The 144179-nt window shown below is 45.2% G+C and overlaps 3 protein-coding genes across 3 annotated transcripts; 2 read left to right on the plus strand and 1 right to left on the minus strand.

Annotated features, from left to right (window-relative positions):
* Window positions 1-4127: 4127 nt before the first annotated feature.
* Window positions 4128-7841, minus strand: LOC123104514 (U-box domain-containing protein 73). The gene is made up of 3 exons (XM_044526379.1): window positions 7086-7841; window positions 6466-6522; window positions 4128-5506 (listed from the first exon to the last, which is right to left on the minus strand). Exons 1-3 carry the CDS (start codon window positions 7839-7841, stop codon window positions 4409-4411), a joined length of 1911 nt encoding a protein of 636 aa, XP_044382314.1. The 3' UTR covers window positions 4128-4408.
* A 9121-nt stretch (window positions 7842-16962) lies between these two features.
* On the plus strand, window positions 16963-19908 carry LOC123104515 (endoglucanase 23). Its single transcript, XM_044526380.1, has 5 exons — window positions 16963-17493; window positions 17598-17897; window positions 18639-18800; window positions 18903-19178; window positions 19262-19908. Exons 1-5 carry the CDS (start codon window positions 17044-17046, stop codon window positions 19604-19606), a joined length of 1533 nt encoding a protein of 510 aa, XP_044382315.1. The 5' UTR covers window positions 16963-17043; the 3' UTR covers window positions 19607-19908.
* A 21467-nt stretch (window positions 19909-41375) lies between these two features.
* LOC123101486 (cytochrome b561, DM13 and DOMON domain-containing protein At5g54830-like) lies at window positions 41376-97849 on the plus strand. Its single transcript, XM_044522921.1, has 2 exons — window positions 41376-41877; window positions 95346-97849. Exons 1-2 carry the CDS (start codon window positions 41376-41378, stop codon window positions 97781-97783), a joined length of 2940 nt encoding a protein of 979 aa, XP_044378856.1. The 3' UTR covers window positions 97784-97849.
* Window positions 97850-144179: the final 46330 nt, after the last annotated feature.

Consider the following 144179-nt stretch of genomic DNA (forward strand, 5'->3'; position numbering starts at 1 on the left):
GGCAGCCGGAGCAGCGTCTTGGCCAAATCCAGATCCACGGTAAACTACTCTTATCCTATCGTTGCGAGGGCGGTAAATAAAATTGGTCGCATCTTTTTTAGCCCCAAATCACATTTGTTCTTATAAAAAAAACATAGCCTGCACTTACCATAGTAACAATTTTCTGTGGCAGACGGGTCTACTTCTCCACTGGCCATAAGAAGCGGCTCTCCTTGCCAGCAAGATGATAATCATCACCATGTCAAAAGAAGGGAGTCTTCATGGACCCTACTTCCAGAGGTACATCATGGATTTGAATGATGGACCTATGCTGCACAAATTGGTTGACAACCTATGGTAGATAACTGAAATTCAAATATTCCTGCGCTGCAATCTCCTGCAGTTAGCCCTGCTGCGTTAGTAGTTCTATTATATCCCAACTGTTCCAGATTTATCCCTGCAGCGTAAAACTGTCTGTCACTAGTCTATGCCTTGTTATTGTATCTTGTTTTACCTTAAGTCGCATCTGTATTCTCGTAAGGGTTCTTCCTCGATTCTTTTCAAATCAACAAGCATTCGTATTTTTTAAACAGCTCCATAGGAGCCAATACAAGGAGGAAGGGGATGTATTTCTAACTTTGCACAATATGTATGTTTTTTTTTTAGGGAAACAATATGTATGTTTTGTTCTGTTTCTTTGTTACATTGATGTATGATAGCATGCTGTTCTGCAATAAAATATCTCCCATGCATCTTGATTTACACAAATGCATATCAACCTATATTGCTGACCTATAACACTCTGGGAAAAAGAAGTTTTGTAGAGTGCTACTACATATACTTCTATTGGCTCCCCCTCCCTTTGCGCCGATGAAGGTAGACATTTGATTTTACATTTCGAGTGTGTTAACTCTTCTCCCATTCTTGTGCGTGCAGGACATTTGGTGTCATATACATTCACTAATGACGCCACGAGATGCCGCCCGTGCTGCATGTGTGTCTCGTGCCTTTCGATGTTCGTGGAGATTCTATCCCAACCTCATATTTAATGTTCACACAGTATCCCAACCTCGCAAAGTTGATCGCATTTTGAAAAAACACTCATGCATTGATGTGAAGACATTCGAGCTTGATTTCTCCTCTTGCTACAAGCCCGAGGTCTATGAATATCTCCATAAGTGGCTTCAGAAAGTGGTTACACCGGGCATTGAAAAACTCACCCTTGTGATGCCTAAGGATGAGGCAGTCAACTTCCCATGCTCAGTTCTATCAAATGGGAATGGAAGCTCGATCTGGTATCTTCACCTTGTTGACTGTGCCTTCCATCCTAAAGTTGGCCTTGGTTGCTTGGGAAACCTGAAAGTGTTGCATCTTGAGCGTGTACGAATTACGGGGGCCGAGTTAGGGCGCCTTCTTCCCAGCTGTGTTGCTTTGGAGCAGTTAAAACTCAGGAGATGCTACCAGATAACTTACCTAAAGATACCTTCCCGGCTGCAGCGACTCAGCTCCCTGCAGGTGTTAGAATGCCACAGACTGAAGACGATAGAGAACAAAGCTCCAAATATTAATAGTTTTTGCTTTATAGGTAACCGAGTTGAGTTCTTATTTGGGGAGTCATTGCGATTGAAGAACGCAGAAGTGCTACGTCACCTCTTCCTCCGTTATGCACTTGAAGAGCTTCCGTCCATTGCGCCCAATCTTGAAACTCTTATCATATGCTCATGGAGTGAGGTATATTCCAAACCCTTTTGTGATTCTTATGCATAGAGCAGTAGTGGTACTTTGGAATGTTATTAACATGTGGTATCTTTATGCAGGTGGTCAATACAACACTGACGCTCTCGCCTTGCAAGTTCCTCTATCTGAAATACTTGAGCATTTATATTAGTGGGTCTTGCGATTGTTTGTCTCTGGTTTATTTTCTTGATGCTGCTCCGTCCTTGGAGACATTCAAACTGCGCGTAAGGCACTGTTCACTCTGCAAATATATTTTTGGATGCGCCAAATCATTAATTCAAGTATTTAAACCATTCTTTTTATCTTCAGGTACCAAAACAGCTACAATCCATAGATGAATTGCTTTCTGAAGACTCCTCGCATCTAAGGCAGATTCCAGGATACCGCCATGACAAGCTCCGGAGAGTGAACATCTGTAGGTTCCCCTCTTCAAAGAGCATGGTTGAGTTGACGTCCCATATTCTGGAAAATTCAGCATCACTCGAGTGCCTTACATTGGACACCACCGACGGTAATTTCAGGTGTTCTGATGATCGATCTGCTAAATGCTCCTGCTTGAATAGACCCATGGAAGCCCGTAAAGCAGCCTTGATAATCGAAAGATACATCAAGGGGAAAGTTCCCTCTACACTTCAGCTAGATGTGGTGGATCCTTGCAGCCGGTGCCATGATGTTGAACTTTGCAATGTTTATCATTGATTTATCATGTGTTTGAACGGTCTAAATTCTGTGATCTGTAGTGGGATGTGCGTTGTCTCTTACTGCATCATTATGTGCACTGTTTAGCTCTGCAATATTTCAAGGCAATTGCTTAAAGTTTAACCTCTCATAATTCAAGACCTTTTCGTTTCGTAATTGTTTGCCTTGTACATGTATATTTTTTTCAATCGTCACCTACTTGTTCGCGGACACTGTTTGGACGTGTCATGCGGACATCCACTAGGAGTCTGGGTACCCAATGGTAAACCTCAAATAAGTAGGGGTGTCCGGACATTCAAGCTACATTCAAACATAGTTCGGACATAAAACATCAAAGCATAGTTCAAATTTACATAGAACTTAACTAAATCTACCTAACGAACCGAAGCCGGATCTTGAACGCCGTCAGGCCGCTGCTGCTTTCGTTGTCGTGGTTGCTCCTATCGCCATGGCATCTGTCCTGGGTTACGGTGGCGCACTTGCAGAGGAGCGCCTCAGCCCTCAGCCTAGGTAGCGCACTCCTGATCCTTTCTGCAGCGCCTCGATGTTGAGCCGCCACCGGCAGCGACCAGCCGTTTCCTTGGTCGTATTCGACCGGTTGAGCGCCCACTTAAGGGGCGAGCTGGGGGCCAACAAGGAAGGGCGGCGGCGCCACCTGTGACTTTGCAAAGGACGCTAAGTTTGGAAAGTGATCTGACTGAAATCTTCGAAACTACTATACAGACGACAGTCCCTGCACGACACGGGAACGACAGCCAAATCCAGCCGTCTATTTCACTTCAGTTTTGTGCATGGATGAGCTGATCTGCATTGTCGTTCACATATCGTCCACCGCTCATCGTGTGTATAGCAGCGCTGCCGAAATCTTTGAGTGCTCCTGCTCTGATTTTGCGTCAGTTGGCTGTTGGTGGCTAAGTGAAACTAATTAAATAAATTGCTTCAAATATGGTTGGTTGCTGCCGCTGCCTTGTTTACGGTGTACTATTTGGAATCTGAGCAATGATATGTGTTCTCATGGAGCACTGTCGTGGGTTTTTGGAGCACAAGCTCTTGTCAAAGACATGGAAACGAATCAGGCATACACTATTTTCTTCAGCAGAAGGAGACGAAAGCAAATGTCCTTTTTACTTCAATCAAACTTTGTACTACTGCCGATAACATCTTTGAAAAGCATTGCAGCTATATATTCCTATCAGAAAGTAACCGCTCCCCTTCTTCTCCTTCAAATTTTCGAGGACTAAGGAGGATCTTTCATAACTTTGTGCATTGTATTTCAAGAAATGACAAGAGGCTTTCACAATCTTACAGTTTCTGAATTATGCCATCAGCTTTCGGAAGAACTTTCATCAATTCAAACCCCACTTTCAGAAATTAAGAAGAGGATTTTCAGAAAGAAACATATACGATAACTTTGCACTAGTTGATATACAACCTTTTTACTAAAATAGATATCTAGTACCATTCGCTCATATGGTACACAACTTCAATTTTTCGTAACAAAAAACAAAGGGAAACTGGGATCTAAATGTAGCCTGTCAGCCCCAACATTTCAACTTTCCAACACATGAATCACAACTTTCAACAACAACAAAACCTAAAAATCCGAGGTGGAGTAGATCTTGGGCCCAACAGACTGCATTGCATTGGCTCTCCCTGGTTGCAGCACTCCCGAAGGAAATATACTTGACCAAACAAAGCATTGATCAAAACTATACTACAATTAGGTCCCAATCATTACTAGGGAAAGAATTAAATGTCTACATATGGTAGCTAGATGATTCGTTTATCTGTAGGATGCACAGAATGACGCGTATATTTCTCACGAGGCTGTAAGAACAAGTTCCTCTATGTGGCCACAGTCAACAAATGAAACCACTACAAAAATGTAAACAAACAGCAGTAAAAAGCTGTCTGGAACACATACACGAACAACTATACAGAAAGACAGTGTAAGACTCGTCTATTCATGTGGCTGGAGACAGCTTCCACTGGATTACTGGTTCTGTAACTGCGTCGTAGGAGCTGGAAACATTTCTGACAGGGTCTTGATTATTTTTTCCACCTGAAACATCGTCTGCATCGGTATTCTCTTGGACGAAAGCTCCCGCAGCCGCTCCTTGAAATCCTCCACGTTCTTCACCTTCAGCTTACCCACATCCCTCTCCGTAATGACGAAGATCAAGGAGATCGCAGAGTGGATGCCCTGAGAGGTTACCATTCCACCAGCATCTTCCTCTATGACGATATTCACCAATTCCATAGCCTTGTCACAGATCATGTCCAGCGCCTCTGGAGATTTTGGTAGACGATCGAGCAGGAGCAGGAACTCATCGGTGGCCATGAAGCATTCGAGCAGCCTATCAGGCACGTCACTAACAGCAGCTGATAACTTGGCCTCCTCATCTGCACAGAGTGCAAGGATTGCAGCGCCAGTTTCCTTCCTTAGTACAACATCCTCAATCTTGAGTAGACCACTGAGCATTTTCATTCCCCCTATTGTCACCATTCTTTTCCTGAACACATCAAACTCTGACAGTGTTGCAATTATAGAAGCTACCATGGCCAACAATGATGCTGAAAGTCCAAGCTTTCCTGCCCTCTCGACGACATTCTTTAGAACAGCTGGTACTTCATTCTGACCGGCTAGGATCTCCCTGTTGGGCCTGTGCATGGACAAATTATGGATTAATGAGATCCTCTGCGCCTCAATATCAGCTGACCATACATTCATCCAGTGCTTCCTAAGATTCATCAGCAGTGGGGTCAGCTCTGGCCACTTGGCAAGGCAAGGTTGCATTCCCTTGGATGTTTTGGACATTAGATTGAGCATCCGCAAGGCCTCTTTCTGCCGTACTGGATGCCCTGAGAACAGTTCTAGGATCTCTTGAATTTCATCCTCTGCAGGTGGCACCAAGGGGAGCGAGCGTCCAATGCTGGAGCGGGCAAGGTTAGAGTGGTCGAGGCACCACTCAGCAATCATGTCATGGAGGAGGTGGTTTGGAGCAGTGAGTGAGTGGGGCAAGGAGTGACCAGTAACAGGGCAGGTATTTTTCTGTGCAAGGGACCACTGTTGGCATGATTTATCAACAGTCTGCAATCAAGCAAAGCAAAACGTGGTTACTGGGTCAATCTAAACCATGGGAGAGTTCCAGAAGAAGCAAAAAATACTTTGAATAAATTTATTATGGTAATTGATCATGACCACTAATGACCAACCTTAGCATTCTGGAACAAGAAAAGGACATAATACAGCTTACATAAAACCTACACCCATGCGACCATACGATGAATGTAAGCACAGCATGTCAGTTTCACTTTCAACTTATCCGTGGGACATAGTATTTCCTTGGAAGAAAATGGCGAAAAAAGAAACATAGCATAAACATCAACTCGAAAAGGAAAACAAGAAAAGGCCTGTTGATTTTTGGTCCCAGGTTTCTACTTTTCAGAAACAGTATGTCATAGTGCGCCAATAACTACTGATTAAATCCCAAGATAACCATATAAACCTACAGCACAAGGGAAACATATGTTATATTTAACAGCTTACGAATATCAAACCTGGCCAACTAGCTTAACCTAAGTACATCTGAGGCGATTCGAACTGCTACATACAGCAGGAAGTGCAGGTTATTTTATTATGATCCAGGAGAATGTCAACTTGTACCTTTTTCTTTCAATGCCCGATCTATTTGGTTATTTATTAACTATAAACATGTGATGCAATTCAAGAGGAAAGTCCATCGATAATCGAACTACTCAGTGACTAAAAAGGGAATCTCATGTAAAGGATAATATGAGTCTCAACTTACATTTAACTAGCCAAGTCAGAGGAGAGAACTGCATGATATTAATAGTATTGGACAGTTAATCCTGGTTGTGGATAGCTTTTATCGCTGCCCATTATTAATAATTTATGACAAATTAGCAATAATATTTCATTGGCTAGTGACGGTGAGCAGAGAAATTTGGCAGAACAGGAAACATCCAGCAGAAAACAGTCCATACATTTTTTATAAAAGGAAGCAATGGCGAGAGCTTGTGACTTACATATCCAGAAGCCAATATAATAGGATCTTTCATTACTCGTTCAAGCAGTGGATCACCCTAACAACACAGCAATTGTATAATCAGTATTGGTGAAGATGTTGAAATGGAGCAATAAATTTGATTGCATACAAGAGAGACAGCTTAATCAATTTGATTGAATGCTACTGTTACACATGCATACATGATTCTGCTGGACTTGAACTGAGCAGGAAATTTTGCCCATATTCTAATAGTTCTTATAAATGAAGAAAAGAACGCCATGTAAAAGAACACCATGATGCTACCGGCTTAATCAATTTGATTGAATGCTACTGTTTCTTCCGGAATAGCACGAGAGATTTTCCACTGAGACTTTTTCGTTTTGAACTTTTAAAAATACTTCTTCCACTGACCACTTGACCAGTGAACACCATGTAGCATTTTGTTGTGCAAATGCTAGAAACAGCAACAGCAAGAAACAAAGAAAAGAGCCACAAAAACTAGAAATTCTTGCACGGAGATAAAAGAATCCGATCAACAGCAAGATACAGAGAAGAAACGAGAGGGGCCAGAACAAGACATGAGCTTCCATTAGAAACAGAGTTGGAAGCCAAGAATCAGAGACGGTGGCAGGCACTTACTTCGCTATGAGGCCATTTGGTAGCGAAATCGCGAGGGAGTTTCGGTGGCCCCGATGTCTTCTTGTGGGAGAGGTCCATGAGGCCGGTCATTGCCTTCTCCATCTCGGCGAACGCTGCCTGCCCTTGGGCTTGGTCGCCGACCGCGGCATCCTCCTGGATCTTCATCAACGCAGTCATTGCCTTCTCCATCTCGGCGAACGTCATTGCCTTCTCCATCGCGGCGATCGCTGCCTGCCGTTTGGCTTGGTCGTCGGCCGCGTCACCCTCCTGGATCTTTGCCAACGCAGTTTGCATCATGGCGGCGAACTCAGACCGCGTGGGGGCGACCTCTACAGGCTGCTGCTCCGACCCGGCTTCATCACCGGTCCCAGTTCTTGCCGCCGCCACGGCCGCCGACTCCGACGTGCCGGAGGCGTCAGGTACCGTGTCCTGCCCGTGCGGGGTTCCTGCTGCTGACCTCGCGGAGGGTTTCTTGCTGATGCCAAGAACCTTCCTAGCCGCCTGCCGCGCTCGCGGCCAGAATCTTGGCCGCGATGATGCCGGGGCGGGGGAGGAGCTCCCTTGTCCGGCCTCGGCGGGCTGCATGGCGCTGGCCTCGTCTATCTCCCGCTCGACACTGGAACGCAGCCGCTGTTCCAAGGTGGCGGCCGCCGGCCTCCTGGAGCTCTGGGAGGGTGGCGGTGGCCTCTCTCCAGGTCCAGGAGGAGCAAGCGCAGGAGGCGCGCTTGCTCCGCCTCTGTTTCTCCTCCCTGACATGGCCGCTTCTTGGTTTCTTGCGCGGCGGTGGGTTGCCTGGCTGCTGCTTCCGATGGGCGTTGGGCGATGGCTTCGTGGTTTGAGTTTGGGAGGGAAGGTGTGATCTGACGTGGTGGTAGTTATAGGGGATGGTATTGGAGGGGAGACGGGCTGGCCTTTTTATAGTCTGGACGCCATGTGGTTGGGTGTCTCCGGTCTGGGGGCAAAGACTCCCAATGCTGTGCAAACGGCTGACATGAACTTCTGTTACTCTTTCTGTTTCTGTTGGCACTTGGGAATGTCATTGTAGGTCTGGAACCATCTGTTGATGATCACTGACGCTGGATACACATGTCTGTCTGCAGAACGAACCATCTTGGCCGAATGCAATGCTCTCGAGCCACCAAGAAGAGCCCAGCACTCCTTCACTCCATGGCGACGGCATGCGCATCTTCTGTCAAGCATTCCGTCGAGCTGAGCGTCGTCTCCCAGCCCACTAATGGCCAAGCCTTCGCAATTGATCCAGTCCTATGTACTGCACAGGAAGCTGCTTGAATTCAATAGTATCTCCAGCTGCTATCTGTCCGTGTAAAACAGCCACTGGATACATACATGTCTGCAGCACGAACCAGCCGTTTAGCTGTACATGGCGCCTCACGCCTCGTGTCAAGCATGCCGTCGAGCTGAGCTGAGCAGAGCATTGTCCCCCAATTCGCTAATGGCAGGCCTTTGCATCGATTTCTCAAGTGCTTCAGCACGCTTCTCCTCTGCCGGGCCTTGGATCGAACAGAGACAGCGCCCAGAACTGCCCCTCCCTTGCCTGGCATTTCGTCGAACACCTGTCCCTCGCTGGCAGGACCAGCCACCACTGCGCAAGGAAACGGGGGTGCCCGGTTCGGCGCTGCCCCCGTGGCCGTGGCCTCCATGTGCGCCGCCACTCGATCAGTAGCTCGACCTTGCTGTTGCGGTCCCGCCGCAGATCGACGCGGTGTCGGTCCGTCGATGCTGGCGGGGAAACACAGGAAGGACATGGGCGAGGCGGAGGAGGATAGGAAGGGAGAGAGGGTCGGCGGAGCTGCGCCGTGGCTCGTGGGGATCTGGAGAGGCTCCAAGGAGCAACGGTGACGGTGGGAAGCAACGGCACTGGAGAGCCGGAGAGCCGGAGCACCTCTCCGGTGCTCGGCTGTTTGCAGCGCTTCAGGATTAGACGAGTGGAGTAGACAATTACTCTGTGTGGAATGGGTTTACATACACCAACGGGTAGATTATTTCTGGATTTGCTCACACAACTTGTGAACTGGTTCCACATTGCCGGAGACGGGTCACGCGTAGAATGCCACACCACCTTTGACCATCATGGTTTAAACCTAGAACGAATTCAAATGCCAAAAATGGTTTTTTTTACTTAAAAAAGCCTTATGTGCAAATTCCAGTAGTTATAAAAACTCAAGAGATTCCAATTATTTCCATAAAGTAATGAAGTACAACAAGAACGAGTAGGTAAACCGGCCAGCAAAAGGCGAGAAGAATATGACCAGTGGCAAACAATAGAGGAAGATCGATAAAAAGAAGAAGAAATTGAAGGGTAATAAGAAAATGCGGTGTATCAAGTGAAAACTTGATTTTAGTGAAAATCTGAAAACTATGCGTTTTGTGCCGTCGGATCTACAACGAACAACATCCGCTCAAACATGGAGCTCCAACAGCAACTTAAACATCAATTTGCAAGTAACCCCCGGCTTCCTAATAATGTTACCTGTTTAGTTGGGTATTGGATTATCCGGATAAGTTCTTATTGACAATTTTTTTTCTTGAGAGGAAACAATAGTGAGACACAACTGTGTTTCCCGAAAAGTGAAAAGTGCAATTGTTCTTTCCACAACAATGCTTTTTGAAAAGTGAAAAACATAGTTATGCTTCATAGTGAGGCACAACTGTGCTTCTCGAAAAGTGAAAAAAACAAATGTGCACTGTGTGAAACATACTTATCCTTCGGTTATTTTGTTTCCAGTTTTTTAGGTTTATGTGTTTTTCTTTTTATTAATTTTAGGTTTTCAAGAAAAAGGTGGCTCAAACATATTAATATAGAATCTAGTTTCAAAGATTTTGACGCAAGAAATGCAACAGTGAAAACGGTTCACCGTTCAAGAGGTAAACCATTTAAAAAAAAGAATCTATCAAAAAAGCCCAAAACTCATAGGTTGTGATAAATGTTGCGCATGTAGTGCGTCACTTGTCATCACTAGAGAAGATGAGTGACTATTATAAGAGGTACCCCTTAATTAGTGATTTCAATAAACTATAAAGTCAACCGCGCAATGATTTACACTAATTTCCATATATCTCGCCTGAAGGTTTTCTTTTTTCCTTGCATCGTTACCGGCCGGCCGCTTCTTCTCTTTGTCGCAGTTGTCGCAGTTGTACGTTGGTTTTTTCTTCTACTTTGATGTCTACTAGGTGAATTGGTCCGATTTTCATAGTATTTTTCCTTTATTTCTTCTATTGGGGTTTTCTTTGCAGGGTATTTCAGTTTTCACTGGTTTTTCTTTCTTTCTTTTGTGTGTTTTCTTCATGTTTTTTGGGTTTTCATTGTTTTTTCTTTCTTTCTTCTTATGTGTTTTTGTTTACAGCTTTCATCGGTTTTCAACGGTTACGTATTTTATTACTTTTTCTATGTGTTTTTTATTGGTTTTATGTGGTCTTTTATCTATCATTTCCCTGTCCTGCATCTGTTTTCTTTGGTTTCGTTCAGTTTTTCCCTTTTTACAACACACGTCTACTTTTGTCATATATAATGCACATTTTTTGTAAATATCAGGAACGTTTATTAAACCCATTTGACATTTTTCGAATAGAAGTTTAACAATCTTCAAGTACATGTTTTGATGTTTTTTTGTATGGTGTACATTTTTCATATACATAAGGAACACAAATGGTATATATGTTTAATATTTTTTAAATACATGATTACGAAAAAAATCAATTATATGCTTTGATGTTTGCTTTTTTCATACACGTTGCACATTTTCTATGTACATCCAAAAAATTATTTTTATATATATTTAACATTTTTCATATACATGATTAACATTTCTTGGAGTATACATCTCTTCATATCTACTTTCTTCATATACTTCTACATTTTCGTATACATATGGAACACATTCAACATTTTTAAGTACATTACTAACATTTTTTTAAACATATGTGTTTAATGTATAATTTTTTATACACATGGTACATTTTTGGTGTACATTAGGAACGTTGTTTTATACATGTTTAACACTTTTTAAATGCATGGTTAACATATTTAGGAATATAATTTTGACGTCTACTTTTTCCGTGCATGTTATACATTTTTGTGGACATGAGGAACATTTTTATATACACATTTAACATTTTTAGAATATATGGTTAATATTTTTTTTAAATATACGTTTTGATGTCTACTTTTTTCATGCACGTTGTTCATTTTCCATATGCATTAGAAACATTTTTTGATATACATTTAATATCATTTTTACACTGCTATTTAAAAAATGTAATGAACACTTTATAAAATAAAAAATAAATGCCAGAAAAAAATCGAGCAAGGTACACAAAAATCGCAAGAAAAGCCAATCTAGAAGAGTTTTGCATAAATTGACGTTAGACCCATATAGACGCGTGTGTTGGGCCTAGCCAATCTAACTGGGGACTGCAGGCGAGATGTTATAAGGATTGCTCTAAGTGATATATAGATGCTTTCCGGAGTCAACTGGATGCTGGTAGTTATGGTGGAATTCTGCCCTTTGGTCAGATGAAAAATAAACTGGGCTATCCTCAGATCTAACAAGTTTATTGAAAACATATCACACGAAAAAAATGCAAGCACTTAAACTTTATTTTTATTTATGTAAAAAAGGTTACGTTTTAAGCATGGACAGAAGAGCTCTTATTGGGAATGGATAGAAGAGCTCTTATTGGACGCTCGCTGCGAAAAGATGTCGAGCAAACGCCTATAGAATTCCCCTTGCCCAGCCCATATTTCCTTTCTATGTGTTCTTTTTGTTTCTAGTCGGTTTTTCCTAAGAAAAATGCTACCGAATTTTTATGAAAAAATTGTTCACAAAATTTTATAAATTTTCGCATTGTTTTAGAACGTGATTTTAGTTTAAACTTGTGTTTTTTACATAAATTTTGAACACTCTTTGAAATATGTAACCATCTAAACAAAATATTATTTATATTACTCGCTCCGTTCACTTTTATAAGTCATTTTAGACAACTGATATTAAACTGTTTTGCATGCTGTCTTAAATCTCTACAACTCCTTATAAAAGTGAACAGAGGAAGTATTTATAACTCTTTTGAAATTTGTGAAATTTATTTTAGAATGTGCAGTTTATTTAGATTCTATGAAGAATTTTTTTAATTATCTAAATTTTGAAATGTAAAAGTAAAAATAAAAATAAACCAGGAAAGGAAAAAAGCAGAAAAGGAGAAAAATAAAAATAAAAAAATGAAGGAAGAAATAGAATAGAAATACGGGTAAAAACCAATAGGAAAACAACAGAAAAAATTGGAAAATTGAATGAGAACCTTCTGGAACCTTCCTAAAACCAAGAAAACCAAGTCCATAACCTTCCCAAAACAGGAAACCACATGCTAACGCTAATCGGGCTGGTTCATGTCGTTTTTGTATTTGTCCGGCAATTTGTCACAAAGAGCGACAAGTAGGATACACCCATGGACAACCGGACACGATTATCCGAAACCACAACATCTAAGTCGGGCTCAACTTTTCCACAAGAAGCCAGGCCCAAAAGTCCAAAAAGCCTAAAATATATGAAATTCAGTATTGCATAAAAAATTAGTTATAAATTAGATTTTATATTCTAAAACAGATGAAATTTTAAAAGCAATGTTCATGTGTTCTGGGCCAGGCCAAGCTAGACTCAAGCTTTGTATTTTGAGACCGGGCTTTGTCAAGCCTAGCTAGGGGCATGATCATGTCCATTATAAAGTTAGTAATGCTATTAAGAGCCTATATAGTGCCCCCTTTTCCATAAATAGGTCAAGTCCAGCTTTATTGAGTTTGCTCAAGTTTATAATAGAAAAAAAATCAGCATCTGCAACCAAATAAATATAAATAGATTCGCGATGAAATATGTATTCACAGTACATTCATTTTGTAGACTAAACACTAGTATATTCCGTTTAATTTAATCAAACTTAATTTAAAAAATAGGGGTTCAATTTATGGGAAAGACAGAGTATATGAGTAACCAGTGGAGGTTTAATATTTGTCCACAAATTTTGTATGAGTCATTATGCAATCAGATTGGATATGTTGAACATCTCACATTGCTGTCATCTCGCGTGTTGAAGTTTTATCAAATAGATGCAAGTCTTTTTTCAGTTCATCTTTGTATAATGGGTGAGTACTAACTTATAAGGTCAAGTTTTCTAATAATAAGAAGAAGAATAAAGTCTCTATAGGCTCACCACCAAAGAGGAGTTCCCACGGGCTCACGGGGCTTATTATTTCTGTCTGTGTTGCTCTGGCAGGATCTTAAGCTTTGGACCCGCGCACGCAAAGACGATCCCTAGGAGCAAGAAAGTCCCCACGCACCATGTCCCGTAAAACCGAGCACACGAATTCAGGTCTCGATCTCCAACCCTTTTCTTCTGTGCTTCCTTGAGAAAGTGCACCGATCTATCTCTCTGCCATGGCAACAATGCGGCCTCCTGCCTTTCTGCAGTGCACCAAGCGTCACTGGTAGCTCAGCAGAAAAAACATGCTGTGTCCATGCTAATTTACCAGCATACTGTTAGTCTAAAAAGACTGACTCGGGTTAACCTCCGTACGTGGCTGCTTCCAGTTTCAGACGCATGACAGACACGTAATATAACTCTGAAGAAATGTGTCGATGAAGCATGTATGTGGAACAGAGCGAGGAGGGATTGATCGATGGTGAATTGCTGATCTCTTTATCTTTATCTGATCTACCTCGAAATGTTGTACTAGGAGGAGGTGGAAAAGAGGAAGCCCCTGAAGATCGATATCCTCCTTTTTATTTTGTTTCGGAGAAGATTGGCAGTACATCCAAACCATGTGACCCCTTTGCCCGGTAGCAGCGGCAGCTAGCCAGCAGCGGGACATGCACGGGGAGCAAAGCGAATGTTTGTAGCAGTGGCGCCACACGTCGCAGCAGAGCACGCCACCAGTAGCTGGCCAGTAAGTTAAGCAGCATGTGTGGATATGGACGTGGATGTACATGCATGGTGCAAGAGACCCCGAGCTGCGTTTTGGCGCGTCCTGCACGGCCGCACCCCCGAACGGGGCCGGGCAGGGCCGCCATCGCCACCAATCCGCCCCGAATCCGCCGATCCCCGTGCCGTTTACACGCGCACCTCGGCGACGTCCGGACGGGGAGAAGATCAGGCGACCCGCCGGCCAAATTCCATGATCCCAACGACCCGCTTTCGTCGGCGAACACGCCACATTTGTCCGGCCGGCCGCTCGATCGGTCCCGATCGGCGACATTCGCCGCCCGGGCCTGGCCTGGCCCGTGTCTCCGGCGAGGAGCGAGCGTGTCCCGCCCCTTTCCGGCCACGCTGCCGCTCTCACGCGGATCGCGGAGGATCTCTCCGTTGTCCTCTTGCTGGATGATCGGGACGCGCCACGGGGATATGCATGCAGATGCACGACGACGGCGCTGCTGCGGGTTGAGTGGAGGCGCGGGAGTCCGAGGTGGACTCTTGATCTTGCGTGATCCGGCGAGAACGAAGCGGACGATGGAAGCGGGAAAGTGTAACGACGGATCGAGCAAAAAAACAAGAGACCGCGGGCGAGCTTCTTTTCCATTTGTAGATAAAGAACCTATGATGACATCTACGACATCTACTACTGAAAATGCACGCAGTTTACATTAGCACAAAGCCACTAGTAGCTTGCCCAATTAATGTCACGGTGCTTCCGATTCTCTTGCCATTGAAACACATCATGACCGCAATCAGCTCATACTACCTCCGTCCTGGTTTATTATTCCTCTTCGTATGTAATGTCAAATTTTAACCAGAGATTTTCCCGAAAAAAATAACCAGAGATTTAACTAATAAAATGTCAATGCATGTCATAAATTTTATAATTTTTTGTGACATGCATTGACATTTTGTTAGTTAAAATCTATGGTTAAAATTTGACACTATATATGAAGGGGACCAATAAACTAGGACGGAGGTAGTAAATAAGAATAATATACTGCAATGTGCATGACGACAAAAGCAAATTGGTCAACGTATAAGCAGATAACCAAAATGGACGCTTCATCCTGCCCTGTGTCAAGCACTTCGCAATGGCAGCGAAAATAGCCTTTTTGCTGCTATGACAACATATTCATCAGTACAGAAAGTGAAGTTGAGCTAAACAACTCATTTTACAGCTGTGGTAGTAGGGTCCCATGCCTGTCTTTTGTGGGAGGGTGTTGCAACCCATGGCGACGACATGATCCATGATGCCTCGATTCATGTCTTGTTTTTCTCTTTGAGCAAGACGTTTCTTGCGTGGTGTCACCCGGCGCCATGTCATTTCTGACTTGGTCACATTTTTACCACTCTCAGAGTCTCAGTTAATGTCGAGTCCCATAATTGCATATTTTTTGACCATGTCTATGTCTGGTGATGTGTCAATTTTGTCATTAGTGTAGACTATTGGTTCACCAAGCTACGAAAGTGGTAATTAATATAGAAGTAATGTCACTTCCAATGCACTTCCATTCTTCCAATGCACTGGTCCATGACGATTTTAAAGACAATGTATTGTTTGTCGAGTGTTGTATCTCTAAGTTGTGATGTACTACTCCCTCCGTCCCAGTGTCAAAAAACACTCTTATATTATGGGGTAGAGGGAATATTTAATTGCCTCAGAGATTATAGTTGTATGTCAACATTGTGGTCTAGCTGTGGACAAAGAACAAAAGAAAAAAAACAAGGAGAGAGGCCACAACATATCAAAGATTAATTCATCCACATATGGGAACTAGTTAAGAACCGTATCATCCGAAAAGAAAGAAAGTGGTTACACCCTCGTTGCCCAGACGACAAAGAGACATAGCCACCGTCATGGTGCCCGCCTGAGAGCCAATCATATGAACCACCATCTGAGGCCGCCTTCCCAGCATCCATGCCCCTAGAAACCGACAAACATTCACATCACAGCCACCCAGCCACGGGTAGGAGGAGTGGAAGGCACCTTCTTCCACTCCTAGCCCGGTATCAACCACTGGATTTGGGTCAATGCCTTCGCGGTAGGAAACACCCACACTTGCGTCCTCCGCCGGTCCCTGTGGGCCGTGGGGGATACAACCGAGTGACTGCGAAGAGCCGTCACCGGGCAAGCTCGAACGCCATCATGCTCATGGCCCTCGGAGCCGATCTGTCTGACGACACAACGACGCCCAGAGACCCCAAGAAAAGCACAAACGCGAAGGCAACCAATGCGTCGGAGATGCCCTAAGAGCCATGCATTACTAGGCACATGTTCCCATCAACACATCATACAGAGAGACGTTGACAAACTATCATTATGTTTTTATTCATGTGTAAGTTGATTTAATTATTTTTGACCTTTTGTGGCTTTTGGCAACCTGCTCTACTGCCTATGAAAAATGAAACATATTACCCGATAAAAGCCACAAAGGAATACCACCACTCCACTCCATGTAGGATTCCAACCGCCGAGCCGGCCCTACACTCCTTAACCGGTGCATGTGACCACGCTGCGACCGAGCTAGCTGCTGTCCGCCCGTGTCGTCCATGAAGAACCCTAAAAAAACTTTGGCCTCACCTCTCCTTACCACCCCCTCCCGTGATCCCCCACCCTTGTCCTTTAACCCTCCCAATCCACGTTAAATTCGGTCGGCTGCATTATGTGTATAAGTGGTATATCTCCAACCCATTCATGGATCCACATATGCGCCATGGATTTATTCCTCTGGGAGCTACGGATGAGCGTGCATTCATCGCCGGCGGTTTCCACCGTGCGTGAATTTACTCCGATGAAACCTCGCCCCAGATTTCGTCAGTCACTCCACAGTGGCAGACGGCACGAGCGGGCGAGCGGGCTTACACCGTTGGGGAAGGCCTATAAATACGCGCCAAATACGGGGAGAGGATGCACCGATGCGGCCTGGTCTAGTGTCCAGTAGGGAGGGAGTGAGTGAGTGTGAGTGAGCTCGAAATGGCCTCTGTCCCCGCCCACCACTTGCGCGTGCGCGTCCTACTAGTGGCACTGTGCGCCGTCTCGGCGTCGGCGTCGGCGTCGTGGCCGTGGAAGCGGGGCGGGCACGACTACCGCGACGCGCTGGCCAAGTGCATCCTCTTCTTCGAGGGGCAGCGGTCCGGGCGGCTGCCGGAGGGCCAGCGCGCGGCGTGGCGGGGCGACTCCGGCGTGTCGGACGGCAGGGCGGCGGGCGCCGGGGTCGACCTGGAGGGCGGGTACTACGACGCCGGCGACAACGTCAAGTTCGGCTTCCCCATGGCCTTCACCACCACCATGCTCTCCTGGAGCGTCCTCGAGTTCGGCGACGACATGCCGCGCGAGGAGCGCCGCCACGCCGCCGACGCCGTGCGCTGGGGCACCGACTACCTCCTCAAGACCCTCGCCCACCCCGGCGTCATCTTCATGCAGGCAAGCGCGCGCGCACGCCGCCCACATTGCACCCCCAATGCCATGCCGCGGCAGAGCACGCCGCCGTACGCGCACGAGAGTGACCGGCATTGTGTATGATGCAGGTGGGGGACCCGTGGAAGGACCACGAATGCTGGGAGAGGCCGGAGGACATGGACACGGAGCGCACGGTGTACAACGTCAGCGCGGGGCGGCCAGGGTCGGAGGTGGCCGGGGAGACGGCGGCGGCGCTGGCCGCGGCGTCCATGGTGTTCCGCGACGGCGACCGGGAGTACGCCGAGCTGCTGCTCGACAGCGCCAAGAAGGCGTTCGAGTTCGCCGACTCGCACAGGGGCGCCTACAGCGACGACATGGATCTCAGAGCCGGCGGCTGCCCCTTCTACTGCGACTTCAACGGATACCAGGTCAGCCTCTTGCCTCTCTTCCTCCTCCAGCTACGTGAGGACCTGACCTCTGCTTGATCACGAGAAACGATGGAGCTTGATCACATCGTGTTGCAGTGAGGCTAATATAAGTTGGGGACAGGCACGGCGCAATGCGTCATATAGAAAAACAGGGCAGGTTAACATATAGGTGTAGCCATTTTTCTGGGCAGGTTGCATTTGCCTGACCAGAAGAAACAGGGCAGGTTTACAATGTTTTGTGTCGCAGCATTGCTACTTTGGTACCTTGATGCGAAGTTAATAATGTTTTTAAGCTTTGTTAGCACCAGAATAACAGCAACAAAAGACAGTCACAAAGGAATTATAAGAGCAAACAAAACACAGTTTCTACCACTGCACTTGCAGAGTTCTCTGAACCTCTGATAACAAGACATCAGGGTTTTCTAAAATAACAGACATTAGCTTACATAATTCAGCACAAGAATAACAGTTCAAAATGCCAAAAGAGTATTAGTACACCATAAGTAAGTGTTGTGTCGTTAGCAGCATCAAAGTTTCTATCTCTGAACTTCCAGAATTGGACTGTCTAGTAATTCAGGTTGATCACCTTCAGACATTACATCATCAGATAGGCCCATGCATTTCTGAACTAGTAGAAGCAAATGTTTCATCCTAAAAGAAGCTCTGTTCTCACACACTCCAAAATCACAATATTCACAACAATGTGACTTCCAGAACTGATCAAGCTGACATTCTTGGCAGGATGAGCTGCTGTGGGGCGCGGCGTGGCTGCGGAGGGCGTCCGGGGACGACACATTCCGGGAGTACATCCAGAACAACGGCAAGACCCTCGGAGCAGAGGACAGCATCAACGAGTTTGGTTGGGACAACAAGCACGCTGGCCTCAATGTCCTTATATCCAAGGTTCAGAAACTGCTCCCATCAACCTTGTTTCATTTCTGAACACAACCTCTGCTACCAAATTAACATAACACATGAGTGACTGGTTTGGTCTGCACTTTGCAGGAATTCATAGAAGGCGAGGCGCTGTCCATGCAGTCCTACAAGGAGTCCGCGGACAGCTTCATCTGCACGCTCATCCCGGAGTCGTCGTCGCCGCACATCCAGTACACGCCCGGCGGCATGATCTACAAGCCTGGAGGCAGCAACATGCAGCATGTCACCTCCATTTCCTTCCTGCTCCTGACCTACGCCAAGTACCTCACGAAGTCCTCTCACACTGTCAACTGCGGCGACATTTCAGTCGGTCCAGACACCCTCCGGCTTCAGGCCAAAAAACAGGTATAGCATTCTAACTTCACCACATTGACTGGTTGAACTTGAACACTGAACTTTCTAACTTCACCTGCATTGCCGGTTTTCAGATAGATTATCTGCTAGGAGACAACCCGATGAAAATGTCGTACATGGTCGGGTACGGCGACCGGTATCCTCAGCGGATCCACCACCGAGGGTCATCTCTGCCGTCGATCAAGGACCACCCGGAGCGCATGGCGTGCAAAGACGGCACGCCTTACTACGACTCGTCTAGCCCGAATCCTAACCCGTTGGTCGGCGCCATCGTCGGCGGGCCAGGGGAGGATGATGCTTATGGGGACGACCGCGCTGATTACAGGAAATCTGAACCGACTACGTACATCAATGCTCCCTTGGTAGGGGTTCTTGCCTACTTCGTTGGCAACCCAAACCCTGGCCGTATCAGACACTGAGCATAAGCACTTTGCCATGTAGATAGAGAAGAGTGACAGAAGCTATAAATAGGTACACAGGAAGCAAATAGGTTTGTGTTTGGATGGCACTACATGTTCATAGGAGTGGATTGCAGAGCGTGTGTTCTACCAGTAATGAGAGATTAGCTTTAATGATTTCTCTTTTGTTTTGGGTTTGCACTGAATTTTGTGTGGATGTGTGCAAAGTGCAATTTGACTGCACTGGTGTAGTCACGAGTGAAGAAAACTTGCATTTTTGCAGAAATATCTATGGAAGGTACTCTTGTGCCAAGTATCAAACATGGTTTTGACTCTCACTTCTGTTTCGGTACACCTCCTCCCCTCCGCCCTAACACATCAAGGGTTGAGATTAGCTCATACCCCTTCGTTACCAGGGGCATGATGGTCTTATTTAAAAAGACTACCCCCTCCCCCACATCCACGCCGATACCCCCGCACGCCCGTGTATACGGGGCTGCAGGACGAGCCGCACCAAGCCGTGGCGGCACAAGCCGAGCCGAGACATCACGGGATCGCCGCTTGGCGGGGGACCACCTCGTCGAGCCTACGTGATGCGATGCGTCGCCCCAATTTGACCGGCCACGGTCAGGGCTGACCGCAGCGTGGCGTGTGGGTGGGCGGTTCCCGCCTGCGAGACGCCACTCACCGCCTCCGAGGCTCATCAATGGCAACTAGTCTCGCCGGTCCCGAGGTGATATTATGGCGTTTGACGCCGCCCACCTTCACGTCCCCTCCCCTCCCCGCGCCTGCCCTGCTTGGCTATAAAAGGGCCGCCCTGCCGTGTTACCGCCGCACAGCGACCGCGAGCCCCAGATCCACCCTGTCCAAACAGACTTCACACCAAAGCCTAACATCTAAAGTCGAAGGCCCTAAACCAAGCTACAATGTTGGGTTTGGGGCACACACCGATCCGGCGCACTCTCGGAGGCGCTCGCCGCCATCTTTCACCTATCCATCTTTAGAACATGACCTGACGCATCAACCTTGCCGGGCCTGCCGTCGACGTCATCACGATGCCAGACAACGCCTTCCTCCTGCACGAGTCTGTCAACCCGCATCGGACACCAAGACTCCACTGCGCCACGCCACCGAGATCCACTGTCATCAAAGCGGAAGATGAAACCTTGCTCAGCCTTTGGGCCCTTCCAATCAGCACCTGCTCCAAAACGATGCCCTTAGGAGGGGAAACGGCACCATAGTTTTCGTCATCATCTGATCTAAGAGACCCAGATTTAGGGTTTCCCCCAAAGCATATGCCCCCCAGAGGAAGAGGGGCACGCCAACTGCAACTGCCCACGAACCCAAGCCGTGCTCACGACCACTTACCTCTCACGATGGCGCCTTCAAGAAGGACACGACGCCATGAGCGCCATCGCCGCCCTAGGGTTTTCACCCGAGAGACCGTGGAATGGGAAAACATGGGGCGGACCTAGGCGACGTCTCCAGGAAGAGAAACGGCACCCTCGAGCATCATCGCCCTCGTGGCCGGCAGGAGCTGACCAGGGAATTATCCCAATCCAAATCCCCACCTCCCGCTCTGCCCCATCCGGTGACCGGCAAGCAGCGCGGCCATGTCCATTCAGATGGAGAGCATGAAGCAAGGATTGTAGGAGAAAGCAGCTCAACGACGTCGGCCACCGAGGCAACATGTCGCGACGTCAACCTGTCGATGGATTGCCGGCCACCCGACCGATCCCCGACAGCCCACTCTCCCCGCCGCACCACTGGACAGGAAGGCCATCTTAGGGGCCGCCACCCGGATCCAAGGTCGTCCGCCCTGGATCGGGAGAAGCGGTGCCAACACTGCCACCACAACCACCATTGGGATTATAGTTGGCCAAATGGGTCGGGGCAACCAGGCCGCCCCGTGAGCACGCCTGGCATGGCCAGCCGTGGGCCAGGCAGAACACGGGCTAAACGGGCTGGGCTCGGCACGCGGCACGCCCTGAGCCGTGCTTGGGCTGCTAGGCTGAGCTCGCGGGCCGACACGGCACAACCTGATTACATATTTTTATATATATCTCTATATGGCCGAACAGGTAAAAAAAGGCTAAAAACGCCCAGTGTGCCAAAATAGTAGGCAGACTAGTGGGCCTGGCGTGCCGGTGGGCCGGCTCGATTAGCAGCTGGGCCGTGCCTGGGCTGCGGGCTGCAGCACGTGAGCCGACACGGCACAACCCATATAATAATCGTGCCTCGGTGGGCCGGGCCGGGCCAGACACAATTAGAATCGGTCGGCTGTGCCGGGCCTGCCCATTTGGCCAGCTATGGTTGGGATCACACCCCGAGCCAGGGAGCCCCGTGTCACCCTATGACCCGCAAGAGGGAGGAGTGCCTCCGCCGCCGCCATCGCACACACAGGCTATGCCCGGCGCCGACCACCGGCGGCGATGGAGAGAAGGGAGGGGAAAGAGGGGTGGCCCGGCGGCTAGGGTTGGAGCCCCTCGGTCATCCGCGCAGGGGCGACGGAGGAACGGCTCGTGGTATGATTGGCTTGGAGAAGTGGCGAGGGTGGATGTGGAGAAAGATGGATTTGCTATCCAAACAAATTAAAAAAATGTATGATAATGCTTGTCAGCCACTCGGCGACTTTTGTGACACAATCGCATTCATATTAATGAGATGGACGAGATCACTTTTCTATGACAAAAATCGCAAGTGCAAACATGACCAGAAGAGTACTAGACAAGAACACTGCCGTGGCTGCTCCTCCACCCTCACAACGCCAAAATTTCAAGTAGTACAAGTATTTATTCAGCACAAGTATATCACTTTAGCTACATGTCAGCTAACTGACTTTTACATTTTGGGTCAGTCAATTTTTTAACCGTTGATTGCTGCTCCAAGATGCGTGTTAGTTCTTTTTTCTTGTTGTGCGTGCTGTCCTGTATTGGGCTGGACATATTTTGATTGTTGGGCTGAAGCCCGTTACGTGTTTTCTTATTAGGCTGTTTGTGTGTGTATTTGCTCCTGTTTTTTTGTCGGTTTTTATGGGTATACTTTGAATACAAAATATATACACGTAACTAATTTATAATATGTGTATAAATCGTAATTCTGTGAAAAATTCACTATTCTGTGCTTATTTTTTACATACTATTAAAATAGTACGGTTTCATTATAATTGTATTTTCTGTGAAAATTCCACTACCATATGCATATTCTTGCATACTATTGAAAGCACTTGTATATATTGTGTGTAAATTTTGTTACTGTTTGATTACTTTCTAATTTCTTTCTTCTTAAAGGGTAATATCAATGCAACTAACTCATTCTTACTTAGAAAACTTCATTATTTTGATTTTGTTATAGTATTTATTTCATATTTGTTGAAGGGTATTACCAAAACCATTAATTCATTTTTTCTTACAAAACTTCATTATTTTGTTTTTGATTTAGTGTTTCTTTCTTTTTTCAATGGTAATACCAATGTCACTAATTCATTCTTTCTTAGGAAACTTTCTGTTTTGTGAGAATTCTGATATTACATACTTATTCTTGTATATTATAAAAAAATGCAATTTCTGAATAAATTGTGTGCAAATTTCTCATGTTTTTATTTTTGTTTTCTGCTTCTATGCATTTTTCTTTTTCATATTTTCCTTCCTTTATTGGTTTTTTTGTGGGTTACTGCCTGAGTATAATTATATACATATAAATATTATATAATATGTGCCAAAATTTCATGATTATATGATTATTTTTGCATATTATGATAAAAGTGCAATTTTGATGCATAGTTGTGCACAAGTTTTTTTTTCCTTTCTTCTTAATGGAAATACATTATTTCAGTTACACTATGTGTAAATTATAGTAGAATGCGAGAAATGCACTATTATATGTTTATTTCAAAAAGTGCAATATTAGTGCAAATGGTGTGCAAGTTTTCAAAGTTTTCCCTTTTTTCTTTCCTTTATTGGTTATTTTTTGTTTTTGTGGGTTTTTGGCAGAGTGTAACTATATGCATACAAATAATATATAATATGTTCCCAAATTTCATGATTATATAATTATTTTTGCATATTATGATAAAGTGCAATTTGAGTGCAAAGTTGTGCGCATTTTTTTATTTTCTTTCTTCTTAAAGAAATAGATTATTACAGTTACACTTTGTGTAAATTATAATAGAATGCGAAAAATGCACTATTATATGCTTATTCTTTGCATATTTCAAAAAGTGCAATATCAGTGCAAATTGTGTGCAAGTTCCGAAAGTTTTTTCTTTTTTCTTTCCTTTATTGGTTATTTTTCATTTTTGTTGGTTTTTGGCTGAGTGTAATTATATACATAAAAATAATATATGATGTGTGCCCAAATTTCATGATTATATGATTATTTTTACACATTACGATAAAATGCAATTTGAGTGCAAAGTTGCGTGCAAGTTTTTTTATTTTCTATCTTCTTAAAGAAATAGTTTATTTCAGTTACACTTTGTGTAAATTATAATAGAATGCAAAAAATGCACTATTATATGCTTATCTTTGCATATTTCAAAAAGTGCAATATCCGTGCAAACTGTGCGCATGTTTTGAAAGTTTTTTTCTTTTTCGTTTTGTTTTTTCTTAAAGTGTTTTGTACTTTCCTAGAAAAAATCATTATTTTGATTTTGTTTTGTTCTTTGGAAAGGATTATACCAATGTCACGGATTCGTTCTTCTATAGAAAACTTCATTTTCTAAGTTTTCTATAGAAAACTTCGTTCTTCTATAGAAAAGCATGTCTCACATGTGGACTTTGCAAAACTCCCTCTTGTATAACTTTACGTCGAGCTGCCCATATCGCCCAAAGGGTGACGACCAGCTTGATGGGACTAGCATGCGGTAGAGCATCTATAAGTGAAAATAACCATGGCTTAGCATTTGGTTCCCCCGAAGTTTGGACATACTCGGTCACATCCTCATCTACATGTGCTTACATGCACCGTGTTGTTGAGCAATCCAACAGTGAATGACGCCAAGAGCCTGGCATCCCACATAACTGACAGTTATCCTCCTCAACATGTTCCTATTGTGTCTAAGATGCTTTGTAGGGATTGAGTGTTTGGCAATCCTCCAAAGAAAATTACGGATCTTACTCGACACCTTAATCGACCACAAAGAGCTCCAACTATTCTCTTGTGCTTCATAATCCGAACTTCCCGCATCACCTTCTAGCCAATCTTCTCTCCTTCTCTTTGTGTCAACTAACATGCGATAAGCTGATCTCACCGTGAACATACCATTCTTCTCAAAATTCCACGCCCAGAAATCGTCCATCAGCTGAGTGCAAATAGGGATACTCAGGATCATACTCTTGTCCGCCGCTAGAAAGGTTTGGTCAATGATCTCCCTCCTCAAAGTACCACTTGTACTATCTATGAGTTCACTTACCATCGGGGGGGGGGGGGGGGGGCAGTGGCGTAGCTAGGGGGTGGCCAGGGTGGTCCATGGACCACCCTGGAATTTCCCCATAGCTTTTATATAGTGTAGTAAAAAAATATTTCTTTGAAAATAAATAAACTTATTTAATATTTCTATTGATGGACCACCCTGATTTATTGGGCTGGCTACGCCACTGGGGGGGGGGGGGGGATAGCAGACAGACAAGCAGTAGGTCTCATTGTTGCATTCCGTGGTAACCAGTTATCAACCCAGATTTTTGTTGTTTTCCATCACCTATTCTTCTTATCAATCCTTGGCACATGCCATCCCTCCCTTCCATGATAGCACGCAACACCTGCGAGGGTCGGCTGGCTTGCTCAGCTGAAAGTATCGTTTCGCTCGGGTAGTATATCGCCTTAAGCATACACGCACACAAAAAGCTCGGATGTTGTAGTAACCTCCATGACTGCCGTGCAAGAAGGGTAGATTCGTGCTTCTTGCTGGTGTCTAGCGATGGACTGTTCGAGCAACATGGGCATGTCATGTTCCTTTTTTTGCGTGATTGTTGGGTTTATGAGTTGTGATCATTTTCTTGGGCTTTCTACCTTGCTGGTCGGGACGTGCTTTCTTGTGTCTGTGCGCGGGGCAGCCTGTGGTTTGGTGGGCTATTTTTTCTTTTGCCATTCAGGCTACACTTGTATTTTTTTTCTTTTTCTTTTTTGCGGGGACTTTTTTTTTCTTTTTTCTTGGTTGTTAGGCTACCCTTGGTTAGTTGTTATTTTTCTCTATGGGAGATGCTTTTACATTGTTTGAATGTGTATAAATTTTTCTATATATTTTTATTTTTGGGTAAAATAATTATCACAAATTTATTTTTTGTCTGCGTCTTTTTTTGGGTGTTATTTCACCGTGCGGAAGAATATAAAGAAGAGAGCCGGCAACTACACACATCGTAACTTAGTGCAACTGTAAGACGGCAACTTTCAAAATGGGGTCACAACTATAAGTTTTAAAAGGGAAAAAGAGGTCGCAGCTGCATGTTTGCTATGAGGTCACAACTATAAGTTGTTAAATGGAGCGGCAATTGCATGTTTGCAAACAAGGTTGCAAATGCAAATATTCAAATGGGGTCACAATTGCATGTTTTTAAGCCGGGTCGCAACTACATGTTTTGAAGAAGGATCACAACTGTAATTTTTTAAATGGGTAACAATTGCATGTTTTTCAAGGTGTGTCGCAACGACATGTTTTCAAATGGAATTGCAACTGCAAATATTCAAATGGGGTCGCAATTGCATGTTTTCAAGGCTGGTCGCATCTGCATGTTTTCAAGGGGGTCGCCACTGCAAATATTCAAATAGGGTCGCAATTGCATGTTTTCAAGTCCGGTCGCAACTGCACGGTTTCAAGAAGAGTTGCAATTGCAAGTTTTTAAATGGGGTCGCAACTGCATGTTTTCAAGGCGTGTCGCAATTGCATGTTTTGAAGGGCATGATGCAAGTTCATGTTTTCAATGGGAGTTGTAACTGCTTGTTTTCAAATGGGATTGTAACTGCAAGTTTCAAGAGGGGTCGCAAATGCATGCTTTCAAGAGGATAGCAACTGCATGTTTTAAAATGGGGTTGCAATTGCATGGTTTCAAGTGGGATCACAACTGCATGTTTTCAAGGAGGGTTGCAACTGCATGTTTTCAAGGGGGCGCAACTACATGCTTTCCGGGGGGTCACAACTGCAAGTTTCAAAAGCGGTCGCAACTTTATGTTTTCAAGAGGGGGGTGGGCACAACAGTAAGTTGTTTTCAGCCAACTGCAATGAATATTTAAAAAATCATGTATATTTTCTTCAAACTAGCAACAATTTATTTCAATTTCGTGATCATATTTTATCTCGCGAACATTTCTTAAAAATTCCTTTTCAAAAACCCTGAAACAGTTTTAAAATTCATGAATATTTTTTATGAATTAATTCAGGAATATTTTTCTAAACATTGTGCTCAAACAGAGTACAATTTAAACATTTCGTTTGAAAACTACGAAACTTTTGAATTTTATATCATATGCTAGTACAAGGATGTAATCAATTTTTGCCTTTTTTCAAAGGAATGCTTTGCTGCGTGCTTTGCTTGAGCCACGTCATTGCATTTTCGATTCGGATTTGCTAAGTCGCATTAGATGAAATTTAGTTATCTCACATCTAAATCTACAACCGTTGGATTTGTTTACTTTAAAATTCGCATAGGGGTTTATCACGAGATTTGTCCCTCGTCTCATTGTCCCCTGTCGGCCTGTTTTCTTGTTCACGAAGATGGGCTTCCATTTGTTACATGGGCTGTCTTATTTTTCTCTCTCTGATTGTTACACCGGCATGCACAATGGTGTGGATACCAGCTGATTTTGTCTCAAAAAAAAAAACTGCTGATTTTGCCTGTTCGTGTGGCTGTTTTTGTTGGGGGTCTGTTCCTTTTGCAACGAAGTGTAGGTGTGGCACGGCATTTACTTAAGGGTCAGCCGTTTTATACGCCTCTCATGTCCCAGTTTATGGCTAGAAGTTTACCACCATTTTTTTTGTTTTTTCTCTTTGCTTTTTTGATGATCTGTTTTTCAATTTTCAATATATGTGTTTCCCTTTATTTTTTTGTTATTCTTTTTCTATTTCTTTTTTTGTTATTTTTATTTTTTCATTGTTTTACATTTTTTGTGATTTATCTTGTTTTTATTTTTATTTTAAATACCTCTATTTTCATTTTTCTAGATTTGCTAATTCTCATCTAGATTGTCTTTTCTTTTTCTATTTCTTTTCATATATTTATATTTTTTTAAAAAGAATTGCTAACTCACAATATTTAAAGATGTCACATCTAAGTTCAAGGCTGTCAGATCTTGTTTGTATTTAAAACTCACACCAGGTGATCGTCCCGGTGAATCCTATTTGACGCTGCATGCGCCTGTTACAGTGCAATTTGCAAACGGGCGCCTGCAGCAGTCCAAGCTAGGCCAGCCCATGCTAGTTCTCTTTTGTTTTATAGAAACGTTAAAAAAGGTGATAGAACTGGGAAATCGAAGCCACAACGCGCTCGTTATGATCGCTGTGCTCTAAGAAAAAATACTACAGATCTTTTTGTCTAAAAAACTACTAAAGATTTTTTCTGTTTGCTTTTTTATCAGTTTTTGTTTGGTTTTCTATTTTTTTGGTTTTCGTATTCCTTTATTGTTTTCTTGTTTTTCATTTCTGCAATGTAAATTAATATTTGTTAAAACTCATGATTTTTTTATCAGTGCCAATTGCATGTCCATCACCACACAACAAGTGCAAGTTTGCTCATCTTTAATGTGACTGCTACTTAAAGGATGAAAGTGTTATGTCGGGAGGGCATTTGCGTGTCTCCTACTAGCTAGACACACAACTGCAAGCATCATCCCTGGCTGCAACAGCATGCCTTCAACAGGATTACAACTTTGTTGGTACATACGTAAGTGTTTGTCGTCGCACGTGCACCATCAAACATGCAAATGCACGATCACCCTCTCCCACATAACTTGCATGACACCGACCCAGTTTCATGTCCACTGTTGACATGCAACTCGCTCGACCCAGTTGTATGCCCATCCTTGACCCGCATATTACCTCCGACAAAGCAGGGTGTATGTGTTTGTAATTTTTGACATGCAACTTGCAACTGGGGTGTGTATTTTTTGGTGCCCCCAGTTGCAAGCCGACCATCCACTCGTAACTAAAGGTGTGTATTCCTGTCGAGGGTCCCCAGTTGCAAGCCGAACATCGACTCACAACTAGGTGTGTGTGTGTGTGTGTGTTTGTCGAGGCCCCCAGTTGCATGTCGACCATCGACTCGCAACTAGGGGAGTGTTTGTTTGTGCCATGTTGCAAGTCGAACATTGATTCACAACTAGGGTGTGTGTGTGTTTGTCGGTGCCCCTAGTTGCAAGCCGACCATCGACTCACAACTAAAGGGGTGTGTGTGTGTGTGTGTGTCGAGGGTCCCCAGCTGCAAGCCAACCATCAACTCGCAACTAAGGGGTGTGTGCTTGTTGAGGCCCCCAGTTGCATGCCGACCATGGACTCGTAACTAGGGATGTGTGTGTGTTTGTCGGGGGTCCACAGTTGCATGTCAACCATCTACTCACAAAACTAGGGGTGTGTGTTTGTCGAAGGTCCCCAGTTGCCACCCGACCAACAACTCGCAACTAGTGATGTCTACTACACAACCTTCTTCTTGTAGACGTTGTTGGGCCTCCAAGTGCAGAGGTTTGTAGGACAGTAGCAAATTTCCCTCAAGTGCATGACCTAAGGTTTATCAATCCGTAGGAGCCGTAGGATGAAGATTGTCTCTCTCAAGCAACCCTGCAACCAAATAACAAAGAGTCTCTTGTGTCTCCAACACACCCAATACAATGGTTAATTATATAGGTGCACTAGTTCGGTGAAGAGATGGTGATACAAGTGGTATATGGATAGTAGATAATAGTTTTTGTAATCTGAAAATATAAAAATAGCAAGGTAGCAAGTGATAAAAGTGAGCATAAACGGTATTGCAATGATAGGAAATAGGGCCTAGGGTTCATACTTTCACTAGTGCAAGTCCTCTCAACAATAATAACATAATTGAAACATATAACTATCCCTCAACATGCAACAAAGAGTCACTCCAAAGTCACTGATACGTCCATTTTGCATCCTCCTTTTATATCGATATTTATTGCATTATGGACTGTTATTTCACTTTATGTCACAATACTTATGGCTATTCTCTCTTATTTTACAAGGTTTACATAAAAGAGGGAGAATGCCGGCAGCTGGAATTCTGGGCTGGAAAAGGAGCAAATATTAGAGACCTATTCTGCGCAGCTCCAAAAGTTCTTAAAATAAATAAAGAAAAATCCTCGCAAAAGATGAAGGCCAGGGGGCCCACACCTTTCTCACGAGGGTGGGGGGCGCGCCCCCTACCTCGTGCCCCCCCCGGTGGCTCTCTGACGTCCATCTTCTCCTATATGAAGTCTTTTGATGAGAAAAAAATAAGAGGAACTTTTCGGGACGAGACTCCGCCGCCATGAGGTGGAACCTTGGCGGATCCAATCTAGAGCTCCGGCAGAGCTGTTCTGCCGGGGATACTTCCCTCCCGGAGGGGGAAATCATCACCATCGTCATCACCAACGCTCCTCTCATCGGGAGAGGGCAATCTCCATCAACATCTTCACCAGCACCATCTCATCTCCAAACCCTAGTCCATCTCTTGTATCCAATTCTTGTCTCAAAGTCCGGGATTGGTGCTAGTAGGTTGCTAGTAGTGTTGATTACTCCTTGTAGTTGATGCTAGTGTTAGGGGACGTAGTAATTTCAAAAAAATTCCTACGCACACGCAAGATCATGGTGATGCATAGCAACGAGAGGGGAGAGTGTTGTCTACGTACCCTCGTAGACCGTTCGCGGAAGCGTTATATCAACGCGGTTGATGTAGTCATACGTCTTCATGTCCGACCGATCCAAGTACCGAAAGCACGGCACCTCTGAGTTCTGCACATGTTTGGCTCGGTGACGTCCTCTCCTTCTCGATCTAGCAAGAGGGGCGAAGTAGTAGATGAGTTTCGGCAGCACGACGGTGTGGTGACGGTGTTGGTGAAGAACAATCTCCGCAGGGCTTTGCCTAAGCACTACGAAAACTATGACGGAGGATAAACTAGAGGGGACGGGGTTGCCGGCACACGGCTTGGTGTTTCTTGATGTGCCTTTGGTGCTAGCCCTACCCCTCTATTTATATGTTGAGCCCTGGGGTCGAAACTTGGAGTAAGAGCCTCCTCAAAGTCGGTTTCACCCGAAAGGCAAGAGTCCTTCTCGGACTCCAGGGCTAGAAGCCAGGGTTCCCGGCGTCTACCCCTTAGACGCCAAGGTTCCTGGCGTCTAGCCTCTGGTCTCCGCAAAACTTCCTTTTGCACTTTCCAAAAGCCTCATGGGCTTTCCCCTTTGGCCCAGATAAAGTGTTCTCGTGCCCAAACATTTTGAGAAACATCCGGAACCCCTTCCGGTGAATTCCGGAACCCTTTCGGAGATCAAACACTACTATCCCATATATCAAACTTTATCTCCGGACCATTCCGGAGTTCCTCGTCATGTCCGTGATCTCATCCTGGACTCCGAACAACATTCGGTCATCAACATACATAACTCATATAGTACTATATCGTCAACGAACGTTAAGCGTGCGGACCCTACGGGTTCGAGAACTATGTAGACATGACCGAGACACCTCTCTGGTCAATAACCAATAGCGGGACCTGGATGCCCATATTGGCTCCTACATATTCTACAAAGATCTTTATCGGTCAGACCGCATAGCAACATACGTTGTTCCCTTTGTCATCGGTATGTTACTTGCCCGAGATTCGATCGTCGGCATCTCAATACCTAGTTCAATCTTGTTACCGGCAAGTCTCTTTGCTTGTTCCGTAATACATCATCTCGCAACTAACTCATTAGTTGCAATGCTTGCAAGGCTTAGGTGATGTGCATTACCGAGAGGGCCCAGAGATACCTCTCCGACAATCGGAGTGACAAATCCTAATCTCGAAATACGCCAACCCAACAAGTACCTTCGGAGACACCTGTAGAGCACCTTTATAATCACCTAGTTACATTGTGATGTTTGGTAGCACACAAAGTGTTCCTCCGGTAAACGGGAGTTGCATAATCTCATAGTCATAGGAACATGTATAAGTCATGAAGAAAGCAATAGCAACAAACTAAATGATCAAGTGCTATGCTAACGGAATGGGTCAAGGCAATCACATCATTCTCCTAATGATGTGATCCTGTTAATCAAATGACAACTCATGTGTATGGTTAGGAAACATAACCATCTTTGATCAACGAGCTAGTCAAGTAGAGGCATACTAGGGACACTCTATTTGTCTATGTATTCACACATGTATTATATTTCCGGTTAATACAATTCTAGCATGAATAATAAACATTTATCATGATATAAGGAAATAAATAATAATTTTATTATTGCCTCGAGGGCATATTTCCTTCAGTCTCCCACTTGCACTAGAGTCAATAATCTAGTTCACATCGCCATGTGATTTAATACCAATAGTTCACATCACCATGTGATTAACACTCATAGTTCACATCAACATGTGACCAACACCCAAAGGGTTTACTAGAGTCAATAATCTAGTTCACCTCGCTATGTGATTAACACCCAAAGAGTACTAAGGTGTGATCATGTTTTGCTTGTGAGAGAAGTTTAGTCAATGGGTCTGCCACATTCAGATCCGTATGTATTTTGCAAATTTCTGTGTCAACAATGCTCTGCACGGAGCTACTCTAGCTAATTGCTCCCACTTTCAATATGTATCCAGATTGGGACTTAGAGTCAGCTGGATCAGTGTCAAAACTTTCATCGACGTAACCCTTTATGACGAACCTTTTGTCACTTCCATAATCGAGAAACATATCCTTATTCCACTAAGGATAATTTTGACCAATGTCCAGTGATCTATTCCTAGATCAATATTGTACTCCTTTGCCAAACTTAGGGCAGGGTATACAATAGGTCTGGTACACAGCATGGCATACTTTATAGAACCTATGGCTGAGGCATAGGGAATGACTTTCATTCTCTCTCTATCTTCTGCCGTGGTCGGGTTTTGAGTCTTACTCAACTTCACACCTTGTAACACAGGCAAGAACTCCTTCTTTGACTGTTCCATTTTGAACTACTTCAAAATCTTGTCAAGGTATCTACTTATTGAAAAACTTATCAAGCGTCTTGATCTATCTCTATAGATCTTGATGCTCAATATGTAAGCAGCTTCACCGGGGTCTTTCTCTGAAAAACTCCTTTCAAACATTCCTTTATGCTTTGCAAAATAATTCTACATTATCTCCGATCAACAATATGTCATTCACATATACTTATCAGAAATGTTGTAGTGCTCCCACTCACTTTCTTGTAAATACAGACTTCACTGCAAGTCTGTATAAAACTATATGCTTTGATCAACTTATCAAAGCGTATATTCCAACTCCGAGATGCTTGCACCAGTCCATAGATGGATCGTTGGAGCTTGCATATTTTGTTAGCACCTTTAGGATTGACAAAACTTTCTTGTTGCATCATATACAACTCTTCTTTAATAAATCTATTAAGGAATGCAGTTTTGTTTATCCACTTGCCAGATTTCATAAAATGCGGCAATTGCTAACATGATTCGTACAGACTTAAGCATAGATACGAGTGAGAAACTCTCATTGTAGTCAACCCTTTGAATTTTTCGAAAACCTTTTTTCGACAATTCTAGCTTTGTAGATAGTAACACTACTATCAGCGTCCGTCTTCCTCTTGAAGATCCATTTAATATCAATGGCTCGCCGATCAATGGGCAAGTCAATCAAAGTCCATACTTTGTTCTCATACATGGATCTCATCTCAGATTTCATGGCCTCAAGCCATTTCGCGGAATCTGGGCTCATCATCGCTTCCTCATAGTTCGTAGGCTTGTCATGGTCAAGTAACATGACCTCCAGAACAGGATTACCGTACCACTCTAGTGCGGATCTCACTCTGGTTTACCTACGAGGTTTGGTAGTAACTTGATCTGAAGTTACATGATTATCATCATTAGCTTCCTCACTAATTGGTGTAGTAGTCACAGGAACAAATTTCTGTGATGAACTACTTTCCAATAAGGGAGCAGGTACAGTTACCTCATCAAGTTCTACTTTCCTCCCACTCACTACTTTCGAGAAAAACTCCTTCTCTAGAAAGGATCCATTCTCAGCAATGAATATCTTGCCTTCGGATCTGTGATAGAAGGTGTACCCAACATTTTCTTTTGGGTATCCTATGAAGATTTACTTCTCCGATTTGGGTTCGAGCTTATCATGTTGAAACTTTTTCACATAAGCATCGCAGTCCAAAACTTTAAGAAACAACAGCTTAGGTTTCTTGCCAAACCACAGTTCATACGGTGTCATCTCAACGGATTTAGATGGTGCCCTATTTAACGTGAATGTAGCTGTCTCTAATGCATAACCCCAAAACGATAGTGGTAATCGGTAAGAGACATCATAGATCGCACCATATCTAATAAAGCACGGTTACGACATTCGGACACACCATTACACTGTGGTGTTCCAGGTGGCGTGAGTAGTGAAACTATTTCACATTGTTTTAACTAAAGGCCAAACTCGTAACTCAAATATTTTACTTCTGCGATCATATCGTAGAAACTTTTATTTTTTTGTTACAATAATTCTCCACTTCACTCTGAAATTCTTTGAACTTTTCAAATATTTCAGACTTGTGTTTCATCAAGTAGATATACTCATATCTGCTCAAATCATCTGTGAAGATTAGAAAATAATGATACCTGCCGCGAGCCTCAATATTCATCGGACCACATACATCAGTATGTATGATTTCCAACAAATTTGTTGCTCGCTCCATTGTTCCGGAGAACGGAGTCTTAGTCATGTTGCCCATGAGGCATGGTTCGCAAGCATCAACTGATTCATAATCAAGTGATTCCAAAAACCCATCAGCATGGATTTTCTTCATGCGCTTTACACCAATATGACCTAAACGGTAGTTCCACAAATAAGTTGCACTATCATTATTAACTTTGCATGTTTTGTCTTCAATATTATGAAAATGTGTATCACCACGATCGAGATCCAACAAACCATTTTCATTGGGTGTATGACCATAGAAGGTTTTATTCATGTAAACAGAACAACAATTATTCTCTAACTTACATGAATAACCGTATTGCAATAAACATGATCCAATCATATTTATGCTCAATGCAAACACCAAATAACATTTATTTAGGTTCAACACTAATCCCGAAAGTATAGGGAGTGTGCGATGATGATCATATCAATCTTGGAACCACTTCCAACACACATCATCACTTCACTCTTAACTAGTCTCTATTTATTTTGCAACTCCCATTTCGAGTTACTACTCTTAGCAACTGAACCAGTATCAAATACCGAGGGGTTGCTACGAACACTAGTAAAATACACAACAATAATCTGTATATCAAATATACCTTTGTTCACTTTGCCATCCTTCTTATCCGCCAAATACTTGGGGCAGTTCCGCTTCCAGTGACCAGTCCCTTTGCAGTAGAAGCACTTAGTCTCAGGCTTAGGACCAGACTTGGGCTTCTTCACTTGAGCAGCAACTTGCTTGCCATTCTTCTTGAAGTTCCCCTTCTTTCCTTTGCCCTTTTCTTGAAACTAGTGGTCTTGTCTATCATCAACACTTGATATTTTTCTTGATTTCTACCTTCGTCGATTTTAGCATTACGAAGAGCTTGGGAATCGTTTCCGTTATCCCTTGCATATTATAGTTCATCACGAAGTTCTACTAACTTGGTGATGGTGATTAGAGAATTCTGTCAATCACTATTTTTTCTGGAAGATTAACTCCCACTTGATTCAAGCTATTGTAGTACCCAGACAATCTGAGCATATGCTCACTGCTTGAGCTATTCTCCTCCATCTTTTAGCTATAGAACTTGTTGGAGACTTCATATCTCTCAACTCGGGTATTTGCTTGAAATATTAACTTCAACTCCTGGAACATCTCATATGGTCCATGACGTTCAAAACGTCTTTGAAGTCCCGATTCTAAGCCGTTAAGCATGGTGCACTAAACTATCAAGTAGTCATCATATTAAGCTTAGCCAAACATTCATAACGTCTGCATCTGCTCCTGCAATAGGTCTGTCACCTAGCGGTGCATCAAGGACATAATTCTTCTGTGCAACAATGAGGTTAATCCTCAGATCACGGATCCAATCCGTATCATTGCTACTAACATTTTTCAACATAGTTTTCTCTAGGAACACATATAAAACATAGGGAAGCAATAACGCGAGCTATTGATCTACAACATACATATGCAAATACTATCAGGACTAAGTTTATGGTAAATTAAAGTTCAATTAATCATATTACTTAAGAACTCCCACTTAGAAAGATATCCCTCTAATCTTCTAAGTGATTATGTGATCCAAATCAACTAAACCATAACCGATCATCACGTGAAATGGAGTAGTTTTCAATGGTGAACATCACTATGTTGATCATATCTACTATATGATTCACGCTCGACCTTTCGGTCTCAGTGTTCCGAGGCCATATCTGCATATGCTAGGCTCGTCAAGTTTAACCTGAGTATTCTGCATGTGCAAAACTGGCTTGCACCCGTTGTAGATGGACACAGAGCTTATTACACCCGATCATCACGTGGTGTCTGGGCACGACGAACTTTGGCAACGGTGCATACTCAGGGAGAACACTTTTATCTTGAAATTTAGTGAGAGATCATCTTATAATGCTACCGTCAATCAAAGCAAGATAAGATGCATAAAAGATAAACATCACATGCAATCAATATAAGTGATATGATATGGCCATCATCATCTTGTGCTTGTGATCTCCATCTTCGAAGCACCGTCATGATCACCATCGTCACCGGTGCGACACCTTGATCACCATCGTAGCATCGTTGTCGTCTCGCCAATCTTATGCTTCCACGACTATCTCTACCGCTTAGTGATAAAGTAAAGCATCACAACGCAATTGCATTGCATACAATAAAGCAACAACCATATGGCTCCTGCCAGTTGCCGATAACTCGGTTACAAAACATGATCATCTCATACAATAAAATTTAGCATCATGTCTTGACCATATCACATCACAACATGCCCTGCAAAAACAAGTTAGACGTCCTCTACTTTGTTGTTGCAAGTTTTACGTGGCTGCTACGGGCTTAGCAAGAACCGTTCTTACCTACGCCTCAAAACCACAACGATAGTTTGTCAAGTTGGTGTTGTTTTAACCTTCGCAAGGACCGGGCGTAGCCACACTTGGTTCAACTAAAGTTGGAGAAACTGACACCCGCCAGCCACCTGTGTGCAAAGCACGTCGGTAGAACTAGTCTCGCGTAAGCGTACGCGTAATGTCGGTCCGGGCCGCTTCATCCAACAATACCGCCGAACCAAAGTATGACATGCTGGTAAGCAGTATGACTTATATCGCCCACAACTCACTTGTGTTCTACTCGTGCACAACATCAACGCATAAAACCTAGGCTCAGATGCCACTGTTAGGGGACGTAGTAATTTCAAAAAAATTCCTACGCACACGCAAGATCATGGTGATGCATAGCAACGAGAGGGGAGAGTGTTGTCTACGTACCCTTGTAGACCGTTCACGGAAGCGTTATATCAACGCGGTTGATGTAGTCGTACGTCTTCACATCCGACCGATCCAAGTACCGAAAGTACGACACCTCCGAGTTCTGCACACGTTCGGCTCGGTGACGTCCTCGCCTTCTCGATCCAGCAAGAGGGGCGAAGTAGTAGATGAGTTCCGGCAGCACGACGGTGTGGTGACGGTGTTGGTGAAGCACAATCTCCGCAGGGCTTCGCCTAAGCACTACGAAAACTATGACGGAGGATAAACTAGAGGGGACGGGGTTGCCGCACACGGCTTGGTGTTTCTTGATGTGTCTTTGGTGCTAGCCCTACCCCTCTATTTATATGTTGAGCCCTGGGGTCGAAACTTGGAGTAAAAGCCTCCTCAAAGTCAGTTTCACCCGAAAGGCAAGAGTCCTTCTCGGACTCCAGGGCTAGACGCCAGGGTTCCCAGCGTCTACCCCCTAGACGCCAGGGTTCCTGGCGTCTAGCCTCTGGTCTCCGCAAAACTTCCTTTTGCACTTTCCAAAAGCCTCGTGGGCTTTCCCCTTTGGCCCAGATAAAGTGTTCTCGTGCCCAAACATTTCGGGAAACATCCGGAACCCCTTCCGGAGATCAAACACTACTATCCCATATATCAAACTTTATCTCCGGAGCATTCCGGAGTTCCTCTTCATGTCCGTGATCTCATCCCGGACTCCGAACAACATTCGGTCATCAACATACATAACTCATATAGTACTATATCGTCAACGAACGTTAAGCGTGCGGACCCTACGGGTTCGAGAACTATGTAGACATGACCGAGACACCTCTCTGGTCAATAACCAATAGCGGGACCTGGATGCCCATATTGGCTCCTACATATTCTATGAAGATCTTTATCGGTCAGACCGCATAACAACATACGTTGTTCCCTTTGTCATCGTATGTTACTTGCCCGAGATTCGATCGTCGGCATCTCAATACCTAGTTCAATCTTGTTACCGACAAGTCTCTTTACTCGTTCCGTAATACATCATATCGCAACTAATTCATTAGTTGCAATGCTTGCAAGGCTTAGGTGATGTGCATTACCGAGAGGGCCCAGAGATACCTCTCCGACAATCGGAGTGACAAATCCTAATCTTGAAATACGCCAACCCAACAAGTACCTTCGGAGACACCTGTAGAGCACCTTTATAATCACCCAGTTACGTTGTGACGTTTGGTAGCACACAAAGTGTTCCTCCGGTAAACGGGAGTTGCATAATCTCATAGTCATAGGAACATGTATAAGTCATGAAGAAAGCAATAGCAACAAACTAAACGATCAAGTGCTATGCTAACGGAATGGGTCGAGTCAATCACATCATTCTCCTAATGATGTGATCCCGTTAATCAAATGACAACTCATGTCTATGGTTAGGAAACATAACCATCTTTGATCAACGAGCTAGTCAAGTAGAGGCATACTAGTGACACTCTGTTTGTCTATGTATTCACACATGTATTATGTTTCTGGTTAATACAATTCTAGCATGAATAATAAACATTTATCATGATATAAGGAAATAAATAATAACTTTATTATTGCCTCTAGGGCATATTTCCTTCAGCTAGTTGGTTTAATTGGTGGGAGATCATATGTTCAGATCCTATATGCATATTATTACCCCTCTGATTATGAACATGAATATGCTTTGTGAGTAATTACATTCGTTCCTGAGGACAAGTGAGAAGTCTTGCTATGAGTAGTCATGTGAATTTGGTATTCGTTTGATATTTTGATAAGACGTATGTTGTCTAGCCTCTAGTGGTGTTATGTGAACGTCGACTACATAACACTGCACCATTATTTGGGCCTAGAGGAAGGATTGGGAAGTAATAAGTAGATGATGGGTTGCTAGAGTGACAAAAGCTTAAACCTAGTTTATGCGTTGCTTCATAAGGGGCTGATTTGGATCCATATGTTTCATGCTATGGTTAGGTTTACCTTAATACTTTTGTTGTAGTTGCGGATGCTTGCAATAGAGGTTAATCATAAGTGGGATGCTTGTTCAAGTAAGAACAACACCCAAGCACCGGTCCACCCACATATCAAATTATCAAAGTATTGAACGCGAATCATATGAACATGATGAAAACTAGCTTGACGATATTCCCATGTGTCCTCGGGAGCGCTTTTCCTATTATAAGAGTTTGTTTTGGCTTGTCCTTTGCTACAAAAAGGATTGGGCCACCTTGCTGCACTTTACTTACTTTTGTTACTTGTTGCTCGTTACAATTTATCCTATCACAAGACTATCTGTTACCACTTATTTCAGTACTTGCAGAGAATACCTTGCTGAAGACCGCTTATCATTTCCTTCTGCTCCTTGTTGGGTTCGACGCTCTTACTTATCGAAAGGACTACGATAGATCCCCTATAATTGTGGGTCATCAAGACTCTTTTCTGGCGCCGTTTCCGGGGAGTGTAGCGCCTTTGGTAGGTGGAATTTGGTAAGAAAAAATTTATATAGTGTGCTGAAATTTACTGTCACTTATTACTATGGAAAGTAATTCTCTGAGGGGCTTATTCGGGGTATCTTCACCCCGTCCAGTAGAGCAAAGAGTTGCTCCTCAACCTACTGAACCTATTGAAAATGAAACTCCTTTTGAATTTCCTTCGGGTATGATGGAAAGACTACTAGCTGACCCTTTTACAGGAGATGGAACAAAGCATCCTGATGAGCACTTAATATATGTGGATGAAGTTTGTGGATTATTTAAGCTTGCAGGTATACCCGATGATGTTGCTAAGAAGAAGGTCTTCCCTTTATCTTTGAAGGGAGACGCATTGGTATGGTATAGGCAATGTGATGATATGAGATCATGGGACTATAAAAAATTGAAGTTGGAATTTCATCAAAAGTATTACCCTATGCATCTTGTTCATCGTGATCACAATTATATATATAATTTCTGGCCTCGCGAAGGAGAAAGCATCGCTCAAGCTTGGGGGAGGCTTAAATCAATGTTATATTCATGCCCCAATCATGAGCTCCAGAGAGAAATAATTATGCAAAGTTTTTATGCTCGGCTTTCTGAAAACAATCGCAACATGCTCGATACTTCTTGTGCTGGCTCTTTTATGATGAAGACTATTGAATTCAGATGGAATTTATTGGATAGAATTAAACACAACTCTGAAGATTGGGACCTCGACGAAGGTAAGGAGTCAGGTATGACACCTAAGTTTGATTGTGTTAAATCTTTTATGGATACCGATATTTTCCGTAAGTTTAGCACTAAATATGGACTTTTTTGGAATGAAGGCTCAAGTAGAGCCCGGCTTTGAATTAACAAAGCCGTCAACCGGCCAGGATTACACAAGGCCACCAAGCATGAGCGACCGAAAGATACATGGGAGCTGACTGAGCAGCTTACAACGCAACGCACACTACTGCACACCAAGAAAATACACGAGAAAGTCCTGCAAGTAATGTCGAAGCCCGCTGCACCCCGGGACCAAAGACAAGAAAACAAAGAAGCATCGAGGTTCAGTCAGTAGCATGGAGGCACCGGGGGTCGCCTAACCATGGAGCATCGGACAAAATGAGCACCTATCTTCCAACGCCGAAGAGGAACCCTATCCTCTCGCCTAGTCTCGAAGGCGCCGCACCATCGGATTGTTGGAAGCTTACCCGAGAGCTAGAGCAGGCGCCGGCCGACACACCAGAGCAAGTAAACTATCGGTCCTCGCCATACCAAAGACACACCACATCCGCTGCACTGCCACCTTCCTTGGACACCGAGAAACAGAAGGAAAGCTGCCGGGAGGATCGTCGAAGAAGCAATGCAGAGCACCAGGGAAGAATGTTGGAAGCACCAAGTGCCGCTCCAGTGTCCGCACAAGGGAAGAGGCTTCTGCGGTGCGCGTCGTGGGGCTGTCAACGGGAAGAGGAACCCTATCCCCCTCCAACCCGGCTCAGGTGCAGAGCCACCATGACACACCACGACCTTGCCGCCGCAGAGCATTACTCCGTCAAGGCATACACCTGCAGGAACACACACCCTACACAAAAAAATCACCCCTTGGGCTCGCCGCCGATGAGCGCTCTCCAACCTCACAACCACTCTCCCGAAGAACCAGAGAGCCCCAGGCGGCGTCTCCAAGGAGAGAATGACGCGCATGGTGCCACTGTCGCCCAACCCGGGACGAGTTTTGGGATTTCACCTGGGATCTGGGACGGGGGTGGAAAGAAACAGGTCCTCAACGGCGCCTCCAGGGAGGAAAACCACGCGCGCACGCGCCGTCGCCGTCGTGGCCGGAGAACCGGCCAAGGGATTACCCCAGACGCAGTCCTATACCACCATCACCCCGCCAGCACCGGATCTGGTAGACAAAGCCACAGATCGGACAATGCCAGAGGGGGGAGTGGAGCAGAGGAGGAGAGAAGCACAACCTTCAGATCTGGAGTGGAAGAAGCCCACACCACGACCACCTCCTGCCTGCTCCTTGCTGCCCAAGCTGCCGAGGAGGCCGTCCGCCGCATCCCGCGCCCGCCACCTACCGCGAAGGTGGCACCGCCTCGCCGTCTGGGGCCACCGCCCCAGCGTCCAGGGTCGTTCGCCAAGGGACGAAGCGACGGGGAGCCTCGCCGCCACCTTCATCGGCAGCCTCCTAGGCTGCCGTACCTCTGGCGGCGGCAAGGGGAGGGGGGGCTGGAGGGGGTGGCGGTGCCGGGGGAAACCCTAGTCGCCCTCGAGTCGTCCAAGGGGGACGACACAGGAGCCGGGGGGGGGGGTCCACTAATGGAACTAGTTGATCACTAAATATGGACTTGACTCTGAGATAGTAGCTTCTTTCTGTGAATCTTTTTCTACTTATGTTGACCTCCCTAAGGAGAAGTGGTTTAAATATCATCCCCCCATAGAAGTAAAAGTAGCTGCACCTATTAAAGTTGAAGAAAAGATTGTCACTTATAATGATCCTATTGTTCCTACTTCTCATGTTGAGAAACCACCTTTCCCTGTTAGATTAAAGGATCATGCTAAAGCTTGAACTGTTGTTCGTAAAAGCAATATTAGAACTTATACACCTCCTGAGAAAGTTAAAGTAGAACCTAAAATTGCTATTGTTAAAGACCTCTTGTCTGATAATATTGATGGGCATGTTATTCAGTTCGAAGGTGAAACTGCTAGAATTGCTAAACCTTGTGATAAAGATAAACATAGACCTGTGGTAGGCGTGCCTGTTATTTCTATTAAAATAGGAGATCACTATTATCATGGCTTATGTGATATGGGTGCTAGTGCTAGCGTTATACCTCATGACTTATACAAAGAAATTATGCATGACATTGCACCTGTTGAGTTAGAAGATATTGATATCACAATTAAACTTGCTAATAGAGATACTATTTCACCAATTGGAATTGTTAGAGATGTTGAAGTCTTGTGTGGGAAAACTAAATATCCTGCTGATTTTCTTGTTCTTACTTCTCCGCAAGATAGCTTTTGTCCCATTATATTTGGTAGACCCTTCTTGAACACTGTTAATGCTAAGATAGATTGCGAAAAGAATGTTGTTACTATTGGCTTGCATGATATGGTTCATGAGTTTATTTCTCTAAATTTAGTAAACAACATCGTGAGGAAGAATTACCTAGTAAGGATGAAATTATTGGTCTTGCTTCTATTGCCGTACCTCCTAGTGATCCTTTAGAACACTATTTGCTAGACCATGAAAATGATATGTTCATGAATGAAAGAAGGGAAATAGATGAAGTATTCTTTAAAAAAGAACCTATTCTGCATCACAATTTGCCTGTTGAAATTTTAGGGGATCCTCCTCCACCCAAGGGTGATCCCGTGTTTGAACTTAAACCTATGCCTGATAATCTTAAATATGCTTATCTTGATGAAAAGAAGATATATCCTGTTATTATTAGTGCTAACCTTTCAGAGCATGAAGAAGAAAGATTATTGAAAACTCTAAAGAAGCATCGTGCTGCTATTGGATATACTCTTGATGATCTTAAGGGCATTAGTCCCACTCTATGTCAACATAAAATAAATTTGGAAGCAAATGTCAAACTAGTTCGTGATCCTCAACGACATCTGAATCCTAAAATGAAAGAAGTGGTAAGAAAAGAAATACTCAAGCTTCTGGAGGCAGGTATAATCTATCCCGTTGCTGATAGTGAGTGGGTAAGTCCTGTCCATTGTGTCCCTAAGAAGGGAGGTATTACTGTTGTTCCTAATGATAAAGATGAATTGATTCCACAAAGAATTATCACAGGTTATAGGATGGTAATTGATTTCCGCAAATTAAATAAAGCTACTAAGAAAGATCATGACCCCTTACCTTTTATTGATCAAATGCTAGAAAGATTATGCAAACACACACACTATTGCTTTCTAGATGGTTATTCTGGTTTCTCTCAAATACCTGTGTCGGCTAGAGATCAATCAAAGACTACTTTTACATGCCCTTTTGGTACTTTTGCTTATAGATGTATGCCTTTTGGTTTATGTAATGCACCTACTACCTTTCAAAGATGCATGATGGCTATATTCTCTGACTTTTGTGAAAAGATTTGTGAGGTTTTCATGGACGACTTTTCCGTCTATGGTTCCTCTTTTGATGATTGCTTGAGCAATCTTGATCGAGTTTTGCAGAGATGTGAAGAAACTAATCTTGTCTTGAATTGGGAAAAGTGCCACTTTATGGTTAATGAAGGTATTGTCTTGGGGCACAAAGTTTCTGAAAGAGGTATTGAAGTTGATAAAGCCAAGGTTGATGCTATTGAAAAGATGCCATGTCCCAAGGACATCAAAGGTATAAGAAGTTTCCTTGGTCACGCAGGATTTTACAAGAGGTTCATTAAGGACTTCTCAAAAATTTCTCGGCCTCTGACTAATTTATTGCAAAAAGATATACCATTTGTCTTTGATGATGATTGTGTAGAAGCATTTGAAATACTTAAGAAAGCATTAGTCTATGCACCTATTGTTCAGCCACCTGATTGGAATTTACCCTTTGAAATTATGTGTGATGGTAGTGATTATGCTGTAGGTGCTGTTCTAGGGCAAAGAGTTGATAAGAAATTAAATGTTATTCATTATGCTAGTAAGACTCTAGACAATGCTCAAGGAAATTATGCTACTACTGAAAAAGAGCTTTTAGCAGTTGTATTTGCCTCTGATAAGTTCAGACCTTATATTGTTGATGCTAAAGTAACTATTCACACTGATCATGCTGCTATTAAATACCTTATGGAAAAGAAAGATGCTAAACCTAGACTTATTAGATGGGTTCTCTTGCTACAAGAATTTGATTTGCATATTGTTGATAGAAAGGGAGCTGAGAACCCCGTTGCAGACAACTTGTCTAGGTTAGAAAATATTCTTGATGACCCACTACCTATTAATGATGACTTTCCTGATGAATAATTAAATGTTATAAGTACTTCTCGTAGTACTCCATGGTATGCTGATTATCCTAATTATATTGTTGCTAAGTTTATTCCACCTAGATTCACATACCAGCAAAAGAAAAAGTTCTTCTATGACTTGAGACATTACTTTTGGGATGACCCACATCTTTACAAAGAAGGAGTAGATGGTGTTATTAGACGTTGTGTACCTGAGCATGAATAGGAACAGATCCACGCAAGTGCCACTCCGAAACTTATGGAGGACACCACGCTAGAGATAGAACTGCACATAAGGTATTGCAATCCGGTTTTTATTGGCCTACTCTCTTCAAGGATGCCCGCAAGTTTGTCTTGTCTTGTGATGAATGTCAAAGAATTGGTAATATTAGTAGACGTCAAGAAATGCCTATGAATTATTCACTTGTTATTGAACCGTTTGATGTTTGCGGCTTTGATTATATGGGACCTTTTCCTGCCTCTAATGGATACACACATATTCTAGTTGCTGTTGATTACGTTACTAAGTGGGTAGAAGCTATTCCAACTAGTAGTGCTGATCATAACACTTCTATTAAAATGCTTAAAGATGTTACTTTTCCGAGGTTTGGAGTCCCTAGATATTTAATGACTGATGGTGGTTCACACTTTATTCATGGTGCCTTCCGTAAAATGCTTGCTAAATATGATGTTAATCATAGAATTGCATCTCCTTATCACCCACAGTCTAGTGGTCAAGTAGAGTTGAGCAATAGAGAGCTCAAATTAATTTTGCAAAAGACTGTTAATAGGTCTAGAAAGAATTGGTCTAAGAAACTTGATGATGCATTATGGGCTTATAGAACTGCATATAAAAGTCCTATGGGTATGTCTCCGTATAAAATGGTTTATGGAAAAACTTGTCACTTACCTCTCGAACTAGAACATAAGGCATATTGGGCTATTAAAGAACTCAACTATGATTTTTAAACTTGCCGATGAGAAGAGGTTATTTGATATTAGCCCACTTGACGAATGGAGAACCCAAGCTTATGAAAATGCCAAGTTGTTTAAAGAAAAAGTTAAAAGATGGCATGACAAAAGGATACAAAAGCGTGAGTTTAATGTAGGTGATTATGTATTACTATACAACTCTCATTTAAGATTTTTTGCAGAAAAACTTCTCTCTAAATGGGAAGGCCCCTACGTTATCGAGGAGGTCTATCGTTCCGATGCCATAAAAATTAACAACTTCGAGGGCACAAATCCGAAGGTGGTAAACGGTCAAAGAATTAAACATTATATCTCAGGTAATCCCATAAATGTTGAAACCAATATTATTGAAACCATAACCCCAGAGGAATACATAAGGGACACTTTCCGGAACTTTTCAGACTCCAAAAAGGAATAGGTATGTGGTACGGTAAGTAAACCGACTCCAAAACAATTTTTAAGGCAATATTTCTCCATTTTGGAATATTTTGAAAAATAGAAAAATAAGTAGCAGTCCGAGAAGGACACGAGGGCCCCACGAGGGTGGTGGGCGCGCCCCCTACGTCGTGAGCACCTCGTGTGCCTTCCGGACTCCGTTTTCTTGCACGTTAAGTATTTTGGTCGGTAAAAATTTATTATATAACCTCCCGAAGGTTTTGACTCCCGTATCACGCAAACCTCCTATGTTCTTGTTTCGAGCTGTTTTCTGTCAGGGTTTTCCAGGCTAGGCATCATGTCGTCTCCCTCCTCCAACAATGGTGACAATGATGCTTGGCTAATGAAGATAGATCTGAAGAGAGAAGAACCCACGAGGGTCAACAAGGATGAAAGGACCAGGAAGGCCACGGAGGATCAAGCTCCGGCAACAAAAGACATCCTTCAACTTGATCATAACCTTCTTACCCCAACTGAGATTGAAGCTTTCAAGATGATTGAGTTAGCTCATATACAAAACAAGTATCTCACACAAGAAAATATTTTGTTGAAGGAGCACATTGTCGCACTCAAGGGCATTATTCGCAAGCTGGAGGACCTCTTACGCTCGATGTGTGATTATCCATCACCACCACCTTGTTCACCAACAAAGAGGGAGACATAATCACATGGGTATGGGCACTCCCCTTGGCAACTGCCAAGCTTGGGGGAGGTGCCCCGATATCGTATCACAATCACTACTCCTATCTTTACCATTTTTCTTAGTCCGATCTTATTAGTAGTATCTTGATCTAGTAGAATAAAGTTTATGGCATGATCTAGTTTTCAGTTTTGCTTTATGATCTCTCTATGTAATCGAGTCCGTGAGCTATATATAATAAAGATTAGTGTTGAGTCAAGGGCTTGATTGTTTTGCTATAATCTTGGGTGAGTAAAAGAAAGAAGAAAAGAATAAAAAGAAACAAAAAGTTCATATTGATCTTATTGAGAGTAATGACTTCACATAGAAAGAGTATGATGGTTAAAAGTTGTTGGGAGTTGGCAGACATAGCTTTGGTGATTGTTGCAATTAATAGGAAGTAATAAGGAAAGAGAAGTTTTCACATATAGATATATTGTCATTGACATCTTTTATGATTGGGAGCACTCATTAAAATATGACATGCTAAAGAGTTGATGTTGGACAAGGAAGACAACGTAATGAGTTATGTCTTTCTTATATCTAAGATAAAGTATGTTGTCATGGTTCCTCTAACTTGTTGAGCTTGCCTTTCCCCCTCATGCTAGCCAAATTCTTAGCACCAAGTAGAAATACTACTTGTGCTTCCAAAATCCCTAAACCAGTTTTGCCATGAGAGTCCACCATATCTACCTATGGAGTAAGATCCTTCAAGTAAGTTGTCATCAGTGCAAAGCAATAAAAATTGCTCTAAATATGTATGATTGATTGGTGTGGGAGAAATAAGCTTTATACGATCTTGTGATGTGGAAGTAATAAAAGCGACGGACTGCATAATAAAGGTTCATATCACAAGGGGCAATATAAAGTGACGTTCTTTCGCATTGAGATTTTTTGCATCCAACCATAAAAGCGCATGGCAACCTCTGCTTCCCTCTGCGAAGGGCCTATCCTTTATTATTATCTTCTACCTTATGCAAGAGTCACGGTGATCTTCACCTTTCCTTTTTCATTTTATCCTTTGGCAAGCTCAGCACGTTGGAAAGAACATGATATATATATATATATATCTAATTGGATGTAGGGGAGCATGAACCATTATTGTTGACATTACCCTTGAGGTAAAAGGTTGTGGGGCAAAACTATAAGCCCCTATCTTTCTCTGTGTCCGATTAAAACTCTGTAACCACAAGTATTGCGTGAGTGTTAGCAATTATGGAGGACTAAATGATAGTTGAGTATGTGGACTTGCTTTTTAGCTCTGACATAGACTCTTTCCGATGTTATGATAAATTGCAATTGCTTCAATGACTGAGATTATAGTTTGTCGGAGCCCAATAAGGTTTATGATTTTTACTTTTGCATTGTGAATAGATCATCACTTGAACATAAGTAATCATATGAAAAAATCTATATAAGTTGCTGCTATGAGAATAATCATGATGCTTTCATGTCCGTATTTTATTTTTATCGACGCCTCTACCTCTAAACATGGGGACATATTTATTGTTATCGGCTTTTCGCTTGAGGACAAGCGAGGTCTAAGCTTGGGGGAGTTGATACGTCCATTTTGCATCATGCTTTTATATCGATATTTATTGCATTATGGACTGTTATTTCACTTTATGTCACAATACTTATGGCTATTCTCTCTTATTTTACAAGGTTTACATAAAGAGGGAGAATGCCGGCAGCTGGAATTCTGGGCTGGAAAAGGAGCAAATATTAGAGACCTATTCTGCGCAACTCCAAAAGTCCTAAAACTCCATGGAACGTCTTAAAATAAATAAAGAAAAATCCTCGCAAAAGATGAAGGCCAGGGGGCCCACACCCTTCTCACGAGGGTGGGGGGCGCCCCCCTAGGGCGCGCCCCCTACCTCGTGGGCCCCCTGGTGGCTCTTTGACGTCCATCTTCTCCTATATGAAGTCTATCAATGAGAAAAAAATAAGAGGAACTTTTCGGGACGAGACTCCGCCGCCACGAGGCGGAACCTTGGCGGATCCAATCTAGAGCTCCGGCAGAGCTGTTCTGCCGGGGATACTTCCCTCTCGGAGGGGGAAATCATCACCATCATCATCACCAACGCTCCTCTCATCGGGAGAGGGCAATCTCCATTAACATCTTCACCAGCACCATCTCATCTCCAAACCCTAGTTCATCTCTTGTATCCAATTCTTGTCTCAAAGTCCGGGATTGGTGCTAGTAGGTTGCTAGTAGTGTTGATTACTCCTTGTAGTTGATGCTAGTTGGTTTAATTGGTGGGAGATCATATGTTCAGATCCTATATGCATATTATTACCCCTATGATTATGAACATGAATATGCTTTGTGCGTAATTACGTTCGTTCCTGAGGACAAGGGAGAAGTCTTGCTATGAGTAGTCATGTGAATTTGGTATTCGTTTGATATTTTGATAAGATGTATGTTGTCTAGCCTCTAGTGGTGTTATGTGAACGTCGACTACATAACACTTCACCAATATTTGTGCCTAGAGGAAGGCATTGGGAAGTAATAAGTAGATGATGGGTTGCTAGAGTGACAGAATCTTAAACCCTAGTTTATGCATTGCTTCGTAAGGGGCTGATTTGGATCCATATGTTTCATGCTATGGTTAGGTTTACCTTAATACTTTTGTTGTAGTTGCGGATGCTTGCAATAGAGGTTAATCATAAGTGGGATGCTTGTTCAAGTAAGAATAGCACCCAAGCACCGGTCGACCCACATATCAAATTATCAAAGTATTGAATGCGAATCATATGAACGTGATGAAAACTAGCTTGACGATATTCCCATGTGTCCTCGGGAGCGCTTTTCCTATTATAAGAGTTTGTTCCGGCTTGTCCTTTGCTACAAAAAGGATTGGGCCACCTTGCTGCACTTTACTTACTTTTGTTACTTGTTGCTTGTTACAATTTATCCTTCACAAAACTAGCTGTTACCACTTATTTAAGTACTTGTAGAGAATACCTTGCTGAAGACCGCTTATCATTTTCTTCTGCTCCTCGTTGGGTTCGACACTCTTACTTATCGAAAGGACTAGATAGATCCCCTATAATTGTGGGTCATCAGTCACTAATAGCGGAGAACAAACGAAGAGATTATGGTAGGGTACGAAACCACCTCAAAGTTATTCTTTCCAATCAATCCGTTGGGCTATTCCTATAAGTGTCAAAAACAGCCCTAGAGTTTGTACTAGAATAACACCTTAAGACACAAATCAACCAAAACCCTAAAGTCACCTAGATACTCCAATGTCACCTCAAGTATCCGTGGGTATGATTATATGATATGCATCACACAATCTCATATTCATCTATTCAACCAACACATGGAACCTCAAAGAGTGCCCCAAAGTTTCTACCGGAGAATCACGACGAAAACGTGTGCCAACCCCTATGCATAGGTTCATGGGCGGAACCCGCAAGTTGATCACCAAAACATACATCAAGTGAATCATGTGATATCCCATTGTCACCACAGATACGCACGACAAGACATACATCAAGTGTTCTCAAATCTTTAAAGACTCAATCCGATAAGATAACTTCAAAGGGGAAACTCAATCCATTACAAGAGGGTAGAGGGGGAGAAGAAACATAAGATCCAACTATAATAGCAAAGCTCGCGATACATCAAGATCATATCACCTCAAGAACACGAGAGAGAGAGATAAAACACATAGCTACTCGTACATACCCTCAGCCCCGAGGGAGAAATACTCCCTCCTCGTCATGGAGAGCGCCGGGATGATGAAGATGGCCACCGGAGAGGGATTCCCCCTCCGACAGGGTGCCGGAACGGGTCTAGATTGGTTTTCGGTGGCTACGGAGGCTTCTGGCGGCGGAACTCCCAATCTATTTTGTTCCTCGATCGTTTTAGGGTATATGGAGTTATATAGGTGGAAGAAGTACGTCAGGGGAGCCACGAGGGGCCCACGAGGGTGGAGGGCGCGCCCTAGGGGGTTGGGCGCGCCCCCTACCTCGTGGCTTCCTCGTTGCTTTCTTGATGTGGACTCCAAGTCTCCCGGGTTGCTTTCCTTCCAAAAATAATTTCTCCAGAAGGTTTCATTCTGTTTCGACTCTGTTTGATATTCCTGTTCTTCGAAACATTGAAACAAGGGAAAAAATAGGAACTGGCACTGGGCTCTGGGTCAATAGGTTAGTCCCAAAAATAATATAAAAGTGGATAATAAAGCCCAATAATGTCCAAAATAGTAGATAATATAGCATGAAGCAATCAAAAATTATAGATACGATGGAGACGTATCAACTAGGGATGTGCGTATTTGTCGAGGGTCCCCGGTTGCAAGCCTACCATTGACTCGCAACTCAAGGTGTGTGTTTGTCGAGGGTCCCCAATTGCAAGCCGACCATCAACTCGCAACTAAAGGCGTGTCTATTTGTTGAGGATCCCAAGTTGCAAGCCGACCATCGACTCACAACTAAGGGGTGTGTGTTTGTCGAGGCCCCCAGTTGCATGCCGACCATGGACTTGCAACTAGGGGTGTGTGTGTGTTTGTCGAGGGTCCATAGTTGCATGTCAAACATTGACTCGCAACTAGGGGTGTGTGTTTATCGAAGGTCCCCAGTTGCAACCTGACCATCGACTCGCAACTAGGGATGTGTGTGTTCATCGAGGGTCCACAGTTGCAAGCCGACCATCAACTCGCAACTAAAGGTGTGTTTGTTTGTTGAGGGTCCCTAGTTGCAAGCCGACCATCGACTCACAACTAAGAGGTGTGTGTTTGTCGAGGCCCCCAGTTGCATTCCGACCATGGACTCGCAACTAGGGTGTGTGTGTGTATGTGTGTGTGTGTGTTTGTCGAGGGTCCACAGTTGCATGTTGATGACCCACAAGTATAGGGGATCGCAACAGCTTTCGAGGGTAGAGTATTCAACCCAAATTTATTGATTCGACACAAGGGGAGCCAAAGAATATTCTCAAGTATTAGCAGCTGAGTTGTCAATTCAACCACACCTGGAAACTTAGTATCTGCAGCAAAGTGTTTCGTAGCAAAGTAATATGATAGTGGTGGTAACGGTAACAAAAGAGTACTGAAAGTAAAGTAATGTTTTTGGTATTTTGTAGTGATTGTAACAATAGCAACGGGAAAGTAAATAAGCGTAAACCAGTATATGGAAAGCTCGTAGGCAATGGATCAATGATGGATAATTATGCCGGATGCGATTCATCATGTAACAGTCATAACATAGGGTGACACAGAACTAGCTCCAGTTCGTCAATGTAATGTAGGCATGTATTCCGAATATAGTCATACGTGCTTATGGAAAAGAACTTGCATGACATCTTTTGTCCTAGCCTCCCGTGGCAGCGGGGTCCTAATGCAAACTAAGGGATATTAAGGCCTCCTTTTAATAGAGTACCGGAACAAAGCATTAGCAAATAGTGAATACATGAACTCCTCAAACTACGGTCATCACCAGTAAGTATCCCGATTATTGTCACTTCGGGGTTAACGGATCATAACACATAATAGGTGACTATAGACTTGCAAGATAGGATCAAGAACACTCATATATTGATGAAAACATAATAGGTTCAGATCTGAAATCATGGCACTCGGGCCCTAGTGACAAGCATTAAGCATAGCAAAGTCATAGCAACATCAATCTCAGAACATAGTGGATACTAGGGATCAAACCCTAACAAAACTAACTCGATTACATGATAAATCTCATCCAACCCATCACCGTCCAGCAAGCCTACGATGGAATTACTCACGCACAGCAGTGAGCATCATGAAATTGGTGATGGAGGATGGTTGATGATGACGATGACGACGAATCCCCCTATTCGGAGCCCCGAACGGACTCCAGATCAGCCCTCCCGAGAGGTTTTAGGGCTTGGCGGCGGCTCCCTATTGTAAAACGCGATGATTACTTCTCCTCTATTTTTTTATCCTCGAAAGCAAATATATAGAGTTGGAGTTGGAGTCGGGAGGTCTCCAGGGGGCCCACGAGGTAGGGGGCGCGCCCTGGGGGGGGGGGGGCGCTCCCCACCCTCATGAGCAGGGTGTGGCCTCCCTGGTCTTCATCTTTGGCGAGGATTTTTTATTATTTATTGTAAGGTATTCCGTGGAGTTTCAGGTCATTCCGAGAACTTTTTTTTCTGCACATAAAACAACATCATGGCAATTCTGCTGAAAACAACATCAGTCCGGGTTAGTTCCATTCAAATCATACAAGTTAGAGTCCAAAATAAGGGCAAAAGTGTTTGGAAAATTAGATACAACGGAGACATATCAACTCCCCTAAGCTTAAACACTTGCTTGACCTCAAGCAATTCAGTTGACAAACTGAAAGAAATAAAGAAAAACTTTTACAAACTCTGTTTGCTCTTGTTGTTGTAAATATGTCAAGCTTAGCATTCAAGTTTTCAGCAAAGATTATAACTAACCACATTTGCAATAATTCTCAGGTCTCATAATTACTCATATCAATAGCATAATCAACTAGCAAGCCATAATAATAAATCTCGGAAGACAACATTTTTCTCAAAACAATCATAATATGATATAACAAGATGGTATCTCGCTAGCCCTTTCTAAGACCGCACAGCATAAATGCAGAGCACCTTTAAAGATCAAGAACTGACTAGACATTGTAATTCATGGTAAAAGAGATCCAATCATAGTCACACCCAATATAAATTAACAGTAATGAATGCAAATGACAGCTGCGCTCTCTAGCTAGTGCTTTTAATAAGAGGGTGATGACTCAACATAAAAGTAAATAGATAGGCCCTTCGCAGAGGGAAGCAGGGATTTGTAGAGGTGCCGGAGCTCGGTTTTGAAACAAAGATAATTGATATTTTGAGCGGTATACTTTCATTGTCAACATAACAGCCAAGAGATGGCGGTATCTTCCATGCTACACAAATTATAGGCGGTTCCCAAACAGATGGTAAAGTTTATACTCCCCCTCCACCAACAAACATCAATCTATGGCTTGCTCGAAACAACGAGTGCCTCCAACATACATCAGGTCCCAAGGGGAGTTTTGTTTTGCAATTGTTTTGATTTAGTTTGCATAAAGCATGGGACTGGGTATCCCGGTGACCAGCCATTTTCTCGTGAGTGAGGAGCGGAGTCCACTCCTCTTGAGAATAACCTGCCTAGAATGGAAGATACAGGCAGCCCTAGTTGATACATGAGCTATTCGAGCATACAAAACAGGATATTTATTTGAAGGTTTAGAGGTTGGCACATACAAATTTGCTTGGAATGGCAGGTAGATACCGCATATAGGAAGGTATAGTGGACTCATCTGGAATAACTTTGGGGTTTAAGGGATTGGATGCACAAGCAGTATTGCCGCTTAATACAGGTGAAGGCTAGCAAAAGACTAGGAAGCGACCAACTTGAGAGCGACAACAGCCATGTACATGCATTAAAATTAATAAACATTGGATGCAAGCATGAGTAGGATATAATCCACCATGAACATAAATATCGTGAAGGCTATGTTGATTTGTTTCAACCACATGCGTGAACATGTGCCAAGTCAAATCACTTAAATCATTCAAAAGAGGATACCACCCTATCATACCACATCATAACCATTTTAATAGCATGTTGGCACTCAAGGTAAACCATTATAACTCATAGCTAATCAAGCATGGTACAAGCAACTATGATCTCTAATTGTCATTGCAAAATGTTTATTCATAACAAGCTGAATCAAGAACGATGAACTCATCATATTTACAAAAACAAAATAGGTCGAGTTCATACCAGCTTTTCTCATCTCAGTCAGTCCATCATATATCATCATAATTGCCTTTCACTTGCACGACCAAACAATGTGAGTAATAATAAGAGTGCACATGCATTGGACTAAGCTGGAATCTGCGAGCATTCAACAAACAGGAGAAGACAAGGCAATACGGGCTCTTTTGTCAGATAAACAATAATGCATATAAGAGCCACTTCAACAATTTAATCATGGTCTTCTCCTATCGACCCCCAAAGAAAAGAAATAAAACTATTTACACGGGAAATCTCCCAACAAGCAAAAGAAGAACGGGAAATATTTTTGGGTTTTCTTTTTAATTACTACTACAAGCATGTGAAGTAAATTACTACTAATTTTTTTTGGTTTTTCTTAAGGTTTATTAAACACACAAGAAGAAAGCATAAAAAGGAAAGTAAACTAGCATGGATGATACAATGAAAAAGTATGAGCACCAACATCTAGCAATGAGTGTGTAAACATGAATATAATGTCGGTGGGAAATACGTACTCCCCAAGCTTAGGCTTTTGGCCTAAGTTGGTCTATGGCCACGGCTGGCCTGGCGAATACCCGTAAGTGTAGCTGGGGTCGTACTGCGACGAAGAATAGTTGGGGTCGTACTATGATGAAGAAGACTCTGATTGCCATTGGCTGACAGCCACCTCCGGATCCCAAGAATAAACAGACTGTCGTGGAGGATCCTCTTTTGGTTCCGGTTCAGGGGCTGGTGCAGGGTTCCGGTAGGGGTGAATAGCCGCCAACGGAACAAGGTACGTACCTACAGTCAAATCAAACAAAGAAGGAGCAGGCAAGGTAATAGTCTCAAGATGATGTTTATTAAAGAACAATTGATATTTACGCTCTGCTTCCCTATTCTTAACTATAAAATCATGTGCCACCATACTTTTATAATTTAAATAAACATGAGGCAACACCTTTTCTTCCTTCTCATAATGCCTAATAGGTATGTTAAAATGTGCAGCTAGGCGTGTAGCATAAATGCCTCCAAAGACGGGACCCTTAGTACGGTTCATACTTAACCGTCTAGCAATAATGCCGCCCATACTAAAAGAGTTATCACCGTATAAGCCGTGGTGCAAAATGATAATATCAGGGATACTCAGGTTTCCACAGTTTCCGCGACCAATTAAGCAATGACTAGCAAATAATGCAAAATAACATAAAACAGGAAAGTGTATGCTAGTGATTCGTGCATCGGAAACCTTCCTTGTTTCCCCTACGGTAATTTTTGCACTAAAAATCCCCAAATATTCCCCAAAAAATCATATTAAATTGGCATGTCATTCTGAGCACTTTTATGTTCGGGATACTTTTATATTGCACGGATAAATCAGGAAACAGACAGAAAAATATTATTTTTACTTTATTTCAACTAAATAATAGAAAGTATAGAGAGGGTACCATGGGAGTCCTGGATTAGGGGGTCTCCGGACAGCCGAACTATCTCCATTGGCCGGACTGTTAGACTATGAAGATACAAGATTGAAGACTTCGTCTCGTGTCCGGATGGGACTCTACTTGGCTTGGAAGGCAAGCTAGGCAATACGAATATGGATATCTCCTCCTTTGTAACCAACCTTGTGTAACCCTAACCCTCTCCGGTGTCTATATAAACCGAAGGGTTTTAGTCCGTAGGACAACAATCACAACATACAATCAAATCGTAGGCTAGCTTCTAGGGTTTAGCCTCTCTGATCTCGTGTTAGATCTACTCTTGTACTACCCATATAATCAATATTAATCAAGCAGGACGTAGGGTTTTACCTCCATCGAGAGGGCCCGAACCTGGGTAAAACTTCGTGTCCCCTGCCTCCTGTTACCATCCGGCCTAGACTCACAGTTCGGGACCCCCTACCCGAGATCCGCCGGTTTTGACACCGACATTGGTACTTTCATTGAGAGTTCCTCTGTGTCGTCGCCGTTAGGCTTGATGGCTCCTACTATTATCGATAGCGATGCGGTCCAGTGTGAGACTTTTCTCCCCGGACAGATCTTTGTATTCGGCGGCTTTGCACTACGGGCTAATTCGCTTGGCCATCTGGAGCAGATTGAAAGCTACGCCCCTGGCCATCAGGTCAGATTTGGAAGTTTGAACTACACGGCCGACATCCGCGGAGACTTGATCTTCGACGGATTTGAGCCACAGCCGGGCACGCCACACTGTCGCGATGGGTATGACCTAGCTCTGCCGCCAAACAGTACCCCAGAGGCCGCGCCCGCATCTGCTCTGATCCTTAGCTCGGAGCCAACTGCGCCAATCGAGGACGGGTGGTTAGACACCGCCTCAGGGGCTGCAGTATCAACGGCGATCGAGCCAAACACCAGCATAATCCTCTGCGTAGCCCGTGACACCAAGGTGCCAGACTCTTTTTCTGACTCCGAACCGCCTGCGCCCCTGCCAATCGAATCCGATTAGGCGCCGATTATGGAATTCACCGCCGCACATATCTTTCAGCACTCGCCCTTTGGCGACATTCTGAATTCACTAAGGTCCCTCTCTTTGTCAGGAGAGCCCTGGCCGGATTATGGCCAACAGGATTGGGATGCGGACGACGAAGAAATTCGACGCCACACACCACCCACTTTGTAGCCACTGTCGATGATTTAACCGACATGCTCGACTTTGACTCCGTAGACATCAACGGCATGGACGACGATGTAGGAGACGAACATGAACCAGCACCTATAGGGCACTGGAAAGCCACCTTGTCATATGACATATACATGGTGGATACACCCAATGAAGGCAATGGCGACGAGATAGCGGAGGATGACCCCTCCAAGAAGCAACCCAAGCGCCGACGTCAGCGGCACCGCTCTAAGTCCCGCCAAAGCAAAAGTGGTGATACCGGCACAGGAGATAATAATACTCCGGACAGTGCCGAAGACAACAACAATCCCCTCCAGCAAGACTTAGAGCAGGAGGATGAAGGAGCCAGCTCTCCTGAGAGAGCGGCAGATGGAGAGGAGGAGGATGACAATTACATCCCCCCTCCAAAGACGAGGCAAGCCTCGGCGACGATGAATTCGCCGTCCCAGAGGATCCCGTCGAACAAGAGCGCTTCAAGCGCCGGCTTATGGCCACGGCAAATAGCCTGAAGAAAAAGCAGCAGCAGCTTCAAGCTGATCAAGATCTGCTAGCTGACAAATGGACTGAAGTCCTCGCGGCCGAGGAATATAAACTCGAGCGCCCCTCCAAGAGTTACCCAAGGCGCAGGTTACTACCCCGACTGGAGGAAGAAGCGTATGACATGGCTGATCGGCCACCTCGTGGCCACGATAGAGAGGCATTCCAGCCAAAAACTCAGCCTCCACCCCAACGCCATTCAAATAAAAAGGCATGGGGAGATACGCTAGACCTGCGAGACATGTTGGAGGACAAGGCAAAGCATTCAAGATCGATCTACGGATCACGAGGGCGCACCACTCTGCGAGACGACAAACGTCACGCCGGATACAGTAAAAGCAAACCCGGCCGGGCCGAACACAGCGGGCAAGACCCATTCGACCCTCGTCGAGATATAGCCCAATACAGAGGCGCCACACACCCCTTATGCTTCACAGAAGAAGTAATGGAACATCAATTCCCAGAAGGTTTCAAACCTGTAAACATTGAATCATACGACGGCACAACAGATCCCGCAGTATGGATTGAGGACTTCCTCCTCCACATCCACATGGCCCGCGGTGATGACTTACACGCCATCAAATACCTCCCACTAAAGCTCAAAGGACCAGCGCGGCATTGGCTTAACAACTTGCCAGCGGACTCCATTAGCTGTTGGGAAGATCTGGAAGCCGCATTCCTCGACAACTTTCAGGGCACTTATGTGCGACCACCAGACGCCGATGATTTGAGCCACATAATTCAGCAGCCAGAAGAGTCGGCCAGGCAGTTCTGGACTCGGTTCCTTACAAAGAAAAATCAAATCGTCGACTGTCCGGATGCGGAGGCCTTAGCGGCTTTCAAGCACAACATCCGAGACGAGTGGCTAGCCCGGCACCTTGGTCAGGAAAAGCCGAAATCTATGGCAGCTCTCACGACGCTCATGACCCGCTTTTGTGCGGGAGAAGACAGCTGGCTGGCTCGCAGTAATAACATATCAAAAAACCATGGTACCTTAGATACCAAGGACGGCAATAGTAGGTCACGTCGCAACAAGCATAAGCGCCGCATTAACAGCGAAAATACTGAGGATACGGCAGTCAATGCCGGATTCAAAGGCTCTAAACCCGGTCAGCGGAAAAAGCCATTCAAACAAAGTACGCCGGGTTTGTCCAGCTTGGACCGTATACTCGATCGCTCGTGTCAAATACACGGCACCCCAGACAAGCCAGCCAATCACACCAACAGGGATTGTTGGGTGTTCAAGCAGGCCGGCAAGTTAATTGCCGAAAACAAGGACAAGGGGCCGCATAGCGATGATGAGGAGGAACCCCGGCAGCCGCACACCGGAGGACAGAAGAGGTTTCCCCCGCAAGTGCGGACGGTGAACATGATATACGCAACCCACATTCCCAAGAGGGAGTGGAAGCGTGCGCTCAGGGACGTATATGCGTTGGAGCCAGTCGCCCCAAAGTTCAACCCTTGGTCCTCCTGCCCGATCACCTTCGATCGCAGGGACCACCCCACTAGTATCCGTCATGGCGGATTTGCCGCACTGGTCCTAGACCCAATCATCGACGGATTTCACCTCACTCGAGTCCTTATGGACGGCGGCAGCAGCCTGAACCTGCTTTATCAGGACACAGTGCGTAAAATGGGTATAGACCCCTCAAGGATCAAACCCACAAAAACGACCTTTAAGGGCGTTATTCCAGGCGTAGAGGCCCATTGCACAGGCTCAATTACACTGGAAGTGGTCTTCGGATCCCCGGATAACTTCCGAAGCGAAGAGTTAATCTTCGATATAGTCCCGTTCCGCAGTGGTTATCATGCGCTGCTCGGGCGAACCGCATTTGCTAGATTCAATGCGGTACCGCATTATGCATACCTCAAGCTCAAGATGCCAGGACCCGCAGGAGTTATTACAGTCAATGGAAACACAGAGCGCTCACGGAGCACACAACGGCCCTCGCAGCAGAAGCGCAAAGCAGCCTCTCAAGGCAATCAACCAGTTCGGCATTTCAAAGCCCAGACACCTTCAAGCACGCTCGAGGCAATCGGCAAATAGACCGCCTGGCGCGATCTGAGCTTGCGTAGCAATACGGAGGCCACCCCAATCCCAGCCCGACGGCGATATTTGTACCACGCGTACATAATTGCGCATTAAAAATACCATGGGCACAGGTGGGGAGGGGGGGGCACAACTGCAGCATGCCCCAAAACGCGGCCTAAACCACACTAGGGGATTCTCGTTTGGTTATTTTTTCTTTTTTCAGGACCTTAATCTCTGGAAACACTATCCGACAGCACTATTGCCGAACACATGATGCAGCAACCAAGAAGGCAGACAGCTACGTTATACAACGGAATTCCCAGGTTGATCTTAGATCTCATATCATCCCTCAACTCGCCCTTGGAAGGGACTTAGTCCTACTTTTTGCTTATCGCACTATCTGTATCACTCTGCTTTAACGCAGCTTTTAATAAACAATGCATTACATTACGACCATTATTGCATTTTTTATATATATGTGTGTGTTCATTAACGACGCCTTGCAGCCGTACACTTTGGTACGGCCAGTACACCAGCGGCTCACGTACCCCACAATGCGGTGTGAAAAGTCCGAACACTTTCACAAGTGCGGCACCCTGAACTTATAGCATTGTATGCATCAGCTCCGAATCATGTCTTTGGTCAAATGTTGGGTTTGCCCGGCTCCTATGTTTTGGTACCTTACGTTCTGCTCTATCGGCTAAGGTAGCGCTAGGAGAACTACTGCGATTGTGCCTCGGTTCTGTCGGGCTAAGCACCTCAGTAGAGAAAGCTAAAACTGACTGTCATGATAAGGCGAGAGACTGGTCGCTGTTCGGCGAGGTTTTTCGAGTCCCTAAAGACTTATGCCGCTTAGGGCGAGGGGCCGGCACTATCCGGCTTAAAGGCGTGTATCGCGCCCCGAATTCAGCCTTCCGAATACCAGGGGCTTTGCCGAAATTTAAAATTATAGAATTCTATGGCTAAGTGAGAGTGATAAAGCAATATTAGTCCGGTTGCCTTGTTCGTTGTGCTGAGCACCTCCCTCGAAGGACCCAAATATGGGAACAAGAGTGCTCAGGTTTATCCCGAACACCCCAGCACTAGCGACATGGGGGTAGAAGCCGAGGACTAGCCATCTCTCAGATTCGATAAACAGCCAAACAGAAGGTAATATTTTAAATTCAAACAAGCGTTGCATAGCGCATATGAAACAAGTTTTCATAAATACAGGATAAAACGAGCAAGTTTACTCAAATATTACATCTTTCGAACACTCATCCGCGATAAGACGGGCACCCGGCAGAACACCCTCATAATATATCTCGGGGTGGCGGTGCTCCTTGCCCTTCGGTGGCCCCTCCTTGATCAGCTTCACGGCGTCTAGCTTGACCCACTGCATTTTTACACGGGCGAAAGCCCGGCGTGCACCTTCAATGCAGACGGATCGCTTGACAACCTCCAGCCGTGGGCAGGCATCCACAAGCCGCCTCACCAGGCCGAAGAAGCTGTTCGGAAGGGCGTCGCCAGGCCACAACCGGACTATAAAGCCCTTCATGGCCTGATCGGCCACCTTATCTAGCTCGACCATCTGCTTCAGCTGGTCGCTCATCGGCACCGGATGTTCGGCCTCAACATACTGAGACCAGAACAGCTTCTCCGTCGATCTTCCGTCCTCGGCCTGGTAAAATTGTGCGGCATCGGACACACTGCGGGGCAAATCTGCGAATGCTCCTGAAGAGCTCCAGATCCGGGTAAGTAATCGGTAATTTACTTTTACATGCTTTCTTTGCATATAGAAAGCCTTACCCGCCGCTATCTTCTTCATCGCGTCGATCTACTGGAGGGCCTTCTGGGCCTCGGCCTTGGCACTCTTTGCACTCTCAAGGGCCGCGACAAGCTCAGACTCCCGCGTCTTCGAGTCAAGCTCCAATGCCTCGTGCTTTGTCACGAGAGCCTGGAGCTCTTGCTGCACGTCACCCACCCGAGCCTCGTGCTTCTCTCGCTCGGTGCTCTCCTTGGCTGCTGTATCTTCAGCCTTGGTTAGCACTTGCTTCATGGTCGCCACCTCGGTCGAGGCCCCTAGCAAACATACAACGATCCTGTCATTTTGCAATCGCATCCTTTTTATACATACATATCTATAGACGGAGTATTACTTACCCTTGTTCTCCTCGAGCTGCCTCTTGGCAAGGCCGAGCTCTTTCTTGGACCCCTCGAGGTCCTGCTTTAGTACGGCGACTTCCGCAGTTAGTGCGGCGGATGCCAGCACCGAACCCTGCATATGCATATTGACATACTTATATTAGACTCTTGCGATATTATTTGATCCTCTGTCCGGCTTTTCTATGTGAACACCGAACAAAGCATCAGGGGCTACTGTCTATGCGGTAATATTTCTACTACATTTTAAACACACTTACGTCAAAGCCTGTTAGAAGGATGGCACATGCTTCAGTCAATCCGCTCTTGGCGGACTGAACCTTCTGGATCACCGCACTCATGATAGTGCAGTGCTCCTCGTCGATGGAAGCGCCGCTTCCAGCAGATTGTCCGGTGCCTCTGGATCGACAGAGGTCACCGGCATAGGCGTTTTGCCCCTCTTAGAAGGAGGCCGCCTGCCCGAGTCCGGAACCGCTGGAGGGTCCGGCACGGTGTTCGGCTGAGGGCCGAACTCGGAGCTCTCGGGGGCCCCATCCCCGCGGCTCCCGGAGTCCGGAAGGTCGCCTTGAGGCGCCTCTGGGACTGTCTCCCCTCGATCCGGTGCCTCTTGAGACAACACCTTGGCGTCGTCGGCAGGATGGGCGGAGGTGGCGGTCGGGACTGGATCGCTATCTATGTCCGACGAGCCCAGGGAGCTGTCCGATGATACCTCGATATTGGCTCGGGGCGGCCTGCATAATTGTGTTTGGCGTTAGGGAAAGTAGTGCGACAAAGGAATCCTATGGGTAACTTTGGTATCCGAATACTTACGATCTCCCTGGGGGCTTGGCCCTGGGCAACTACTCGTCTTCTCTTTCTCGGTGGCGGTGGAGCTATCCGGAAGGAGAGTCCTTCCCTTCTTGGACCCTCCGGCCTCCCCAGTTGGGGCGACCTTCCTTTTGTTGTCTCCCCCAGTCGGTAGGGGAGCATCTTCTTCCTCTTCCTCGTCTTCAGGGGAAGAGTGCACCGCAGAGTCATTGGACAGTGAGTCCGACGACGCCTGGCGTCGGGAACTCTTTCGAGTTCCCTTGGCCTTCTTGGTCTTCTCCGGCACCTTATAAGGGGCCGGAGTCAGCATCTTCGCCAGAAGAGCGTCTGCGGGGCCTTCGGGCAAAGGAGCCGGACAGTCGATCTGTCCGACCATCTTCTGCCAGTCCTGTCAAAGGTCCGGGAGTTTAGATCCCGCATAGAGCCAGTCTATATAAAAATAAGTATCCTGTGAAAGGTAAAGCAGCTTATCGCACTACCTTGGCGCTTCGCGCTGAATCCGCGATCCTTAGTGATAGGGGGAGGGACCTCGGCACTTTTAAACAGCACCCTCCAGGCATCTTCATGAGTTGTGTCGAAGAGCCTGTTCAGAGTCCGGCGCTGTGCCGGATTGAACTCCCACAAGGTGAACTCCCATTGTTGGCACGGGAGTATCCGACGGATGAGCATAACCTGGACTATGTTGACAAGCTTGAGCTTCTTGTCCACCATGTTTTGAATACATGTTTGGAGTCCCGTGAGCTCTTTCGAACTACCCCAGGACAGGCCCTTCTCTTTCCAGGAGGTGAGCCGCATGGGGATGCCAGATCGGAACTCGGGGGCCGCTACCCATGCGGGGTCGCGCGGCTTGGTGATATAGAACCACCCCGATTGCCACCCCTTTATGGTTTCCACAAAGGAGCCCTCGAGCCATGTTATGTTGGCCATCTTGCCCACCATGGCGCCTCCGCACTCCGCCTGGCGGCCGCCCACCACCTGAAGGAAATATGCCCTAGAGGCAATAATAAAGTTATTATTTATTTCCTTATTTCATGATAAATGTTTATTATTCATGCTAGAATTGTATTAACCGGAAACATAATACATGTGTGAATACATAGACAAACAGAGTGTCACTAGTATGCCTCTACTTGACTAGCTCGTTAATCAAAGATGGTTATGTTTCCTAACCATAGACAAAGAGTTGTTATTTGATTAACAGGATCACATCATTAGAAGAATGATGTGACTGACTTGACCCATTCCGTTAGCTTAGCACTCGATCGTTTAGTATGTTGCTATTGCTTTCTTCATGACTTATACATGTTCCTATGACTATGAGATTATGCAACTCCCATTTACCGGAGGAACACTTTGTGTGCTACAAAACGTCACAACGTAACTGGGTGATTATAAAGGAGCTCTACAGGTGTCTCCAAAGGTACATGTTGGGTTGGCGTATTTCGAGATTAGGATTTGTCACTCCGATTGTCGGAGAGGTATCTCTGGGCCCTCTCGGTAATGCACATCACATAAGCCTTGCAAGCATTGCAACTAATGAGTTAGTTGCGAGATGATGTATTATGGAACGAGTAAAGAGACTTGCCGGTAACGAGATTGAACTAGGTATTGAGATACCGACGATCAAATCTCGGGCAAGTAACATACCAATGACAAAGGGAACAACGTATGTTGTTATGCGGTCTGACCGATAAAAATCTTCGTAGAATACGTAGGAGCCAATATGAGCATCCAGGTTCCGCTATTGGTTATTAACCGGAGACGTGTCTCGGTCATGTCTACATTGTTCTCGAACCCATAGGGTCCGCACGCTTAAGGTTTCGATATAGTTATATTATGAGTTTATGAGTTTTGATATACCGAAGGAGTTCGGAGTCCTGGATGAGATCGAGGACATGACGAGGAGTCTCGAAATGGTCGAGACGTAAAGATCGATATATTGGACGACTATATTCGGACATCGGAAAGGTTCCGAGTGGTTCGGGTATTTTTCGAAGTACCGGGGAGTTACGGGAATACGGGGGAAGAAGTATATGGGCCTTATTGGGCTTTAGGGGAGAGGGAGAGGCAGGCCGCGCGCCCCCCAAGGCCTAGTCCGAATTGGACTAGGGGGAGGGGCTGCGCCCCCTCCTTCCTTCTCTTCCCTCTTCCCCTTCCTTGTCTCCTACTCCTACTACATGGAAGGACTCCTAGTTGGACTAGGAAAAGGGAAATCCTACTCCCGGTGGGAGTAGGACTCCCCTAGGGCGCGCCATAGAGAGGCCCGGCCCTCCCCTCCTCCACTCCTTTATATACGGGGGCAGGGGGCACCCCATAGACACACAAGTTGATCCACGTGATCGTTTTCTTAGCCGTGTGCGGTGCCCCCTTCCACCATAATCCTCGATAATATTGTAGTGGTGCTTAGGCGAAGCCCTGCGACAGTTGAACATCAAGATCGTCACCACGCCGTCGTGCTGACGGAACTCTTCCCCGACACTTTGCTGGATCGGAGTCCGGGGATCGTCATCGAGCTGAACGTGTGCTGAAACTCGGAGGTGCCGTAGTTTCGGTGCTTGGATCGGTCGGATCGTGAAGACGTACGACTACATCAACCGCGTTGATATAACGCTTCCGCTGTCGGTCTACAAGGGTACGTAGATCACACTCTCCCCTCGTTGCTATGCATCACCATGATCTTGCGTGTGCGTAGGAATTTTTTTGAAATGACTACGTTCCCCAACAGTGGTATCAGAGCCTAGGTTTTATATGTTGATGTTATATGCACGAGTAGATCACAAGTGAGTTGTGGGCGTTATAAGTCATATTGCTTACCAGCATGTCATACTTTGGTTCGGCGGTATTGTTGGATGAAGCGGCCTGGACCGACATTACACGTACGCTTACGCGAGACTGGTTCTACCGACGTGCTTTGCACACAGCTGGCTAGCGGGTGTCAGTCTCTCCAACTTTAGTTGAACCAAGTGTGGCTACGCCCGGTCCTTGCGAAGGTTAAAACAACACCAACTTGACAAACTATCATTGTGGTTTTGATGCGTATGTAAGATTGGTTCTTGCTTAAGCCCGTAGCAGCCACGTAAAACTTGCAACAAACAAAGTAGAGGACATCTAACTTGTTTTTGCAGGGCATGTTGTGATGTGATATGGTCAAGACATGATGCTAAATTTTATTGTATGAGATGATCATGTTTTGTAACCGAGTTATCGGCAACTGGCAGGAGCCATATGGTTGTCGTTTTATTGTATGCAATGCAATCGCGCTGTAATGCTCTACTTTATCACTAAGCGGTAGCGATAGTCATGGAAGCATAAGGTTGGCGATACGACAACGATGCAACGATGGAGATCAAGGTGTCGCGCCGGTGACGATGGTGATCATGACGGTACTTCGGAGATGGAGATCACAAGTACAAGATGATGATGGCCAGATCATATCACTTATATTGATTGCATGTGATGTTTATCTTTTAGGCATCTTATCTTGCTTTGATTGACGGTAGCATTATAAGATGATCTCTCACTAAATTTCAAGATAAAAAGTGTTCTCCCTGAGTATGCACCGTTGCCAAAGTACGTCGTGCCCAGACACCACGTGATGATCGGGTGTGATAAGCTCTACGTCCATCTACAATGGGTGCAAGCCAGTTTTTGCACACGCAGAATACTCAGGTTAAACTTGACGAGCCTAGCATATGCAGATATGGCCTCGGAACACGGAGACCGAAAGGTCGAGCGTGAATCATATAGTAGATATGATCAACATAATGATGTTCACCAATGAAACTACTCCATCTCACGTGATGATCGGACATGGTTTAGTTGATTTGGATCACGTGATCACTTAGAGGATTAGAGGGATGTCTATCTAAGTGGGAAGTTCTTAAGTAATATGATTAATTAAACTTTAATTTATCATGAACTTAGTCCTGGTAGTATTATCATATCTATGTTGTAGATCAATAGCTCGCGTTGTTGCTTTCATATGTTTATTTTGATATGTTCCTAGAGAAAATTGTGTTGAAAGATGTTAGTAGCAATGATGCGGATTAGATCCGTGATCTGAGGTTTATCCTCATTGTTGCACAGAAGAATTATGTCCTTGATGCACCGCTAGGTGACAGACCTATTGCAGGAGCAGATGTAGACGTTATGAACGTTTGGCTAGCTCAATATGATGACTACTTGATAGTTTAGTGCACCATGCTTAAACGGCTTAGAATCGGGACTTCAAAGACATTTTAAACTTCATGGACCATATGAGATGTTCCAGGAGTTGAAATTAATATTTCAAGCAAATACCTGAGTTGAGAGATATGAAGTCTCCAACAAGTTCTATAGCTAAAAGATGGAGGAGAATCGCTCAACTAGTGAGCATGTGCTCAGATTGTCTGGGTACTATAATCGCTTGAATCAAGTGGGAGTTAATCTTCCAGATAAGATAGTGATTGACATAATTCTCTAGTCACCATCACCAAGTTAGTAGAACTTCGTGATGAACTATAGTATGCAAGGGATGACGAAAACGACTCCCGAACTTTTCATGATGATGAAATCGATGAAGGTAGAAATCAAGAAAGAGCATCAAGTGTTGATGGTTGACAATATCACTAGTTTCAAGAAAAGGGCAAAGGGAAAAAAGGGGAACTTCAAGAAGAACAACAAGCAAGTTGCTGCTCAAGTGAAGAAGCCCAAGTCTGGTCCTAAGCCTGAGACTAAGTGCTTCTACTGCAAAGGGACTGGTCACTGGAAGCGGAACTACCCCAAGTGATTGGCGGATAAGAAGGATGGCAAAGTGAACATAAGTATATTGATATACATGTTATTGATGTGTACTTTACTAGTGTTTATAGCAACCCCTCAGTATTTGATACTGGTTCAGTTGCTAAGATTAGTAACTCGAAACGGGAGTTGCAGAATAAACAGAGACTAGTTAAGGGTGAAGTGACGATGTGTGTTGGAAGTGGTTCCAAGATTGATATGATCATCATCGCACACTCCCTATACTTTCGGGATTAATGTTGAGCCTAAATAAGTGTTATTAGGTGTTTGCGTTGAGCATGAATATGATTTGATCATATTTATTGTAATACGGATATTCATTTAAGTAAGAGAATAAATTGTTGTTCTGTTTACATGAATAAAACCTTATATGGTTACACACCCAATGAAAATGGTTCATTGGATCTTGATCGTAGTGATACACATATTCATAATATTGAAACCAAAAGATGCAAAGTTAATAATGATAGTGCAACTTATTTGTGGCACTGCCGTTTAGGTCATATTGGTATAAAGCGCATGAAGAAACTCCATACTGATGGGATTTTGGAATCACTTGATTATGAATCACTTGGTGCTTGCGAACCATGCCTCATGGGCAAGATGACTAAGACTCCGTTCTCCGGAACAATGGAGCAAGCAATAGATTTGTTGGAAATCATACATACTGATGTATGTGGTCCGATGAATATTGAGGCTCGCGGCAGGTATCATTATTTTCTGATCTTCACAGATGATTTGAGCAGATATGAGTATATCTGCTTGATGAAACACAAGTCTGAAACATTTGAAAAGTTCAAATAATTTCAGAGTGAAGTGGAGAATCGTCGTAACAAAAATAAAAGTTTCTACGATATGATCGCAGAAGTAAAGTATTTGAGTTACGAGTTTGGCCTTCAGTTAAAAACAATGTGAAATAGTTTCACTACTCACGCCACCTGGAACACCACAGCATAATGGTGTGTCCGAACGTCATAACCGTACTTTATTGAATATAGTGCAATCTATGATGTTTCTTACAGATTTACCAACATCATTTTGGGGTTATGCATTAAAGACAGCTGCATTCACGTTTAAAAGGGCACCATCTAAGTCACCATCTAAGTCCATTGAGACGACACAATCTGAATTGTGGTTTGGCAAGAAACCAAAGTTGTCGTTTCTTAAAGTTTGGGATTGTGATGCTTATATGAAAAGGTTTCATCCTGATAAGCTCAAACCCAAATCGGAGAAATATGTCTTCATAGGATACCCAAAGGAGACTGTTGGATACACCTTCTATCACAGATCCGAAGGCAAGTTATTCATTGCTGAAAATGGATCCTTTCTAGAGAAGGAGTTTCTCTCGAAAGAAGTGAGTGGGAGGAAAGTAGAACTTGATGAGGTAACTGTACCTACTCCCTTATTGGAAAGTAGTTCATCACAGAAATCTGTTCCTGTGACTACTAGACCGATTAGTGAGGAAGCTAATGATGATGATCATGTAACTTCAGATCAAGTTACTACCGAACCTCGTAGGTAAACCAGAGTGAGATCCGCACCAGAGTGGTATGGTAATCCAGTTCTGGAGGTCATGTTACTTGACCATGACGAGCCTACGAACTATGAGGAAGCGATGATGAGCCCAAATTCCGCGAAATGGCTTGAGGCCATGAAATCTGAGATGAGATCCATGTATGAGAACAAAGTATGGACTTTGATTGACTTGCCCAATGATCGGCGAGCCATTGAGATTAAATGGATCTTCAAGAGGAAGACGGACGCTGATAGTAGTGTTACTATCTACAAAGCTAGAATTGTCGCAAAAAGGTTTTCGACAAGTTCAAGGTGTTGACTACGATGAGAGTTTCTTACTCGTATCTATGCTTAAGTCTGTCCGAATCATGTTAGCAATTGCCGCATTTTATGAAATCCGGCAAATGGATAAACAAAACTGCATTCCTTAATGGATTTATTAAAGAAGAGTTGTATATGATACAACCAGAAGGTTTTGTCAATCCTAAAGGTGCTAACAAAATGTGCAAGCTCCAGCGATCCATCTATGGACTGGTGCAAGCATCTCGGAGTTGGAATATGCGCTTTGATGAGATGATCAAAGCATATAGTTTTATACAGACTTGCAGTGAAGCCTATATTTACAAGAAAGTGAGTGGGAGCACTACAACATTTGTGATAAGTATATGTAAATGACATATTGTTGATCGGAAATAATGTAGAATTCTTCTGCAAAGCATAAAGGAGTGTTTTGAAAGAAGTTTTTCAAAGAAAGACCTTGATGAAGCTGCTTACATATTAAGCATCAAGATCTATAGAGATAGATCAAGACGCTTAATAAGTTTTTTCAATGAGTACATACCTTGACAATATTTTGAAGTAGTTCAAAAATGGAACAGTCAAAGAAAGAGTTCTTGGCTGTGTTACAAGGTGTGAAATTGAGTAAGACTCAAAGCCCGACCACGACAGAAGATAGAAAGAGAATGAAAGTCATTCCCTATGCCTCAACCATAGGTTCTATAAAGTATGCCATGCTGTGTACCAGATCTATTGTATACCCTACACTGTGTTAAGCAAGGGAGTACAATAGTGATCTAAGAGTAGATCACTGGACAGCGGTCAAAATTATCCTTAGTGGAATAAGGATATGTTTCTCAATTATGGAGGTGACAAAAGGTTCATCGTAAAAAGATTACGTCGATACAAGTTTTTGGCACTGATCCGGATGACTCTAAGTCTTCATCTGGATACATATTGAAAGTGGGAGCAATTAGCTAAAGTAGCTCCATGCAGAGCATTGTAGACATAGAAATTTGCAAAATACATACGAATCTGAATTTTGGCAGACTCGTTGACTAAGCTTCTCTCACAAGCAAAACATGATCACACCTTAGTACTCTTTGGGTGTTAATCACATATAGATGTGAACTAGATTAATGACTCTAGTAAACCCTTTGAGTGTTGGTCACATGACGATGTGAACTATGGGTGTTAATCACACGGTGATGTGAACTATTGATGTTAAATCACATGGCAATGTGAACTAGATTATTGACTCTAGTGCAAGTGGGAGACTGAAGGAAATATGCCCTAGAGGCAATAATAAAGTTATTATTTATTTCCTTATATCATGATAAATGTTTATTATTCATGCTAGAATTGTATTAACCGGAAACATAATACATGTGTGAATACATAGACAAACAGAGTGTCACTAGTATGCCTCTACTTGACTAGCTCGTTAATCAAAGATGGTTATGTTTCCTAACCATAGACAAAGAGTTGTTATTTGATTAACGGGATCACATAATTAGGAGAATGATGTGATTGACTTGACCCATTCCGTTAGCTTAGCACTCGATCGTTTAGTATGTTGCTATTGCTTTCTTCATGACTTATACATGTTCCTATGACTATGATATTATGCAACTCCCGTTTACCGGAGGAACACTTTGTGTGCTACCAAACGTCACAACGTAACTGGGTGATTATAAAGGAGCTCTACAGGTGTCTCCAAAGGTACATGTTGGGTTGGCGTATTTCGAGATTAGGATTTGTCACTCCGATTGTCGGAGAGGTATCTCTGGGCCCTCTCGGTAATGCACATCACATAAGCCTTGCAAGCATTGCAACTAATGAGTTAGTTGAGAGATGATGTATTATGGAACGAGTAAAGAGACTTGCCGGTAACGAGATTGAACTAGGTATTGAGATACGGACGATCAAATCTCGGGCAAGTAACATACCAATGACAAAGGGAACAACGTATGTTGTTATGCGGTCTGACCGATAAAGATCCTCGTAGAATACGTAGGAGCCAATATGAGCATCCAGGTTCCGCTATTGGTTATTGACCGGAGACGTGTCTCGGTCATGTCTACATTGTTCTCGAACCCATAGGGTCCGCACGCTTAAGGTTTCGATGACAGTTATATTATGAGTTTATGAGTTTTGATGTACCGAAGGAGTTCGGAGTCCTGGATGAGATCGGGGACATGACGGGAGTCTCGAAATGGTCGAGACGTAAAGATCGATATATTGGACGACTATATTCAGACATCGGAAAGGTTTCGAGTGGTTCGGGTATTTTTCGGAGTACCGGGGAGTTACGGGAATACTGGGGAAGAAGTATATGGGCCTTATTGGGATTTAGGGGAGAGGGAGTGGCAGGCCGTGCGCCCCCCAAGGCCTAGTCCGAATTGGACTAGGGGGAGGGGCTGCGCCCCCTCCTTCCTTCTCTTCCCTCTTCCCCTTCCTTGTCTCCTACTCCTACTACATGGAAGGACTCCTAGTTGGACTAGGAAAAGGGGAATCCTACTCCCGGTGGGAGTAGGACTCCCCTAGGGCGCGCCATAGAGAGGCCCGGCCCTCCCCTCCGCCACTCTTTTATATACGGGGGCAGGGGCACCCCATAGACACACAAGTTGATCCACGTGATCGTTTTCTTTGCCGTGTGCGGTGCCCCCTTCCACCATAATCCTCAATAATATTGTAGTGGTGCTTAGGCGAAGCCCTGCGATAGTTGAACATCAAGATCGTCACCACGCCATCGTACTGGCGGAACTCTTCCCCGACACTTTGCTGGATCGGAGTCCGGGGATCGTCATCGAGCTGAACGTGTGCTAAAACTCGGAGGTGCCGTAGTTTCGGTGCTTGGGTCGGTCGGATCGTGAAGACGTACGACTACATCAACCGCGTTGATATAACGCTTCCGCTGTCGGTCTACAAGGGTACGTAGATCACACTCTCCCCTCGTTGCTATGCATCACCATGATCTTGCGTGTGCGTAAGAATGTTTTTGAAATTACTACATTCCCCAACACCACCTTCGGCTTGACATTGAAGGTCTTCAGCCATAAGCCGAAGTGGGGCTTGATGCGGAGGAAGGCCTCGCACACGACGATAAACGCCGAGATGTTGAGGATGAAGTTCGGGGCCAGATCGTGGAAATCCAGGCCGTAATAAAACATGAGCCCTCGGACGAAGGGATGGAGAGGGAATCCCAGTCCACAGAGGAAATGGGTGAGGAATACCACCCTCTCATGGGGCCTGGGGGTGGGGATGAGCTGCCCCTCATCTGGGAGCCGGTGCGCGATGTCGTCGGGCAGGTATCCGGCTCTCCTTAGTTTTTTGATGTCTCCCTCCATGACGGAGGAGACCATCCACTTGCCTCCCGCTCTGGACATGGTTGGAGAAGGTTGAGATGGAAGTGAGGACTTGGGCGCTACAGCTCGAGTGTGCGGGAGCGGATGAGCAAAGGAGGAAGAAGGCGTGGATAGAAAGGTGAATCATTATCCCTTTATATGGGCGGACGAAACTAAGCATCCCCACTTGCTTGGTAAAACTCGCTTATCCCCCAAGTGCCGCAATTGATGGCGCGGTTGGGTTACCCACGCCCGTATTGATGAGAATCCCGTAATAAGGGGACATGATCTCTGCTTTGACAAGACGTGTCGAAAAACTGCCTCGCGTTATGTGCGGGGCTGGTTACAAGAAATGGTTCGAATAATCACCGGGCCATGACGTAACGTCATGTTGCCGAAACAAGCCAGCGAATTAGATCTGCGAAAAGATTATTCTCTCTACGGTGGAATGTGGAACTTATTTTGCAGGGCCGGACACTATCCTCGTATTCAAATTCTTCTGTGATGTATTCGGAGAAGGAACCCGCCTTGCAATGCCGAAGACAATATTGCGTGCTGGACTCATCGTCGTTGAAGCCTGGTTCAGGGGCTACTGTGGGAGTCCTGGATTAGGGGGTCTCCGGACAGCTGGACTATCTCCATCGGCCGGACAGTTAGACTATGAAGATACAAGATTGAAGACTTCGTCTCGTGTCCAGATGGGACTCTACTTGGCGTGGAAGGAAAGCTAGGCAATACGAATATGGATATCTCCTCCTTTGTAACTGACCTTGTGTAACCCTAACCCTCTCCGGTGTCTATATAAACCAGAGGGTTTTAGTCCCTAGGACAACAATCACAACATACAATCATACCGTAGGCTAGCTTCTAGGGTTTAGCCTCTCTGATCTCATGGTAGATCTACTCTTGTACTACACATATCATCAATATTAATCAAGCAGGACGTAGGGTTTTACCTCCATCGAGAGGGCCCGAACCTGGGTAAAACTTCGTGTCCCCTGCCTCCTGTTACCATCCGGCCTAGACGCACGGTTTAGGACCCCCTACCGGAGATCCGCCAGTTTTGACACCGACAGGTACAGAAGGTTGTGCTTCTAGTTTCATCCATCTCATGCTCATCAAACTGAATCCACTAACAAGGTTGATAAAGTCTTGTTAACAAACTCATTCCGATTAACATGAAACCGGAGAAATTTCAAATAACACTAGGTTACCTGAACGGAGATATGCACATCCCCAACAATAAGTATATCATATTTCTTCTTGACAGTAGGAAGAGGAAATTCAAAACCTCCAAATATAATCGATGGAATTTTTCTGATAGAATTGATACTATGAACTTGAGGTTGTTTCCTCGGAAACTGTACCGTATGCTCATTACCATTAACATGAAAAGTGACATTGCCTTTAGTGCAATCAATAACAGCCCCTGTAGTATTTAAAAAGGGTCTTCCAAGAATAATAGACATACTATCGTCCTCGGGAATATCAAGAATAACAAAGTCCGTTAAAATGGTAACATTTACAACTACAACAGGCACATCCTCACAAATACCGATAGGTATAGCAGTTGATTTATCAGCCATTTGCAAAGATATTTCAGTAGGTGTCAACTTATTCAAGTCAAGTCTATGATATAAAGAGAGAGGCATAACACTAACACCGGCTCCAAGATCACATAAAGCAGTTTTAACATAGTTTCTTTTAATAGAGCATGGTATAGTAGGTACTCCGGGATCTCCAAGTTTCTTTTGTATTCCACCTTTAAAAGTATAATTAGCAAGCATGGTGGAAATTTCAGCTTCCGGTATCTTTCTTTTATTTGTAACAATATATTTCATGTATTTAGCATAAGGATTCATTTTGAGCATATCAGTGAATCACATACGTAAAAAGATAGGTCTAATCATTTCAGCAAAGCGCTCAAAATCCTCATCGTCCTTTTTCTTGGATGGTTTGGGAGGAAAAGGCATGGGTTTCTGAACCCAAGGTTCTCTTTATTTACCATGTTTTCTAGCAACAGAATCTTTCTTATCATAACGTTGATTCTTTGATTCTGGGTTATCAAGATCAACAGTAGGTTCAATTTCTACATCATTATCATTACTAGGTTGAGCGTCATTATGAACATCATCATTGGAATTTTCATTAGGTTCAGGTTCATTACCAGATTGTGTTTCAGCATTAGAAATAGAAATATCATTTGGATTATCAGGTGGTTCAGCAATAGGTTCACTAGAAGTTTGCACAGTTCTATCATTCTTCTTTTTCTTCTTTTTAGAAGAACTAGGTGCATCCATTTTATTTCTCTGAGAATCTTGCTCAATTCTCCTAGGGTGGCCTTCAGGATACAAAGGTTCCTGAGTCATTCTACCAGTTCTAGTAGCCACTTTAACAGCATAATCATTTTTCTTACTATTCATTTCATCGAGCAATTCTTTTGAGCTTTAAGTACGTGTTCTACTTGAGTGGTAACCATAGAAGCATGTTTGCTAACAAGTTTAAGTTCACCTCTAATATTAGCCATATAATCACCCAAGTATTTAATCATATCAGCATCTTGTTTTAGTTGTCTACCAAAATAAGCATTGAAGTCTTATTGCTTAAACATAAATCTATGAAACTCATCCAAGCACTGACTAGCAATTTTAGTAGGAGGGATTTCAGCTTTATCATATCTATAGAGAGAATTTACCTTTACTACCTGTGTCGGGTTATCGGGATCAGGAGGTTCTTCAATAAATAAAGGATTAAGATCATATGTTTCTTCAACAGGCGGTAAATTAAGACCATGTATTTCTTCAATAGGAGGTAAATTCTTAACATCTTCAGCTTTAATACCTTTTTCTTTCATAGATTTCTTTGCCTCTTGCATATCTTCGTGGCTGAGAAATAGAACACCTCTCTTCTTCGGAGTTGGTTTAGGAATATGATCATTAATTGGAGCAGGAGCTGGCTTAGGAGGTGCCCAATTATTTTCATTTGTCAACATATTGTTCAATAGGATTTCAGCTTCATCCGGTGTTCTTTCCCTGAAAAGAGAACCAACACAACTATCTAGGAAATCTCTGGGGGCATCGGTTAGTCCATTATAAAAGATATCAAGCATTTCATTTTTCTTAAGAGGATGATCAGGCAAAGCATTAAGTAACTTGAGAAGCCTCCCCCAAGCTTGTGGGAGACTCTCTTCTTTGATTTGCACAAAGTTGTATATTTCCTTTAAAGCAGCTTGTTTCTTATGAGCAGGGAAATATTTAGCAGAGAAGTAATAAATCATATCCTGGGGGCTACGCACACAACCGGGATCAAGAGAATTAAACCATATCTTAGCATCACCCTTTAATGAGAACGGAAATATTTTGAGGATATAAAAGTAGCGAGATCTCTCATCATTACTGAACAAGGTGGCTATATCTTTTAATTTAGTAAGATGTGCCACAACAGTTTCAGATTCATAACCATGGAAAGGATCAGATTCAACTAAAGTAATTATATCAGGATCAACAGAGAATTCAAAATCCTTATCAGTAACAAAGATAGGTGAAGTAGCAAAAGCAGGGTCAGGTTTCATTCTAGCATTTAGAGATTGCTTACTCCATTTAGCTAATAATCTTTTAAGTTCACGTCTATCTTTGCAAGCTAAAATAGCAAAAGAAGCTTCTTGATCAAATAAATAACCCTCAGGAATAACAAGTGATTCTTCATCATCACTTTCATCATTATAATCAGAGTCCATATTTTTAGTTTCTCTAGCCCTAGCAAGTTGTTCTTCCAGAAAATCACTAAGTGGCATAGTAGTATCAGGCATAGAGGTAGTTTCATCATAAGTGTCATGCATAGCAGAAGTGGCATCATCAATAACATGTGACATATCAGAACGAATAGCAGAAGCAGGTGTTGGTGTCGCAAATTTACTCATAACAGAAGGTGAATCAAGTGCGGAGCTAGATGGCAGTTCCTTACCTCCCCTCGTAGTTGAGGGATATATCTTGGTTTTTGGAGCTCTCAAGTTCTTCATAGTGTCCAGCAGATATAAATCCCAGGTGACTCAAAGAATAGAGCTATGCTCCCCGGCAACGGCGCCAGAAATTAGTCTTGATGACCCACAATGTCGGGGGTTTGGTGCGACATATGCCAAAGGATGGCTTATCATGGTGGGGGCGAGTAGAACGTCGCCGGTGCCTGGAAACGGGATGAGGCGAAGACATGCACGCCGGCGAATCTTACCCAGCTTCAGGGCTCTCCGAGGAGATAATACCCCTACTGCTGCTCTGCAGGGTCTCCGCATGATCACTATGGCAAAGTGTTTACATGGTTGCTCATTGAGCTGTTTCTAGGAGGTAGGAGAGGGCAAGGCTAGCTCTCTCCCTTCTATATAATCTGTTCTAGAGCTAATGGGTTCCAACCCTTTGCATGGGTGCCCTGGGGAGTTTATATAGGCCTACCCCCCAGGGGTACAAGGGTAATCCGGCTGGACGCGGGCCCAGCCGTCAGCGCCTCTGGCCTCCGTCTTCTCGGCCGACTGCTGGGGCCCGCCGGCTGGCGGGCCCCGCTGACTGGCCCGGTACGGAGCCGACAGGCCGCGTCCGCCGCGGGCGGGTCTTGCCCGGCTGCTGATTACTATAGCCGTGCTTCTGATGACGCGAGCTTGATCATGAGGTCGTGGCAACAGCCCCACCGCCTGGCGGGTGATCACTATTGCCACTCCCCATCACATCTTAATTACTGGCGCGTGGGCCCCGAGGGAGGGCTCGGCCGACTCCCAGGGGCCGACTCCCGATGGGTTCGACTGGTGGTCCTCTTGCCGTCTCCTGGGGTCTCACTAACTGGTGGAGCCCGCTGCCTCTAGGCCGTACAGACAAGCCGTCGTGGGTGCAGGATTCGGCCCTGCGGTGCTGATGTTAGGGCCGGCATGGCAACAGTGCCACGCCGCACGGAGATCTTCCGGGGTACGGCGTGTTGTGGACACGCCTGCCCTTGGTAAGGGGTAGGGGCGGGCTTCATCATTGCCACTCCCCTGCCCCGTCCCACTTGATGAGGTCGTGGGGGGTGTTGGAGTCGCAGGCCGACTCCCCAAAGCCGGCTTCTTTGGAAGTCGCCAGTCGGGTGTCGGCTTTCCCCGAAGTCGTCTCTGGGACTCAGCCGTGAGTGGTTAGTTGGCCATCTTGCCGTTGGCTTCTTGAAGGCGGCTCTTCTCCTGGGGTCTTGAGGGGCGCAGCCTGCCCCGATGTTTTGAAAGGTTCTGGGGCTCGGGTAGGCCTACCCGTGGCCCATTACTCTGACAGTAGTCCCCGAAGCTGGTGAGGCGCCACGGACGATCGGCCGGGAAGCCTCAGCAGTTTCTCTTTCCGGGTGCTCAGCACATGGTCTTTGATTGACTTTTGTCGGGCCGACTAGAAGGAGTCGGACTCGCTCAATTCGGACTCACTCAATTCCGACTCGCACAATATTTCGAACGTCGCGGCGGGATCCAAGTAGCGTGCTGGCTAAGCCTCCAGGCCGCCGCCCGTTCTAGGCCTGTCATGCGACGACAAGTGGTCGGGCCGTCCTGCCAGCCTACGCGAGCGACGGGACAGGCCCATAGGCAGGGCCCACCACTACCGCGCCTCGGCGCCCGAGCGGATCCGCTGCGGCCCCGGCGGACGGTTGGGATTCCTGTGGAGTTACTGCGCGCAGTAACTTTATCGTGGAGCGTGCGGGTCGTGGGGCCATGGGCGCAGTAAATCCCCACGTCCGCCCCCTCGGCTTCGCAGCCCACGGGGCTATAAGTAGGGGGAAGAGGGGGGCACGCGCGCCCCTCCTTCCCACCACTCCTCGCTTTCTTCCTTCTTCTTCGCTCCACCGCACACCCAAGCTCCGGTGAACGCCGCGGCGATCAGCTCGCGATGAGTTCTTCCTCCGCTGCTGCGCCTCCCTCGGTGCGCTCCGGCACCTGGGACGGCTCCGAAGTTCATGATGACCACATCGAGTTCCTCCGGCGGACTCATCGGCTCCCCGGCGAGGATCACGTGCAGGTGCGTCTTGCGCCGAAGGGGGAGATTTCCCCCGCGCCGCAGGAGGGCGAGCGGTTCATCTTCCGCTCGCACTGCCTGCGCGGGTTGGGGCTGCCGGCGAGCAGTTTCTTCCGATCCTTCCTGGAGTTCTACGGCCTCCAGCCGCACCACCCCACCCCCAACACAATGGTGCTGATGTCCGCCTTCGTGGCCTTGTGCGAAGGCTTCCTCGGAGTCCTCCCCACCCTCGAGCTCTGGGGGGAGTTCTTCTTCTCCAAGCTCGGCACCCAGGCCGCGGGCGTGCCGGCTCAGTGCGGCGCTTTCATCGCCGTGCGAAGGTCGGGGGCCGACAATCCCTTCCCCTCCATCTTGCTGATAAGGTCGGTGAGGATGTGGCAGAGATCCTACTTTTACGTCAGGAACGTCTCCGCGAGGGGGGACTGGGTCAACCTGCCGGCTTTCGAAGCCGGCCCGCCGGCTGGGCGACTGCCGAACTGGTCGTATCAGGCCAAGTCGCTGACGCCTGCAGGAGCCGGCGCCATCGCACGACTCTGAGTGCTGACGCAGTCGGAGGGTTTGACTGGTCCAAACCTGCTGGCCGCCTTCGTGGCGCGCCGAGTTCTCCCACTCCAAGGCCGCCCCCACATGATATGCCAGATGAGCGGGCACCGTGACCTGAGTCGGATGAGCACCAAGGACATGCCTCACGAAGAGGTGGCCTTCATGGTGAACTACCTCTCGGACAGCAAGCTCCTGGAGGATTGGCGGTTCGGCAAGGAGCCGTACTCCCGCGCCAACCCCCCGCCCGTGGTGACTTGCCTTTCCCTTCTTTCTTTGGATTGTCTTCTCTCTCACCGAGTTTGTTTTGATCAGTCGGCTTTGGTCATAATCCCCTCCTCCACCACCAGCCGGCACCTCGGGGCCGGACCGTGAGTTCCTCGCCTCTCGGGCGGATAGCAACATCGACGACCCCGATCTGGGGGCGGCGGCTCTGGAGGACGACTCTGAGGGAGGAGGAGGAACAGCAGGTGACTTCAGGCCTTCGGCTACTTTCGCCGACTGGCCTGACGACGACGCCGAGGGGGAAGTCGCCCCCCGCCATCGGCAAGGAGCCAGCCAGCCTGGCACGGGCTCTTCTGCCGCGCCGGGTGCTCCAGGCGGCGGGAAGAAGCGTAGGGCCGTGCCGACCTTGTTCGGCAGTCGGCCGAAGAAACCCAAAGGTTCGGCTGCGGCAACCCGGCGGCACGAGGCGGCCGCGAAGGCCATCTGCTTTCGTAAGAAAGTGAAGAAGCCACCATTGGTCTCCGTGTGAGTATTCTGACTCAATGCTTTATTCTTTCTTTGTGACTCTGTCTGAGTCTTTACTTGCTTCCCTTGCTTCACGGCTCCCCTCACTCTTGAGAGGGTCACCGCCGCCTGCGTCATGGGGTCAGTGGCGACGTCCGCCACCACTCGGCGGATTGACCCCGCTGCCGGCCTCCGGGAGGCGATAGAGCGGAATGCGCAGGAGAAGCGCAACGAAGAAGAGGCCGTTCGCCTAGAGAAGGCGAAGGCCGACAGGGCAGAGGCCTCCGCCAAGAAAAAACTGGCGGAGGCCGAAGCCGCCACCACGACGAAGCGGCAGGCTGAGGAAGCCGCACGCCGCCACTCGGCGGTGTTCGTCACCCCGTTGAACTCTGCGCCGCCGCCTCTGGAGTTCACGGGGCAGACTGGAGAAGCCGGCGGGGAGAACCCCATCGTGGAGAGGGAAGGCGGCGACCCCTCTACGCCGGACGTGAACGTTCCGCCGCCGCCTCCGCCGCCGTCTGAAGGTGCGCAAGCGAAGCAGCCAGCGGACCCTCCGGTGCCGCCGACCGAAGACGAGGCCGTGGCGAGGCTACTCCTCCAAGTCGGCTCGCCAACGCGCCGCCGTCTGGAGAAGGCGACTTCGGCACCCCGCCCCCTGGAAGCCGGCACCGCCAGCTCGGCGATCCCAGACGCCGAAGCGACGAGCGCCGCGCCCATTGGGTGGGTGCGAGGAGGCGGCACAGGGCCGTTGAACCATGCGCTTTTGGACGTCCAGGCGAAGCTTCGTGCCGAGGGCGACGCTCTCCAGAATTGCACCAAGGCGTACCTGGCGTCGCGGGCAGCCGGCCGGGTATGTTTTTCCTTTGGTCTTTGTTTTCTTGTTCCTCTCTATGGGGGCGCGCCAGCGCACCCACTAGGTGTAGTCCCCGAGTTTTGGGCTGGCTGCTGAGCAGGCGGCCTGGAACTCCAATTGATGAACTCTAGGTATTAACTTTTTGTCTGAAATGTTTGTCGCAGGACTACCACAACCTCCGCGTTACTGCCTTCAAACGTAACGTTGAAGAGCTGGGCAACCGGACCGCCGATTTGTCGGAGAGCCGGAGTAAGTCTTTTTCCTTCTCTGCGGGGGCGCGCTGGCGCACCCGCGGGCTGTAGTCCCCGAGATTCGGGCCGCCTGCTGAGCAGTTGAGTGACGCCAACTCCGCTTTGCGCGCCAAAGAGGAGGAGTGCAGCAAGCTCGCCACGGAGCGCGACCTGCTGGCCACTCAATTGGCAGAGCAGAAGGAGCTTCTTGTGAAGACGCAGAGGGAGGCGGAGGAGACGGAGACCGCCCTCCTGGCCGAGTTCACGAGCGAGTGCTCCTCCTGGTCTGACAAGGAGGCGCTGCTGGCCTCCGGCTTCCATGAGATCAAAGACATCGTTGATGGTGAGTTTCTTTACTTTCTTTCTTCGAGCTGCCGATTTAAGTCATGCCGACTCCCGGTTTTTGACTTGCTTCTTTGTTTCTTCTTGTCTTTGCAGACTTCTTTCCTGGGCACTCGCAGGCCGCCATCCAAGCCATCGAGGCTAACGGAGAAGGTCGGAGGGCGGAGGGCGCAGAGATTGCCGCCGACGCCCCCCGAACTCTTGACGAGCACATCCTGAGCATCGAGGCTCGCCTTCGGCCGGCTCATCGGATGCTGCGCCGGCTTCAGCGTGTTGGTGCCTATGCGATTGCCGCCCTGTGGCCGGACATGCAGGCTCCGCGCACCCCCAGCCTGACGACCGACTGGCTAGAGGTCGCGGCTGGTCGTCTTGAGGCCTGGAAGGGCTCTTCGGCCCGAGCTGGAGCGCGCCGGGCCTTGGAGTTCATCAAGGCATGGTATCCGGGGCTGGATCTAGACCGGCTGGCCACGCTTCGGTCGGAGGCCCAGCCGGAGCTGGCAGCTGTGGAAGACTCCCTCGTCAAGCGTGCTGCGGCGATCGCCGAGTACACCAACACCAGCATCTTCGTCCCCGAGCGGTCTAAAGACGGCGAGGAGGTACCGCCAGAGTGGTTTGGGATGAACCCAGACTACGGCGAGGACTCGGCGGAGGTGATTGGCTCTAGTGTCGAGGAGGAAGGCGAGGCGGAGGACGGAGGCGAGATGGAGGCACCAGAAGACGGAGCAGACGGCCAGCCTCAGCTCGACCGCGCCTCCAGCAATGAGTCGCGTGCGACCGACCCGACTGCTGCCGGAGGCGAGCAAGCCGAGACTAGCCAGCCGGCCGCCCCGACGCCTGACGTTGCCGCCTCCTCCGATCCTCCGAATTCGTCTGCTGCTTCCTAAGCTGCCGCTTTACCTTTATTTTATCTGCTTCAGTAGTCTTTGAAGAACTTGTTAATTCACACAATTCCACCCGCGGGGTGTATTTTGAACTTCTGCTCGAAGATTCGGCCAAGGGCCTATGTTATGTAAATATATTTATCCGAGTTCTATCTTTTCTTGCTCGTTGCTCTTTTGGCTTTTTTCCTTTGCTGCTTTCTCTTAGTTGCCTGCCTTGCCAATTGGACAGCCGCTCTGCGGACTGCCGCTGGATCAAATGCTTGGCTACTTTGGGAAGGCAAGTACTTAGCCGTTTTAAGAGTTTTTTGAGCAAGTTGAATAGAAGACGGTAATCCGACTTTTCGAGAGTCGGTTTGCGAGAGAGGCTGGAAGCTGTCTTGAGCTATGCTTTATGCTTTGAGTCCTTAACCATTTTTCGTGCGAACACCCATTCTACCTTGCCTCTGCCCACCGTACAGTCGCTCTGCGAGCTGCGGCTTCTGACAGAAGACGGTTTAGGTGTTACACACTACTTGTCCAGCTGCAGGAAGCATTTCATAGTGCAAGGCGGCAAGTCCCCGGGCCGACTTGTCAAGCCCGGTGCCAAGCGGCATGACAAAGAGTAACATACTTGTAGGCATAATTTTTATCATACAGACAAAAGAGGGCAGTCCCCGAGCTCGTCTCGGGGGCCCCGAAGTTTTGGTACTTTAATACAAAAGGTAGCGTGGTACATACTGCATCAACTGTAAAATCTTCGGAGGAGATTTGCATTCCATGGCTGCTCGTCTCCTTGCTGGAGTCGTCCCTCTTGCGTGCTCGGGGCTTCTGAGCGTCAATCAGGTAGTAGGAGTCGTTGCCCAGTACTTTGCTGATGATGAAAGGGCCTTCCCAAGGCGCCGACAGCTTGTGCTGGCCGGCCGTTCGCTGGATCAGCCGGAGAACAAGGTCCCCTTCTTGGAAAGATCTTGGCCTGACCTTCCTGTTGTGGTATCGGCACATGCTCTGCTGGTAGATGCTGGACCGGCTGAGTGTCAACAGCCGGCCCTCTTCCAGCAGATCGACGCCGTCTTGTCGTGCTTCTTCTGCTTCCTCCTCTGTGTACATGGTGACTCGTGGGGAATCGAACTCTATGTCCGTTGGGATGACGGCTTCAGCACCGTAGACGAGGAAGAAAGGCGTGAAGCCGGTTGACTTGTTTGGAGTCGTGCGCAGACTCCAGAGGATGGCTGGTAGCTCATCGAGCCAGCAGCCAGCCGAGCGCTCCAAAGGCTCGATCAGCCGGGGCTTGATGCCGGACAGGATGAGGCCATTTGCTCGCTCTACCTGGTCGTTTGACTGTGGATGGGCGACGGACGCTAGGTCCAGTCGGATGCCCTGTGTTGCGCAAAAACGGGCCAAGGCGCCTTTGGCGAAATTTGTGCCGTTGTCGGTGATGATGCTGTGTGGTATGCCGTACCGAATTGTGATATCAGCGATGAAAGTCACGGCAGTTGGACCGTTTAGCTTCTTGATTGGCTTCGCTTGGTGAACTTGTCCACTGCGACAAGTAAGTGAGTTAAGCCACCCCGTGCTATCTTGAATGGTCCCACCATGTCTAGACCCCAAACTGCGAAAGGCCAGGCAATGGGGATGGTCTTGAGCGCAGAAGCTGGCTGGTGTGGCTTGAAGCTGAACTTCTGGCACCCTTTGCATTTTTGGACCAACTCCTTGGCCTCTTCCAAGGCAGTTGGCCAGAAGAAACCGTGTCGAAAGACTTTGGCGACGAGTGCTCTTGAAGCTGCATGGTGGCCGCACTCGCCTTGATGGATGTCTTTGAGAATCGCTTGGCCTTGCTCTGGCTCTACACAGCGCTGGTAGACACCAGTGACGCTGCGCCTGACCAGCTCTCTGTTGACTATGGTGTAGGCTGCCGCCCGGCGTTGTATTTGCCAAGCTGAGGTCTCATCAGTCGGCAGCTCTTTGTTCAGCAGGAATTTGAGGATGGGCTGGGCCCATGAGGGTGCTGCTATTTCTTCGACTGCCAGAACTGCGACTTGGACGAGGGCGGTTGGGCTGGGAGGCGGCGGGTTGGAGTCAACAACCGCTTGCTGGGTTAATGAAGCCCCCAGGCTGACTGGAGCGGTCCTTGGGCCGAGTTCTGGAGTCTTCGAGTCCGCCACCGTAGTCCCCAGGCCGGGTTTGACTGTGGCAGCTTTGGAGTCATCCGCCAAAATCCCCGTATCGACTGCCGGAGCTCTGGAGTCGGATCCGACATCTTTGGGAGGAGCCGGCACAAAAATGGAGTCTGATTCTAGTGAAGGCTTGACAGACGGCTTGAGGAGGCGTTGAAGGGCGACGCCAGATGGTATTGCTTGGCGGGTGGAGCCGATTCGTGCCAAGGCATATGCTTGGTCGTTGTTGTTTCTTGGCACATGGAGAAACTCGCACCCTTCGAAATACCCGCTGAGTTGCTGCACAAGGAAACGGTAACTCGCCATGTTTGCATCTTTCGCGTCCTAGTCGCCAGATGATTGCTGGATCACTAAGTCCGAGTCGCCATAACACAAGATCCGGCGGATGCCAAGTTCTTTGGCAAGCCGAAGCCCGTGAATGAGCGCCTCGTACTCGGCGACGTTGTTGGAGGCGGCAAAGTGGATTTGCAGCGCGTATTTGAGCTTATCGCCTTTGGAAGAGGTGAGGACGACGCCGGCTCCCAAGTCAGTGCCCATCTTGGAGCCGTCAAAATGCATCCGCCAATGGGTGGAATCAGGCGTTGGAGGTAGGTACTGGGTCTCGGCCTAGTCGACGAGGAAGTCGGCCAGTGCTTGTGACTTGATAGCGGTGCGGGGTGTTGGGGAATGTAGTAATTTCAAAATTTTCCTACGCACACGCAAGATCATGGTGATGCATAGCAACGAGAGGGGAGAGTATGATCTACGTACCCTTGTAGATCGACAACGGAAGCGTTTGGTTGATGTAGTCGTACGTCTCCACGGCCCGACCGATCAAGCACCGAAACTACGGCACCTCCGAGTTCTAGCACATGTTCAGCTCGATGACGATCCCCGGACTCCGATCCAGCAAAGTGTCGGGGAAGAGTTCCGTCAGCACGACGGTGTGGTGACGATCTTGATGTAGTACCGTCGCAGGGCTTCGCCTAAGCACCGCTACAATATCATCGAGGACTATAGTGGAAGGGGGCACCGCACACGGCTAAGAATATGATCACGTGGATCAACTTGTGTCTCTATGGGGTGCCCCTACCTCCGTATATAAAGGTTCAAGAGGGGGAGGCCGGCCGGCCATCATAGGGCGCGCCAAGAGGAGTCCTACTCCCTCCGGGAGTAGGACTCCCCCCTTTTCCTAGTTGGAATAGGATTCGTGAGGTGGGAAAAGAGAGAGAGAGAAGGAGGGGGGCGCCGGCCCCCTCTCTCCTTGTCCTATTCGGACTAGGGGTGGAGGGGCGCACGGCCCAGCCCTGGCCTCCTCTACTCTTCTACCACTAAGGCCCACTAAGGCCCATATACCTCCCGGGGGGTTCCGGTAACCTCCCGGTACTCCGGTAAAATCCTGATTTCACCCGGAACACTTCCGATATCCAAATATAGGCTTCCAATATATCAATCTTTATGTCTCGACCATTTCGAGACTCCTCGTCATGTGCGTGATCACATCTGGGACTCCGAACAAACTTCGGTACATCAAAATGCATAAACTCATAATATAACTGTCATCGTAACCTTAAGCGTGCGGACCCTACGGGTTCGAGAACAATGTAGACATGACCGAGACACGTCTCCGATCAATAACCAATAGCGGAACCTGGATGTTCATATTGGCTCCTACATATTCCACGAAGATCTTTTATCGGTCAGACCGCATAACAACATACGTTGTTCCCTTTGTCATCGGTATGTTACTTGCCCGAGATTCGATCGTCGGTATCTCAATACCTAGTTCAATCTCGTTACCGGCAAGTCTCTTTACTCGTTCCGTAATACATCATCTCACAACTAACTCATTAGTTGCAATGCTTGCAAGGCTTATGTGATGTGCATTACCGAGAGGGCCCAGAGATACCTCTCCAAAAATCGGAGTGACAAATCCTAATCTCGAAATACGCCAACCCAACATGTACCTTTGGAGACACCTGTAGAGCACCTTTATAATCACCCATTTACGTTGTGATGTTTGGTAGCACACAAAGTGTTCCTCCGGCAAACGGGAGTTGCATAATCTCATAGTCATAGGAACATGTATAAGTCATGAAGAAAGCAATAGCAACATACTAAACGATCGGGTGCTAAGCTAATGGAATGGGTCATGTCAATCAGATCATTCACCTAATGATGTGATCCCGTTAATCAAATAACAACTCTTTGTTCATGGTTAGGAAACATAACCATCTTTGATTAACGAGCTAGTCAAGTAGAGGCATACTAGTGACACTCTGTTTGTCTATGTATTGACACATGTATTATGTTTCCGGTTAATACAATTCTAGCATGAATAATAAACATTTATCATTATATAAGGAAATAAATAATAACTTTATTATTGCCTCTAGGGCATATTTCCTTCAGTCTCCCACTTGCACTAGATTCAATAATCTAGTTCACATCGCCATGTGATTTAACACTAAGAGTTCACATCACCATGTGATTAACACCCATAGTTCACATCGTCATGTGACCTATACCCAAAGGGTTTACTAGAGTCAATAATCTAGTTCACATTATTTATGTGATTAACACCCAAAGAGTACTAAGGTGTGATCATGTTTTGCTTGTGAGATAATTTTAGTCAACAGGTCTGTCACATACAGACCCGTAAGTATTTTGCGAATTCTATGTCTACAATGCTCTGCATGGAGCTACTCTAGCTAATTGCTCCCACTTTCAATATGTATCTAGATCGAGACTTAGAGTCATCCAGATCTGTGTCAAAACTTGCATCGACGTAACTTTTTACGACGAACCTTTTGTCACCTCCATAATCGAGAAATATTTCCTTATTCCACTAAGGATAATTTTGACCAATGTCCAGTGATCTACTCTTAGATCACTATTGTACTCCCTTGCTTAACACAGTGTAGGGTATACAATAGATCTGGTACAAATCATGGCATACTTTATAGAACCTATGGCTGAGGCATAGGGAATGACTTTCATTCTCTTTCTATCTTCTGCCGTGGTCGGGCTTTGAGTCTTACTCAATTTCATACCTTGTAACACAGCCAAGAACTCTTTCTTTGACTGTTCCATTTTTGAACTACTTCAAAATATTGTCAAGGTATGTACTCATTGAAAAAACTTATCAAGCGTCTTGATCTATCTCTATAGATTTTGATGCTTAATATGTAAGCAGCTTCACCGAGGTCTTTCTTTGAAAAACTTCTTTAAAAACACTCCTTTATGCTTTGTAGAATAATTCTACATTATTTCCGATCAACAATATGTCATTCACATATACTTATCAGAAATGCTGTAGTGCTCCCACTCACTTTCTTGTAAATACAGGCTTCACCGCAAGTCTGTATAAAACTATATGCTTTGATCATACTATCAAAGCGTTTATTCCAACTCCGAGAGGCTTGCACCAGTCCATAAATGGATCGCTGGATCTTGCACACTTTGTTAGCTCCTTTTGGATCGACAAAACCTTCTGGCTGCATCATATACAACTCTTCTTCGAGAAATCCATTCAGGAATGCAGTTTTTGACATCCATTTGCTGGATTTCATAAAATGCGGCAATTGCTAACATGATTCGGAAAGACTTAAGCATAGATACGAGTGAGAAACTCTCATCATAGTCAACACCTTGAACTTGTCGAAAACCTTTTTGCGACAATTCTAGCTTTGTAGATAGTAACACTACTATCAGCGTCCGTCTTCCTCTTGAAGATCCATTTAATCTCAATGGCTCACTGATCATTGGGCAAGTCAATCAAAGTCCATACTTTGTTCTCATACATGGATCTCATCTCAGATTTCATGGTCTCAAGCCATTTTGCGGAATCTGGGCTCATCATCGCTTCCTCATAGTTCGCAAGTTCGTCATGGTCTAGTAACATGACTTCCAGAATAGGATTACCGTACCACTCTGGTGCGGATCTCACTCTGGTATACCTACGAGATTCGGTAGTAACTTGATCTGAAGTCACAAGAACAGATTTATGTGATGAACTATTTTCCAATAAGGGAGAAGGTACAATTACCTTATCAAGTTTTTTTACTTTCCTCCCACTCACTTCTTTCGAGAGAAACTCCTTCTCTAGAAAGGATCCATTCTCAGCAATGAATAACTTGCCTTCGGATCTGTGATAGAAGGTGTACCCAACATTTTCTTTTGGGTAACCTATGAAGATTTACTTCTCCGATTTGGGTTCAAGCTTATCATGTTGAAACATTTTTCACATAAGCATCGCAGTCCCAAACTTTAAGAAACGACAGCTTAGGTTTCTTGCCAAACCATAGTTCATACGGTGTCGTTTCAACGGATTTAGATGGTGCCCTATTTAACATGAATGCAGTTGTCTCTAATGCATAACCCCAAAATGATAGTGGTAGATCGGTAAGAGACATCATAGATCGCGCCATATCTAATAAAGTATGGTTATGACGTTCGGACACACCATTACATTGTGGTGTTCCAGGTGGCGTGAGTAGTGAAACTATTTCACATTGTTTTTAACTGAAGGCCAAACTCGTAACTCAAATGCTCTTCTCTATGATCAGATCGTAGAAACTTTATTTTCTTGTTACGATGATTTTTCACTTCACTCTGAAATTCTTTGAACTTTTCAAATGTTTCAGACTTATGTTTCATCAAGTAAATATACTCATATCTGCTCAAATCATTTGCGAAGATCAGAAAATAATGATACCTGTCGCGAGCCTCAATATTCATCGGACCACATACATCAGTATATATGATTTCCAACAAATCTGTTGCTCGCTCCATTGTTCCGAAGAACAGAGTCTTAGTCATCTTGCCCATGAGGCATGGTTCGCAAGCATCAACTGATTCATAATCAAGTGATTCCAGAAGCCCATCAGCATGGAGTTTCTTCATGCGCTTTACACCAATATGACCTAAACGGCAATGCCACAAATAAGTTGCACTATCATTATTAACTTTGCATCTTTTGGTTTCAATATTATGATTATGTGTATCACTACGATTGAGATCCAACGAACTATTTTCATTGGGTATGTAACCATATAAGGTTTTATTCATGTAAACAGAACAACAATTTATTCTCTTACTTAAATGAATAAATGTATTACAATAAACATGATCAAATCATATTCATGCTTAACGCAAACACCAAATAACACTTATTCAGGTTCAACACTAATCCCGAAAGTATAGGGAGTGTGCGATGATGATCATATCAATCTTGGAACCACTTCCAACACACATTGTCACTTCACCCTTAACTAGTCTCTGTTTATTCTGCAACTCCCGTTTCGAGTTACTAATCTTAGCAACTGAACTAGTATCAAATATCGAGGGGTTGCTATAAACACTAGTAAAGTACACATCAATAACATGTATATCAAATATACTTATGTTCACTTTGCCATCCTTCTTATCCGCCAATCACTTGGGGTAGTTCCGCTTCCAGTAACCAGTCCCTTTGCAGTAGAAACACTTAGTCTCAGGCTTAGGACCAGACTTGGGCTTCTTCACTTGAGCATCAACTTGCTTGCTGTTCTTCTTGAAGTTCCCCTTCTTCCCTCTGCCCTTATCTTGAAACTAGTGGTCTTGTCTACCATCAACACTTGATGTTTTTCTCGATTTCTACCTTCGTCAATTTCTGCATTACGAAGAGCTTGGGAATCGTTTCCGTTATCCCTTGCATATCATAGTTCATCATGAAGTTCTACTAACTTGGTGATGGTGACTAGAGAATTGGGTCAATCATTATCTTATCTGGAAGATTAACTCCCACTTGATTCAAGCAATTGTAGTACCAAGACAATCTGAGCACATGCTCACTAGTTGAGCGATTCTCTTCCATCTTTCAGCTATAGAACTTGTTGGAAACTTCATATCTCTCAACTCGGGTTTTTGCTTGAAATATTAACTTCAACTCCTGGAACATCTCATATGTTCCATGACATTCAAAACGTCTTTGAAGTCCCGATTCTAAGCCATTAAGCATGGTGCACTAAACTATCAAGTAGTCATCATATTGAGCTAGCCAAACGTTCATAATGTCTGCATCTGCTCCTGCAATAGGTCTGTCACCTAGCGGTGCATCAAGGACATAATACTTCTGTGTAGCAATGAGGATAAACCTCAGATCACGGATCCAATCCGCATCATTGCTACTAACATTTTTCAACACAATTTTCTCTAGGAACATATCAAAATAAACACATGAATGCAACAACGCGAGCTATTGATCTACAACATAATTTGCAAAATCCTACCAGGACTAAGTTCATGATAAATTTAAAGTTCAATTAATCATATTACTTAAGAACTCCCACTTAGAAAGACATCCCTCTAATCTTCTAAGTGATCACGTGATCCAAATCAACTAAACCATGTCCGATCATCACATGAGATGGAGTAGTTTCAATGGTGAACATCACTATGTTGATCATATCTACTATATGATTCACACTCGATCTTTCGATCTCAGTGTTCTGAGGCCATATCTGCATATGCTAGGCTCGTCAAGTTTAACCTGAGTATTCTGCGTGTGCAAAACTGGCTTGCACCCGTTGTAGATGGACGTAGAGCTTATCACACCCGATCATCACGTGGTGTCTGGGCACGACGAACTTTGGCAACAGTGCATACTCAGGGAGAACACTTTTATCTTGAAATTTAGTGAGAGATCATCTTATAATGCTACCGTCAATCAAAGCAAGATAAGATGCATAAAAGATAAACATCACATGCAATCAATATAAGTGATATGATATGGCCATCATCATCTTGTGCTTGTGATCTCCATCCTCGAAGCACCATCGTGATCACCATCGTCACCGGCGCGACACCTTGATCTCCATCATAGCATCGTTGTCGTCTCGCCAATCTTATGCTTCTACGACTATCGCTACCGCTTAGTGATAAAGTAGAGCATACAATAAAGCGACAACCATATGGCTCCTGCCAGTTGCCGATAACTCGGTTACAAAACATGATCATCTCATACAATAAAATTTAGCATCATGTCTTGACCATATCACATCACAACATGCCCTGCAAAAACAAGTTAGACGTCCTCTACTTTGTTGTTGCAAGTTTTACGTGGCTGCTACGGGCTTAAGCAAGAACCAATCTTACCTACGTATCAAAACCACAACGATAGTTTGTCAAGTTGGTGCTGTTTTAACCTTCGCAAGGACCGGACGTAGCCACACTCGGTTCAACTAAAGTTGGAGAAACTGTCACCCGCAAGCCACCTATGTGCAAAGCACGTTGGGAGAACCGGTCTCGCGTAAGCGTACGCGTAATGTCGGTCCGGGCCGCTTCGTCCAACAATACCGCCGAACCAAAGTATGACATGCTGGTAAGAAGTATGACTTATATCGCCCACAACTCACTTGTGTTCTACTCGTGCATATAACATCAACATATAAAACCTAGGCTCTGATACCACTGTTGGGGAACGTAGTAATTTCAAAAAAATTCTACGCACACGCCAGATCATGGTGATGCATAGGAACGAGAGGGGAGAGTATGATCTACGTACCCTTGTAGATCGACAACGGAAGCGTTTGGTTGATGTAGTCGTACGTCTCCACGGCCCGACCGATCAAGCACCGAAACTACGGCACCTCCGAGTTCTAGCACACGTTCAGCTCGATGACGATCCTCGGACTCCGATCCAGCAAAGTGTCGGGGAAGAGTTCCGTCAGCACGACGGCGTGGTGACGATCTTGATGTACTACCGTCGCAGGGCTTCGCCTAAGCACCGCTACAATATCATCGAGGACTATGGTGGCAGGGGGCATCGCACACGGATAAGAATATGATCACGTGGATCAACTTGTGTCTCTATGGGGTGCCCCTGCCTCCGTATATAAAGGTTCGAGAGGGGGAGGCCGGCCGGCCATCATAGGGCGCGCCAGGAGGAGTCCTACTCCCTTCGGGAGTGGGACTCCCCCCTTTTCCTAGTTGGAATAGGATTCGTGAGGTGGGAAAAGAGAGAGAGAGAAAGAGGGGGGCGCCAGCCCCCTCTCTCCTTGTCCTATTCGGACTAGGAATGGAGGGGCGCGCGGCCCAGCCCTGGCCGCCTCTACTCTTCTTCCACTAAGGCCCACTAAGGCCCATATACCTCCCGGGGGGTTCCGGTAACCTCCCGGTATTCCGGTAAAATCCTGATTTCACCCGGAACACTTTCGATATCCAAATATAGGCTTCCAATATATCAATCTTTATGTCTCGACCATTTTGAGACTCCTCTTCATGTCCGTGATCACATCCGAGACTCCGAACAAACTTCGGTACATCAAAATGCATAAACTCATAATATAACTGTCATCGTAACCTTAAGCGTGCGGACCCTACGGGTTCGAGAACAATGTAGACATGACTGGGACACGTCTCCGATCAATAACCAAGAGCGAAACCTGGATGTTCATATTGGCTCCTACATGTTCTACGAAGATCTTTTATCGGTCAGACTGCATAACAACATACGTTGTTCCCTTTGTCATCGGTATGTTACTTGCCCGAGATTCGATCGTCGGTATCTCAATACCTAGTTCAATCTCGTTACCAGCTAGTCTCTTTACTCGTTCCGTAATACATCATCTCACAACTAACTCATTAGTTGCAATGCTTGCAAGGCTTATGTGATGTACATTACCGAGAGGGCCCAGAGATACCTCTCCAAAAATTGGAGTGACAAATCCTAATCTCGAAATACGCCAACCCAACATGTACCTTTGGAGACACCTGTAGAGCACCTTTATAATCACCCATTTACGTTGTGATGTTTGGTAGCACACAAAGTGTTCTTCCGGTAAAAGGGAGTTGCATAATCTCATAGTCATAGGAACATGTATAAGTCATGAAGAAAGCAATAGCAACATACTAAACGATCGGGTGCTAAGCTAATGGAATGGGTCATGTCAATCAGATCATTGACCTCATGATGTGATCCCGTTAATCAAATAACAACTCTTTGCTCATGGTTAGGAAACATAACCATCTTTGATTAACGAGCTAGTCAAGTAGAGGCATACTAGTGACACTCTGTTTGTGTATGTATTCACACATGTATTATATTTCCGGTTAATACAATTCTAGCATGAATAATAAACATTTATCATGATATAAGGAAATAAATAATAACTTTATTATTGCCTCTAGGGCATATTTCCTTCACGGGGCTGGTAGTGGATGGTGTAGGGAGCCAGCTCTATGGCCCATTTAGCCACTCGGCCAGAAGCATCTCGGCTACCAATGATCTCGGCAAGCGGGGCCATGCAGACCATCGTGATTGGATGCTCTTGAAAATAAGGCTTCAATTTCTTGGCAACAAAGTGTACGCCATAGCACATCTTCCGGTAGTGGGGGTAGTTCTGCTTGGAGGTCGACAATACCTTGCTCAGGTAATATACCGGTCTCTCGATAGGTAGTGCCTTGCCTTCCTCCTTGCGTTCCACTACAATGACCGTGCTGACTACCCGGCTGGTGGCGGCGATGTACAGGAGCATAGGTTCTTTGGGAGTCGGAGCCGCCAGGACGGGTGGAGTAGTCAGCACCTTCTTCAACTGGTGAAAAGCTTCGTCCGCCTTATGGTTCCACTCGAAAAAAGTGGTCTTCTTCATGAGTTGGTATAAGGGGAGAGCTTTCTCGCCCAGCCGACTGATGAATCGGCTGATGGACGCCAAGCAGCCGGTGACCTTCTGCACATCCAGCAGTCGGCTGGGTGCCTCCATTCTCTCAATGGACTTGATCTTTATTGGGTTGCATTCTATGCCGCGTTCAGAGACCAGGAAGCCTAGGAGCTGGCCGGCTGGTACTCCGAAGACACACTTCTCGGGGTTGAGCTTGATCTGGAATCGGCGCAGGTTCTCAAAGGTCTCCTTGAGGTCTTCCAGCAGTGTTCCATGCTCTTCCGTCTTCACCACCACATCATCCACGTAGACGTGGGCGTTCCTGCCGAGCTGCTTGAGGAGGCACTTCTGCATGCAACGCTGAAAGGTGGCGCCGGCATTCCTTAAGCCGAACGTCATGGTGAGGTAGCAAAAGGCTCCAAACGGCGTGATGAAGGCGGTCTTCAGTCTGTCAGCCGGGTTCAGCTTGATCTGGTGATATCCTGAGTATGCATCAAAAAAACTCAACAACTCGCATCCGGCTGTGGAGTCTATCACCTGATCGATTCTTGGTAGAGCAAACGGGTCCTTGGGGTAGGCCTTGTTGAGGCTCGTGTAGTCAATACACATTCGCCACTGCTTGTTCTTCTTTAGTACCAGGACCGGATTTGCTAGCCATTCTGGAAAGAACACTTCCATAATGAAGCCGACTGCTGGGAGTCGGGCTATCTCTTCTCCGACAACTCTTCTCTTCTCTTCTGATAGGCGGCGCAGGGGCTGCCTGACCGGCTTTGCATCAGATCGGACATGTAACTTGTGCTCGGTGAATTCCGCCGGTACACTTGGCATGTCTTTGGGGGACCATGCGAAGATGTCTCGATTCTCACGGAGGAAATCGACGAGCTCGCCTTCCTATTTGCTGTCGAGGTTTGCACCTACGACGGTGTACCTCTCTGGGTGCTCCGGATCCAAGGGTATCTCCTTTGTCTCTTTGGCCGGCTTGAATGAACCCTCAGCCTCCGACTCTTTTGGGTTGGGTGATACCTCAGGCTGCTTGCCGGCCATCGCCACAACTCGCTCGAGGAGCCGCTTCTCTGCCGCGATTACCAGGGACTCGGCCAGCCGGCTGCTCTCAGCCGCGCAAGCAGACGACTTCCGGTAGTCGCTAGCCACAGTCAGAATTCCCCTGGAACTGGGCATCTTCATCTTGAGGTAGGCGTAGTGGGGAACCGCCATGAACTTGGCCAAGGCGGGTCGGCCAAGTAGTGCATGGTATGGGCTCTCAAGGTCCACCACCTCAAACCAAACAGACTCTCTGTGGAAGTGATCTTTGTCTCCAAAGAGGACGTCCATCAGGATCTTGCCGATTGGTGAGCAGGAAAGCCCGGGAACAATGCCGTGAAACACAGTCCGGCTGTTCTGAAGCTGTCTTTGCTTGATTCCTAACTTCTCCATGGTGTCCTTGTACAGGATATTGATGCTGCTGCCTCCGTCTATCAGAACTCGCGAGAAACGGCTCCCCCGCCGCTCCCGACCCGCTCAACCGCACCTTCGCCTCCGAGTCTCTCGTCTTCCGCCTCCTCCCGGGCCTCTCCTGGCCGCTCGTTCCCGTCCTCGCCGCCTTCGACCCGCTCACCTCTTCCCTCTTCGGCTTCGTCCGCCTCGCCGCCTCCAACTCCTCCTCCAAAGCCGCCGCCGCCGCCGCCGCCGCGCCCCCCACCGAGGAGCCCACCATGTTTGCCTCCTGCGCGCAGCTCTCGCCGCGGCTGCGCGTGCGCTGGACGCTCCGCGAGGCGGCCAACGCCATCGACGTCGGGCTCGAGGCCGCCGTCGGGTCCGAGTACTACATGGCGTTCGGCTGGGCGGACCCCGCCAGGAACGTCTCCATGATCGGCGCCGACGTCGCCGTCGCGGGCTTCACCGAGGAGGGCCTCCCGTTCGCCGACGACTACTTCGTCACCAAGTACAGCGAGTGCCTGCTCCGCGGCGACGGCGGCGCCGAGGGCGTCTGCCCGGACACGTTCTACGACCGCCGCAACGGCAGCACCGCCGGCGACGCGTCCGTCAACAACACCAGGCTCGTGTACGGCCACCGCCGCGACGGCGTCTCCTTCGTGCGCTTCTCGCGCCCGCTGGCGTCGCCCGACAAGAGGTACGACGTGGCGGTCAATGCCACGAGGGAGATGACCGTGATCTGGGCCATCGGGCTGCTCCGGCAGCCGGACTTGCTGAGGCCGTATTACCTGCCGCTCAACCACGGCGCGCCGGCGGGCACCGCGTACGGGTTCCTCACGCTCAACGTGTCCGCGGCGACCAACGGGTGCCCCGGGCCGCTGGACGCCGAGGACAAGGAGGACCAGGGCAGGATCACGGCGGAGCGGCAGACCCCGCTGGTGGTCACCACGGGGCCGGCGCTGCACTACCCCAACCCGCCCAACCCAGAAAAGGTGCTCTACATCAACAAGAAGGAGGCGCCTCTGCTCAAGGTGGAGCGCGGCGTGCCGGTCACCTTCTCCGTCGAGGCCGGGCACGACGTGCCGCTGTACATCACGTCCGACGCCGTCGGCGGTAACGCCACGGCCCGGAACATGTCCGAGATAATCTACGCCGGCAGCCCGACTGCAGAGGGCGTGCCGGCAACGCCTACAGAGCTTGTCTGGCTGCCTGACCGCAACACGCCGGACCTAGTATACTACCAATCCCTCTACGACCCCAAGATGGGTTGGAAAATTCAGGTGGTCGACGGCGGCCTCAGCGACATGTACAACAACAGCGTGCTGCTGGACGATCAGCAGGTGACATTCTTCTGGACTCTGTCCGGCGACTCCATCAACATCGCGGCCCGCGGCGAGAAGAAGAGCGGGTACATTGCCATCGGCTTCGGCGGCGCAATGGTGAACAGCTACGCCTACGTCGGGTGGGTCGACAGCAACGGCAAGGGACATGTCAACTCGTACTGGATCGACGGAAAGGACGGCATGAGCGTGCACGAGACGCACGAGAACCTCACCTACAAGAGGTGCCGGTCGGAGAACGGCGTGATCATATTCGAGTTCACCCGTCCATTGACGCCTTCGTGCAGTGGAAGGGTGGAGTGCAAGAACATCATCGATCCCTCGACACCTCTGAAGGTCATCTGGGCCATGGGCTCCCAGTGGTCATCTGGCCGACTGAGTGTGAAGAACATGCACTCTGTCACTAGCAACCGTCCGGTCCGAATCCTTCTTCTCAGCGGCTTGGCGGAGGCGGTGGAGGATCTGCGGCCGGTGCTCGCCGTTCATGGGTTCATGATGTTTGTGGCATGGGGACTGCTGCTTCCAGGAGGAATCGTCGCAGCACGGTACCTGAAGCATGTGAAAGGGGATCTCTGGTTCCAGGCTCACACATATCTTCAGTACTCAGGCCTGGCTGTCATGTTCATGGGGGTTCTCTTTGCTGTGGCCGAGCTCCGGGGTTTCTCTTTCAAATCCACACATGCTAAAATCGGCGCGATAGCATTTACATTCACTTGTATGCAGCCGGTAAATGCTTATCTCCGACCACACCAAGCGGAGAATGGAGAAATTTTATCAAGAAACAGGATCACCTGGGAATATCTGCATACCTACACCGGGAGGACCGCTCTGGTAGCCGCTGTCACGGCACTCTTCACTGGGTTGCAGCATCTTGGGCACAGGTACGGCAGCAAGACGATCAAGGGACTTACATGTGGATTGGTTGTATGGGTTGTGAGTGCTGTATTGGTGGTGGCTTACCTCGAGTACATGAAGGTTAAGCGAAGAAGAGATGGCGTCGATGGCCTTATGCACAAATTTGTGCTCGGCAACACTGAGGAAGACGATTCAGTTGATCTTCTGCAGTCCGATAGGTTCGACAGTAAAATGGACTCAGGTTCGCCTGGATCGATGGAAGTGCAGCTTGAGCCACTCAAAGGATGAATATACCTTTTTCTATATATTTGTAGTAAATATCAACATATAGGATTTTAGTTCAGATTCTTTATAGATAGAACAAAGTGGAGATATAATATATATATATATATATATATATATATATATATATATATATATATATATATATATATATACATCTCAAGGTAGAAGGATTTTACTTGAGGTTCTCTATTGATACAAGGTAGAAGGACCTCCTCTTTGGTTGCAGGAGAGGTATTATCATGCTGCCACATGGCTTAGAATAGGTGCTCTGTTTTTCAGAATAGGTGATCTGTTTTTCATCTTTTTGAGCATAGGTCTTGTTCCTTTTTTCTAATCTTCTAACTTAGTGACTGGTATGTATATTTGTACAATTTTGGTATATACTTCAAAGAGAAGACTGCTCTTTCTTACATGTCCAAAAAATAATCACATGATGCATTTGGTTTCATACCCAGTAAATTTTAACGTCGGTCCATGACATACAGTAAAGTGAAGCTGTTAATATACATAATAAAGTAACCGAGTACTATTGTCATATTACTTACCTTTGTGTTTTTTTTGCGGGTCAGATTATTTATCTTTGTATTCTTATATGTCCTACTTTTGACCCTTTTCAATTTCTAGATTCAGTTTTATACATGTCGAACTCATAGGATTTGGCAATTTGGCACCAACAGAAGCTGGTCCAGTCTTAGGCTGATCGCCCCCTGATAAGCCTACTCAACAGATGTGATTATTTGATAACCAATCACACCAGATTACCATAAATTCATTTAGCTTAAGGTTAAGCGAACTCTCTGTTATTCGTGGTCCTGACGTGCAGATCTGTCACAAGATACTTGTCTACTTGCCTTGCAATGGCAGCTAACATGCTTGGAGTTCAGTTTGTTGACCCTTGAGGGGATTGTCCATTACGACGATGAGATGGACATCCCTGCTCCAAGCAAACCAAATCAGGTACCGAAATCTCCCCTTTTGCTGCTGTGCCCTTACGATATTGCGTTCAGTGACATGGACTTCAGACTGCATGTTAGGCCTATTGTTTTACTAGTAGTTAGGTATTCCTAATTTCCAATTCAGTTCTGGATCTTTGGTAGGTGGCTTACCACCTTGTAGGGAAAGCAGCAGTAGGTGTGTAGCCAGGCAGAGGGACAAAAATAAGCAGCATTACATCTGTCCCTTTGTCCTTAGAATCTGAGTCTTCTTTTCTCTCTCAGTTAGTAGGGATTCAGGGAAATGGGAAGTTAATATAGTTTAGAAGCAATTTTCTCTTATTCTTGTTGCTGAGGCCGACAATTCTGTAGATTGCCCGCTTAGACATCGATTGCACCATCGTAAGTTTTGTAAATGGAGCTCCAGTTTAATCCTCATGGGCCTTATGAATCAGCTACAAATGGATGCAGCTATGGAGCTCGTCATCTTCAGAAGTTGTGAATGTATCAAGAAGTCATTAAAAAAAGCAGCAACGTTTTCCTTTTGCAACCAGCAGCAGTGTTGTCTATTCCTTTGAGAATACTCCAGCCAAATCAGATCAACATAATCCACTATGGATTCAAGGATTGCACAATATATATTTAATAAATACTTGACAAATGATAGTGGGTTCAAAATATTGCCCAATGATAACAAATATTGCACGGCTCAACAGAAGATGTAATCGGTTTGTTTTCAGAACAACCCTCTTGGTTTCGCGCGGAGATCTTCAAACCACATCTTGCACTTGCTGATTAAGCTTTCTCAACTTAGTTCAGACATCCACCACAACATTTCTTATTCAAGAGCTCCACCACCTGTATAACTACATTTTGGTAACAGCCTCTTGCAGAAATGTAGGGAAAAACTGCGTACAATAGACCGAAAGTGGTCGGACCCTTCCCCAGACCCTGCGCAAGCGGGAGCTACATGCACTGGGGCTGCCCCTACAACTGCTACAGCCCACCACCTGTAGATGTCATTGAGGTTTGGTTTGCTCCAATCTCCCACACTTGTTAATTTGGACACTTGTTGGTGACCCACGAGCTTGTTTGTGGCAGATCCATTTTCAAGGCCTGGCTGGCCGATTAGATTGGCTCTCTCTTGTGATACCTTATACTCCCTCGGTTCCTAAATATAAGTTTTTTTAGACATTTCAAATGGATTACAACATACGGATGTATGTAGACATATTTTAAAGTGTAGATTCACTCATTTTGCTCCGTATGTAGACATTTATTAGAATCTCTAGAAATACTCCCTCCGTCCCATAATGTAAGACGGTTTTTAACACTACACTAATGTTAAAAAACGTCTTATATTATGGAACGGAGGGAGTAGTATATAGCAGCAGTACAACAACAAGCCATACATACACCTAGCCTGCCTAGGCAGATATTCGCATTGATAAGGTATGTATATGCATGCACTTTACCTGAATTAACCTAATGTTGTACATTTGGGCACCTGTCATGCATGCATTGCTCTGCGCCTGTCAATCTGTCATGCATCATTTCATCGGTCTCATTTTCGTAGTGCCTTTCGCATCAATCACCCGTAAACAAACTAAGTATGTCTAGCCTGCACGTACGCGTGAATGTGGATTCTATCAAACAAAGAGTAATGTGGATTCCATCAATCTTGGACCCAGCTCGGATGCACGATTGGCCTACAACTTTGTGACTCCATCAAGGTCCTAGCTGCAGACGAACAAGACACACCCTTGGTCGTGATGTCGAGTCACGACAAGGACTGGCTTGGAGTACCCCCTACGAGCTTTCGTTAGGATATGTATGTTTGTCGGTCGAAGCCACTGCCTCGCCTGGATTTATCACTTGCCACTGCAAATTATGTCGGTGACCCCTAAATGTTTTTTGTGCTGAATAGTAGCTATCTGTTTTATATTTCTTCACCTCAGAAAAAATTGTATCGGTGGATGTTCAATTGTATAGAAGGAATATGATACACATGAATCAGCTAGTCTAGATGCATCAGAACATGGACATAAGGATCTCCTCATCATCCCATGCTGAGATTGTACGGAGAAGCCATTAACAAGTAAATAAGCAGCAGTGTTGTTTTACATCTTTCCCTTTATAAGCCTACAGCCAAATCAGATCAAAATACTCAACAACAGATTCAAAACACCTCACAATATTTCATAAGTACTCGGCGGTGGATTCAAAGAAATATATGTCGATAAATGAACATTGCAATGCTCAACAGAAAATCTAATCGGTTTGTTTTCAAGACAACCCTCCTTAATTGTGTTTTGTTCACAAATCACAACCACCCAGCAATTGAAACATTGAGTACAACATTAATTTCTACAGTTAGCACTGATAGACAAAAGCAACTCGGTGAGCAGGCCACCACTAAGTCCATTACAGAAGCTAAATTCAGATCTAAGTATATCGACACTTATGGGTTGCCAGGGAGCGAGATGTTAAAACCACCTATGCAATATACGCTCCTAGCTTCCCTGAAGTATTGAGTACAACATTGATGCTTAGCCCTGATAGTCAAAGCTAATATGGTGGCCGGGAACAAGTCAATTACGTTGTAGAAGCTACATCTCATGATCTCATATCGAAATTAAATAAGCTTCCTATGACCTATTTTCGACATCCACTACAACACGTCTGATTTGACATCCAACTTTTGTTCTTCTGAAGTGAGAATTTTCATTCCATTAGCTAACCCGAGCGTTGAGATCGCTGGCTACAAAGCATTGGAAAAAAATATCTGCAATACGACCACCCAACCAGATGCTTATCTTCGGCCACAACGAGCGGAGAATGAAGAAATTCTATCAAGAAACAGGATCATCTGGGAATATCTGCATACCTACACCGGGAGGACTGCTCTGGTAGCCGCTGTCACGGCACTCTGCACCGGGTTGCAGCATCTTGGGCATAGGTACGGCAGCAAGACGATCGAGGGACTTACATGTGGATTGGTTGTATGGGTTGTGAGTTGTGTGTTGGTGGTAGCATACCTTGAGTACATGAATGTTAAGCGAAAAGAGATAGTGCTGATGGCCTTACGCACAAATTTGTGCTCGGCAACACTGAGGAAGACGATCAGTTGATCTTCTGCAGTCCGATAGGTTCGATAGTATAATGGACTCTGGTTCGCCTGGATCGATGGAAGTGCAGCTTGAGCCACTCAAAGGATGAATATGCCTTTTTCTATATATTTGTAGTACATATCCACATAAAGGATTTTAGTTCAGATTCTTTATAGATAGAACAAAGTGGAGATATAATATACATATATACATCTCAAGGTAGAAGGGTTCTACTTGAGGTTCTCTATTGATACAAGGTAGAAGGAACTCCTCTTTGGCAGCAGGAGAGATATAGGTGCTATGTTTTTCAGAATAGGTGCTCTGTTTTTCATCTTTTTGAGCATAGGTCTTGTTCTTTTTTCTTAATCTTCTAACTTAGTGACTGGTATGTATATCTGTACAATTTTGGTATACTTCAAAGAGAAGATTACTCTTTCTTACATGTCCAAAAATAATCACATGATGCATTTGGTTTCATACCCAGTAAATCTTAACATCGGTCCATGAGACTATGACATACAGTAATTGGAAGCTGTTAACATAGATAATAAAGTAACCGAGTACTATTGTCAGATTATTTACCTTTGTGTTCTTATATGTCCTACTTTTGACCCTTTTTAATTTTTAGATTCAGTTTTATACATGTGGAACTCATATATGAATTTGGCAATAACAGAAGCTGGTCCAGTGTTAGGCTGATCGCACTCTGATAAGCCTACTTAACAGATGTGATTAATTCATCACCAATTACACCAAATTACCATAAATGCATTTAGCTCCGGGTTAAGCGAACTCTGTTTTTCGCAGTCTTGATGTGCAGATCTGTCACAAGGTTGTTGTCTACTTGCCTTGCAGTGTCAGCTAACATGCTTGGAGTTCATGTTGTTGACCCATCACCCATTAAGGCGATGAGCTGGACCTCTTCTACTCCAAGCAAACCAAATCAGGTACTGAAATCTCTCCTTCTCCTGTTATGCCTTAGTATATTGCCTTCAGTGACATGGCCTATTGTTTTACTAGTTAGGTGTTCCTAGTTTCCCAATAAGCAGCACTGTTGCGGTACATCTGTCCCTTTGTCCTTATATGTGTTCTTTTCCTTTCTAATTTGGTCAGCCTTCAGTGAAATGGAAAATCAATCTAGTTTAAAAGCAATTTTGTAACGACCCAACCTCAAACGGTCAAGTCTCTGTGCTTCAGTGTCATCCCTGAATCGGTAATGCTGACACACACAGTACTTCGAAGGATTTATAACAGAGTAGCAATCACACACTTATTACATCGAATGTCTCAAAAGAGAACTTATTACAATAAGTATGACTTAAGGCGTCTAATTACGATAACAGCGGAAGACTTGAAAGATAAAGTGAGTCCATCAACTCCAACAGCATAGCTGAGTGCATGACAAACGACCTACGGCATCTTACTCGTCGTCTGAAAAGTCTGCAACATGATACGTTGCAGCCCAAAAACGGGTTAGAACATGAAATATGCTGGCAAAGTAACAGAAGAGGAACAATGAACAGATAAATGCTATCACTACATGCATATATGGCTGGTGGAGGCTCTATGGTTATATTATTTTGCGAAAAGCCAATTTTTCTCTACAATAAAGGAATATATTTTATTTAACTATCATGATAGTTGAAACATCATTGAGAAGGTTCCTCCAACTCAATCCCAACTAAAGTAGTCATTAACATCCCAACAAATTAATTTGGAGTGATGAGATCAGATCAACAATTCAAGTACCAGATACTCAAGATGTCCATAACCTGGGACACGGCTAACCATGATTAGTTTATACACTCGGCACGAAACTCAAACTACGAAAGAAACAAGATCTGATTACTAATCTGGACTAAAGTCAAATTTTACAGTACCAAAATCTTGTTCAAGTTGGTTAAACGACAAGAGGGCTTCGAGACGAAGATCTAGACGCTTGTTTCACCTGATTCGGATAAACGAGCAAAACGTTATACTAGATCGAAGATTAGGCTAGAAATCGCGATAAAAAATAATCACGAAAAACCCTGGAAAAAGAAAACTAACGAACAGGCTAACGGACGAACGTTCGCTATCTGCGACTAACAAATGAACAGCATTCGTTAAAATGGACATACGGACGAACGTCCGCTATTTAACTAAACTAAGAAAAAAATCAATCTAAAAAAGAACTAGGGTTTCGAAAAAAAACCGAACGATTTTCTTGTGAAAACCGGTGGCGGCGGCTACCTCGGCGAGGTCGGCAGCGTACGGCGGTGATGGGACGGCGGAACGGCGACGCTGCGGCGCGGCAAGGCGCGACGATGGCGCTAGGGCGAGGCTGCGCGTGCTAGGGTTTCGGGCGGGGCTGGCGGCTTGCTGGGCCTAGGGGTCACGCGGGGGGGGGGGGGGGGGGAGGGGGGCTTATAAGGCCGGCGACACGGCCCGGTAGGTCGGTTACCTTTTTTTTTATAATAAATCCTGCCGCAGAAAAAAATAAAAGAAATACTAAACAAACTCCAAAAATCCTGAAATAAATTTTCACGGTCCTCTAATAATATTGCGGACAAAGTGAACATTTATTTAGACCTCTAATGCAATTTTGAAAAATGCATTTTCTTCCTAATACAAATAAAATTGCAACAAAATCCAAATAAAATAACTTATTTGATTTTAATATTTTTCCTCTAATATTTCATTTATTTTGGAGAATTCATATTATCTCCTCTCATATATTTTAATATGAAATATTTTCAGGGAAAAAAATAATTAAAACCAAATGATCCTATTTTCAAAATTTGAGAAAACTCAAATATGAAAATAACGAAATTTCCCACTCTCTCCGTGGGTCCTTGAGTTGCTTAGAATTTCAAAAATCGCGAGGCAAAATGCAATAAAATATGATATGCATGAATGACCTATGTATAACATTCCAAATTGAAAATTTGGGATGTTACATTTTCTATTATTATTGTTGTTTTAGACTGACAATTCTGTAGATTTCTTGCTTAGACGTCGATTACACAAGCAGTGGTAGGTAAGTACGGTAAATAGAGCTCCACTTTAATCCTCTAGACCTTATGAACCAGCTGGCTGTAGATGCATCTCATCATGGACATAACAGCATCTCCAACGGCCGCACAAAAATCTCGCGCCCAATAAAAGTTATAGCACGCCACTTTAGCACATTTAGTGCGTCGGGACCAATATTGCTTTAGCAGACGCCCAAAGACGCACATCCAAAAAACAGATAGTGCAAATTGTGAAGCACGCGCAATCCGGAGCCCAAAATATGTTGCGCTCGATAGCGTTTTTCAGCATGCGCCCAAAACTTTTTAGCGCTACAACATCTGCTGGAGCTGTTGGCCGCTCAAAAAAAATTAATTTTTAGTGCATGGAGCTCTTTTTGGACGCCTGTTGGAGATGCTCTAAGAATCTCATCATCTTCAAAAGATTAGAATATATCAAGAAGCCATAAAAAAGCAGCAGTATTGTTTACACTTGTCCCTTTGAGAAGCCCCCAGACAAATTGGATTGACATAATCGACTATGGATTCAAAAGATTGCACAATATATATTTGATAATTACTTGACAAATGGCAGTATTACTAGACTGAATAAGCTTCCTCAACTTAATTCAGACATCCGCCGTAACATTACTTATTTGATACTCAGGTTTTCCATTGCAATATAACTACATTTATGTAGATGTCAACTGCCCGACTCCACCAATTGTAGATGTGATTGACGTTTGGTTTGCTCCGATCTCCCACACTAGTTAACTTGGACACTTGTTGGTTTCATGCAAGCTTGTTTGCGACAAATCCATTTTCAGGGACTGGCTGGCTAACTAGGTTGGTTCTCTCGTGTGATACCTTATATAGCAGCACTAGAACAAGAAACCATACATATAGGTAGCCTGCCTAGCCAAATGTTTACACTAATTAGGTATGTATACACATGCATTTTACATGAATTAACCGAATGTGGTACATTTGGGCACCGGTCTTGCATGTCTACTTGCTTTGCCAGTCAATCTGTCTTGCATCATCCCATCGGTCTCTCATGTGGAACTCATATATGAATTTGGCAATTTGGCACCAACAGAAGCTGGTCCAGTGTTAGGCTGATCGCACTCTGATAAGCCTACTTAATAGATGTGATTAATTGATCACCAATTACACCGAATTACCATAAATGCGTTTAGCTCCAGGTTAAGCGAACTCTGTTTTTCGTAGTCCTGATGTGCAGATCTGTCACAAGGTTGTTGTCTACTTGCCTTGCAATGTCAGCTAACATGCTTGGAGTTCATGTTGTTGACCCATCACCCATTATGGCGATGAGCTAGACCTCTTCTACTCCAAGCAAACCAAATCAGGTACTGAAATCTCTCCTTCTCCTATTATGCCTTAGTATATTGCCTTCAGTGACATGGCCTATTGTTTTACTAGTTAGGTGTTCCTAGTTTCCCATTCAGATATGGATTTGGTAGTTGGCCTACCACTTTGTTGGGAAAGTAGAATTAGGTGTTTTGGCAGGCAGAGGGAGAAAAATAAGCAGCACTGTTGAAGTACATCTGTCCCTTTGTCCTTATATGTGTTCTTTTCCTTTCTAATTTGGTCAGCCTTCAGTGAAATGGAAAATCAATCTAGTTTAAAAGCAATTTTGTAGCGACCCGACCTCAAACGGTCAAGTCTCTGTACTTCAGTGTCATCCCTGGATCGGTAATGTTGACACACACAGTACTTCGAAGGATTTATAACAGAGTATCAATCACACACTTATTACATCGAATGTCTCAAAAGAGAACTTATTACAATAAGTATGGCTTAAGGCCATCTAATTACGATAACATCGGAAGACTTGGAAGATAAAGCGAGTCCATCAACTCCAACAGCATAGCTGAGTGCATGACAAACGACCTACGACATCTTACTCGTCATCTAAAAAGTCCGCAACATGATACGTTGCAGCCCAAAAACGGGTCAACACATGGAATATGCTGGCAAAGTAACACAAGAGAAACAATGAACAGATAAATGCTATCACTACATGCATATATGGCTGGTGGAGGCTCTATGGTTATATTGTTTTGCGAAAAGCCAAATTTTCCCTACAACAAAGGAATATATTTTATTTAACTATCATGGTAGTTGAAACATCATTGAGAAGGTTCCTCCAACTCAATCCAAAGTAGTCATTAACATCCCAACAAATTAATTTGGAGTGATGAGATCAAATCAATAATTCAAGTACCAGATACTCAAGATGTCCATAACCTGGGACACGGTAACCATGATTAGTTTATACACTCGGCAGAGGTTTGCGCACTTTTCCCCACAAGACTCGATCTCCTCTGTTGGATTTCTCGCACTACAGGGTGTTTGAGAAACGGATGACCGAGACACGGTCTTTTAGAAGCATTAACTCTTTACTCTGGGTGGACCGTTACACCTACTAGCCCACCACTGAAAGAGGTCACACAACATACTCAACTATGCCAGAGCCCATAATAGCTTGTGGCTGCACACGGAAGTTTCTAGCATGAATAATCTTATGATCCCTTTGAGCCTGGGTGGCGGACCGTAAGATGATCACACGGGTACTCCGAGATATCCTAGGACAATACTGGATTCTCCAGGTGCCCACAAGCAATCCACCCAAATGTGTATTAAAGTTGCCACCTTAAGTTGAACCATTAATTAACAACTCACATCTGTCATGGATACACTCAAACCCAACCACGTCTACGAGCATATCATAGCAATATAAGCATAATGTAGAAGTAACTCTCAGGGGTTTGATAATAAAACAGGTAATAGGTTCTACCTCATCATCTACTTCCCAGACCCACATGTTAAGAGATCCTACTCATGCAATGTGTGAGGGTTGAAACTAATGCATAAAAACTGGGTGATAAAGGGGTATGATCAAAGTGTTACTTGCCTTGCTGATGGTCTGCAAATCCTAAAGACTCGTAGTAGCACGCTTCGCACTCCGGGTGTTCTATCGGAAACAAACAATAACATACATAAGAAATCAAGCAAATATGCACGGGTAAAACTCAAATAAGAAGATCTAACCAGAAAGTTCAACTGAAGAACTCCGGTTTGCAAAAAGAATCAAATCAAACGGAGCAACGAAACTGAAACTACGAAAGAAACAAGATCTGATTACTAATCTGGACTAAAGTCAAATTTTACAGTACCACGGAAAGAGGGCTTCGAGACGAAGATCTAGACGCTTGTTTGACCTGATTCGGATAAACGAGCAAAAAGTTATACTAGATCGAAAATTAGGATAGAAATCGCGATCGAAAATAATCACGAAAAAACCCTGGAAAAAGAAAACTGACGAACAGGCTAACGGACGAACATTCGCTGTCCGCAACTAACGAATGAACAGCGTTCGTTAAAACGGATGTACGGATGAATGTCCGCTATTTAACTAAACCAAGAAAAAAAACCGATCTAAAAAAGAACTAGGGTTTCGAAAAAATAACCGAATGGTTTTCTTGTGAAAACCGGTGCGGCGGCTACCTCGGCGAGGTCGGCGGCGTGCGGCGGCGACGGGACGGCAGAACGGCGACGCTGCGGCGCGACGATGGCGCTAGGGCGAGGCCGCGCGCTAGGTTTTCGGGCGGGGCTGGCGGCTTGCTGGGCCTCGGGGTCACGCGGGGGGGGGGGGGGGGCTTATAAGGCCGGGGACACGGCCCGGTAGGTCAGTTACCTTTTTTTTAATAAATCCTTCCGCAGAAAAAGAAATACTAAACGGACTCCAAAAATCCTGAAATAAATTTTCTCGGTCCTCTAATAATATTGCGGACAAAGTGAACATTTATTTAGACCTCTAATGCAATTTTGAAAAACACATTGTTTTCCTAATACAAATAAAATTGCAACAAAATCCAAATAAAATAACTTATTTTATTTTAATATTTTTCCTCTAAGATTTCATTTATTTTGGAGAATTCTTATTATCTCCTCTCATATATTTTAGTATGAAATATTTTCGGGGAAGAAAAATAATTAAAACCAAATGATCCTATTTACAAAATTTGAGAAAACTCAAATATGAAAATAACGAAATTCCCAACTCTCTCCGTGGGTCCTTGAGTTGCTTAGAATTTCAAGAATCGCGAGGCAAAATACAATAAAATATGATATACATGAATAACCTATGTATAACATTCCAAATTGAAAATTTGGGATGTTACATTTTATACTATTATTGTTGTTTCAGGCTGACGATTCTGTAGATTTCTTGCTTAGACATCGATTACACGAGCAGTTGTAGGTAAGTACGGTAAATAGAGGTCCACTTTAATCCTCTGGACCTTATGAACCAGCTGGCCGTAGATGCATCTCAACATGAACATAAGAGCATCTCCAACGGCCGCACAAAAATCTCGCGTCCAATAAAAGTTATAGCGCGACACTTTAGCATATTTAGTGCGCCAGGACCAACATTGCTTTAGCAGACGCCCAAAGACACGCGCTCAAAAAATAGACAGTGCAAATTATGAAGCATGCGCAATCGGGAGCCCAAAATATGCTGCGCGCGATAGCGTTTTTCAGCGCGCGCCCAAAACTTTTTAGCGTTACAGCATCTGCTGGAGCTGTTGGGTGCCCAAAAAAAACTAATTTTTAATGCGCGGAGCTCTTTTTGGACGCCTGTTGGAGATGCTCTAAGAATCTCATCATCTTCAAAAGATTAGAATATATCAAGAAGCCATAAAAAAAGCAGCAATATTGTTTACACCTGTCCCTTTGAGAAGCCCCCAGACAAATTGGATTGACATAATCGACTATGGATTCAAAAGATTGCACAATATATATTTGATAATTACTTGACAAATGGCAGTATTACTAGACTGAATAAGCTTCCTCAACTTAATTCAGACATCTGCCGTAACATTACTTATTTGATACTCATGTTTTCCATTGCAATATAACTACATTTATGTAGATGTACAACTGCCCGGCTCCACCAATTGTAGATGTGATTGACGTTTGGTTTGCTCCGATCTCCCACACTAGTTAACTTGGACACTTGTTGGTTTCACGCGAGCTTGTTTGCGACAAACCCATTTTCAGGGACTGGCTGGCTAACTAGGTTGGTTCTCTCGTGTGATACCTTAATATAGCAGCACTAGAACAAGAAACCATACATATAGGTAGCCTGCCTAGCCAAATGTTTACACTTATTAGGTATGTATACGCATGCATTTTACATGAATTAACCGAATGCAGTACATTTGGGCACCGGTCTTGCATGTCTACTTGCTTTGCCAGTCAATCTGTCTAGCATCATCCCATCGGTCTCTCATTTTCTTAGTCCCCTTTTGCATCAGTGTCCGGTAAACAAACTAAGTATGTACGGCCCACACGTACATGCAACACGCATGGATGTGGATTCCATGGCACAAAGAGAGTAATGTGATGATCAATATTTGGTCCTAGCTTGGATGCACAATTGGCCTACAGCTTCGTGACTCCATATCAGCTCGGTCGCAACTTCCTGTCACAGCAAGGATTGAGTTGTAGTGCCCGTATGTTCCTTGATAGTACTTGATAAATACTCGAGGATAAATTCAAAACATTGCACAATATTTGATATATGAACATTACGTAGCCGAGCAGAAGACCTAATCGGTTTGTTCTCAAATCAATCCTCAATTGTTTCCCAAAAAGGCTCACAAATGGTAACCACTGTAGAACCCATCGGCTGAAGCATTGAGTACAACATTGATGCCTGGGGTTAGCCATGATACACCAAGCTAATATGGTGGCAGCCTGCCAGGTCACAACTCACAAGGCAAATCTATTACAGAAGCTCCATGTCGGTTCTCAAATCTAAGTATATTTTTGAGACTTCAAGTTTTCCACATAGATGTATAAGCCACTGGAAGGACTAAACTGAATAATCTTCCTTTCCTTGATATATTTTGACACAGTTAGTTTCTCTTGCCGGTGTCCTCAATCTTGATGTGATTTGACATTCAAACATAGCTAGGTTGATATAATCGTTGATCTAAGTACGAATACATTGAGGCATAGGTACAAGCGGCTGGTCCCTCCATCCTGAGATGTGATTGTGATTTGGTTTGCTTCAATCTCCTATGCTCAAAATAAAAATAAAATAAGAACAACAAACGGTACTTATATGAGGATGGGTCATGCATGTCTCATGCTTGTTTTTCCTATCATGCACCTCATTGGTCTTTCATTTTTCCCCTCGGTGCACTTTTGAATCCATCTCCGGTAAATGAACAAAGCACGTGACACCTTGATAAGCCAGATGGCGTGCAAGTCAAGCGGCACCGCTAGCGGCGATGCAGACGTGCGATGGCGGGTGTCTTTCGCCACCGATCTCATGGCGCGTACGCTCACGTTCGACGACGGTGTGCTCCTACTGCGCCGGGGCGCCTTCCGCCTGGTTCTCATAGACTCGCGGGGGATCATGGTGGATGCACATTTCCTTCGGGCGGCAGAGTCCATCGACATCGGCGATGTGATCTCGTTCCTCTGCCATTTCGCTAAGGTACGCGACCGATTGCCGGCGACGAATCAAAGTCTGACGAGATCCTATGCTACCTATTGAGGTTGCGTTGGTTTTTCCCTCGAAGAGGAAAGGATGATGCAACAAAGTAGAGTAAGTATTTCCCTCAGCTTTTAAGAACCAAGGTATCAATTCAGTAAGAGACAACATGACAAGCCACCGAATACCTGCACAAACAAACACCAACTTGCACCCAACGCGACAAAGGGGCTCTCAATCCCTTCACGGTTATTTGCAAAGTGAGATATGATATAGATGGATAAACGGTAAAGTAATATTTTTGGTATTTTTTGGCTTATGGAACGGAAAGTAAAATATTGCAAAGAAAGTAAATAGGAAACTAAAATTGTAGATCGGAAACTTATATGATAGAAAATAGACCCCGGGGCCATAGATTTCACTAGAGGCACTGGCACTGGGCTCTAGGTTAATAGGTTAGTCCAAAAAATCATATAAAATAGCATATTAATGTTGGGGAACGCTGTAATTTCAAAAAAAATTCCTACGCACATGCAAGATCCATCTAGGTGATGTATAGCAACGAGAGGGGAGAGTGTTGTCCACGTACCCTCGGAGACCGTAAGCGGAAGCGTTATGACAACGCGGTTGATGTAGTCATACGTCTTCACGATCCGACCGATCCTACCACCGAAGGTACGGCACCTCCGCGATCTGCACACGTTCAGCTCGGTGACGTCCCACGAACTCTAGATCCAGCTGAGGTCAAGGGAGAGTTTCATCAGCACGACAGCGTGATGACGGTGATGATGAAGTTACCGACGCAGGGCTTCTCCTAAGCTCTACAACGATATGACTGAGGTGGAAATCTATGGAGGAGGCACCGCACACGGCTAAACAATCAACTTGTGTGTCTATGGGGTGCCCCCTCCCCCGTATATAAAGGGGGAGGAGGAGAGGTCCGGCCTAGGAGGAGGCGCTCCCAAGGGGGGGGGTAATCCTACTCCAAGTAGGTTTGCCCCCCCCCTTTCCTATTCCTACTAGGAGAAGGAGGAAAGAGGAGGAGAGGAGAAGGAAAGGGGGGGGGGCAAGCCCTAAACCAATTCAGTTTGGGCCCAGGAGGGGCGCGGCCCACCACTTGCATGCTGCCCTCTTTCTCCACTAGGGCCCATTAAGGCCCATTGACTACCCGGGGGGTTCCGGTAACCTCCCGGTACTCCGAAAAATGCCCGAACTCATCCGAAACCATTTCGGTGTCCAAACATAGCCTTCCAATATATCGATCTTTATGTCTCGACCATTTCGAGACTCCTCATCATGTCCGTGATCACATCCGGGACTCCGAACTACCTTCGGTACATCAAAACACATACACTCATAATACCGATCGTCATCGAACGTTAAGTATGCGGACCCTACGGGTTCGAAAACTATGTAGACATGACCGAGACTCACCTCCGGTCAATAACCAATAGCGGAACCTGGATGCTCATATTGGTTCCTACATATTCTACGAAGATCTTTATCGGTCAAACCGCATAACAACATATGTTGTTCCCTTTGTCATTGGTATGTTACCTGCCCGAGATTCGATCGTCGGTATCTCAATACCTAGTTCAATATCGTTACTAGCAAGTCTCTTTACTCATTCTGTAATGCATCATCCCGTGACTAACTCATTAGTCACATTGCTTTCAAGGCTTATAGTGATGTGCATTATCGAGAGGGCCCAGAGATACCTCTTCGACAATCCGAGTGACAAATCCTAATCTCGATCTATGCCAACTCAACAAACACCATTGGAGACACCTATAGAGCATCTTTATAATCACCCAGTTACGTTGTGACGTTTTGTAGCACACTAAGTGTTCCTCCGGTATTCGGGAGTTGCATAATCTCATAGTCATAGGAACATGTATAAGTCATGAAGAAAGCAATAGCAATAAACTAAACGATCATAGTGCTAAGCTAACGGATGGGTCTTGTCCATCAAATCATTCTCTAATGATGTGATCCCGTTCATCAAATGACAACACATGTCCATGGCTAGGAAACTTAACCATCTTTGATTAACGAGCTAGTCAAGTAGAGGCATACTAGGGACACTCTGTTTGTCTATGTATTCACACATGTACTAAGTTTCCGGTTAATACAGTTCTAGCATGAATAATAAACATTTATCATGATATAAGGAAATATAAATAACAACTTTATTATTGCCTCTAGGGCATATTTCCTTCAATTAATGCATATAAAACAACCAAATCAGATAATATAATAGCATGGAACAATAAAAAAATTATAGATACGTTGGAGACGTATCAGGCATCCCCAAGCTTAATTCCTGCTCGTCCTCGAGTATGTAAATGATAAAAACAGAATTTTTGATGTGGAATGCTACCTAACATATTTATCCATGTAATTCTCTTTATTGTGGCATGAATGTTCATATCTGTATGATTCAAAACAAAAGTTTAATATGACATAAAAACAATAATACTTCAAGCATACTAACAAAATAATTATGTCTTCTCAAAATAACATGGCCAAAGATAGCTTATCCCAACAAAATCATATAGTCTGGCTATGCTCCATCTTCATCACACAAAATATTTAAATCATGCACAACCCCGATGACAAGCCAAGCAATTGTTTCATACTTTTATCGTTCTCAAACTTTTTCAACTTCCACGCAATACATGAGCATGAGCCATGGACATAGCACTATAGGTGGAATTGACAGTGGTTGTGGAGAAGACAAAAAGAAGGAGATAGTCTCACATCAACTAGGCGTATCAATGAGCTATGGAGATGCCCATCAATAAATATTAATGTGAGTGAGTAGGGATTTCCATGCAACGGATGCACTAGAGCTATAAGTTTATGAAAGCTCAAAACGAAAATTAAGTGGGTGTGCATCCAACTTGCTTGCTCACGAAGACCTAGGGAAATTTTGAGGAAGCCCATCATTGGAATATACAAGCCAAGTTCTATAATTAAAATTCCCACTAGTATATGAAAGTGATATCATAGGAGACTCTCTATCATGAAGATCATGGTGCTACTTTGAAGCATAAGTGTGGTAAAAGGATAGTAACATTGCCCCTTCTCTCTTTTCTCTCATTTATTTATATTTTTTTATTTGGGCCTTCTCTCATTTTTTTGGCCACTTTTTTTGTCCGGAGTCTCATCCTGACTTGTGGGGGAATCATAGTCTCCATCATCCTTTCCTCACATGGGACAATGCTCTAATAATGAAGATCATCACACTTTTATTTACTTACAACTTGATACTTAGAACAGAATATGACTCCATGTGAATTTCTCCGGCGGTGTACCAGGATGTGCAATGAATCAAGAGTGACATGTATGAAAGAATTATGAATGGTAGCTTTGCCACAAATACGATCTCAACTACATGATCATGCAAATCAATATGACAATGGTTGAGCGTGTCATAATAAATGGAACGGTGGAAAGTTGCATGGCAATATATCTCAGAATGGCTATGGAAATTCCATAATAGGTAGGTATGGTGGCTGTTTTGAGGAAGGCATATGGTGGGTTCATGGTACCGGCGAAAGTTGTGCGGTACTAGAGAGGCTAGCAATGGCGGAAATGTGAGAGTGCGTATAATCCATGGACTCGACATTAGTCATAAAGAACTCACATACTTATTGCAAAAATCTATTAGTTATCGAAACAAAGTACCACGCGCATGCTCCTAGGGGGATAGATTGGTAGGAAAAGACCATAGCTTGTCCCCGACCGCCACTCATAAGGAAGACAAACGATTCACCATACGTGCATGCTACGGGACTCACAAACTTTAACACAAGTATTTCTCAAATTCACAACTACTCACTAGCATAAATGTGCAACCTTGACCTACAAAACAAAGACATGGGATCAATACACAAAGGAAAAGAAGAGACTACACTGAATGTTATATAATTTGATTGGGAACTACTGATTGTTAAGCAGGTGCATGCACAACTACTGCATGTTTTCTCATTTGCACAAGCGGTGGGAGGAGAGATGACTCACAACCCAAGTGTGGCAAATTCCCAGCCAAGGAATTCACCACTTTGGGTGGAGCTAAGGTAAGAGCACTGGGTGTAATATTGCCCAACAAGTTGACCTTGTGTTGGGATGTCAATACATTTTTTTAAACAACCTTGTTGATGTGTTGCTATTTCAAAGTAGAGCAATGTGGCACTATTAAGAAGGAACTGCAGGAACTATAAAGCATTCATATGTCAGTACAAAATGGAATGATGAGAAGATATATGCATCACAAAGAATCAATGGCCTATGCAACATGCTTTTATGGGTTAATCCAGAAGGATAGTTAGCTATATCAAGAAAAATAAAACATTATAGCAAAGAGCCTAATAAAAGTGAAATAAATGAGTACAAATTAGGAACTTGTGTCGATCTATTGCAGACAATAAGGGCTGATTCAAAAAATGGAACACTTGAGTTATTGATACATACTCTGTACCAAATAAGTGATTAAAGTCCAGTTACATCTGGGAAGCACGGTACATTTAGATCCACCGGCAAGGAACATGCTGGAAAACTATCTTCTATCAGAATAGGGGATTGAAGCACACTGTGGTTATTGTGAAAACAAAATGGAATGGCACTTGCTTGGACAATTATTTCTCACTTGCTAGTTATGTATTGAGATCAATAAGTGCTCCTGTGTTGATTTATTTGTCATGCTATTTTCTGTTGGGGAACGTAGTAATTCAAAAAAATTCCTACGGTCATGCAAGATCTAACTAGGAGACGCAAAGCAACGAGAGGGGAGAGTGTGTCCACGTACCCTCGTAGACCGAAAGCGGAAGCGTTTAGTTACGCGGTTGATGTAGTCGAACGTCTTCACGATCCAACCGATCCAAGTACCGAACGTACGTCACCTCCGTGTTCAGCACAGGTTCAGCACGATGACGTCCCTTGAGCTCTTGATCCAGTAGAGGATCAAGGGAGAGTTTCGTCAGCACGACGGCATGGTGATGGTGTTTTTGATGTGATCCGCGCAGGGCTTCACATAAGCACTACGACAATATGATCGAGGTGGTAAACTATGGAGGGGGGCACCGCACACGGCTAAGACAATTGATCTTGTGCCTTTGGGGTGCCCTCTGCCCACGTATATAAAGGAGGGGGGAGGAGGAGGCCGGCCAAGGGGGAGGCGCGCCAAGGGGGGAGTCCTACTAGGACTCCAAACCGAGTAGGATTCGGCCCCCCTTTCCTTCCAACACAGAGGGGGAAAGGAGGGAGAGGGAGAAGGAAAGAGGGGGGCCACGCCCCCTCCCCTTGTCCAATTCGGATTGGAGAAAGGGGGGCGCGCCTCACCTCCTGTGGCCTGCCTCCTCTCCCCCACTATGGCCCATTAGGCCCAATAACTTTCACGGGGGGTTCCGGTAACCTCTCGGTACTCCGAAAAATCCCCGATCTTCTTCGGAACCATTCCGGTGTCTGTATATAACCTTCCAATATATCAATCTTTACCTCTCAACCATTTCAAGAATCCTCGTCATGTCCGTGATCTCATCCGGGACTCCGAACAAACTTCGGTCACCAAAACACATAACTCATAATACAAATCATCATCGAACGTTAAGCGTGCGGACCCTGCGGGTTCGAGAACTATGTAGACATGACCGAGACACATCTCTGGTAAATAACCAATAGTGGAACCTGGGTGCTCATATTGGCTCCTAAATATTCTACGAAGATCTTTATCGGTCAAACCGCATAACAACATACATCATTCCCTTTGTCATCGGTATGTTACTTGCCCGAGATTCGATCGCCGGTATCATCATCTAGTCCAATATCATTACCGGCAAGTCTCTTTACTCATTCCATAATGCATAATCCCATAACTAACTCATTAGTCACATTGCTTGCAAGGCTTATAGTGATGTGCATTACCGAGAGGGCCTGGAGATACCTCTCCGATACTCGGAGTGACAAATCCTAATCTCGATCTATGCCAACTCAACAAACACCATCGGAGACACATGTAGAGCATCTTTATAATCACCCAGTTACGTTGTGACGTTTGATAGCACACAAAGTGTTCCTCCGGTATTCGAGAGTTGCATAATCTCATAGTCAGAGGAATATGTATAAGTCATGAAGAAAGCAATAGCAATAAAAGTAAACGGTCATTATGCTAAGCTAACGGATGGGTCTTGTCCATCACATCATTCTCCAATGATGTGATCCCGTTCATCAAATGACAACACATGTCTATGGTCAGGAAACTTAACCATCTTTGATTAACGAGCTAGTCAAGTAGAGGCATACTAGGGACACTCTGTTTGTCTATGTATTCACACATGTACTAAGTTTCTGGTTAATACAATTCTAGCATGAATAATAAACATTTATCATGATATGAGGAAACATAAATAACAACTTTATTATTGCCTCTAGGGCATATTTCCTTCAGCCTCCCACTTGCACTAGAGTCAATAATCTAGATTACATAGTAATGACTAACACCCATGAAGTCTTGGTGTTGATCATGTTTTGCTCATGAGAGAGGCTTAGTCAACGGATCTGCAACATTCAGATTCCTATGTATCTTGCAAAGCTCTATGTCTCCCTCCTTGACTTGATCGCGGATGGAATTGAAGCGTCTCTTGATGTGTTTGGTTCTCTTGTGAAATCTGGATTCCTTCGCCAAGGCAATTGCTCTAGTATTGTCACAAAAGATTTTTCATTGGACCTGATGCACTAGGTTTTACACCTAGATCGGATATGAACTCCTTCATCCAGACTCCTTCATTTGCTGCTTCCGAAGCAGCTATGTACTCCCTTCACACGTAGATCCCGCCACAATTCTCTGCTTTGAACTGCACCAACTTACAGCTCCACCGTTAAATATAAATACGTATCCGGTTTGTGACTTAGAGTCATTTGGATCAGTGTCAAAGCTTGCATCGATGTAACCATTTACGACGAGCTCTTTGTCACCTCCATAAACAAGAAACATATCCTTAGTCCTTTTCAGGTATTTCAGGATGTTTTTGACCGCTGTCTGGTGATCCACTCCTGGATTACTTTGGAACCTCCCTGCTAAACTTATAGCAAGGCACACATCAGGTCTGGTACACAGCATTGCATACATGATAGAACCTATGGATGAGGCATAGGGAATGACTTTCATTTCTCCCGTCTGAAATGGTCGGGCATTGAGTCTGACTCAACTTCATACCTTGTAACACAGGCAAGAACCCTTTCTTTGATTGATCCATTTTGAACTTCTTGAAAAATTTATCAAGGTATGTGCTTTGTCAAAGTCCAATTAAGCGTCTTGATCTATCTCTATATATCTTGATGCCCAATATATAAGCAGCTTCATCGAGGTCTTTCATTGAGAAATTCTTATTCAAGTATCCTTTTATGCTATCCAGAAATTCTATACTATTCCCAATCAATAATACATCATCCACATATAATATTAGAAATGCTACAGAGCTCCCACTCACTTTCTTGTAAATACAGGCTTCTCCAAAAGTCTGTATAAAACCATATGCTTTGATCACACTATCAAAGCGTATATTCCAACTCTGAGAGGCATAAATGGATCGTTGGAGCTTGCACACTTTGTTAGCACCTTTAGGATCGACAAAGCCTTCTGGTTGCATCATATACAACTCTTCTTTAAGATATCCATTAAGGAATGCAGTTTTGACATCCATTTGCCAAATTTCATAATCATAAAATGCGGCAATTGCTAACCTGATTCGGACAGACTTCAGCATCACTACAGGTGAGAAGGTCTCATCGTAGTCAAATCCTTGAACTTGTCGAAAACCTTTCGCAACAACTCGAGCTTTGTAGACAGTAACATTACCGTCAACATCAGTCTTCTTCTTGAAGATCCATTTATTCTCTATGGCTTGCCGATCATCGGGCAAGTCAACCAAAGTCCATACTTTGTTCTCATACATGGATCCCATCTCAGATTTCATGGCCTCAAGCCATTTCGCGGAATCTGGGCTCATCATCGCTTCCTAATAGTTCGTAGGTTCATCATGGTCAAGTAACATGACCTCTAGAACAGGATTATCGTACCACTCTGGTGCGGATCATACTCTGGTTGACCTACGAGGTTCGGTAGTAACTTGATCTGAAGTTTCATGATCATCATCATTAGCTTCCTCACTGATTGGTGTAGGAATCACTTGAAATGATTTCTGTGATGAACTACTTTCTAATACGGGAGAAGGTACAATTACCTCATCAAGTTCTACTTTCCTCCCACTCACTTCATTCGAGAGAAACTCCTTCTCTAGAAAGGATCCATTTTTAGCAACGAATATTTTGCCTTCGGATCTGTGATAGAAGGTGTACCCAACAGTCTCCTTTGGCTATCCTATCATGACACATTTCTCTGATTTTGGGTTCGAGCTTATCAGGTTGAAGCTTTTTCACATAAGCATCGCAGCCCCAAACTTTAAGAAACGACAGGTTAGGTTTCTTGCTAAACAACAGTTCATATGGTGTCGTCTCAACGCATTTAGATGGTGCCCTATTTAACATGAATGCAGCCGTCTCTAAAGCATAACCCCAAAACGATAGCGGTCAATCAGTAAGAGACATCATAGATTGCACCATATCTAATAAAGTACGGTTACAACGTTCGGACACACCATTACGTTGTGGTGTTCCAGGTGACGTGAGTTGCGAAACTATTCCACATTGTTTCAAATGAAGACCAAACTCATAACTCAAATATTCACCTCCATGATTAGATCGTAGAAACTTTATTTTCTTGTTACGATGATTCTCCCCTTCACTCTGAAATTCTTTGAACTATTCAAATGTTTCAGACTTATGTTTCATTAAGTAGATATACCCATATCTGCTCAAATCATCTGTGAAGGTCAGAAAATAATGATACCCACCGCGAGCCTCAACACTCATCGGACCGCTTACATCAATATGTATTATTTCCAATAAGTCAGTGGCTCGTTCCATTGTTTCGGAGAACAGAGTCTTAGTCATCTTGCCCATGAGGCATGGTTCGCAAGCATCAAGTGATTCATAATCAAGTGATTCCAAAAACCCATCAGCATGGAGTTTCTTCATGCGCTTTACACCAATATGACCTAAACGGCAGTGCCACAAATAAGTTGCACTATCATTATTAACTTTGCATCTTTTGGCTTCAATATTTTGAATATGTGTATCACTACAATCGAGATTCCACAAAAATAGACCACTCATCAAGGGTGCATGACCATAAAATATATTACTCATATAAATAGAACAACCATTATTCTTTGATTTAAGTGAATAACCGTCTTGCATCAAACAAGATCCAGATATAATGTTCATGCTCAACACTGGCACCAAATAACAATTATTTAGGTCTAAAACTAATCCCGATGGTAGATGTAGAGGTAGGTGCCGACGGCGATCACATCGACTTTGGAACCATTTCCCACGTGCATCGTCACCTCGTCCTTCGCCAATCTTCGTTGAATCCGTAGCCCCTGTTTCGAGTTGCAAATATGAGCAACAGAACCAGTATCAAATACCCAGGCGCTACTACGAGCATTAGTAAGGTACAAATCAAGAACATGTATCTCAAATGTACCTTTCACTTTGCCATCCTTCTTATCCGCCAAATACTGGGGCAGTTCCACTTCTAGTGACCAGTCCCTTTGCAGTAGAAGCACTCAGTCTCAGGCTTAGGTCTAGACTTGGGTTTCTTCCCTTGAGCGACAACTAGCTTGCTGTTCTTCTTGAAGTTCCCCTTCATCCCTTTGCCATTTTTCTTGAAACTAGTGGTCTTGTTCACCATCAACACTTGATGCTCCTTCTTGGTTTCTACCTCCGCAGCCTTTAGCATCACAAAGAGCTCGGGAATTGTCTTTTCCATCCCTTGCATATCATAGTTCAACCCGAAGCCTTTATAACTTGGTGGCAGTGATTGAAAAACTCTGTCAATGACACTATCATCAGGAAGATTAACTCCCAGCTGAGTCAAGTGGTTGTGGTACCCAGACATTCTGAGTATGTGTTCACTGACAGAACTATTCTCCTCCATTTTGCAGCTATAGAACTAGTTGGAGACTTCATATCTCTCAACTCGGGCATTTGCTTGAAATATCAACTTCAACTCCTGGAACATCTCATATGCTCCATGACGTTCAAAACATCTTTGAAGTCCTGTTTCTAAGCCGTAGAGCATGGCACACTAAACTATCAAGTAGTCATCAGCTTTGCTCTGCCAGACGTTCATAACGTCCGGAGTTGCTCCTGCAACGGGTCTTGCACCTAGCAGTGCTTCCAGGACGTAATTCTTTTTGTGCAGCAATGAGGATAATCCTCAAGTTACGGACCCAGTCTGTGTAGTTTCTACCATCATCTTTCAACATAGCTTTCTTTAGGAATGCATTAAAATTCAAGGGAACGGTAGCACGGGCCATTGATCTACAACAACATAGACATGCAAAAATTATCAGGTACTAAGTTCACGATAAATTAAAGTTCAATTAATCATATTACTTAAGAACTCCCACTTAGATAGACATCCCTCTAATCATCTAAATGATCACGTGATCCATATCAACTAAACCATGTCCGATCATCACGTGAGATGGAGTAGTTTTCAATGGTGAACATCTCTATGTTGATCATATCTACTATATGATTCACGTTTGACCTTTCGGTCTCAATGCTCCGAGGCCATATCTGCATATGCTAGGCTCATCAAGTTTAACCCAAGAATTCTACACGTGCAAAACTGGCTTGCACCCGTTGTATGTGAACGTAGAGCTTATCACACCCGATCATGACGTGGTGTCTCGGCACGGTGAACTGTAGCAACGGTGCATACTCAGGGAGAACACTTGTACCTTGAAATTTAGTGAGAGATCGTCTTATAATGCTACCGCCGTACTAAGAAAAATAAGATGCATAAAGGATAAACATCACATGCAATCAAAATATGTGACATGATATGGACATCATCATCTTGTGCATTTGATCTCCATCTCCAAAGCACCGTCATGATCTCCATCGTCACTGGCTTGACACCTTGATCTCCATCGTAGCATCGTTGTTGTCTCGCCAACTATTGCTTCAACGACTATCGCTACCGCTTACTAATAAAGTAAAGCTATTACATGGCGATTACATTTCATACAATAAAGCGACAACCATAAGGCTCCTGCCAGTTGCCTATAAATTTTACAAAACATGATCATCTCATACAACAATTTATATCTCATCATGTCTTGACCATATCACACCACATCATGCCCTGCAAAAACAAGTCAGATGTCCTCTAGTTTGTTGTTGCAAGTTTTACGTGGCTGCTACGGGCTTCTAGCAAGAACCTTTCTTACCTACGCATCAAAACCACAACAATTTTTCGTCAAGTGTGCTGTTTTAACCTTCAACAAGGATCGACCATAGTCAAACTTGATTCAACTAAAGTTGGAGAAACAGACACCCGCTAGCCACCTGTGTGTGAAGCACGTCGGTAGAACCTGTCTCATGAACGCGGTCATGTAATGTCGGTCCGGGCCGCTTCATCCAACAATACCACCGAATCAAAGTAAGACGTTGGTGGTAAGCAGTATGACTATCATCGCCCACAACTCATTGTGTTCTACTCGTGCATATATCATCTACGCATAGACCTGGATCGAATGCCACTGTTGGGGAATGTAGTAATTCAAAAAAAAATCCTATGATCATGCAAGATCTTACTAGGAGATGCATAGCAACAAGAGGGGAGAGTGTATCCACGTACCCTCGTAGACCGAAAGCGGAAGCGTTTAGTAATGCGTGTCGGTGTCAAAACCGGCGGATCTCGGGTAGAGGGTCCCGAACTGTGCTTCTAAGGCGGGTGGTAACAGGAGGCAGGGGACACAATGTTTACCTAGGTTCGGGCCCTCTCGATGGAGGTAATACCCTACTTCCTGCTTGATTGATCTTGATGATATGAGTATTACAAGAGTTGATCTACCACGAGATCGTAGAGGCTAAACCCTAGAAGCTAGCCTATGATTATGATTGTTGTTGTCCTACGGACTAAACCCTCCGATTTATATAGACACCGGAGGGGGCTAGGGTTACACAGAGTCGGTTACAAGGGAGGAGATCTACATATCCGAATTGCCAAACTTGCCTTCCACACAAAGGAGAGTCCCACCCGGACACGTGACGAAGTCTTCAATCTTGTATCTTCATAGTCCAACAGTCCGGCCAAAGGATATAGTCTGGCCGTCCGAGGACCCCCTAATCCAGGACTCCCTCAGTAGCCCCCGAACCAGGCTTCAATGACGATGAGTCCGGCGCACAGATTGTCTTCGACATTGCAAGGCGGGTTCTCCCCCAAATCCTGAGTACTTGTCGTAACGAGTAGTGTCCGGCTTCCCATGAATGTTGCACTCCTTGGCTTCTGTGCTTCAATAATGGCTATCTTCCACGTGTCGAGCGAATGTGAGAAGTCGAGGCATTTTTACATTTGCCACCCTAACCATGTGAGTAAATCGTCTATTTAAAGAGTCGGGGATCCTCAGATCAGATCACACCATCCTCCCACAACGAGTATCCATCAGAGCGCGCCCGGAAAAGCCCATCCCATCATGGCCAGCTGTCGCAGCTCCTCCTCTCGCTCCCGTAGCACTAAGACAGGCAATTGGGAGAAGTGTTCCGTCCCTCACAGCCAATTAGTAGAGTTACAGACCCAGGGGTTTCTCCCTCCTGCGTATATGGTCCTCGTCCGAGCCGGACTAGCCACTTATAATGGCGGGGAGCAAGCGGAGAGCTTTCCCAACCCATCCATGGGGGAGCGGGTATGCCTTGTCCCTTACCTATTGAGGGGACTTGGATTTCCAATCCATCCGTTCCTCCGCAGGCTCCTGGAGTTCTACGGCCTCAAGCTGCATAACTTTACTCCCGCCTCCATATTACACATCGCCGGCTACGTCGCATTTTGCGAGCTGTTTCTAGGCTACGAAGCTCATTTCGAGTTATGGAAGAGGCTATTCTACCTCGTACCCCGTACACAGAAGGAGTCAATATATCAAGTGCACGGAGCCGAAATATGGCGCATCGCCGGGACCAGATACCTGTCCGGTACCCCGAAGAAGACATCCGAAGACTGGCCTTCGGAGTGGTTTTATATGGAGGACGTCCCCCTTCCGGACCCTATTCGGATGGGCCTTCCTGAGTTCAATAACGCCCCTTTGAAGAAACGCCGCAGTTGGCGCCCTCGGAGCCCCCAGGAGGAAGATAACAGAGAGGTCCTTTACCTGATGGGTAGGATAAAAATGCTGGCCGAATCAGGACTGCCAATAATTGAGGTTATGTCAATATGTATAATGCGGGGGGTGCAACCACTTCAGTATCGGGGGAAACCCATGTGGCACTTCAATGGAGAAGACGATGCCACCCGCTGCGGTCGTAAAGGTCCGGACTCCGCCGCCGCTCTAGCGAAAATACTGTCCGATTTATACAAAGGAGAGGAAGAGGAGTTCATCCGTATTAAGCCACAGGATGGATTCTCCATGTACAACCCCCCAAACTGGGTGAGCTGCTTCCTTTTATTCCAAATCTTCCCGCATTCTTCATTATAAGTATTTATCTTGCTATTTCATAGCAGGAATTGCGAAAAGCTGTGAGGGAGGTCCATAGCCCGTCTCCACAGCCAAAGGACCCCGACCGGGCCCTCGACTCCGGACTCGAAGAAGATCCGGACATATTCATGGAGCTCATTGACGGGACGTTCTATCAGTTAAGCTGCAACGGTGCCTTGGTGGCCATCATAGCCGATTATCCTGGCCTGCTCCCTGCATCGCATGTAAGTAAAACCGGAGTCCCAACTTCCAAGAAGGATCCCTTTTTTTGCACTTCACCTACCACACACATATGGTGTATTATAGGGAAGGCCCTCGGGATGCCACGCCGAACCCGCAGTGACTCATAAACAAGTGGCACCGAAACTGGATAGGCTTAAAAGGAAGGCAGTCAGGACTGAGACGCGTCGCAGAGGTATGAAAAAGAACCCTGCTCCGTGGTTGTCGTCTTGAAAATATAATGACGTCCATGGTTCCTGGCAAAAAACGCTCGCCGGACCGTATCCGGAGAGTCTGCCGGCCGCGCCTCCACCAGCCGGGCTCCAGAGTCGGACTTAGAGGCAGATGCAATGTGGGGACAACGCCGGATGTTCCTCCTACAGAGGATGCGGATAGGCTGTCCGCTACGAATTCCAAAGTGGAAAGTGCCATGAATCACAGGCGTTGCCGGGCCATACTCCGCGATCCTTGTTTCTCTGAAGAGGCGTTCGATGCCCTTCAACTCAGGAGACACGTACATCCGAGCTACTCGAAATGGTCTTGCTAGAGCCACGGACCAGTATGTAAAGGATATACGGGTAAGAAAATCTGATAATTATGCATATCTATAGCTCCTGAGACTTGAAACAGTTGACACAACTGATTTAAGGATCATTAATTGTGTAGGCTCTTACGGAGAAGAATACCCAGTTGTCTCAAGAGCTGGAGGAGTGCAAAGCCTAGCTACGGGCCGCAATTGCCGCAATGAAGGAGTTCGCGAAGGCCCCATCTAGTAACACATGTTTCTATCAAAAAGAATGACATGTACCAGCTAGTATTCGGCATACATGCAAATCAAACAATAGATTCTACAGATGATCCCGGAGTGAATCCGAAGATCATGCGAGGGGATGCTCAACGACAGCTAGAGGCTGGCAAGCGTGTGCTTACGCGGGTTAGGAAGGAGAAAAACGATCTCCAAGATGCCAATACCCGGCTACATGTTGAACTGAAAGATGTTCGGGCCCAGCTAGCTGACTCCGTAAAGGAGAATAAGAGGCTTCGACGCGACATTTTTAGTAAGTGCTTGAACGAACTTTTATAGAGTTCAGCTGAGGGAGTCCTAAATTAGGGGGTCTCCGGACAGCCGGACTATATCCTTTGGCCAGACTATTGGACTATGAAGATACAAGATTGAAGACTTCGTCCCGTGTCCGGATGGGACTTTCCTTGGCGTGGAAGGAAATCTTGGCAATACGGATATGTAGATCTCCTCCCTTGTAACCGACTTTGTGTAACCCTAGCCCCCTCCGGTGTCTATATAAACCGGAGGGTTTAGTCCGTAGGACAACAGACAATCATACCATAGGCTAGCTTCTAGGGTTTAGCCTCTACGATCTCGTGGTAGATCAACTCTTGTAATACTCATATCATCAAGATCAATCAAGCAGGATGTAGGGTATTACCTCCATCGAGAGGGCCCGAATTTGGGTAAACATTGTGTCCCCTACCTCCTGTTACCATCCGCCTTAGACGCACAGTTCGGGACCCCCTACCCGAGATCCGCCGGTTTTGACACCGACATTGGTGCTTGCATTGAGAGTTCCACTGTGCCGTCACCATAAGGCTTGATGGCTCCTTCGATCATCGGTAACGATGCGGTCCAGGGTGATGTTTTCCTCCCCGGACAGATCTTCGTATTCGGCGGCTTCGCACTGCGGGCCAACTCACTTGGCCATCCGGAGCAGATCGAGAGCTATGCCCCTGGCCATCAGGTCAGGTTCGGAAACTTAAACTACACTGCCGACATCTGCGGAGACTTGATCTTCGACGGATTCGAGCCCATGTCATGTGCGCCGCGCGATCACGACAAGCATGATTTAGCTCTGCTGTCGGACAGTGTTCGGGGGATCACACCTGCAACTACTCCGACCTTCAATCCGGTGCAAATTGCGCCATCCGAGGACGGGTGGATAGACCCCGCCATGGAGGCCGCACTCTCAGTGGCGATGGAGTCGGATACTGACTTCACCCCTCACGAGAGCCGTGTTGTCGAACCACTGGATTCATCTCCGGCCACGGACTCCGAGCCGCCTGCGTCCATGCCTATCGAATCCGATTGGGCGCCGATCATGGAGTTCACCTCCGCGGATATCTTTCAGCACTCACCTTTTGGCGACGTGCTCAATTCATTAAGGTCTCTCTCCTTGTCAGGAGAACCTTGGCCGAACTATGTCCGTCTAGAATGGGATGCGGACGACGAAGAAATTCGCTCCCACCCACCACCCACTTATTAGCCACTGTCGACGATTTAACCGACATGCTCAACTTCGACTCCGAAGACATCGACGGTATGGACGACGATACAGGAGACGAACAGGAACCACCACCCACGGGGCGCCGGACCGCCACCTCATCATATGATATATACATGGTGGACACCCCGAAAGAAGGCAATGGCGACGAGACAGCGGGGGATGACCCCTCCAAGAAGCAACCCAAGCGCCAACGTCAGCGGCGCCGCTCGAAGTCCCGCCATAGCAAAAACAGCGATAACAGCGCAAGAGAAAATAACACTCAAGTCGACTCCAGAGGAAACGACGACCACATTGACCCAGTGGCAGAGCACGATGACTCTGCAAACGGCGAAAATAATATGGATCCGATGTCTGAACACGCGACGCCGAGGATAAACCTCATCAACCCCCCCTTGGGGGAGGAAAACAGTCCGGACGAAGATGCACACATCATCCCGGAAACGCACTTGGAACAAGAGAACATCCACAGAAGGCTTATTGCCACAGCGAGGAGTCTGAAGAATCAGAAGCAAAGGCTTAATGCCGCACAAAATACGCTCAACAGCAGGTGGAACAAAGTGCTCGACAACGAAGAAAAGTATGGTGGAAGTTACCACACAAAGAGCTATCCAAAGCGCAAGCTATTACCCGAATTCGACGATGAGGCCGTAGAGCCCACACAGCCAAAAAATAAAACGGCCAACCGGCCGGATCAACCACCTTGTGGCTGCGATAGAGTGGCTAACAAGGCCACACATAAGTCAACACACGATCTACGTGAGGACTGGCGCCAAAAATCCAGTATGCCCAGATCTATCTATGGATCTAGGAAGCGCGCTCCGGCACAAAATCAAAACCGAATATCACAACCGTCCGAACGGCATGATACAACCAAATACAGGGGTGCTGCACACCCCCTATGTTTCACCGATGAGGTGCTGGACCACGAATTTCCAGAAGGATTCAAACCAGTGAACATAGAGGCATACGACAGGACCACAGACCCTGGGGTCTGGATTGAGGACTTTATCCTCCATATCCATATGTCTCACGGAGACGATCTCCACGCCATCAAGTACTTGCCCCTCAAGCTTAAAGGACCAGCTCGGCACTGGTTGAAAAGCCTCCCCGAAAACTCAATTGGAAGTTGGGAGGAGCTCGAGGATGCTTTTCGGGCTAATTTTCAAGGGACCTATGTCTGACCTCTGGATGCAGACGATTTAAGTCATAGAATTCAACAGCTCGGAGAGTCAGCCCAAAAGCTTTGGAACATGTTTCTCATTAAGAAGAACCAAATCGTCGACTGCCCGGACGCTGAAGCCTTAGCAGCTTTCAAGCACAACCTCTGAGACGAATGGCTCGCCAGACACCTCGGCCAAGAAAAACCGAGAACAATGGCAGCCCTGACAAGCCTCATGACCCGCTTTTGCACGAGTGAAGATAGCTGGTTAGCCCACAGTAGCACCAGCGACCCAAGCACATCCGAAGTCAGGGATGGCAATGGAAAACCACGACGCAGTAAAAGCAAGCATCGAAATAAAGAAGACATCCCAGATAATACGGCAGTAAACGCCAGATTTAGGGGCTCTCGACCAGGTCAGCGGAAAAAGCCTTTCAAAGGCAGCAGAGATGGACCGTCCAGCCTAAACAAGATTCTAGACAAACTATGTCAGATTCATGGCACCCCCGATAAACCTGCAAATCACAACCACAGAGAATGCTGGGTCTTCAAGCAGGCCGGTAAGCTATACGCCGAACACAAGGGGAGGGAGACACCAAGCGAAGACGAGGACGAACCTCGCCAGCAAAGCACTAGAGAATAGAAAAAGTTCCCACCAGAGGTTAAAACAGTAAACATGATTGCTACCTCTTGAGCACTGCGTTGGATTTCCCCGAAGAGGAAAGGATGATGCATCAAAGTAGCGTAAGTATTTCCCTCAGTTTTTGAGAACCAAGGTATCAATCCAATAGGAGGTTGCGCACGCGTCCCCTAGTACCTGCACAAAGCAAATAACTCCTCGCAACCAACGCGATAAGGGGTTGTCAAATCCTTCATGGTCACTTACGAGAGTGAGATCTGATAGATATGATAAGATAATATTTTTGGTATTTTATGATAAAGATGCAAAGTAAAATAAAGGCAAAGTAAAAAGCAAAGGAAATAACTAAGTATTGGAAGATTAATATGATGAAGATAGACCCGGGGGCCATAGGTTTTACTAGTGGCTTCTCTCAAGAACATAAGAATTCACAACTAGGGAAACCCTAGCAGTAGCACTGGTTTTGTGCTCACTAGTAGCGCGGGTAGGCACGCTACTAATAAGGCGCTATAGCTATTGCTTAGCTGTAACGCGTGCTGCACGCGCTACTGCTAGGACAAATAGCTGCAACGCTTGTTCACTCCCACGCTGCTGCTAATGTAACTACTGGCAGCATGTTTTCTTTCCATTGCTACTAGTATTGTTTTTTTTATTTTTTTTATTTTAGTGTATTTATGCGCCATCGTACAAATATTGGTACAATACCAGTTATGAGGTTTACATCATTATGTCCATAACAGTGTGTCAAATGAAGGTGGATTAGGTTCAAGTGGAGGCAATATGTGGTGCATGTCAAAAGTATACTACTAATCCAAACTTGATCTAGTTTGGACTAGTAGTACTTTCGATGTGCACCACATGTTGCCTCCACTTGAATCTAATCCACCAGCACAAGCTATTTAATCATCATCATAATCATTAGCACCAACAATATTTATTTAATCACCACTAACACTAGCTAATAATAATCATCAGTCATTACCACCAACACTAGCTATTTTATCATCATAGTAATAGTGTAGCACATCATCATCCTCAAACTCATTTCTAGCTAATCACTCCTGCTGCTCTCTCTTAGGTAAAACAACATAAAACATGTGTATCTCTCCTCCTTGATCAAGTTGGAGCATGCAGATGAACCTGTCTCCTAATTTTGGGTAGCACATCTGTTTGCTGCCCCCTAGTACTTGTCTGCGCTCCCCCATCACATATCTGGTCCAGTCTTGCACTATTAAGCATTCATCGCTGATCTTGAATGCACTAAAGTAACATGTAGGATATCTTGGCCGTAAGCTAATAATACTCATGGTACCTTTAGTCTCGATCCCATAAGGCACAACATCCATCGGGAGTCCCTGTTGAAGAACATCGTATGGTCACATACTTAGCAATGAAGTTTAGCTTCACAAATAATGTATGGAAAAGATGCACTAAGGACAAATAGTAAAAATCTTACCATCCTTCCTAAATAGATGTGACCGTAGTTCATGACGAACACTATTGGTCACACGTTTTCAGTACTAAGATTTCTAAGTCCAGGAAGAAAATTTGTCTTGATGGTATCAAGATCCTCAAGCCATGAAACATAATGACTTAGCTCCTCGCAGTTTAGTTCAGCCCCGGGACAGTAGTAGGTCCTGTCTACCAAGCGCTGGACATGTTTGCTTGCACCGAAATAAGCTGACAATACAAATTAGTTGTCAACTATTTTTGAATAAACAATATCAAAGACATAAATATGGTTGAGAAATTTACATTTTGGTGTAACTAGAGGCGTCTGCACATCGACCCAGATGTCGGTATTACCTTCAATATCATCTTCCGGACGAATATCAAAGGTGATAACCATATCAGTCTGAAATGCATAAGTCTTGCATAGTGCTCGCCATGTTTTGCATCCAAAATAGGTGTAGTCGTCTGAATTGTATAATTTTGCATGGAAAATATAACCATGCTCGGTCTTCAAATAAACTTTCTTTATGTCTGTAGTATGACTGAAACCTATCTTATCCAATACAAAAACTCTTGCATGGCAGGGGATACGCTAGTAGAATAGTAAAAAAAAATATAAGTTCAAGCAAATGAAGCAGATGTCATGCTTAATTACGAAAAAAGACTTGTCGTTGTGACTTAATGTATCCACTTCGAAGTTCTCGTCCAGCTTGATGTTGAAGCGCCTATCATCATCTAGGAAGATTTCGTCGCACAGGCCGCGCTCGTCTTCGCAGTATTTGCAAATACCGAAATCCTTTTTGTCGTCAAACATTTCCTATGTTCATAGTTAAAACATTAATTGAAAATCGATAGAAGACAACTACCAGGATAGTCAACACACAAATCCGGGGCTCTCGATATTTCCTACATATTCTGGCAAAAGTCATGCCAAAATTCACGGAAAAATCCGGCATGACCTTTTCTAAAATAGGACATATCGAGCGCCTGAAATTTGCCGGAACGGAAATGAATCAACACTCCGGCAAAACATAGGCCACTCGGAGGTGTAACCTGCAAACATGACCGGCCACTTGGATATTGAGCAACACAAGATATACATTTCAAAATATCTTATAAGACTCAAATTAGCATGCATTCAATAAGCAAAAGTAAATCATCTCATGCATCCGTACATCATCGAATATTATCACTAATACATCCCGAATAGTGTCATACATATAAAATCACTAGTACAACTAAAACCCTAGCACACGACGGGTATCAGCGCGGGCGGTGGACACCTATAGAGAAGGAACCATCACGGGATCATAGCTCCAGTGAGATCCTTGGAGAACCTGCCAGGTATTGGAGAACCTATGCTCCAACGCAAACAAGTAGCGACGGACGTGCGCGTCCTCCTCACTGACACGGTGACGCACCACCTCCACGGAGTCCTCGAGCCTCTGGACCGTCACTGGCCCACGCGACCGCCACCAAAGAAGGTTCGGGTCAACGACAGGCTGGCTCCTCACCAACCTGCGCCCCCGGTAGGTAGCGCCTCCCAGTACCACCCCGGCAGAGCCCAGTCCCGGACATGGCCCATCTGGTCAAGCAGGTGTCGTCCTCCGCCGACTCAACGACGAAGGATGCGGGATAGGCATCGTCCATGTCGATGCGGGAAAATTGCTTTAACTAAAAAAATAGCAACAAGTTCTTACTAACTAGTTCTATTAATTCAACTAGTTCTTACTAAAAATAAACTAACTATAAATAAAAATATTCTAGTACCTAATTAGTACCTAGTTCTTACTAACTAATTAGTACCTAAGAACTACTGCCCTAATTACCCTAACTAATTTTATGGAGGTAGAAACCCTAGGCAGAGGTAGGGGAGAGGGAGGAGCAGGCGTGCTCACCTCGGGTGCCTGCGACGAGGGAGGGGCAAGCGGCGTCGAGGTCGTGGTCGGGGCTCCGGGGCGGCGTTGAGGTCGGGGGCGGGGCGGCGTCCGGGGCGGCGTTGAGGTCGGGGTCGGGGGCGGCGTCCCGGGCGGCGTTGAGGTCGGGGTCGGGGGCGGCGTCCTGGGCGGCGTTGAGGTCGGGGGCGGGGCCGGCGTTGAATCTGGGGTCGGGGGCGGCGTGGGGAGAGCGCGCGGCGGCCTCGGGCGGCGGCGGTGAGGCTGAGGGCGGTCTCGGGCGACGGCGGTGAGGAGATGGTGGCGAGGGCGAGGGACGATTTGGGGAAGAATTGGTGGCCGGGGGGCGGGGTGATGGGAAACCGCTGTTTAAGTGAAACGTAACGGCAGCGCGTTTCCGGAAACGCGCTATAGCTAAGTTAGCTATAGCGCGTTTACTGAAACCCGCTACTGCTATTCCTTTCTCCTGCTTTCCCTTTTTTCTTTTATTTTTCTTTACATTTTATTTTTTCCCCTTTCTCCTTTTTCTATTTCTTTCATTTTCATTTACTTTTCTACTTGTTTTTCACTTTATTTTATTTCCGTTAGCAACAACGCTTTACACGTAAGCGCGCTGCAGCTAAGGAGATTAGCAGTAGCGCTGGGCCATTATACGCGCTACTGCTAGGTTGGGCTAGCCATGTGCGCCCTGTTCAAACGTAGCAGCAGCGCTTTTCGCTTGTACGCGCTACTGCTAAAGTCATAGCAGTAGCGCGGTTTATTTACGCGCGCTGGTACTAAGTAGCAGCAGCGCTTGATTTTGTACAGCGTTACTGGTAAAATTCTGTGTATAGGCTTTTCCCTAGTAGTGATTCTATGGTGGGTGAACGAATTACTGTTGAGCAATTGACAGAACTAAGCATAGTTATGAGAATATCTAGGTAAGATCATGTATATAGGCATCACGTCCGAGACAAGTAGACCGACTCCTGCTTGCATCTACTACTATTACTCCACTCATCGACCGCTATCCAGCATGCATCTAGAGTATTAAGTTCATGAAAACAGAGTAACGCCTTAAGCAAGATGACATGATGTAGAGGGATAAATTCATGCAATATGATAAAAACCCCATCTTGTTATACTCGATGGTAACAATACAATACGTGCCTTGCTGCCCCTACTGTCACTGGGAAAGGACACCGCAAGATTGAACCCGAAGCTAAGCACTTCTCCCATTGCAAGAAAGATCAATCTAGTAGGCCAAACCAAACTAATAATTCGAAGAGACTTGCAAACATTACCAACCATACATAAAAGAATTTAGAGAAGATTCAAATATTGTTCATAGATAAACTTGATCATAAACCCACAATTCATCGGTCTCAACAAACACACCACAAAAAGAAGATTACATCGAATAGATCTCCACAAGAGAGGGGGAGAACATTGTATTGAGATCCAAAAAGAGAGAAGAAGCCATCTAGCTAATAACTATGGATCCGAAGGTCTGAGGTAAACTACTCACACTTCATCGGAGAGGCTATGGTGTTGATGTAGAAGCCCTCCATGATGGATACCTCCTCCGGCGGAGCTCCGGAACAGGACCCAAGATGGGATCTCATGGATACAGAAATTTGCGGCGGTGGAATTACGGTTTTGGCTCCGTATCTGATCGTTTGGGGGTACGTAGGTATATATAGGAGGAAGGAGTACATCGGTGGAGCAACATGAGGCCCACGAGGGTGGAGGGCGCGCCTGGGGGGGTAGGCGCGCCCCCTACCTCGTGGCCTCCTCCTTTGTTTCTTGACATGGGGTCCAAGTCTCCTGGATCATGTTCGGTGAGAAAATCATGTTCCCGAAGGTTTCATTTCGTTTGGACTCCGTTTGATATTCCTTTTCTTCAAAACCCTAAAATAGGCAAAAAAACAGCAATTCTGGGTTGGGCCTCCGGTTGATAGGTTAGTCCCAAAAATAATATAAAAGTGGATAATAAAGCCCAATAATGTCCAAAACAGTAGATAATATAGCATGGAGCAATCAAAAATTATAGATACGTTGGAGACGTGGGCAAAACCACGTACGTGGCACACGCCGCGTACACGGACCCTTACACGGACCCGTGAACGGGCTGTACGTGGACACGGGAAAAAACTACCCGACGGCCGTCGTGGACGGAAGTTGACGCGCGCCATGGAAAACTGGGCAAAACCACGTACGTGGCACACGCCGCGTACACGGACCCTTACACGGACCTGTGAACGGGCTGTACATGGACACGGGAAAAAACAGGCCGACGGCCGTCGTGGACGGAAGTGGACGCGCGCCATGGAAAACTATCAAGCATCCCCAAGCTTAATTCCTGCTCGTCCTCGAGTAGTTAAATGATAAAAACAGAATTTTTGATGCGGAGTGCTACTTGGCATAATTTTAATGTAATTCTTCTTAATTGTGGTATGAATATTCAGATCCGAAAGATTCAAGATAAAAGTTCATATTGACATAAAAATTATAATACTTCAAGCATACTAACAAAACAATCATGTCTTCTCAAAATAACATGGCCAAAGAAAGTTATCCCTACAAAATCATATAGTCTGGCTATGCTCTATCTTCACCACACAAAGTATTTAAATCATGCACAACCCCGATGACAAGCCAAGCAATTGTTTCATACTTTTAACATTCTCAAACTTTTTCAATCTTCATGCAATACATGAGTGTGAGCCATGGATATAGCACTATAGGTGGAATAGAATGGTGGTTGTGGAGAAGACAAAAAGGGAGAAGATAGTCTCACATCAACTAGGCGTATCAACGGGCTATGGAGATGCCCATCAATAGATATCAATGTGAGTGAGTAGGGATTGCCATGCAACGGATGCACTAGAGCTATAAGTATATGAAAGCTCAAAAAGAAACTAAGTGGGTGTGCATCCAACTTGCTTGCTCATGAAGACCTAGGGCATTTTGAGGAAGCCCATCATTGGAATATACAAGCCAAGTTCTATAATGAAAAATTCCCACTAGTATATGAAAGTGACGAAATGGGAGACTCTCTACTATGAAGATCATGGTGCTACTTTCAAGCACAAGTGTGGTAAAAGGATTTCTCTCTTTTTCTCTCATTTTTTGGGCCTTTTCTCTTTTTATGGCCTCTTTTCTTTCTTTCTTTTTATTTTTCATCTGGAGTCTCATCCCGACTTGTGGGGGAATCATAGTCTCCATCATCCTTTCCTCACTGGGACAATGCTCTAATAATGATGATCATCATACTTTTATTTTCTTACAACTCAACAATTACAACTCGATACTTAGAACAAAATATGACTCTATACGAATGCCTCTGGCGGTGTACCGGGATATGCAATGACTCATGAGTGACATGTATGAAAGAATTATGAATGGTGGCTTTGCCACAAATACGATGTGAACTACATGATCATGCTAAGCAATATGACAAAGATGGAGTGTGTCATAATAAACAGAACGGTGGAAATTTGCATCACAATATATCTCGGAATGGCTATGGAAATGCCATAATAGGTAGGTATGGTGGCTGTTTTGAGGAAGGTATATGGTGGGTGTATTATACCGGCGAAAGGTGTGCGGTATTAGAGAGGCTAGCAATGGTGGAAGGGTGAGAAAAGTGTGTATAATCCATGGACTCAACATTAGTCATAAAGAACTCATATACTTATTGCAAAAATCGACAAGTTATCAAAGCAAAGTATTACACGCATGCTCCTAGGGGGATAGATTGGTAGGAAAAGACCATCGCTCGTCCCCGACCGCCACTCATAAGGAAGACAATCGATAAATAAATCATGCTCTGACTTCATCACATAACGGTTCACCATACGTGCATGCTACGGGAATCACAAACTTTAACACAAGTAATTCTCAAATTCACAACTACTCAACTAGCACAACTTTAATATCACCATCTTCATATCTCAAAACAATTATCAAGCATCAAACTTCTCATAGTATTCAACACACTCATAAGAAAGTTTTTACTATTCTTGAATACCAAGCATATTAGGATCATTTAAGCAAATTACCATGCTATTTAAGACTCTCAAAATAATCTAAGTGAATCATGAGAGATCAATAGTTTCTATAAAACAAATCCACCACCGTGCTCTAAAATATATAAGTGAAGTACTAGAGCAAAACTATATAACTCAAAAGATATAAGCGAAGCACATAGAGTATTCTAACAAATTCCAAATCATGTATGGCTCTCTCAAAAGGTGTGTACAGCAAGGATGATTCTGGTAAACTAACAAATAAATACTAAAATAATACAAGACGCTCCAAGCAAAACACATATCATGTGGTGAATAAAAATATAGCTCCAAGTAAAGTTACCGATAAAAGTAGACGAAAGAGGGGATGCCTTCCGGGGCATCCCCAAGCTTAGGATTTTAGGTGTCCTTAGATTATCTTGGGTGTGCCATGGGAATCCTCAAGCTTAGGCTCTTGCAACTCCTTGTTCCATAATCCATCAAATCTTTACCCAAAACTTGAAAACTTCACAACACAAAACTCAAAGTAGAAAATCTCGTGAGCTCCATTAGCGAAAGAAAACAAAAGACCACTTCAAGGTACTGTAATGAACTAATTCTTTCTTTATATTGGTGTTAAACCTACTGTATTCCAACTTTTCTATGGTTTATAAACTATTTTACTAGCCATAGATTCATCAAAATAAGCAAACAACACACGAAAAACAGAATCTGTCAAAAACAGAACAGTCTGTAGTAATCTGTAGCTAGCGCAAGATCTGGAACCCCAAAAATTCTAAAATAAATTGCTGGACGTGAGGAATTTATCTATTAATCATCTTCGAAAATAATTAACTAAATAGCACTTTCCAAATAAAAATGGAAGCAGATCTTGTGAGCGCTAAAGTTTCTGTTTTTTACAGCAAGATATTAAGACTCTCCCCAAGTCTTCCCAACGGTTCTATTTGGCACAAACACTAATTAAACACAAAAAACACAACCAAAACAGAGGCTAGGTAAATTATTTATTACTAAATAGGAGAAAAAAGCAAGGAATAAAAATAAAATTGGGTTGCCTCCCAACAAGCGCTATCGTTTAACGCCCCTAGCTAGGCATAAAAAGCAAGGATAGATCTAGGTATTGCCATCTTTGGTAGGCAACCCATAAGTTGCTCTCATAATAGATTCATAAGGTAATTTAATTTTGTTTCTAGGAAAGTGTTCCATGCCTTTCCTTAACAGAAATTGGAATCTAATATTTCCTTCCTTCATATCAATAATTGCACCAATCGTTCTAAGGAAAGATCTACCAAGAATAATAGGACATGAAGGATTGCAATCTATGTCAAGAACAATAAAATCTACAGGCACATAATTCCTATTTGCAACAATAAGAACATCATTAATTCTTCACATAGGTTTCTTAATAGTGTAATCCGCAAGGTGCAAGTTTAGAGAGCAATCATCAAAATCATGGAAACCTAACAAATCACACAAAGTCTTTGGAATCATGGAAACACTAGCACCCAAATCACATAAAGCATAGAACTCATGATCTTTAATCTTAATATTAATAGTTGGTTCCCACTCATCATAAAGCTTTCTAGGGATATAAACTTCTAATTCAAGTTTTTCTTCCTAAGATTGCATCAAGGTATCAACGATATGGTTAGTAAACGCTTTATTTTGACTATAAGCATGAGGAGAATTTAGCACGGATTACAACAAGGAAATACAATCAATCAAAGAGCAATTTTCATAATTAAATTCCTTGAAATCCAAAATAGTGGGTTTAGCAACATCTAGGGTTTTAATTTCTTCAATCCCACTTTCATCAAATTTAGCATCAAGATCTAAAGACTCCGAATTTTTGGAACGTCTTCTAGGTAAAGGTGGATCATATTCAGTCCCATCATTATTAAGATTCATATTGCAAAACAAAGATTTAATAGGGGACACAACAATAACTTTTAGGTCTTCATCTTTATTTTCATAATTCTCCGGTTTAGCGGTCATCTTATTAACTAAGGTAGCCTGCTTATCCGATAATTCAGCTGTCAACTTCTCAAGACGAGCAATTTGGGATCTTAAACCATCAAATTCTTTAGACATATCATCGAGCTCTTTATTCGTATAACTCATGAAACCTTTTTATTCCTTAAGCTCATTTTTGAAGAAATTATTATGCTCAAATTGCAAAACCATAAAACTCCTGACATTGCTTTCGATCTCTTCTAACCTTTTAAGGTGAAGATCACCAAATCTAGGTAGAGCCATTGTGACAAGCAAGCAATCCAACACATAAGCAAATGAAAGCAAGCGGCAAAAAGAGGCAAATAGAGAAAGAGAGCGAGGATAGAGAGAGAGAGGCCGAATAAAATGGCAAGGGTGAAGTGGGGGGGGAGGAAAACGAGAGGCAAATGGCAAATAATGTAATGTGGGAGATAAGGATTGTCATGGGTACTTGGTATGTTGACTCAACGGCACCAAAAATTGCTTGTTGTCTGGAGTCAAATCTTGACTTGCGCGAACCTCCCCGGCAACAGCGCCAGAAATTCTTCTTGCTACCTCTTGAACACTGCGTTGGATTTCCCCGAAGAGGAAAGGATGATGCAGCAAAGTAGCGCAAGTATTTCCCTCAGTTTTTGAGAACCAAGGTATCAATCCCGTAGGAGGTTGCGCGCGCGTCCCCTAGTACCTGCACAAAGCAAATAACTCCTCGCAACCAACGCGATAAGGGGTTGTCAATCCCTTCATGATCACTTACGAGAGTGAGATCTGATAGATATGATAAGATAATATTTTTGGTATTTTTATGATAAAGATGCAAAGTAAAATAAAGGCAAAGTAAAAAAGCAAAGGAAATAACTAAGTATTGGAAGATTAATATGATGAAGATAGACCCGGGGGCCATAGGTCTCACTAGTGGCTTCTCTCAAGAGCATAAGTATTCTACGGTGGGTGAACGAATTACTGTTGAGCAATTGACGGAATTGAGCATAGTTACTAGAATATCTAGGTATGATCATGTATATAGGCATCATGTCCGAGACAAGTAGACCGACTCCTGCTTGCATCTACTACCATTACTCCACTCATCGACCGCTATCCAGCATGCATCTAGAGTATTAAGTTCATGAAAACAGAGTAACGCCTTAAGCAAGATGACATGATGTAGAGGGATAAATTCATGCAATATGATAAAAAACCCATCTTGTTATCCTCGATGGCAACAATACAATACGTGCCTTGCTGCCCCTACTGTCACTGGTAAAGGACACTGCAAGATTGAACCCAAAGCTAAGCACTTCTCCCATTGCAAGAAAGATCAATCTAGTAGGCCAAACAAAACTGATAATTCGAAGAGACTTGCAAAGATAACCAATCATACATAAAAGAATTCAGAGAAGATTCAAATATTGTTCATAGATAGACTTGATCATCAGCCCACAATTCATCGGTCTCAACAAACAAACCGCAAAAAGAAGATTACATCAAATAGATCTCCACAAGAGAGGGGAGAACATTGTATTGAGATCCAAAAAGAGAGAAGAAGCCATCTAGCTAATAACTATGGACCCGAAGGTCTGAGGTAAACTACTCACACTTCATCGGAGAGGCTATGGTGTTGATGTAGAAGCCCTCCTTGATGGATACCTCCTCCGGCGGAGCTCCGGAACAGGCCCCAAGATGGGATCTCGTGGATACAGAAAGTTGCGGTGGTGGAATTAGGGTTTTGGCTCCGTATCTGATCGTTTGGGGGTACGTAGGTATATATAAGAGGAAGGAGTACGTCGGTGGAGCAACAGGAGGCCCGCAAGGGTGGAGGCCATGCCTGGGGGGGGGGGGTAGGCGCGCCCCCCAACCTCGTGGCCTCCTCCTTTGTTTCTTGACGTGGGGTCCAAGTCTCCTGGATCATGTTCGGTGAGAAAATCACGTTCCCGAAGGTTTCATTCCGTTTGGACTCCGTTTGATATTCCTTTTCTTCGAAACCCTAAAATAGGCAAAAAAACAGCAATTTTGGGTTGGGCCTCCGGTTGATAGGCTAGTCCCAAAAATAATATAAAAGTGGATAATAAAGCCCAATAATGTCCAAAACAGTAGATAATATAGCATGGAGTAATCAAAAATTATAGATACGTTGGAGACGTATCAATGATCCACGTGACGAAGAGGAGAAGCAAACATGCACTCCGAGACATACGCGCCGTAGAGCCCGTCACCCCTAAGTTCAACCCCTGGTTGGCCTGCCCGATCACTTTTGATCGCAGGGATCACCCGACAAGCATCCGACATGAAGGATTGGCTGCCTTGGTGTTATACCCAATAATAAACAGATACCATCTCACGCGAGTCCTTATGGACGGCGGCAGTGGTCTAAATCTGATATATCAGGACACAGTCCGCAAAATGGGGATAGACCCGACAACAATAAGCCACAGTAATACTACCTTCAAGGGAGTAATACCAGGCCCAGAGGCCCGCTGTACGGGCTCTCTATTACTAGAGGTTGTATTCGGTTCTCCCGACAACTTCCGAAGCGAAAAGTTAACCTTCGACATCGCTCCATTCCAAAGCGGCTATCAAGCACTACTTGGAAGAACGGATTTCGCTCGTTTTAATGCAGTACTGCATTACGCTACTCTCAAACTTAATATGCCCATTCCACGTGGCACCATCACAGTTAGTGGAAATATTGAACGTTCTCTGTGCGCGGAAGAACGTGCGGCGGCTTTAACATCCGAGCACTAGATGGCCTCACCAACCAGAATAAATGACAAGTCGTCAAGATCACGAACACGGTTAGACGAGTCTGACGCATCACTAGATATACCTGAGATTGGTTTGATGGTTAAAAACCCTCATAGATGGTACCAGGGGCTTCCCACGTGTAATCAGGGCTAGTTCGGCTCAACTTGACTTATCCTGAATTGTAATGGTTTATCGAGAATAACCAAAAAAAAATTGGCACGACAACTTTCACCTAAGTTCTTCTCTTTTACAGATGACAATCGTGCTACACCCGTACACGACACGGCACAATGGAGACACATGCGCAGACGTGCAGCAGGGACCCGCTCAAAAGTTTCTTTTCAGATTAAGACCCTGCGTAAACATTTTTTACTGTCTCTTGTTGTTCACATCCTCCGGATACTCAATACAACCGAGAAGGATGCCGGCGTTATTGGCATTTCGCCACGTCAGAATATTGCACGTACCTGGACACTCGGGGTTTTTAAGGGCATTGTTCAACCCGGAATATGTTATAAAGACCGAATACCTTAGGGAGTGTTCAGTGTCGCGAGTTTGGCCTTATATGCATCAGCTCCGAATCATGTCTTTGGTCAAATGTTGGGTTTTCCCGGCTCCCATGTTTTTCTACCTTACGTTCCGCTCTATCGGCTAAGGCGGCACCGGGAGAACTACTGCGATTGAGCCCTGGTTCATCCGGATGAGCACTTCAGTAGAGAAAGCTGAAAACTGACTATCATGATAAAGCGCGAGACCGGTCAACCACTCGATGACTTAGCGGAATCTTCGGGATTCCTCCGCATTAACGAAGGGTCGTTTCCCGGTCATGTACATATGCGCACCATCTTCGGACGAGCGCGGAGGTACCAGGGGCTACATAGTAGCCCCACCGTCAAACTCCTATGGCTAAGTGAAAGTGTTAAAGCAATATAGTCCGATTGCCTCGTTCGCTGCGCCACCACCTCCTTAATGGACCAAGACGTTGGATCAAGTGTGAATACGCGTTTTTTGCGAACACCCCCGCATTATATGCATGGGGGCTGAAGCCAACGACTACAAACTCTCAGGTTATATACATATATACATAAACGGCCGGACAGGAGGCATCATAATACTTTCAGGCAAAAGTATAAACACAACCTTTATAATTCAATAAAACATTGTTTTTACAATGGTAATACATGTCACTAGACCATAATATTCTTCAAGCACTGAGCCTCTATTGAACGAGCGCCTTCAACGACTTCTTCAAAGTAGTGCTCGGCAGGTACCCGGCCTACGGCCGAACTCTGGGTTGCAATAGCGGTGGCCTCCATCTCTGCCCAGTATGTCTTGACACGGGCAAGTGCCATACGCGCACCCTCTATGCACGCTGGCCTCCTCATAGCATCGATGTGCGGCACAGCACCAAGGAACTATTGCACTAAACTAAAATAACTATTCGGCCTTGGCCCTTCTGGCCACAGATGATCCACAACAGACCTCATGGCAAGCCCGGACAACCTATGGAGCTCGGGCCACTCGGTCATTCGCTCATTCAACAGCAGCGGAGGCACTGGAACATGGAACTGTGACCAGAATAGCCTTTCCACTTCACGATCTTTTTGATCTTTGAAGTACTCGGCCTCATCAGCAGCACTGGCTGCCAAATCCACGTATGCGTCTGCAGAACTCCATAGTTTATCAAGAGGGGCATACTTCGGATCTCCGAACTTTGTTCGCAACAAAAATGGCTTCCCAACCACGATATTCCCAGCTTGACACTGCTCCTCCTTTGCCGCTCTGATTTTAGAGCGGGCTTCCTTGGCTGCTACCATAGCCTTCTCCAGGTCCGTCGCCTTCGCCCGGCTTTCTCTTTCAAGAAGCTGGTAACGGTCGGTGGCATATTTCAACTCAATGGCCATCTTGGCTATTCTTTCCTTGCTTTGGCAATGCGCAGCATGTTCGGCCCTCAGCTCTTCGACCGCCTTTAGAGCGGCCGCATCACTATTCCTGGCTTGTTCCTTGGCTCGGGAAAGTTCCGCCCGAAGGGTCTCCACGGTGGCGGCTCCATCTGCAGTCACAACATATTAAAGATACTAGCATCATGCTCCTCTTACTATGTGTTGATCATCGGAGAAATCACATACCCTGTGCCTCGTCGAGCTGCTTGTTGACAAGCACGATGTCGGCATGTGTCGCATCAAGTTGCCGCTTCAGTTCGGCAAACTCACCAGTCCGGCTAGCCACCGGACCTTCAGCCATCTGCACATAAAGGTAGCCTGATTATTACCTGGGTCTATGATCCTCTGTTTGCTGCCGTTCTCGACGACAACCAGAGTCTCAGGGGCTACTATCTGCATAGGGCACACCTAACGTGTGTGGTACTGTAAAAAACATACACTATTCCACGTACCTCGAAGCCTTTCAGTAGACTCATAAAAGCTTCATGCAACCCGCTTTCGGCAGATGAAATCCTCTCAATCACCGTACCCATTAGCGTACGATGCGCTTCTGAGATGGCCGCTTGCTCCAAAAGATCCTTCAGTGCGTCCGATCGCACACCGGATAGTTCCAGACTCTTACTGTTGATCTCTTTAGGAGCCGAATACTGAGGACTTCGGGTGGCCAAAGGATTACCCTCTGGCCTTGGCGGATCAGGAGAAACCCTCCGCGATGACACTTCAGGGTCGCCTGCCTCATGAGGCAGGGTGGCATGGGGAGGTGTTTCACTCTCCATCATCTCTGGAAGAAGATCCCCCGAAGACGAACTCTGTCGAGAAGGGCTACAATCCGCACTACAAGATATATGCTTCGGTTATTGTCTTCAGAAATAATGTAGGATATTT

Source organism: Triticum aestivum, chromosome 5A (genome assembly GCF_018294505.1).
Source record: "Triticum aestivum cultivar Chinese Spring chromosome 5A, IWGSC CS RefSeq v2.1, whole genome shotgun sequence".
Lineage (NCBI taxonomy): Eukaryota > Viridiplantae > Streptophyta > Magnoliopsida > Poales > Poaceae > Triticum > Triticum aestivum.

Bases quoted from the DNA above. Each gene is read 5' to 3' on its own strand.
- LOC123104514 (XM_044526379.1), bottom strand. From the start codon at position 7,841: ATGTCAGGGAGGAGAAACAGAGGCGGAGCAAGCGCGCCTCCTGCGCTT. The intron at 6,523-7,085 runs GTAAGTGCCTGC...CTGTGTTGTTAG, and splicing joins CCAAATGGCCTCATAGCGAA to GGTGATCCACTGCTTGAACG. The intron at 5,507-6,465 runs GTAAGTCACAAG...GCTTGATTGCAG, and splicing joins TTATATTGGCTTCTGGATAT to ACTGTTGATAAATCATGCCA.
- LOC123104515 (XM_044526380.1), top strand. From the start codon at position 17,044: ATGGCCTCTGTCCCCGCCCACCACTTGCGCGTGCGCGTCCTACTAGTG. The intron at 17,494-17,597 runs GCAAGCGCGCGC...TGTATGATGCAG, and splicing joins CCGGCGTCATCTTCATGCAG to GTGGGGGACCCGTGGAAGGA. The intron at 18,801-18,902 runs GTTCAGAAACTG...TGCACTTTGCAG, and splicing joins TCAATGTCCTTATATCCAAG to GAATTCATAGAAGGCGAGGC.
- LOC123101486 (XM_044522921.1), top strand. From the start codon at position 41,376: ATGGTGCCACTGTCGCCCAACCCGGGACGAGTTTTGGGATTTCACCTG. The intron at 41,878-95,345 runs GTACCTCTGGCG...TCCGTCTATCAG, and splicing joins CGGCAGCCTCCTAGGCTGCC to AACTCGCGAGAAACGGCTCC.